The sequence below is a fragment of the Carcharodon carcharias genome, chromosome 17 (assembly GCF_017639515.1).
Source record: "Carcharodon carcharias isolate sCarCar2 chromosome 17, sCarCar2.pri, whole genome shotgun sequence".
In the NCBI taxonomy this organism is placed as follows: domain Eukaryota; kingdom Metazoa; phylum Chordata; class Chondrichthyes; order Lamniformes; family Lamnidae; genus Carcharodon; species Carcharodon carcharias.
The window spans coordinates 43,483,855-43,619,797 of NC_054483.1; positions in this window are offsets into that span (position 1 = coordinate 43,483,855).

Here is a 135,943-nt window from a genome sequence, read left to right on the forward strand (position 1 = left end):
GCGTTGAGATTTTGGGATAGAGGGAAGTGCAGTGAGAGTTTGGGAGAGAGGGAAATTAGGTGAGATTTTGGGAGAGAGGGAAAAGCGGTGAGAGTTGGGGAGGGATGGAAATGTGGCGAGAATTTGGGAGAGAGAGAAATGCAGTGAGAGTTTGGGAAAGAGGGAAATGCGGTGAGAATTTTGGAGAGAGGGAAATGTGGTGAGAGTTTTGGAGAGAGGGAAAAGTGGTGAGATTTGGGGAGGGATGGAATTGCGGTGAGAGTTTGGGAGAGAGGGAAATGCGGTGAGAGTTTTGGAGAGATGGAAATGTGGCGAGAGTTTGGGAGAGAGGGAAAAGCGGTGAGATTTGGGGAGGGATGGAAATGCGGTGAGAGTTTGGGAGAGAGGAAAATGCGGTGAGAGTTTGGGAGAGAGGGAAATGCGATGAGAGTTTGGAAGAGAGGGAAAAGCGGCAAGAATTGGGAAGGGAGGTAAATGCGGCGAGAATTCAGGAGGGAGGGAAATGCGGGGAGAGTTGAGGAGGGAAGGAAATGCGGCGAGAGTTGAGGAGGGAGGAAATGCGGCCAGAGTTGGGGAGGAGAGGCAAAAGCAGCGAGAGTTGGGGAGGGAGGGAAATGTTGCGAGAGTTGGGGAGGGCGGGAAATGTGGCGAGATTTGGGGAGAGAGGGAAACACGGTGAGAGTTGGGGAGGGAGGAAATGCGGCGAGAGTTTTGGAGAGAGAGAAATGCAGTGATAGTTTGGGAGAGAGGGAAATGCGGTGAGAGTTTGGGAGAGAGGGAAAAGCGATGAGAGTTGGGGAGCGAGTGAAATGGGGTCAGAGTTTGGGAGGGAGGGAAATGCGGTGAGAGTTGGGGAGGGAGGGAAATGCGGCGAGAGTTCAGGAGGGAATGAAATGTGGCGAGAATTGAGGAGGGAGGAAATGCGGCGAGAGTTGGGGAGGGAGGGAAATGTGGTGAGATTTGGGGAGGGAGGGAAATGCAGCGAGACTTGGGGAGGGAGGGAAATGTGGTGAGATTTGGGGAGGGAGGGAAATTTGGTGAGAGTTGGGTAGGGAGGAAATGTGGCGAGATTTGGGGAGAGAGGGAAATGCAGCGTGAGTTGGGGAGGGAGGAAATGCGGCGAGAGTTTTGGAGAGAGAGAAATGCGGTGATAGTTTGGGAGAGAGGGAAATGCGGGGAGAGTTTGGGAGAGAGTGAAAAGCGATGAGAGCTGGGGAGAGAGGGAAATGTGGTGAGAGTTTGGGAGAGAGGGAAAAGCGATGAGATTTGGGGAGGGAAGGAAATGCGGTGAGAGTTTGGGAGAGAGGGAAATGCGGTGAGAGTTTGGGAGAGAGGAAAAAGCGGTGAGAGTTGGGGAGGGATGGAAATGTGGCGAGAATTAGGGAGAGAGAGAAATGCGGTGAGAGTTTTGGAGAGAGGGAAAAGTGGTGAGACTTGGGGAGGGATGGAAATGCGGTGAGAATTTGGGAGAGAGGGAAATGTGGTGAGAGTTTGGGAGAGAGGGAAAAGCGATGAGAGTTGGGTAGGGAGGGAAATGAGGTGAGAGGATGGGAGAGAGGGAAATGCGGTGAGAGTTGGTGAGAGAACGAAATGCGGTGAGAGTTGGGGACAGTGGGAAATGCAGTGAGAGTTGGGGAGAGAGGGAAATGCGGTGAGAGTTGGTGAGAGAACGAAATGCGGTGAGAGTTGGTGAGGGAGTGAAATCCGGCGAGAGATCGGAAAGGAGGGAAATGCAGCGAGAGTTCGGGCGGGAGGGAAATCCGGCGAGAGTTGGTGAGGGAGGGAAAAGCGGTGAGAGTTTGGGAGAGAGGGAAATGTGGCGAGAATTTGGGAGAGAGAGAAATGCGGTGAGAGTTTTGAGAGAGGGAAATGTGGTCAGAATTTGGGAGAGAGGGATATGTGGCGAGAGTTTGGGAGAGAGGGAAAAGTTTTGAGAGTTGGGGAGGGATGGAAATGTGGCGAGAATTAGGGAGAGAGAGAAATGCGGTGAGAGTTTGGGTGAAAGGGAAATGCGGCGAGAGTTTGGGAGAGAGGGAAAAGAGGTGAGAGTTGAGGAAGGAAGGAAATGCAGCGAGAGTTGAGGAGGGAGGAAATGCTGGGAGAGTTGGGGAGAGACGGAAATGCGGTGAGAGTTGGAAGGGAGGGAAATGCAGCGAGAGTTGGGGATGGTGGGAGGGAAATAAGATGAGAGTTTGGGAGAGAGGGAAAAGCGGTGAGACTTGGGGAGGGCGGGAATTCCGGCGAAAGTTGGGGAGGGAGGAAATGCGGCGAGAGTTTTGGAGAGAGAAAAATGCGGTGAGAGTTTGGGAGAGAGGGAAATGCGGTGAGAGCTTGGGAGAGAGCGAAAAGCTGTGAGAGTTGGGGAGGGATGGAAATACAGTGAGAGTTTTGGAGAGAGAGAAAAGGCGTTGAGATTTTGGGAGAGAGGGAAGGGCAGTGAGAGTTTGGGAGAGAGGGAAATGTGCTGAGATTTTGGGAGAGAGGGAAAAGCGGTGAGAGTTGGGGAGGGATGGAAATGTGGCGAGAATTTGGGAGAGAGAGTAATGCGGTGAGAGTTTGGGAGAGAGGGAAATGCGGTGAGAGCTTGGGAGAGAGCGAAAAGCTGTGAGAGTTGGGGAGGGATGGAAATAAGGTGAGAGGTTTGGAGAGAGAGAAAAGGCGTTGAGATTTTGGGATAGAGGGAAGTGCAGTGAGAGTTTGGGAGAGAGGGAAATGCGGTGAGATTTTGGGAGAGAAGGAAAAGCGGTGAGAGTTGGGGAGGGATGGAAATGTGGCGAGAATTTGGGAGAGAGAGAAATGCGGTGAGAGTTTGGGAGAGAGGGAAATGCGGTGAGAATTTTGGAGAGAGGGAAATGTGGTGAGAGTTTTGGAGAGAGGGAAAAGTGGTGAGATTTGGGGAGGGATGGAAATGCGGTGAGAGTTTGGGACAGAGGGAAATGCGGTGAGAGTTTGGGAGAGAGGGAAAAGCGGTGAGAGTTTGGGAGAGAGGGAAAAGCGGTGAGAGTGGGGGACGGATGGAAATGTGGCGCGAATTTGGGAGAGAGAGAAATGCGGTGAGAGTTTGGGGAGAGGGAAATGCGATGAGCGTTTTGGAGAGAGGGAAATGTGGTGAGAGTTTGGGAGAGAGGGAAAAGCGGTGAGATTTGGGGAGGGATGGAAATGCGGTGAGAGTTTGGGAGAGAGGGAAATGCGGTGAGAGTTTGGGAGAGAGGGAAAAGCGGTGAGACTTGGGGAGGGATGGAAATGAGGCTTGAATTTGGGAGAGAGGGAAATGCAGTGCGAGTTTGGAAGAGAGGGAAAAGCGGCAAGAATTGGGAAGGGAGGTAAATGCGGCGAGAGTTCAGGAGGGAGGGAAATGCGGGGAGAGTTGAGGAGGGAAGGAAATGCAGCGAGATTTGAGGAGGGAGGAAATGCGGCCAGAGTTGGGGAGGAGATGGAAAAGCAGCGAGAGTTGGGGAGGGAGGGAAAGGTTGCGAGAGTTGGGTAGGGAGGCAATGTGGCGAGATTTGGGGAGAAAGGGAAATGCGGCGAGAGTTGGGGTGAGAGGAAATGCGGCGAGAGTTTTGGAGAGAGAGAAATGCAGTGATAGTTTGGGAGAGAGGGAAATGCGGTGAGAGTTTGGGAGAGAGGGAAAAGCGATGAGAGTTGGGGAGCGAGTGAAATGGGGTCAGAGTTTGGGAGGGAGGGAAATGCGTTGAGAGTTGGGGAGGGAGGGAAATGCGCCGAGGGTTCAGGAGGGAATGAAATGTGGCGAGAACTGAGGAGGGAGGAAATGCGGCGAGAGTTGGGGAGGGAGGGAAATGTGGTGAGATTTGGGGAGGGAGGGAAATGCAGCGAGACTTGGGGAGGGAGGGAAATGTGGTGAGATTTGGGGAGGGAGGGAAATTTGGTGAGAGTTGGGTAGGGAGGAAATGTGGCGAGATTTGGGGAGAGAGGGAAATGCAGCGTGAGTTGGGGAGGGAGGAAATGCGGCGAGAGTTTTGGAGAGAGAGAAATGCGGTGATAGTTTGGGAGAGAGGGAAATGCGGGGAGAGTTTGGGAGAGAGTGAAAAGCGATGAGAGCTGGGGAGAGAGGGAAATGTGGTGAGAGTTTGGGAGAGAGGGAAAAGCGATGAGATTTGGGGAGGGAAGGAAATGCGGTGAGAGTTTGGGAGAGAGGGAAATGCGGTGAGAGTTTGGGAGAGAGGAAAAAGCGGTGAGAGTTGGGGAGGGATGGAAATGTGGCGAGAATTAGGGAGAGAGAGAAATGCGGTGAGAGTTTTGGAGAGAGGGAAAAGTGGTGAGACTTGGGGAGGGATGGAAATGCGGCGAGAATTTGGGAGAGAGGGAAATGTGGTGAGAGTTTGGGAGAGAGGGAAAAGCGATGAGAGTTGGGTAGGGAGGGAAATGAGGTGAGAGGATGGGAGAGAGGGAAATGCGGTGAGAGTTGGTGAGAGAACGAAATGCGGTGAGAGTTGGGGACAGTGGGAAATGCAGTGAGAGTTGGGGAGAGAGGGAAATGCGGTGAGAGTTGGTGAGAGAACGAAATGCGGTGAGAGTTGGTGAGGGAGTGAAATCCGGCGAGAGATCGGAAAGGAGGGAAATGCAGCGAGAGTTCGGGCGGGAGGGAAATCCGGCGAGAGTTGGTGAGGGAGGGAAAAGCGGTGAGAGTTTGGGAGAGAGGGAAATGTGGCGAGAATTTGGGAGAGAGAGAAATGCGGTGAGAGTTTTGAGAGAGGGAAATGTGGTCAGAATTTGGGAGAGAGGGATATGTGGCGAGAGTTTGGGAGAGAGGGAAAAGTTTTGAGAGTTGGGGAGGGATGGAAATGTGGCGAGAATTAGGGAGAGAGAGAAATGCGGTGAGAGTTTGGGTGAAAGGGAAATGCGGCGAGAGTTTGGGAGAGAGGGAAAAGAGGTGAGAGTTGAGGAAGGAAGGAAATGCAGCGAGAGTTGAGGAGGGAGGAAATGCTGGGAGAGTTGGGGAGAGACGGAAATGCGGTGAGAGTTGGAAGGGAGGGAAATGCAGCGAGAGTTGGGGATGGTGGGAGGGAAATAAGATGAGAGTTTGGGAGAGAGGGAAAAGCGGTGAGACTTGGGGAGGGCGGGAATTCCGGCGAAAGTTGGGGAGGGAGGAAATGCGGCGAGAGTTTTGGAGAGAGAAAAATGCGGTGAGAGTTTGGGAGAGAGGGAAATGCGGTGAGAGCTTGGGAGAGAGCGAAAAGCTGTGAGAGTTGGGGAGGGATGGAAATACAGTGAGAGTTTTGGAGAGAGAGAAAAGGCGTTGAGATTTTGGGAGAGAGGGAAGGGCAGTGAGAGTTTGGGAGAGAGGGAAATGTGCTGAGATTTTGGGAGAGAGGGAAAAGCGGTGAGAGTTGGGGAGGGATGGAAATGTGGCGAGAATTTGGGAGAGAGAGTAATGCGGTGAGAGTTTGGGAGAGAGGGAAATGCGGTGAGAGCTTGGGAGAGAGCGAAAAGCTGTGAGAGTTGGGGAGGGATGGAAATAAGGTGAGAGGTTTGGAGAGAGAGAAAAGGCGTTGAGATTTTGGGATAGAGGGAAGTGCAGTGAGAGTTTGGGAGAGAGGGAAATGCGGTGAGATTTTGGGAGAGAAGGAAAAGCGGTGAGAGTTGGGGAGGGATGGAAATGTGGCGAGAATTTGGGAGAGAGAGAAATGCGGTGAGAGTTTGGGAGAGAGGGAAATGCGGTGAGAATTTTGGAGAGAGGGAAATGTGGTGAGAGTTTTGGAGAGAGGGAAAAGTGGTGAGATTTGGGGAGGGATGGAAATGCGGTGAGAGTTTGGGACAGAGGGAAATGCGGTGAGAGTTTGGGAGAGAGGGAAAAGCGGTGAGAGTTTGGGAGAGAGGGAAAAGCGGTGAGAGTGGGGGACGGATGGAAATGTGGCGCGAATTTGGGAGAGAGAGAAATGCGGTGAGAGTTTGGGGAGAGGGAAATGCGATGAGCGTTTTGGAGAGAGGGAAATGTGGTGAGAGTTTGGGAGAGAGGGAAAAGCGGTGAGATTTGGGGAGGGATGGAAATGCGGTGAGAGTTTGGGAGAGAGGGAAATGCGGTGAGAGTTTGGGAGAGAGGGAAAAGCGGTGAGACTTGGGGAGGGATGGAAATGAGGCTTGAATTTGGGAGAGAGGGAAATGCAGTGCGAGTTTGGAAGAGAGGGAAAAGCGGCAAGAATTGGGAAGGGAGGTAAATGCGGCGAGAGTTCAGGAGGGAGGGAAATGCGGGGAGAGTTGAGGAGGGAAGGAAATGCAGCGAGATTTGAGGAGGGAGGAAATGCGGCCAGAGTTGGGGAGGAGATGGAAAAGCAGCGAGAGTTGGGGAGGGAGGGAAAGGTTGCGAGAGTTGGGTAGGGAGGCAATGTGGCGAGATTTGGGGAGAAAGGGAAATGCGGCGAGAGTTGGGGTGAGAGGAAATGCGGCGAGAGTTTTGGAGAGAGAGAAATGCAGTGATAGTTTGGGAGAGAGGGAAATGCGGTGAGAGTTTGGGAGAGAGGGAAAAGCGATGAGAGTTGGGGAGCGAGTGAAATGGGGTCAGAGTTTGGGAGGGAGGGAAATGCGTTGAGAGTTGGGGAGGGAGGGAAATGCGCCGAGGGTTCAGGAGGGAATGAAATGTGGCGAGAACTGAGGAGGGAGGAAATGCGGCGAGAGTTGGGGAGGGAGGGAAATGTGGTGAGATTTGGGGAGGGAGGGAAATGCAGCGAGACTTGGGGAGGGAGGGAAATGTGGTGAGATTTGGGGAGGGAGGGAAATTTGGTGAGAGTTGGGTAGGGAGGAAATGTGGCGAGATTTGGGGAGAGAGGGAAATGCAGCGTGAGTTGGGGAGGGAGGAAATGCGGCGAGAGTTTTGGAGAGAGAGAAATGCGGTGATAGTTTGGGAGAGAGGGAAATGCGGGGAGAGTTTGGGAGAGAGTGAAAAGCGATGAGAGCTGGGGAGAGAGGGAAATGTGGTGAGAGTTTGGGAGAGAGGGAAAAGCGATGAGATTTGGGGAGGGAAGGAAATGCGGTGAGAGTTTGGGAGAGAGGGAAATGCGGTGAGAGTTTGGGAGAGAGGAAAAAGCGGTGAGAGTTGGGGAGGGATGGAAATGTGGCGAGAATTAGGGAGAGAGAGAAATGCGGTGAGAGTTTTGGAGAGAGGGAAAAGTGGTGAGACTTGGGGAGGGATGGAAATGCAGCGAGAATTTGGGAGAGAGGGAAATGTGGTGAGAGTTTGGGAGAGAGGGAAAAGCGATGAGAGTTGGGTAGGGAGGGAAATGAGGTGAGAGGATGGGAGAGAGGGAAATGCGGTGAGAGTTGGTGAGAGAACGAAATGCGGTGAGAGTTGGGGACAGTGGGAAATGCAGTGAGAGTTGGGGAGAGAGGGAAATGCGGTGAGAGTTGGTGAGAGAACGAAATGCGGTGAGAGTTGGTGAGGGAGTGAAATCCGGCGAGAGATCGGAAAGGAGGGAAATGCAGCGAGAGTTCGGGCGGGAGGGAAATCCGGCGAGAGTTGGTGAGGGAGGGAAAAGCGGTGAGAGTTTGGGAGAGAGGGAAATGTGGCGAGAATTTGGGAGAGAGAGAAATGCGGTGAGAGTTTTGAGAGAGGGAAATGTGGTCAGAATTTGGGAGAGAGGGATATGTGGCGAGAGTTTGGGAGAGAGGGAAAAGTTTTGAGAGTTGGGGAGGGATGGAAATGTGGCGAGAATTAGGGAGAGAGAGAAATGCGGTGAGAGTTTGGGTGAAAGGGAAATGCGGCGAGAGTTTGGGAGAGAGGGAAAAGAGGTGAGAGTTGAGGAAGGAAGGAAATGCAGCGAGAGTTGAGGAGGGAGGAAATGCTGGGAGAGTTGGGGAGAGACGGAAATGCGGTGAGAGTTGGAAGGGAGGGAAATGCAGCGAGAGTTGGGGATGGTGGGAGGGAAATAAGATGAGAGTTTGGGAGAGAGGGAAAAGCGGTGAGACTTGGGGAGGGCGGGAATTCCGGCGAAAGTTGGGGAGGGAGGAAATGCGGCGAGAGTTTTGGAGAGAGAAAAATGCGGTGAGAGTTTGGGAGAGAGGGAAATGCGGTGAGAGCTTGGGAGAGAGCGAAAAGCTGTGAGAGTTGGGGAGGGATGGAAATACAGTGAGAGTTTTGGAGAGAGAGAAAAGGCGTTGAGATTTTGGGAGAGAGGGAAGGGCAGTGAGAGTTTGGGAGAGAGGGAAATGTGCTGAGATTTTGGGAGAGAGGGAAAAGCGGTGAGAGTTGGGGAGGGATGGAAATGTGGCGAGAATTTGGGAGAGAGAGTAATGCGGTGAGAGTTTGGGAGAGAGGGAAATGCGGTGAGAGCTTGGGAGAGAGCGAAAAGCTGTGAGAGTTGGGGAGGGATGGAAATAAGGTGAGAGGTTTGGAGAGAGAGAAAAGGCGTTGAGATTTTGGGATAGAGGGAAGTGCAGTGAGAGTTTGGGAGAGAGGGAAATGCGGTGAGATTTTGGGAGAGAAGGAAAAGCGGTGAGAGTTGGGGAGGGATGGAAATGTGGCGAGAATTTGGGAGAGAGAGAAATGCGGTGAGAGTTTGGGAGAGAGGGAAATGCGGTGAGAATTTTGGAGAGAGGGAAATGTGGTGAGAGTTTTGGAGAGAGGGAAAAGTGGTGAGATTTGGGGAGGGATGGAAATGCGGTGAGAGTTTGGGACAGAGGGAAATGCGGTGAGAGTTTGGGAGAGAGGGAAAAGCGGTGAGAGTTTGGGAGAGAGGGAAAAGCGGTGAGAGTGGGGGACGGATGGAAATGTGGCGCGAATTTGGGAGAGAGAGAAATGCGGTGAGAGTTTGGGGAGAGGGAAATGCGATGAGCGTTTTGGAGAGAGGGAAATGTGGTGAGAGTTTGGGAGAGAGGGAAAAGCGGTGAGATTTGGGGAGGGATGGAAATGCGGTGAGAGTTTGGGAGAGAGGGAAATGCGGTGAGAGTTTGGGAGAGAGGGAAAAGCGGTGAGACTTGGGGAGGGATGGAAATGAGGCTTGAATTTGGGAGAGAGGGAAATGCAGTGCGAGTTTGGAAGAGAGGGAAAAGCGGCAAGAATTGGGAAGGGAGGTAAATGCGGCGAGAGTTCAGGAGGGAGGGAAATGCGGGGAGAGTTGAGGAGGGAAGGAAATGCAGCGAGATTTGAGGAGGGAGGAAATGCGGCCAGAGTTGGGGAGGAGATGGAAAAGCAGCGAGAGTTGGGGAGGGAGGGAAAGGTTGCGAGAGTTGGGTAGGGAGGCAATGTGGCGAGATTTGGGGAGAAAGGGAAATGCGGCGAGAGTTGGGGTGAGAGGAAATGCGGCGAGAGTTTTGGAGAGAGAGAAATGCAGTGATAGTTTGGGAGAGAGGGAAATGCGGTGAGAGTTTGGGAGAGAGGGAAAAGCGATGAGAGTTGGGGAGCGAGTGAAATGGGGTCAGAGTTTGGGAGGGAGGGAAATGCGTTGAGAGTTGGGGAGGGAGGGAAATGCGCCGAGGGTTCAGGAGGGAATGAAATGTGGCGAGAACTGAGGAGGGAGGAAATGCGGCGAGAGTTGGGGAGGGAGGGAAATGTGGTGAGATTTGGGGAGGGAGGGAAATGCAGCGAGACTTGGGGAGGGAGGGAAATGTGGTGAGATTTGGGGAGGGAGGGAAATACGGTGAGAGTTGGGGAGGGAGGGAAATGCAGCATGAGTTGGGGAGGGAGGAAATGCGGCGAGAGTTTTGGAGAGAGAGAAATGTGGTGATAGTTTGGGAGAGAGGGAAATGCGGGGAGAGTTTGGTAGAGAGTGAAATGCGATGAGAGTTGGGGAGTGAGGGAAATGCGGTGAGAGTTGGGGAGGGAGGGAAATGTGGTGAGAGTTGAGGAACTAGGGAAATGCAGTGAGAGTTGGGGAGGAGAGGGAAATGCATCGAAAATTGGGGAGAGAGGGAAATGCGGCGAGAGGTGGGGAGGGAGCAAAAAGCCGTGAGAGTTGGGGAGGGTGGGAAATGCGGCTAAAGTTGGGGAGGGAGGGAAATAAGGTGAGAGTAGGGGAGAGAGGGAAATGCGGTGAGAGTTGGTGGGGGAGGGAAATGCTGCGAGAGTTCAGGAGGGAGGGAAATGCAGTGGGGGTTCTGGAGGGAGGGAAATGCTGCGAGAGTTGGGCACGGAGGTAAAAGCGGTGAGACTTGGGGAGGGGGGGAAATGCGGTGAGCGTTGGGGAGGGAGGAAAATAAGTCGAGGGTAGGGGATGGAGGAATAGGCGGTTAGTGTTGGTGAGGGCAGGAAATGCGGCGAGATTTCGTTAATGAGGGAAATGCGGCGTGAGTTGGAGAGGGAGGGAAATATGGTGAGAATTGGGGAGAGAGGGAAATGCAGTGAGGAGCTAGGGAAAAGGAGCGAGAGTTGGGTAGGAGAGGGAAATGCATCGAAAATTTGGGTGAGAGGGAAATGCGGTGTGAGTTTGGGAGAGATAGAAATGCGGTGAGAGTTTGGGAGAGAGGGATAAGCTGTCAGAGTTGGGGAGGGATGGAAATAAGGTCAGAGTTTTGGAAAGAGAGAAATGCGGTGTGAGTTTGAGAGAGAGGGAAATGCGATGAGAGTTTGGGAGTGAGGGAAATGCAGTGAGAGTTTGGGAGAGAGGGAAAAGAGGTGAGAGTTGGGGAGGGATGGAAATGTGGCGAGAATTAGGGAGAGAGAGAAATGCGGTGAGAGTTTGGGAGAGAGGGAAATGCGGTCAGAGTTTGGGAAAGAGGGAAATGTGGTGAGAGTTTGGGAGAGAGGGGAAAGCGGTGAGAGATGGGGAGGGATGGAAATGCAGCGAGAACTTGCGAGAGAGAGAAATGTGGTGAGAGTTTGGGTGAAAGGTAAATGCGGTGAGAGTGTGGGAGAGAGGGAAAAGTGGTGAGAGTTTGGGAGAGAGGGAAAAGCGATGAGAGTTGGGTAGGGAGGGAAATGCGGTGAGAGTATGGGAAGGAGGGAAATGCGGTGAGAGTTGGGGAGAGTGGGAAATGCAGTGAGAGTTGGGGAGAGAGGGAAATGCGGTGAGAGTTGGGGAGAGAACGAAATGCGGTGAGAGTTGGTGGGGGAGTGAAATCCGGCGAGAGATCGGAAAGGAGGGAAATGCAGCGAGAGTTCGGGCGGGAGGGAAATCCGGTGAGAGTCGGTGAGAGAGGGAAAAGCGGTGAGAGTTTGGGAGTGAGGGAAATGAGGTGAGAGTTTGGGAGAGAGGGAAATGTGGAGAGAGTTTGGGAGAGAGGGAAATGTGGCGAGAATTTGGGAGAGAGAGAAATGCGGTGAGAGTTTGGGAGAGAGGGAAAAGTGGTGAGAGTTGGGGAGGGATGGAAATGAGGCGTGAATTTGGGAGAGAGGGAAATGCAGTGAGAGTTTTGGAGAGAGGGAAAAGCGGCAAGACTTGGGAAGGGAGGAAAATGCTGCGAGAGTTCAGGAGGGAGGGAAATGCGGGGAGAGTTGAGGAGGGAAGGAAATGCAGCGAGAGTTGAGGAGGGAGGAAATGCGGCCAGAGTTGGGGAGGAGATGGAAAAGCAGCGAGAGTTGGGGAGGGAGGGAAATGTTGCGAGAGTTGGGGAGGGATGGAAATGTGGCGAGAATTTGGGAGAGAGAGTAATGCGGTGAGAGTTTGGGAGAGAGGGAAATGCGGTGAGAGCTTGGGAGAGAGCGAAAAGCTGTGAGAGTTGGGGAGGGATGGAAATAAGGTGAGAGTTTTGGAGAGAGAGAAAAGGCGTTGAGATTTTGGGATAGAGGGAAGTGCAGTGAGAGTTTGGGAGAGAGGGAAATGCGGTGAGATTTTGGGAGAGAAGGAAAAGCGGTGAGAGTTGGGGAGGGATGGAAATGTGGCGAGAATTTGGGAGAGAGAGAAATGCGGTGAGAGTTTGGGAGAGAGGGAAATGCGGTGAGAATTTTGGAGAGAGGGAAATGTGGTGAGAGTTTTGGAGAGAGGGAAAAGTGGTGAGATTTGGGGAGGGATGGAAATGCGGTGAGAGTTTGGGACAGAGGGAAATGCGGTGAGAGTTTGGGAGAGAGGGAAAAGCGGTGAGAGTTTGGGAGAGAGGGAAAAGCGGTGAGAGTTGGGGACGGATGGAAATGTGGCGCGAATTTGGGAGAGAGAGAAATGCGGTGAGAGTTTGGGGGAGAGGGAAATGCGATGAGCGTTTTGGAGAGAGGGAAATGTGGTGAGAGTTTGGGAGAGAGGGAAAAGCGGTGAGATTTGGGGAGGAATGGAAATGCGGTGAGAGTTTGGGAGAGAGGGAAATGCGGTGAGAGTTTGGGAGAGAGGGAAAAGCGGTGAGACTTGGGGAGGGATGGAAATGAGGCTTGAATTTGGGAGAGAGGGAAATGCAGTGAGAGTTTGGTAGAGAGGGAAAAGCAGCAAGAATTGGGAAGGGAGGTAAATGCGGCGAGAGTTCAGGAGGGAGGGAAATGCGGGGAGAGTTGAGGAGGGAAGGAAATGCAGCGAGATTTGAGGAGGGAGGAAATGCGGCCAGAGTTGGGGAGGAGAGGGAAAAGCAGCGAGAGTTGGGGAGGGAGGGAAATGTTGCAAGAGTTGGGGAGGGAGGCAATGTGGCGAGATTTGGGGAGAAAGGGAAATGCGGCGAGAGTTGGGGTGAGAGGAAATGCGGCGAGAGTTTTGGAGAGAGAGAAATGCAGTGATAGTTTGGGAGGGAGGGAAATGCGGTGAGAGTTTGGGAGAGAGGGAAAAGCGATGAGAGTTGGGGAGCGAGTGAAATGGGGTCAGAGTTTGGGAGGGAGGGAAATGCGTTGAGAGTTGGGGAGGGAGGGAAATGCGCCGAGGGTTCAGGAGGTAATGAAATGTGGCAAGAATTGAGGAGGGAGGAAATGCGGCGAGAGTTGGGGAGGGAGGGAAATGTGGTGAGATTTGGGGAGGGAGGGAAATGCAGCGAGACTTGGGGAGGGAGGGAAATGTGGTGAGATTTGGGGAGGGAGGGAAATACGGTGAGAGTTGGGGAGGGAGGAAATGTGGCGAGATTTGGGGAGAGAGGGAAATGCAGCGTGAGTTGGGGAGGGAGGAAATGCGGCGAGAGTTTTGGAGAGAGAGAAATGCGGTGATAGTTTGGGAGAGAGGGAAATGCGGGGAGAGTTTGGTAGAGAGTGAAAAGCGATGAGAGTTGGGGAGTGAGGGAAATGCGGTGAGAGTTGGGGAGGGAGGGAAATGTGGTGAGAGTTGAGGAACTAGGGAAATGCAGTGAGAGTTGGGGAGGAGAGGGAAATGCATTGAAAATTGGGGAGAGAGGGAAATGCGGCGAGAGTTGGGGAGGGAGCAAAAAGCTGTGAGAGTTGGGGAGGGTGGGAAATGCGGCTAAAGTTGGGGAGGGAGGGAAATAAGGTGAGAGTAGGGGAGAGAGGGAAATGCGGTGAGAGTTGGTGGGGGAGGGAAATGCTGCGAGAGTTCAGGAGGGAGGGAAATGCAGTGGGTGTTCTGGAGGGAGGGAAATGCTGCGAGAGTTGGGCACGGAGGTAAAAGCGGTGAGGCTTGGGGAGGGGGGGAAATGCGGTGAGCGTTGGGGAGGGAGGAAAATAAGTCGAGGGTAGGGGATGGAGGAATAGGCGGTTAGTGTTGGTGAGGGCAGGAAATGTGGCGAGATTTCGTTAATGAGGGAAATGCGGCGTGAGTTGGAGAGGGAGGGAAATATGGTGAGAATTGGGGAGAGAGGGAAATGCAGTGAGGAGCTAGGGAAAAGGAGCGAGAGTTGGGTAGGAGAGGGAAATGCATCGAAAATTTGGGTGAGAGGGAAATGCGGTGTGTGTTTGGGAGAGAGAGAAATGCGGTGAGAGTTTGGGAGAGAGGGAAATGCGGTCAGAGTTTGGGAAAGAGGGAAATGTGGTGAGAGTTTGGGAGAGAGGGGAAAGCGGTGAGAGATGGGGAGGGATGGAAATGCAGCGAGAACTTGCGAGAGAGAGAAATGTGGTGAGAGTTTGGGTGAAAGGTAAATGCGGTGAGAGTGTGGGAGAGAGGGAAAAGTGGTGAGACTTTGGGAGAGAGGGAAAAGTGGTGAGACTTGGGGAGGGATGGAAATGCGACGAGAATTTGGGAGAGAGGGAGATGCGGTGAGAGTTTGGGAGAGAGGGAAAAGCGATGAGAGTTGGGTAGGGAGGGAAATGCGGTGAGAGTATGGGAAGGAGGGAAATGCGGTGAGAGTTGGGGAGAGTGGGAAATGCAGTGAGAGTTGGGGAGAGAGGGAAATGCGGTGAGAGTTGGTGAGGGAGTGAAATCCGGCGAGAGATCGGAAAGGAGGGAAATGCAGCGAGAGTTCGGGCGGGAGGGAAATCTGGTGAGAGTCGGTGAGAGAGGGAAAAGCGGTGAGAGTTTGGGAGTGAGGGAAATGAGGTGAGAGTTTGGGAGAGAGGGAAATGTGGAGAGAGTTTGGGAGAGAGGGAAATGTGACGAGAATTTGGGAGAGAGAGAAATGCGGTGAGAGTTTGGGAGAGAGGGAAATGCGGGGAGAGTTTGGTAGAGAGTGAAAAGCGATGAGAGTTGGGGAGTGAGGGAAATGCGGTGAGAGTTGGGGAGGGAGGGAAATGTGGTGAGAGTTGAGGAACTAGGGAAATGCAGTGAGAGTTGGGGAGGAGAGGGAAATGCATTGAAAATTGGGGAGAGAGGGAAATGCGGCGAGAGTTGGGGAGGGAGCAAAAAGCTGTGAGAGTTGGGGAGGGTGTGAAATGCGGCTAAAGTTGGGGAGGGAGGGAAATAAGGTGAGAGTAGGGGAGAGAGGGAAATGCGGTGAGAGTTGGTGGGGGAGGGAAATGCTGCGAGAGTTCAGGAGGGAGGGAAAGGCAGTGGGTGTTCTGGAGGGAGGGAAATGCTGCGAGAGTTGGGCACGGAGGTAAAAGCGGTGAGGCTTGGGGAGGGGGGGAAATGCGGTGAGCGTTGGGGAGGGAGGAAAATAAGTCGAGGGTAGGGGATGGAGGAATAGGCGGTTAGTGTTGGTGAGGGCAGGAAATGTGGCGAGATTTCGTTAATGAGGGAAATGCGGCGTGAGTTGGAGAGGGAGGGAAATATGGTGAGAATTGGGGAGAGAGGGAAATGCAGTGAGGAGCTAGGGAAAAGGAGCGAGAGTTGGGTAGGAGAGGGAAATGCATCGAAAATTTGGGTGAGAGGGAAATGCGGTGTGAGTTTGGGAGAGAGAGAAATGCGGTGAGAGTTTGGGAGAGAGGGAAATGCGGTCAGAGTTTGGGAAAGAGGGAAATGTGGTGAGAGTTTGGGAGAGAGGGGAAAGCGGTGAGAGATGGGGAGGGATGGAAATGCAGCGAGAACTTGCGAGAGAGAGAAATGTGGTGAGAGTTTGGGTGAAAGGTAAATGCGGTGAGAGTGTGGGAGAGAGGGAAAAGTGGTGAGACTTTGGGAGAGAGGGAAAAGTGGTGAGACTTGGGGAGGGATGGAAATGCGACGAGAATTTGGGAGAGAGGGAGATGCGGTGAGAGTTTGGGAGAGAGGGAAAAGCGATGAGAGTTGGGTAGGGAGGGAAATGCGGTGAGAGTATGGGAAGGAGGGAAATGCGGTGAGAGTTGGGGAGAGTGGGAAATGCAGTGAGAGTTGGGGAGAGAGGGAAATGCGGTGAGAGTTGGTGAGGGAGTGAAATCCGGCGAGAGATCGGAAAGGAGGGAAATGCAGCGAGAGTTCGGGCGGGAGGGAAATCCGGTGAGAGTCGGTGAGAGAGGGAAAAGCGGTGAGAGTTTGGGAGTGAGGGAAATGAGGTGAGAGTTTGGGAGAGAGGGAAATGTGGAGAGAGTTTGGGAGAGAGGGAAATGTGACGAGAATTTGGGAGAGAGAGAAATGCGGTGAGAGTTTGGGAGAGAGGGAAAAGTGGTGAGAGTTGGGGAGGGATGGAAATGAGGCGTGAATTTGGGAGAGAGGGAAATGCAGTGAGAGTTTTGGAGAGAGGGAAAAGCGGCAAGACTTGGGAAGGGAGGTAAATGCTGCGAGAGTTCAGGAGGGAGGGAAATGCGGGGAGAGTTGAGGAGGGAAGGAAATGCGGCGAGAGTTGAGGAGGGAGGAAATGCGGCCAGAGTTGGGGAGGAGAGGGAAAAGCAGCGAGAGTTGGGGAGGGAGGGAAATGTTGCGAGATTTGGGGAGGGAGGGAAATGTGGCGAGATTTGGGGAGAGAGGGAAGTGCGGCGAGAGTTTTGGAGAGATAGAAATGCAGTGATAGTTTGGGAGAGAGGGAAATGCGGTGAGAGTTTGGGAGAGAGGGAAAAGCGATGAGAGTTGGGGAGCGAGTGAAATGGGGTCAGAGTTTGGGAGGGAGGGAAATGCGGTGAGAGTTGGGGAGGGAGGGAAATGCGGCGAGAGTTCAGGAGGGAATGAAATGTGGCGAGAATTGAGGAGGGAGGAAATGTGGCGAGAGTTGGGGAGGGAGGGAAATGTGGTGAGATTTGGGGAGGGAGGGAAATGCAGCGAGACTTGGGGAGTGAGGGAAATGTGGTGAGATTTGGGAAGGGAGGGAAATACGGTGAGAGTTGGGGAGGGAGGAAATGTGGCGAGATTTGGGGAGAGAGGGAAATGCAGCGTGAGTTGGGGAGGGAGGAAATGCGGCGAGAGTTTTGGAGAGAGAGAAATGCGGTGATAGTTTGGGAGAGAGGGAAATGCGGGGAGAGTTTGGTAGAGAGTGAAAAGCGATGAGAGTTGGGGAGGGAGGGAAATGCGGTGAGAGTTGGGGAGGGAGGGAAATGTGGTGAGAGTTGAGGAACTAGGGAAATGCAGTGAGAGTTGGGGAGGAGAGGGAAATGCATTGAAAATTGGGGAGAGAGGGAAATGCGGCGAGAGTTGGGGAGGGAGCAAAAAGCCGTGAGAGTTGGGGAGGGTGGGAAATGCGGCTAAAGTTGGGGAGGGAGGGAAATAAGGTGAGAGTAGGGGAGAGAGGGAAATGCGGTGAGAGTTGGTGGGGGAGGGAAATGCTGCGAGAGTTCAGGAGGGAGGGAAATGCAGTGGGTGTTCTGGAGGGAGGGAAATGCTGCGAGAGTTGGGCACGGAGGTAAAAGCGGTGAGACTTGGGGAGGGGGGGAAATGCGGTGAGCGTTGGGGAGGGAGGAAAATAAGTCGAGGGTAGGGGATGGAGGAATAGGCGGTTAGTGTTGGTGAGGGCAGGAAATGTGGCGAGATTTCGTTAATGAGGGAAATGCGGCGTGAGTTGGAGAGGGAGGGAAATATGGTGAGAATTGGGGAGAGAGGGAAATGCAGTGAGGAGCTAGGGAAAAGGAGCGAGAGTTGGGTAGGAGAGGGAAATGCATCGAAAATTTGGGTGAGAGGGAAATGCGGTGTGAGTTTGGGAGAGATAGAAATGCGGTGAGAGTTTGGGAGAGAGGGAAAAGCTGTCAGAGTTGGGGAGGGATGGAACTAAGGTCAGAGTTTTGGAAAGAGAGAAATGCGGTGTGAGTTTGAGAGAGAGGGAAATGCGATGAGAGTTTGGGAGTGAGGGAAATGCAGTGAGAGTTTGGGAGAGAGGGAAAAGAGGTGAGAGTTGGGGAGGGATGGAAATGTGGCGAGAATTTGGGAGAGAGAGAAATGCGGTGAGAGTTTGGGAGAGAGGGAAATGCGGTCAGAGTTTGGGAAAGAGGGAATAGTGGTGAGAGTTTGGGAGAGAGGGAAAAGCGGTTAGAGTTGGGGAGGGATGGAACTGTAGCGAGAATTAGGGAGAGAGAGAAATGCGGTGAGAATTTGGGAGAGAGGGGAAAGCGGTGAGAGATGGGGAGGGATGGAAATGCAGCGAGAACTTGCGAGAGAGAGAAATGTGGTGAGAGTTTGGGTGAAAGGGAAATGCGGTGAGAGTGTGGGAGAGAGGGAAAAGTGGTGAGAGTTTGGGAGAGAGGGCAAAGTGGTGAGACTTGGGGAGGGATGGAAATGCGACGAGAATTTGGGAGAGAGGGAAATGCGGTGAGAGTTTGGGAGAGAGGGAAAAGCAATGAGACTTGGGTAGGGAGGGAAATGCGGTGAGAGTATGGGAGAGAGGGAATTGCGGTGAGAGTTGGGGAGAGTGGGAAATGCAGTGAGAGTTGGGGAGAGAGGGAAATGCGGTGAGAGTTGGGGAGAGAACGAAATGCGGTGAGAGTTGGTGAGGGAGTGAAATCCGGCGAGAGATCGGAAAGGAGGGAAATGCAGCGAGAGTTCGGGCGGGAGGGAAATCCGGCGAGAGTTGGTGAGGGAGGGAAAAGCGGTGAGTGTTTGGGAGTGAGGGAGATGAGGTGAGAGTTTGGGAGAGAGGGAAATGAGGTGAGAGTTTGGGAGAGAGGGAAATGTGGCGAGAATTTGGGAGAGAGAGAAATGCAGTGAGAGTTTGGGAGAGATAGAAATGCGGTGAGAGTTTGGGAGAGAGGGATAAGCTGTCAGAGTTGGGGAGGGATGGAACTAAGGTCAGAGTTTTGGAAAGAGAGAAATGCGGTGTGAGTTTGAGAGAGAGGGAAATGCGATGAGAGTTTGGGAGTGAGGGAAATGCAGTGAGAGTTTGGGAGAGAGGGAAAAGAGGTGAGAGTTGGGGAGGGATGGAAATGTGGCGAGAATTAGGGAGAGAGAGAAATGCGGTGAGAGTTTGGGAGAGAGGGAAATGCGGACAGAGTTTGGGAAAGAGGGAAATGTGGTGAGAGTTTGGGAGAGAGGGGAAAGCGGTGAGAGATGGGGAGGGATGGAAATGCAGCGAGAACTTGCGAGAGAGAGAAATGTGGTGAGAGTTTGGGTGAAAGGTAAATGCGGTGAGAGTGTGGGAGAGAGGGAAAAGTGGTGAGAGTTTGGGAGAGAGGGAAAAGCGATGAGAGTTGGGTAGGGAGGGAAATGCGGTGAGAGTATGGGAAGGAGGGAAATGCGGTGAGAGTTGGGGAGAGTGGGAAATGCAGTGAGAGTTGGGGAGAGAGGGAAATGCGGTGAGAGTTGGGGAGAGAACGAAATGCGGTGAGAGTTGGTGAGGGAGTGAAATCCGGCGAGAGATCGGAAAGGACGGAAATGCAGCGAGAGTTCGGGCGGGAGGGAAATCCGGTGAGAGTCGGTGAGAGAGGGAAAAGCGGTGAGAGTTTGGGAGTGAGGGAAATGAGGTGAGAGTTTAGGAGAGAGGGAAATGTGGAGAGAGTTTGGGAGAGAGGTAAATGTGGCGAGAATTTGGGAGAGAGAGAAATGCGGTGAGAGTTTGGGAGAGAGGGAAAAGTGGTGAGAGTTGGGGAGGGATGGAAATGAGGCGTGAATTTGGGAGAGAGGGAAATGCAGTGAGAGTTTTGGAGAGAGGGAAAAGCGGCAAGACTTGGGAAGGGAGGTAAATGCTGCGAGAGTTCAGGAGGGAGGGAAATGCGGGGAGAGTTGAGGAGGGAAGGAAATGCGGCGAGAGTTGAGGAGGGAGGAAATGCGGCCAGAGTTGGGGAGGAGAGGGAAAAGCAGCGAGAGTTGGGGAGGGAGGGAAATGTTGCGAGAGTTGGGGAGGGATGGAAATGTGGCGAGAATTTGGGAGAGAGAGTAATGCGGTGAGAGTTTGGGAGAGAGGGAAATGCGGTGAGAGCTTGGGAGAGAGCGAAAAGCTGTGAGAGTTGGGGAGGGATGGAAATAAGGTGAGAGTTTTGGAGAGAGAGAAAAGGCGTTGAGATTTTGGGATAGAGGGAAGTGCAGTGAGAGTTTGGGAGAGAGGGAAATGCGGTGAGATTTTGGGAGAGAAGGAAAAGCGGTGAGAGTTGAGGAGGGATGGAAATGTGGCGAGAATTTGGGAGAGAGAGAAATGCGGTGAGAGTTTGGGAGAGAGGGAAATGTGGTGAGAATTTTGGAGAGAGGGAAATGTGGTGAGAGTTTTGGAGAGAGGGAAAAGTGGTGAGATTTGGGGAGGGATGGAAATGCGGTGAGAGTTTGGGACAGAGGGAAATGCAGTGAGAGTTTGGGAGAGAGGGAAAAGCGGTGAGAGTTTGGGAGAGAGGGAAAAGCGGTGAGGGTTGGGGACGGATGGAAATGTGGCGCGAATTTGGGAGAGAGAGAAATGCGGTGAGAGTTTGGGGGAGAGGGAAATGCGATGAGCGTTTTGGAGAGAGGGAAATGTGGTGAGAGTTTGGGAGAGAGGGAAAAGCGGTGAGATTTGGGGAGGGATGGAAATGCGGTGAGAGTTTGGGAGAGAGGGAAATGCGGTGAGAGTTTGGGAGAGAGGGAAAAGCGGTGAGACTTGGGGAGGGATGGAAATGAGGCTTGAATTTGGGAGAGAGGGAAATGCAGTGAGAGTTTGGAAGAGAGGGAAAAGCGGCAAGAATTGGGAAGGGAGGTAAATGCGGCGAGAGTTCAGGAGGGAGGGAAATGCGGGGAGAGTTGAGGAGGGAAGGAAATGCAGCGAGATTTGAGGAGGGAGGAAATGCGGCCAGAGTTGGGGAGGAGAGGGAAAAGCAGCGAGAGTTGGGGAGGGAGGGAAATGTTGCAAGAGTTGGGGAGGGAGGCAATGTGGCGAGATTTGGGGAGAAAGGGAAATGCGGCGAGAGTTGGGGTGAGAGGAAATGCGGCGAGAGTTTTGGAGAGAGAGAAATGCAGTGATAGTTTGGGAGAGAGGGAAATGCGGTGAGAGTTTGGGAGAGAGGGAAAAGCGATGAGAGTTGGGGAGCGAGTGAAATGGGGTCAGAGTTTGGGAGGGAGGGAAATGCGTTGAGAGTTGGGGAGGGAGGGAAATGCGCCGAGGGTTCAGGAGGGAATGAAATGTGGCGAGAATTGAGGAGAGAGGAAATGCGGTGAGAGTTGGGGAGGGAGGGAAATGTGGTGAGATTTGGGGAGGGAGGGAAATGCAGCGAGACTTGGGGAGGGAGGGAAATGTGGTGAGATTTGGAGAGGGAGGGAAATACGGTGAGAGTTGGGGAGGGAGGGAAATGCAGCGTGAGTTGGGGAGAGAGGAAATGCGGCGAGAGTTTTGGAGAGAGAGAAATGTGGTGATAGTTTGGGAGAGAGGGAAATGCGGGGAGAGTTTGGTAGAGAGTGAAAAGCGATGAGAGTTGGGGAGTGAGGGAAATGCGGTGAGAGTTGGGGAGGGAGGGAAATGTGGTGAGAGTTGAGGAACTAGGGAAATGCAGTGAGAGTTGGGGAGGAGAGGGAAATGCATCGAAAATTGGGGAGAGAGGGAAATGCGGCGAGAGGTGGGGAGGGAGCAAAAAGCCGTGAGAGTTGGGGAGGGTGGGAAATGCGGCTAAAGTTGGGGAGGGAGGGAAATAAGGTGAGAGTAGGGGAGAGAGGGAAATGCGGTGAGAGTTGGTGGGGGAGGGAAATGCTGCGAGAGTTCAGGAGGGAGGGAAATGCAGTGGGTGTTCTGGAGGGAGGGAAATGCTGCGAGAGTTGGGCACGGAGGTAAAAGCGGTGAGACTTGGGGAGGGGGGGAAATGCGGTGAGCGTTGGGGAGGGAGGAAAATAAGTCGAGGGTAGGGGATGGAGGAATAGGCGGTTAGTGTTGGTGAGGGCAGGAAATGCGGCGAGATTTCGTTAATGAGGGAAATGCGGCGTGAGTTGGAGAGGGAGGGAAATATGGTGAGAATTGGGGAGAGAGGGAAATGCAGTGAGGAGCTAGGGAAAAGGAGCGAGAGTTGGGTAGGAGAGGGAAATGCATCGAAAATTTGGGTGAGAGGGAAATGCGGTGTGAGTTTGGGAGAGATAGAAATGCGGTGAGAGTTTGGGAGAGAGGGATAAGCTGTCAGAGTTGGGGAGGGATGGAACTAAGGTCAGAGTTTTGGAAAGAGAGAAATGCGGTGTGAGTTTGAGAGAGAGGGAAATGCGATGAGAGTTTGGGAGTGAGGGAAATGCAGTGAGAGTTTGGGAGAGAGGGAAAAGAGGTGAGAGTTGGGGAGGGATGGAAATGTGGCGAGAATTAGGGAGAGAGAGAAATGCGGTGAGAGTTTGGGAGAGAGGGAAATGCGGTCAGAGTTTGGGAAAGAGGGAAATGTGGTGAGAGTTTGGGAGATAGGGGAAAGCGGTGAGAGATGGGGAGGGATGGAAATGCAGCGAGAACTTGCGAGAGAGAGAAATGTGGTGAGAGTTTGGGTGAAAGGTAAATGCGGTGAGAGTGTGGGAGAGAGGGAAAAGTGGTGAGAGTTTGGGAGAGAGGGAAAAGCGATGAGAGTTGGGTAGGGAGGGAAATGCGGTGAGAGTATGGGAAGGAGGGAAATGCGGTGAGAGTTGGGGAGAGTGGGAAATGCAGTGAGAGTTGGGGAGAGAGGGAAATGCGGTGAGAGTTGGGGAGAGAACGAAATGCGGTGAGAGTTGGTGAGGGAGTGAAATCCGGCGAGAGATCGGAAAGGAGGGAAATGCAGCGAGAGTTCGGGCGGGAGGGAAATCCGGTGAGAGACGGTGAGAGAGGGAAAAGCGGTGAGAGTTTGGGAGTGAGGGAAATGAGGTGAGAGTTTGGGAGAGAGGGAAATGTGGAGAGAGTTTGGGAGAGAGGGAAATGTGGCGAGAATTTGGGAGAGAGAGAAATGCGGTGAGAGTTTGGGAGAGAGGGAAAAGTGGTGAGAGTTGGGGAGGGATGGAAATGAGGCGTGAATTTGGGAGAGAGGGAAATGCAGTGAGAGTTTTGGAGAGAGGGAAAAGCGGCAAGACTTGGGAAGGGAGGAAAATGCTGCGAGAGTTCAGGAGGGAGGGAAATGCGGGGAGAGTTGAGGAGGGAAGGAAATGCAGCGAGAGTTGAGGAGGGAGGAAATGCGGCCAGAGTTGGGGAGGAGATGGAAAAGCAGCGAGAGTTGGGGAGGGAGGGAAATGTTGCGAGAGTTGGGGAGGGATGGAAATGTGGCGAGAATTTGGGAGAGAGAGTAATGCGGTGAGAGTTTGGGAGAGAGGGAAATGCGGTGAGAGCTTGGGAGAGAGCGAAAAGCTGTGAGAGTTGGGGAGGGATGGAAATAAGGTTAGAGTTTTGGAGAGAGAGAAAAGGCGTTGAGATTTTGGGATAGAGGGAAGTGCAGTGAGAGTTTGGGAGAGAGGGAAATGCGGTGAGATTTTGGGAGAGAAGGAAAAGCGGTGAGAGTTGGGGAGGGATGGAAATGTGGCGAGAATTTGGGAGAGAGAGAAATGCGGTGAGAGTTTGGGAGAGAGGGAAATGCGGTGAGAATTTTGGAGAGAGGGAAATGTGGTGAGAGTTTTGGAGAGAGGGAAAAGTGGTGAGATTTGGGGAGGGATGGAAATGCGGTGAGAGTTTGGGACAGAGGGTAATGCGGTGAGAGTTTGGGAGAGAGGGAAAAGCGGTGAGAGTTTGGGAGAGAGGGAAAAGCGGTGAGAGTTGGGGACGGATGGAAATGTGGCGCGAATTTGGGAGAGAGAGAAATGCGGTGAGAGTTTGGGGGAGAGGGAAATGCGATGAGCGTTTTGGAGAGAGGGAAATGTGGTGAGAGTTTGGGAGAGAGGGAAAAGCGGTGAGATTTGGGGAGGAATGGAAATGCGGTGAGAGTTTGGGAGAGAGGGAAATGCGGTGAGAGTTTGGGAGAGAGGGAAAAGCGGTGAGACTTGGGGAGGGATGGAAATGAGGCTTGAATTTGGGAGAGAGGGAAATGCAGTGAGAGTTTGGAAGAGAGGGAAAAGCAGCAAGAATTGGGAAGGGAGGTAAATGCGGCGAGAGTTCAGGAGGGAGGGAAATGCGGGGAGAGTTGAGGAGGGAAGGAAATGCAGCGAGATTTGAGGAGGGAGGAAATGCGGCCAGAGTTGGGGAGGAGAGGGAAAAGCAGCGAGAGTTGGGGAGGGAGGGAAATGTTGCAAGAGTTGGGGAGGGAGGCAATGTGGCGAGATTTGGGGAGAAAGGGAAATGCGGCGAGAGTTGGGGTGAGAGGAAATGCGGCGAGAGTTTTGGAGAGAGAGAAATGCAGTGATAGTTTGGGAGGGAGGGAAATGCGGTGAGAGTTTGGGAGAGAGGGAAAAGCGATGAGAGTTGGGGAGCGAGTGAAATGGGGTCAGAGTTTGGGAGGGAGGGAAATGCGTTGAGAGTAGGGGAGGGAGGGAAATGCGCCGAGGGTTCAGGAGGGAATGAAATGTGGCAAGAATTGAGGAGGGAGGAAATGCGGCGAGAGTTGGGGAGGGAGGGAAATGTGGTGAGATTTGGGGAGGGAGGGAAATGCAGCGAGACTTGGGGAGGGAGGGAAATGTGGTGAGATTTGGGGAGGGAGGGAAATACGGTGAGAGTTGGGGAGGGAGGAAATGTGGCGAGATTTGGGGAGAGAGGGAAATGCAGCGTGAGTTGGGGAGGGAGGAAATGCGGCGAGAGTTTTGGAGAGAGAGAAATGCGGTGATAGTTTGGGAGAGAGGGAAATGCGGGGAGAGTTTGGTAGAGAGTGAAAAGCGATGAGAGTTGGGGAGTGAGGGAAATGCGGTGAGAGTTGGGGAGGGAGGGAAATGTGGTGAGAGTTGAGGAACTAGGGAAATGCAGTGAGAGTTGGGGAGGAGAGGGAAATGCATTGAAAATTGGGGAGAGAGGGAAATGCGGCGAGAGTTGGGGAGGGAGCAAAAAGCTGTGAGAGTTGGGGAGGGTGGGAAATGCGGCTAAAGTTGGGGAGGGAGGGAAATAAGGTGAGAGTAGGGGAGAGAGGGAAATGCGGTGAGAGTTGGTGGGGGAGGGAAATGCTGCGAGAGTTCAGGAGGGAGGGAAATGCAGTGGGTGTTCTGGAGGGAGGGAAATGCTGCGAGAGTTGGGCACGGAGGTAAAAGCGGTGAGACTTGGGGAGGGGGGGAAATGCGGTGAGCGTTGGGGAGGGAGGAAAATAAGTCGAGGGTAGGGGATGGAGGAATAGGCGGTTAGTGTTGGTGAGGGCAGGAAATGTGGCGAGATTTCGTTAATGAGGGAAATGCGGCGTGAGTTGGAGAGGGAGGGAAATATGGTGAGAATTGGGGAGAGAGGGAAATGCAGTGAGGAGCTAGGGAAAAGGAGCGAGAGTTGGGTAGGAGAGGGAAATGCATCGAAAATTTGGGTGAGAGGGAAATGCGGTGTGAGTTTGGGAGAGAGAGAAATGCGGTGAGAGTTTGGGAGAGAGGGAAATGCGGTCAGAGTTTGGGAAAGAGGGAAATGTGGTGAGAGTTTGGGAGAGAGGGGAAAGCGGTGAGAGATGGGGAGGGATGGAAATGCAGCGAGAACTTGCGAGAGAGAGAAATGTGGTGAGAGTTTGAGTGAAAGGTAAATGCGGTGAGAGTGTGGGAGAGAGGGAAAAGTGGTGAGAGTTTGGGAGAGAGGGAAAAGTGGTGAGACTTGGGGAGGGATGGAAATGCGACGAGAATTTGGGAGAGAGGGAGATGCGGTGAGAGTTTGGGAGAGAGGGAAAAGCGATGAGAGTTGGGTAGGGAGGGAAATGCGGTGAGAGTATGGGAAGGAGGGAAATGCGGTGAGAGTTGGGGAGAGTGGGAAATGCAGTGAGAGTTGGGGAGAGAGGGAAATGCGGTGAGAGTTGGTGAGGGAGTGAAATCCGGCGAGAGATCGGAAAGGAGGGAAATGCAGCGAGAGTTCGGGCGGGAGGGAAATCCGGTGAGAGTCGGTGAGAGAGGGAAAAGCGGTGAGAGTTTGGGAGTGAGGGAAATGAGGTGAGAGTTTGGGAGAGAGGGAAATGTGGAGAGAGTTTGGGAGAGAGGGAAATGTGACGAGAATTTGGGAGAGAGAGAAATGCGGTGAGAGTTTGGGAGAGAGGGAAAAGTGGTGAGAGTTGGGGAGGGATGGAAATGAGGCGTGAATTTGGGAGAGAGGGAAATGCAGTGAGAGTTTTGGAGAGAGTGAAAAGCGGCAAGACTTGGGAAGGGAGGTAAATGCTGCGAGAGTTCAGGAGGGAGGGAAATGCGGGGAGAGTTGAGGAGGGAAGGAAATGCGGCGAGAGTTGAGGAGGGAGGAAATGCGGCCAGAGTTGGGGAGGAGAGGGAAAAGCAGCGAGAGTTGGGGAGGGAGGGAAATGTTGCGAGATTTGGGGAGGGAGGGAAATGTGGCGAGATTTGGGGAGAGAGGGAAGTGCGGCGAGAGTTTTGGAGAGAGAGAAATGCAGTGATAGTTTGGGAGAGAGGGAAATGCGGTGAGAGTTTGGGAGAGAGGGAAAAGCGATGTGAGTTGGGGAGCGAGTGAAATGGGGTCAGAGTTTGGGAGGGAGGGAAATGCGGTGAGAGTTGGGAAGGGAGGGAAATGCGGCGAGAGTTCAGGAGGGAATGAAATGTGGCGAGAATTGAGGAGGGAGGAAATGTGGCGAGAGTTGGGGAGGGAGGGAAATGTGGTGAGATTTGGGGAGGGAGGGAAATGCAGCGAGACTTGGGGAGGGAGGGAAATGTGGTGAGATTTGGGAAGGGAGGGAAATACGGTGAGAGTTGGGGAGGGAGGAAATGTGGCGAGATTTGGGGAGAGAGGGAAATGCAGCGTGAGTTGGGGAGGGAGGAAATGCGGCGAGAGTTTTGGAGAGAGAGAAATGCGGTGATAGTTTGGGAGAGAGGGAAATGCGGGGAGAGTTTGGTAGAGAGTGAAAAGCGATGAGAGTTGGGGAGGGAGGGAAATGCGGTGAGAGTTGGGGAGGGAGGGAAATGTGGTGAGAGTTGAGGAACTAGGGAAATGCAGTGAGAGTTGGGGAGGAGAGGGAAATGCATTGAAAATTGGGGAGAGAGGGAAATGCGGCGAGAGTTGGGGAGGGAGCAAAAAGCCGTGAGAGTTGGGGAGGGTGGGAAATGCGGCTAAAGTTGGGGAGGGAGGGAAATAAGGTGAGAGTAGGGGAGAGAGGGAAATGCGGTGAGAGTTGGTGGGGGAGGGAAATGCTGCGAGAGTTCAGGAGGGAGGGAAATGCAGTGGGTGTTCTGGAGGGAGGGAAATGCTGCGAGAGTTGGGCACGGAGGTAAAAGCGGTGAGACTTGGGGAGGGGGGGAAATGCGGTGAGCGTTGGGGAGGGAGGAAAATAAGTCGAGGGTAGGGGATGGAGGAATAGGCGGTTAGTGTTGGTGAGGGCAGGAAATGTGGCGAGATTTCGTTAATGAGGGAAATGCGGCGTGAGTTGGAGAGGGAGGGAAATATGGTGAGAATTGGGGAGAGAGGGAAATGCAGTGAGGAGCTAGGGAAAAGGAGCGAGAGTTGGGTAGGAGAGGGAAATGCATCGAAAATTTGGGTGAGAGGGAAATGCGGTGTGAATTTGGGAGAGATAGAAATGCGGTGAGAGTTTGGGAGAGAGGGATAAGCTGTCAGAGTTGGGGAGGGATGGAACTAAGGTCAGAGTTTTGGAAAGAGAGAAATGCGGTGTGAGTTTGAGAGAGAGGGAAATGCGATGAGAGTTTGGGAGTGAGGGAAATGCAGTGAGAGTTTGGGAGAGAGGGAAAAGAGGTGAGAGTTGGGGAGGGATGGAAATGTGGCGAGAATTTGGGAGAGAGAGAAATGCGGTGAGAGTTTGGGAGAGAGGGAAATGCGGTCAGAGTTTGGGAAAGAGGGAATAGTGGTGAGAGTTTGGGAGAGAGGGAAAAGCGGTTAGAGTTGGGGAGGGATGGAACTGTGGCGAGAATTAGGGAGAGAGAGAAATGCGGTGAGAATTTGGGAGAGAGGGGAAAGCGGTGAGAGATGGGGAGGGATGGAAATGCAGCGAGAAATTGCGAGAGAGAGAAATGTGGTGAGAGTTTGGGTGAAAGGGAAATGCGGTGAGAGTGTGGGAGAGAGGGAAAAGTGGTGAGAGTTTGGGAGAGAGGGCAAAGTGGTGAGACTTGGGGAGGGATGGAAATGCGACGAGAATTTGGGAGAGAGGGAAATGCGGTGAGAGTTTGGGAGAGAGGGAAAAGCAATGAGACTTGGGTAGGGAGGGAAATGCGGTGAGAGTATGGGAGAGAGGGAATTGCGGTGAGAGTTGGGGAGAGTGGGAAATGCAGTGAGAGTTGGGGAGAGAGGGAAATGCGGTGAGAGTTGGGGAGAGAACGAAATGCGGTGAGAGTTTGTGAGGGAGTGAAATCCGGCGAGAGATCGGAAAGGAGGGAAATGCAGCGAGAGTTCGGGCGGGAGGGAAATCCGGCGAGAGTTGGTGAGGGAGGGAAAAGCGGTGAGTGTTTGGGAGTGAGGGAAATGAGGTGAGAGTTTGGGAGAGAGGGAAATGAGGTGAGAGTTTGGGAGAGAGTGAAATGTGGCGAGAATTTGGGAGAGAGAGAAATGCAGTGAGAGTTTGGGAGAGATAGAAATGCGGTGAGATTTTGGGAGAGAGGGATAAGCTGTCAGAGTTGGGGAGGGATGGAACTAAGGTCAGAGTTTTGGAAAGAGAGAAATGCGGTGTGAGTTTGAGAGAGAGGGAAATGCGATGAGAGTTTGGGAGTGAGGGAAATGCAGTGAGAGTTTGGGAGAGAGGGAAAAGAGGTGAGAGTTGGGGAGGGATGGAAATGTGGCGAGAATTAGGGAGAGAGAGAAATGCGGTGAGAGTTTGGGAGAGAGGGAAATGCGGTCAGAGTTTGGGAAAGAGGGAAATGTGGTGAGAGTTTGGGAGAGAGGGGAAAGCGGTGAGAGATGGGGAGGGATGGAAATGCAGCGAGAACTTGCGAGAGAGAGAAATGTGGTGAGAGTTTGGGTGAAAGGTAAATGCGGTGAGAGTGTGGGAGAGAGGGAAAAGTGGTGAGAGTTTGGGAGAGAGGGAAAAGCGATGAGAGTTGGGTAGGGAGGGAAATGCGGTGAGAGTATGGGAAGGAGGGAAATGCGGTGAGAGTTGGGGAGAGTGGGAAATGCAGTGAGAGTTGGGGAGAGAGGGAAATGCGGTGAGAGTTGGGGAGAGAACGAAATGCGGTGAGAGTTGGTGAGGGAGTGAAATCCGGCGAGAGATCGGAAAGGACGGAAATGCAGCGAGAGTTCGGGCGGGAGGGAAATCCGGTGAGAGTCGGTGAGAGAGGGAAAAGCGGTGAGAGTTTGGGAGTGAGAGAAATGAGGTGAGAGTTTGGGAGAGAGGGAAATGTGGAGAGAGTTTGGGAGAGAGGGAAATGTGGCGAGAATTTGGGAGAGAGAGAAATGCGGTGAGAGTTTGGGAGAGAGGGAAAAGTGGTGAGAGTTGGGGAGGGATGGAAATGAGGCGTGAATTTGGGAGAGAGGGAAATGCAGTGAGAGTTTTGGAGAGAGGGAAAAGCGGCAAGACTTGGGAAGGGAGGTAAATGCTGCGAGAGTTCAGGAGGGAGGGAAATGCGGGGAGAGTTGAGGAGGGAAGGAAATGCGGCGAGAGTTGAGGAGGGAGGAAATGCGGCCAGAGTTGGGAAGGAGAGGGAAAAGCAGCGAGAGTTGGGGAGGGAGGGAAATGTTGCGAGAGTTGGGGAGGGATGGAAATGTGGCGAGAATTTGGGAGAGAGAGTAATGCGGTGAGAGTTTGGGAGAGAGGGAAATGCGGTGAGAGCTTGGGAGAGAGCGAAAAGCTGTGAGAGTTGGGGAGGGATGGAAATAAGGTGAGAGTTTTGGAGAGAGAGAAAAGGCGTTGAGATTTTGGGATAGAGGGAAGTGCAGTGAGAGTTTGGGAGAGAGGGAAATGCGGTGAGATTTTGGGAGAGAAGGAAAAGCGGTGAGAGTTGGGGAGGGATGGAAATGTGGCGAGAATTTGGGAGAGAGAGAAATGCGGTGAGAGTTTGGGAGAGAGGGAAATGTGGTGAGAATTTTGGAGAGAGGGAAATGTGGTGAGAGTTTTGGAGAGAGGGAAAAGTGGTGAGATTTGGGGAGGGATGGAAATGCGGTGAGAGTTTGGGACAGAGGGAAATGCAGTGAGAGTTTGGGAGAGAGGGAAAAGCGGTGAGAGTTTGGGAGAGAGGGAAAAGCGGTGAGGGTTGGGGACGGATGGAAATGTGGCGCGAATTTGGGAGAGAGAGAAATGCGGTGAGAGTTTGGGGGAGAGGGAAATGCGATGAGCGTTTTGGAGAGAGGGAAATGTGGTGAGAGTTTGGGAGAGAGGGAAAAGCGGTGAGATTTGGGGAGGGATGGAAATGCGGTGAGAGTTTGGGAGAGAGGGAAATGCGGTGAGAGTTTGGGAGAGAGGGAAAAGCGGTGAGACTTGGGGAGGGATGGAAATGAGGCTTGAATTTGGGAGAGAGGGAAATGCAGTGAGAGTTTGGAAGAGAGGGAAAAGCGGCAAGAATTGGGAAGGGAGGTAAATGCGGCGAGAGTTCAGGAGGGAGGGAAATGCGGGGAGAGTTGAGGAGGGAAGGAAATGCAGCGAGATTTGAGGAGGGAGGAAATGCGGCCAGAGTTGGGGAGGAGAGGGAAAAGCAGCGAGAGTTGGGGAGGGAGTGAAATGTTGCAAGAGTTGGGGAGGGAGGCAATGTGGCGAGATTTGGGGAGAAAGGGAAATGCGGCGAGAGTTGGGGTGAGAGGAAATGCGGCGAGAGTTTTGGAGAGAGAGAAATGCAGTGATAGTTTGGGAGAGAGGGAAATGCGGTGAGAGTTTGGGAGAGAGGGAAAAGCGATGAGAGTTGGGGAGCAAGTGAAATGGGGTCAGAGTTTGGGAGGGAGGGAAATGCGTTGAGAGTTGGGGAGGGAGGGAAATGCGCCGAGGGTTCAGGAGGGAATGAAATGTGGCGAGAATTGAGGAGAGAGGAAATGCGGTGAGAGTTGGGGAGGGAGGGAAATGTGGTGAGATTTGGGGAGGGAGGGAAATGCAGCGAAACTTGGGGAGGGAGGGAAATGTGGTGAGATTTGGGGAGGGAGGGAAATACGGTGAGAGTTGGGGAGGGAGGGAAATGCAGCGTGAGTTGGGGAGGGAGGAAATGCGGCGAGAGTTTTGGAGAGAGAGAAATGTGGTGATAGTTTGGGAGAGAGGGAAATGCGGGGAGAGTTTGGTAGAGAGTGAAAAGCGATGAGAGTTGGGGAGTGAGGGAAATGCGGTGAGAGTTGGGGAGGGAGGGAAATGTGGTGAGAGTTGAGGAACTAGGGAAATGCAGTGAGAGTTGGGGAGGAGAGGGAAATGCATCGAAAATTGGGGAGAGAGGGAAATGCGGCGTGAGGTGGGGAGGGAGCAAAAAGCCGTGAGAGTTGGGGAGGGTGGGAAATGCGGCTAAAGTTGGGGAGGGAGGGAAATAAGGTGAGAGTAGGGGAGAGAGGGAAATGCGGTGAGAGTTGGTGGGGGAGGGAAATGCTGCGAGAGTTCAGGAGGGAGGGAAATGCAGTGGGTGTTCTGGAGGGAGGGAAATGCTGCGAGAGTTGGGCACGGAGGTAAAAGCGGTGAGACTTGGGGAGGGGGGGAAATGCGGTGAGCGTTGGGGAGGGAGGAAAATAAGTCGAGGGTAGGGGATGGAGGAATAGGCGGTTAGTGTTGGTGAGGGCAGGAAATGCGGCGAGATTTCGTTAATGAGGGAAATGCGGCGTGAGTTGGAGAGGGAGGGAAATATGGTGAGAATTGGGGAGAGAGGGAAATGCAGTGAGGAGCTAGGGAAAAGGAGGGAGAGTTGGGTAGGAGAGGGAAATGCATCGAAAATTTGGGTGAGAGGGAAATGCGGTGTGAGTTTGGGAGAGATAGAAATGCGGTGAGAGTTTGGGAGAGAGGGATAAGCTGTCAGAGTTGGGGAGGGATGGAACTAATGTCAGAGTTTTGGAAAGAGAGAAATGCGGTGTGAGTTTGAGAGAGAGGGAAATGCGATGAGAGTTTGGGAGTGAGGGAAATGCAGTGAGAGTTTGGGAGAGAGGGAAAAGAGGTGAGAGTTGGGGAGGGATGGAAATGTGGCGAGAATTAGGGAGAGAGAGAAATGCGGTGAGAGTTTGGGAGAGAGGGAAATGCGGTCAGAGTTTGGGAAAGAGGGAAATGTGGTGAGAGTTTGGGAGAGAGGGGAAAGCGGTGAGAGATGGGGAGGGATGGAAATGCAGCGCGAACTTGCGAGAGAGAGAAATGTGGTGAGAGTTTGGGTGAAAGGTAAATGCGGTGAGAGTGTGGGAGAGAGGGAAAAGTGGTGAGAGTTTGGGAGAGAGGGAAAAGCGATGAGAGTTGGGTAGGGAGGGAAATGCGGTGAGAGTATGGGAAGGAGGGAAATGCGGTGAGAGTTGGGGAGAGTGGGAAATGCAGTGAGAGTTGGGGAGAGAGGGAAATGCGGTGAGAGTTGGGGAGAGAACGAAATGCGGTGAGAGTTGGTGAGGGAGTGAAATCCGGCGAGAGATCGGAAAGGAGGGAAATGCAGCGAGAGTTCGGGCGGGAGGGAAATCCGGTGAGAGTCGGTGAGAGAGGGAAAAGCGGTGAGAGTTTGGGAGTGAGGGAAATGAGGTGAGAGTTTGGGAGAGAGGGAAATGTGGAGAGAGTTTGGGAGAGAGGGAAATGTGGCGAGAATTTGGGAGAGAGAGAAATGCGGTGAGAGTTTGGGAGAGAGGGAAAAGTGGTGAGAGTTGGGGAGGGATGGAAATGAGGCGTGAATTTGGGAGAGAGGGAAATGCAGTGAGAGTTTTGGAGAGAGGGAAAAGCGGCAAGACTTGGGAAGGGAGGAAAATGCTGCGAGAGTTCAGGAGGGAGGGAAATGCGGGGAGAGTTGAGGAGGGAAGGAAATGCAGCGAGAGTTGAGGAGGGAGGAAATGCGGCCAGAGTTGGGGAGGGAGGGAAATGTTGCGAGAGTTGGGGAGGGATGGAAATGTGGCGAGAATTTGGGAGAGAGAGTAATGCGGTGAGAGTTTGGGAGAGAGGGAAATGCGGTGAGAGCTTGGGAGAGAGCGAAAAGCTGTGAGAGTTGGGGAGGGATGGAAATAAGGTGAGAGTTTTGGAGAGAGAGAAAAGGCGTTGAGATTTTGGGATAGAGGGAAGTGCAGTGAGAGTTTGGGAGAGAGGGAAATGCGGTGAGATTTTGGGAGAGAAGGAAAAGCGGTGAGAGTTGGGGAGGGATGGAAATGTGGCGAGAATTTGGGAGAGAGAGTAATGCGGTGAGAGTTTGGGAGAGAGGGAAATGCGGTGAGAATTTTGGAGAGAGGGAAATGTGGTGAGAGTTTTGGAGAGAGGGAAAAGTGGTGAGATTTGGGGAGGGATGGAAATGCGGTGAGAGTTTGGGACAGAGGGAAATGCGGTGAGAGTTTGGGAGAGAGGGAAAAGCGGTGAGAGTTTGGGAGAGAGGGAAAAGCGGTGAGAGTTGGGGACGGATGGAAATGTGGCGCGAATTTGGGAGAGAGAGAAATGCGGTGAGAGTTTGGGGGAGAGGGAAATGCGATGAGCGTTTTGGAGAGAGGGAAATGTGGTGAGAGTTTGGGAGAGAGGGAAAAGTGGTGAGATTTGGGGAGGAATGGAAATGCGGTGAGAGTTTGGGAGAGAGGGAAATGCGGTGAGAGTTTGGGAGAGAGGGAAAAGCGGTGAGACTTGGGGAGGGATGGAAATGAGGCTTGAATTTGGGAGAGAGGGAAATGCAGTGAGAGTTTGGAAGAGAGGGAAAAGCGGCAAGAATTGGGAAGGGAGGTAAATGCGGCGAGAGTTCAGGAGGGAGGGAAATGCGGGGAGAGTTGAGGAGGGAAGGAAATGCAGTGAGATTTGAGGAGGCAGGAAATGCGGCCAGAGTTGGGGAGGAGAGGGAAAAGCAGCGAGAGTTGGGGAGGGAGGGAAATGTTGCAAGAGTTGGGGAGGGAGGCAATGTGGCGAGATTTGGGGAGAAAGGGAAATGCGGCGAGAGTTGGGGTGAGAGGAAATGCGGCGAGAGTTTTGGAGAGAGAGAAATGCAGTGATAGTTTGGGAGAGAGGGAAATGCGGTGAGAGTTTGGGAGAGAGGGAAAAGCGATGAGAGTTGGGGAGCGAGTGAAATGGGGTCAGAGTTTGGGAGGGAGGGAAATGCATTGAGAGTTGGGGAGGGAGGGAAATGCGCCGAGGGTTCAGGAGGGAATGAAATGTGGCAAGAATTGAGGAGGGAGGAAATGCGGCGAGAGTTGGGGAGGGAGGGAAATGTGGTGAGATTTGGGGAGGGAGGGAAATGCAGCGAGACTTGGGGAGGGAGGGAAATGTGGTGAGATTTGGGGAGGGAGGGAAATACGGTGAGAGTTGGGGAGGGAGGAAATGTGGCGAGATTTGGGGAGAGAGGGAAATGCAGCGTGAGTTGGGGAGGGAGGAAATGCGGCGAGAGTTTTGGAGAGAGAGAAATGCGGTGATAGTTTGGGAGAGAGGGAAATGCGGGGAGAGTTTGGTAGAGAGTGAAAAGCGATGAGAGTTGGGGAGTGAGGGAAATGCGGTGAGAGTTGGGGAGGGAGGGAAATGTGGTGAGAGTTGAGGAACTAGGGAAATGCAGTGAGAGTTGGGGAGGAGAGGGAAATGCATTGAAAATTGGGGAGAGAGGGAAATGCGGCGAGAGTTGGGGAGGGAGCAAAAAGCCGTGAGAGTTGGGGAGGGTGGGAAATGCGGCTAAAGTTGGGGAGGGAGGGAAATAAGGTGAGAGTAGGGGAGAGAGGGAAATGCGGTGAGAGTTGGTGGGGGAGGGAAATGCTGCGAGAGTTCAGGAGGGAGGGAAATGCAGTGGGTGTTCTGGAGGGAGGGAAATGCTGCGAGAGTTGGGCATGGAGGTAAAAGCGGTGAGACTTGGGGAGGGGGGGAAATGCGGTGAGCGTTGGGGAGGGAGGAAAATAAGTCGAGGGTAGGGGATGGAGGAATAGGCGGTTAGTGTTGGTGAGGGCAGGAAATGTGGCGAGATTTCGTTAATGAGGGAAATGCGGCGTGAGTTGGAGAGGGAGGGAAATATGGTGAGAATTGGGGAGAGAGGGAAATGCAGTGAGGAGCTAGGGAAAAGGAGCGAGAGTTGGGTAGGAGAGGGAAATGCATCGAAAATTTGGGTGAGAGGGAAATGCGGTGTGAGTTTGGGAGAGAGAGAAATGCGGTGAGAATTTGGGAGAGAGGGATAAGCTGTCAGAGTTGGGGAGGGATGGAACTAAGGTCAGAGTTTTGGAAAGAGAGAAATGCGGTGTGAGTTTGAGAGAGAGGGAAATGCGATGAGAGTTTGGGAGTGAGGGAAATGCAGTGAGAGTTTGGGAGAAAGGGAAAAGAGGTGAGAGTTGGGGAGGGATGGAAATGTGGCGAGAATTAGGGAGAGAGAGAAATGCGGTGAGAGTTTGGGAGAGAGGGAAATGCGGTCAGAGTTTGGGAAAGAGGGAAATGTGGTGAGAGTTTGGGAGAGAGGGGAAAGCGGTGAGAGATGGGGAGGGATGGAAATGCAGCGAGAACTTGCGAGAGAGAGAAATGTGGTGAGAGTTTGGGTGAAAGGTAAATGCGGTGAGAGTGTGGGAGAGAGGGAAAAGTGGTGAGAGTTTGGGAGAGAGGGAAAAGTGGTGAGACTTGGGGAGGGATGGAAATGCGACGAGAATTTGGGAGAGAGGGAGATGCGGTGAGAGTTTGGGAGAGAGGGAAAAGCGATGAGAGTTGGGTAGGGAGGGAAATGCGGTGAGAGTATGGGAAGGAGGGAAATGCGGTGAGAGTTGGGGAGAGTGGGAAATGCAGTGAGAGTTTGGGAGAGAGGGAAATGCGGTGAGAGTTGGGGAGAGAACGAAATGCGGTGAGAGTTGGTGAGGGAGTGAAATCCGGCGAGAGATCGGAAAGGAGGGAAATGCAGCGAGAGTTCGGGCGGGAGGGAAATCCGGTGAGAGTCGGTGAGAGAGGGAAAAGCGGTGAGAGTTTGGGAGTGAGGGAAATGAGGTGAGAGTTTGGGAGAGAGGGAAATGTGGAGAGAGTTTGGGAGAGAGGGAAATGTGGCGAGAATTTGGGAGAGAGAGAAATGCGGTGAGAGTTTGGGAGAGAGGGAAAAGTGGTGAGAGTTGGGGAGGGATGGAAATGAGGCGTGAATTTGGGAGAGAGGGAAATGCAGTGAGAGTTTTGGAGAGAGGGAAAAGCGGCAAGACTTGGGAAGGGAGGTAAATGCTGCGAGAGTTCAGGAGGGAGGGAAATGCGGGGAGAGTTGAGGAGGGAAGGAAATGCAGCGAGAGTTGAGGAGGGAGGAAATGCGGCCAGAGTTGGGGAGGAGATGGAAAAGCAGCGAGAGTTGGGGAGGGAGGGAAATGTTGCAAGAGTTGGGGAGGGATGGAAATGTGGCGAGAATTTGGGAGAGAGAGTAATGCGGTGAGAGTTTGGGAGAGAGGGAAATGCGGTGAGAGCTTGGGAGAGAGCGAAAAGCTGTGAGAGTTGGGGAGGGATGGAAATAAGGTGAGAGTTTTGGAGAGAGAGAAAAGGCGTTGAGATTTTGGGATAGAGGGAAGTGCAGTGAGAGTTTGGGAGAGAGGGAAATGCGGTGAGATTTTGGGAGAGAAGGAAAAGCGGTGAGAGTTGGGGAGGGATGGAAATGTGGCGAGAATTTGGGAGAGAGAGAAATGCGGTGAGAGTTTGGGAGAGAGGGAAATGCGGTGAGAATTTTGGAGAGAGGGAAATGTGGTGAGAGTTTGGGAGGGATGGAAATGCGGTGAGAGTTTGGGACAGAGGGAAATGCGGTGAGAGTTTGGGAGAGAGGGAAAAGCGGTGAGAGTTTGGGAGAGAGGGAAAAGCGGTGAGAGTTTGGGAGAGAGGGAAAAGCGGTGAGAGTTTGGGAGAGAGGGAAAAGCGGTGAGAGTTGGGGACGGATGGAAATGTGGCGCGAATTTGGGAGAGAGAGAAATGCGGTGAGAGTTTGGGGGAGAGGGAAATGCGATGAGCGTTTTGGAGAGAGGGAAATGTGGTGAGAGTTTGGGAGAGAGGGAAAAGTGGTGAGATTTGGGGAGGAATGGAAATGCGGTGAGAGTTTGGGAGAGAGGGAAATGCGGTGAGAGTTTGGGAGAGAGGGAAAAGCGGTGAGACTTGGGGAGGGATGGAAATGAGGCTTGAATTTGGGAGAGAGGGAAATGCAGTGAGAGTTTGGAAGAGAGGGAAAAGCGGCAAGAATTGGGAAGGGAGGTAAATGCGGCGAGAGTTCAGGAGGGAGGGAAATGCGGGGAGAGTTGAGGAGGGAAGGAAATGCAGTGAGATTTGAGGAGGCAGGAAATGCGGCCAGAGTTGGGGAGGAGAGGGAAAAGCAGCGAGAGTTGGGGAGGGAGGGAAATGTTGCAAGAGTTGGGGAGGGAGGCAATGTGGCGAGATTTGGGGAGAAAGGGAAATGCGGCGAGAGTTGGGGTGAGAGGAAATGCGGCGAGAGTTTTGGAGAGAGAGAAATGCAGTGATAGTTTGGGAGAGAGGGAAATGCGGTGAGAGTTTGGGAGAGAGGGAAAAGTGATGAGAGTTGGGGAGCGAGTGAAATGGGGTCAGAGTTTGGGAGGGAGGGAAATGCATTGAGAGTTGGGGAGGGAGGGAAATGCGCCGAGGGTTCAGGAGGGAATGAAATGTGGCAAGAATTGAGGAGGGAGGAAATGCGGCGAGAGTTGGGGAGGGAGGGAAATGTGGTGAGATTTGGGGAGGGAGGAAATGCGGCCAGAGTTCGGGAGGAGATGGAAAAGCAGCGAGAGTTGGGGAGGGAGGGAAATGTTGCAAGAGTTGGGGAGGGATGGAAATGTGGCGAGAATTTGGGAGAGAGAGTAATGCGGTGAGAGTTTGGGAGAGAGGGAAATGCGGTGAGAGCTTGGGAGAGAGCGAAAAGCTGTGAGAGTTGGGGAGGGATGGAAATAAGGTGAGAGTTTTGGAGAGAGAGAAAAGGCGTTGAGATTTTGGGATAGAGGGAAGTGCAGTGAGAGTTTGGGAGAGAGGGAAATGCGGTGAGATTTTGGGAGAGAAGGAAAAGCGGTGAGAGTTGGGGATGGATGGAAATGTGGCGAGAATTTGGGAGAGAGAGAAATGCGGTGAGAGTTTGGGAGAGAGGGAAATGCGGTGAGAATTTTGGAGAGAGGGAAATGTGGTGAGAGTTTTGGAGAGAGGGAAAAGTGGTTAGATTTGGGGAGGGATGGAAATGCGGTGATAGTTTGGGACAGAGGGAAATGCGGTGAGAGTTTGGGAGAGAGGGAAAAGCGGTGAGAGTTTGGGAGAGAGGGAAAAGCGGTGAGAGTTGGGGACGGATGGAAATGTGGCGCGAATTTGGGAGAGAGAGAAATGCGGTGAGAGTTTGGGGGAGAGGGAAATGCGATGAGCGTTTTGGAGAGAGGGAAATGTGGTGAGAGTTTGGGAGAGAGGGAAAAGTGGTGAGATTTGGGGAGGAATGGAAATGCGGTGAGAGTTTGGGAGAGAGGGAAATGCGGTGAGAGTTTGGGAGAGAGGGAAAAGCGGTGAGACTTGGGGAGGGATGGAAATGAGGCTTGAATTTGGGAGAGAGGGAAATGCAGTGAGAGTTTGGAAGAGAGGGAAAAGCGGCAAGAATTGGGAAGGGAGGTAAATGCGGCGAGAGTTCAGGAGGGAGGGAAATGCGGGGAGAGTTGAGGAGGGAAGGAAATGCAGTGAGATTTGAGGAGGGAGGAAATGCGGCCAGAGTTGGGGAGGAGAGGGAAAAGCAGCGAGAGTTGGGGAGGGAGGGAAATGCAGCGAGACTTGGGGAGGGAGGGAAATGTGGTGAGATTTGGGAAGGGAGGGAAATACGGTGAGAGTTGGGGAGGGAGGAAATGTGGCGAGATTTGGGGAGAGAGGGAAATGCAGCGTGAGTTGGGGAGGGAGGAAATGCGGCGAGAGTTTTGGAGAGAGAGAAATGCGGTGATAGTTTGGGAGAGAGGGAAATGCGGGGAGAGTTTGGTAGAGAGTGAAAAGCGATGAGAGTTGGGGAGGGAGGGAAATGCGGTGAGAGTTGGGGAGGGAGGGAAATGTGGTGAGAGTTGAGGAACTAGGGAAATGCAGTGAGAGTTGGGGAGGAGAGGGAAATGCATTGAAAATTGGGGAGAGAGGGAAATGCGGCGAGAGTTGGGGAGGGAGCAAAAAGCCGTGAGAGTTGGGGAGGGTGGGAAATGCGGCTAAAGTTGGGGAGGGAGGGAAATAAGGTGAGAGTAGGGGAGAGAGGGAAATGCGGTGAGAGTTGGTGGGGGAGGGAAATGCTGCGAGAGTTCAGGAGGGAGGGAAATGCAGTGGGTGTTCTGGAGGGAGGGAAATGCTGCGAGAGTTGGGCACGGAGGTAAAAGCGGTGAGACTTGGGGAGGGGGGGAAATGCGGTGAGCGTTGGGGAGGGAGGAAAATAAGTCGAGGGTAGGGGATGGAGGAATAGGCGGTTAGTGTTGGTGAGGGCAGGAAATGTGGCGAGATTTTGTTAATGAGGGAAATGCGGCGTGAGTTGGAGAGGGAGGGAAATATGGTGAGAATTGGGGAGAGAGGGAAATGCAGTGAGGAGCTAGGGAAAAGGAGCGAGAGTTGGGTAGGAGAGGGAAATGCATCGAAAATTTGGGTGAGAGGGAAATGCGGTGTGAGTTTGGGAGAGATAGAAATGCGGTGAGAGTTTGGGAGAGAGGGATAAGCTGTCAGAGTTGGGGAGGGATGGAACTAAGGTCAGAGTTTTGGAAAGAGAGAAATGCGGTGTGAGTTTGAGAGAGAGGGAAATGCGATGAGAGTTTGGGAGTGAGGGAAATGCAGTGAGAGTTTGGGAGAGAGGGAAAAGAGGTGAGAGTTGGGGAGGGATGGAAATGTGGCGAGAATTTGGGAGAGAGAGAAATGCGGTGAGAGTTTGGGAGAGAGGGAAATGCGGTCAGCGTTTGGGAAAGAGGGAAATGTGGTGAGAGTTTGGGAGAGAGGGAAAAGCGGTTAGAGTTGGGGAGGGATGGAACTGTGGCGAGAATTAGGGAGAGAGAGAAATGCGGTGAGAATTTGGGAGAGAGGGGAAAGCGGTGAGAGATGGGGAGGGATGGAAATGCAGCGAGAACTTGCGAGAGAGAGAAATGTGGTGAGAGTTTGGGTGAAAGGGAAATGCGGTGAGAGTGTGGGAGAGAGGGAAAAGTGGTGAGAGTTTGGGAGAGAGGGCAAAGTGGTGAGACTTGGGGAGGGATGGAAATGCGACGAGAATTTGGGAGAGAGGGAAATGCGGTGAGAGTTTGGGAGAGAGGGAAAAGCAATGAGACTTGGGTAGGGAGGGAAATGCGGTGAGAGTATGGGAGAGAGGGAATTGCGGTGAGAGTTGGGGAGAGTGGGAAATGCAGTGAGAGTTGGGGAGAGAAGGAAATGCGGTGAGAGTTGGGGAGAGAACGAAATGCGGTGAGAGTTGGTGAGGGAGTGAAATCCGGCGAGAGATCGGAAAGGAGGGAAATGCAGCGAGAGTTCGGGCGGGAGGGAAATCCGGCGAGAGTTGGTGAGGGAGGGAAAAGCGGTGAGTGTTTGGGAGTGAGGGAGATGAGGTGAGAGTTTGGGAGAGAGGGAAATGAGGTGAGAGTTTGGGAGAGAGGGAAATGTGGCGAGAATTTGGGAGAGAGAGAAATGCAGTGAGAGTTTGGGAGAGATAGAAATGCGGTGAGAGTTTGGGAGAGAGGGATAAGCTGTCAGAGTTGGGGAGGGATGGAACTAAGGTCAGAGTTTTGGAAAGAGAGAAATGCGGTGTGAGTTTGAGAGAGAGGGAAATGCGATGAGAGTTTGGGAGTGAGGGAAATGCAGTGAGAGTTTGGGAGAGAGGGAAAAGAGGTGAGAGTTGGGGAGGGATGGAAATGTGGCGAGAATTAGGGAGAGAGAGAAATGCGGTGAGAGTTTGGGAGAGAGGGAAATGCGGTCAGAGTTTGGGAAAGAGGGAAATGTGGTGAGAGTTTGGGAGAGAGGGGAAAGCGGTGAGAGATGGGGAGGGATGGAAATGCAGCGAGAACTTGCGAGAGAGAGAAATGTGGTGAGAGTTTGGGTGAAAGGTAAATGCGGTGAGAGTGTGGGAGAGAGGGAAAAGTGGTGAGAGTTTGGGAGAGAGGGAAAAGTGGTGAGACTTGGGGAGGGATGGAAATGCGACGAGAATTTGGGAGAGAGGGAGATGCGGTGAGAGTTTGGGAGAGAGGGAAAAGCGATGAGAGTTGGGTAGGGAGGGAAATGCGGTGAGAGTATGGGAAGGAGGGAAATGCGGTGAGAGTTGGGGAGAGTGGGAAATGCAGTGAGAGTTGGGGAGAGAGGGAAATGCGGTGAGAGTTGGGGAGAGAACGAAATGCGGTGAGAGTTGGTGAGGGAGTGAAATCCGGCGAGAGATCGGAAAGGAGGGAAATGCAGTGAGAGTTCGGGCGGGAGGGAAATCCGGTGAGAGTCGGTGAGAGAGGGAAAAGCGGTGAGAGTTTGGGAGTGAGGGAAATGAGGTGAGAGTTTGGGACAGAGGGAAATGTGGAGAGAGTTTGGGAGAGAGGGAAATGTGGCGAGAATTTGGGAGAGAGAGAAATGCGGTGAGAGTTTGGGAGAGAGGGAAAAGTGGTGAGAGTTGGGGAGGGATGGAAATGAGGCGTGAATTTGGGAGAGAGGGAAATGCAGTGAGAGTTTTGGAGAGAGGGAAAAGCGGCAAGACTTGGGAAGGGAGGTAAATGCTGCGAGAGTTCAGGAGGGAGGGAAATGCGGGGAGAGTTGAGGAGGGAAGGAAATGCGGCGAGAGTTGAGGAGGGAGGAAATGCGGCCAGAGTTGGGGAGGAGAGGGAAAAGCAGCGAGAGTTGGGGAGGGAGGGAAATGTTGCGAGAGTTGGGGAGGGATGGAAATGTGGCGAGAATTTGGGAGAGAGAGTAATGCGGTGAGAGTTTGGGAGAGAGGGAAATGCGGTGAGAGCTTGGGAGAGAGCGAAAAGCTGTGAGAGTTGGGGAGGGATGGAAATAAGGTGAGAGTTTTGGAGAGAGAGAAAAGGCGTTGAGATTTTGGGATAGAGGGAAGTGCAGTGAGAGTTTGGGAGAGAGGGAAATGCGGTGAGATGTTGGGAGAGAGGGAAAAGCGATGAGAGTTGGGTAGGGAGGGAAATGCGGTGAGAGTATGGGAAGGAGGGAAATGCGGTGAGAGTTGGGGAGAGTGGGAAATGCAGTGAGAGTTGGGGAGAGAGGGAAATGCGGTGAGAGTTGGGGAGAGAACGAAATGCGGTGAGAGTTGGTGAGGGAGTGAAATCCGGCGAGAGATCGGAAAGGAGGGAAATGCAGTGAGAGTTCGGGCGGGAGGGAAATCCGGTGAGAGTCGGTGAGAGAGGGAAAAGCGGTGAGAGTTTGGGAGTGAGGGAAATGAGGTGAGAGTTTGGGAGAGAGGGAAATGTGGAGAGAGTTTGGGAGAGAGGGAAATGTGGCGAGAATTTGGGAGAGAGAGAAATGCGGTGAGAGTTTGGGAGAGAGGGAAATGCGGTGAGAATTTTGGAGAGAGGGAAATGTGGTGAGAGTTTTGGAGAGAGGGAAAAGTGGTGAGATTTGGGGAGGGATGGAAATGCGGTGAGAGTTTGGGACAGAGGGAAATGCGGTGAGAGTTTGGGAGAGAGGGAAAAGCGGTGAGAGTTTGGGAGAGAGGGAAAAGCGTAGAGGGTTGGGGACGGATGGAAATGTGGCGCGAATTTGGGAGAGAGAGAAATGCGGTGAGAGTTTGGGGGAGAGGGAAATGCGATGAGCGTTTTGGAGAGAGGGAAATGTGGTGAGAGTTTGGGAGAGAGGGAAAAGCGGTGAGATTTGGGGAGGGATGGAAATGCGGTGAGAGTTTGGGAGAGAGGGAAATGCGGTGAGAGTTTTAGAGAGAGGGAAAAGCGGTGAGACTTGGGGAGGGATGGAAATGAGGCTTGAATTTGGGAGAGAGGGAAATGCAGTGAGAGTTTGGAAGAGAGGGAAAAGCGGCAAGAATTGGGAAGGGAGGTAAATGCGGCGAGAGTTCAGGAGGGAGGGAAATGCGGGGAGAGTTGAGGAGGGAAGGAAATGCAGCGAGATTTGAGGAGGGAGGAAATGCGGCCAGAGTTGGGGAGGAGAGGGAAAAGCAGCGAGAGTTGGGGAGGGAGGGAAATGTTGCAAGAGTTGGGGAGGGAGGCAATGTGGCGAGATTTGGGGAGAAAGGGAAATGCGGCGAGAGTTGGGGTGAGAGGAAATGCGGCGAGAGTTTTGGAGAGAGAGAAATGCAGTGATAGTTTGGGAGAGAGGGAAATGCGGTGAGAGTTTGGGAGAGAGGGAAAAGCGATGAGAGTTGGGGAGCGAGTGAAATGGGGTCAGAGTTTGGGAGGGAGGGAAATGCGTTGAGAGTTGGGGAGGGAGGGAAATGCGCCGAGGGTTCAGGAGGGAATGAAATGTGGCAAGAATTGAGGAGGGAGGAAATGCGGCGAGAGTTGGGGAGGGAGGGAAATGTGGTGAGATTTGGGGAGGGAGGGAAATGCAGCGAGACTTGGGGAGGGAGGGAAATGTGGTGAGATTTGGGGAGGGAGGGAAATACGGTGAGAGTTGTGGAGGGAGGAAATGTGGCGAGATTTGGGGAGAGAGGGAAATGCAGCGTGAGTTGGGGAGGGAGGAAATGCGGCGAGAGTTTTGGAGAGAGAGAAATGCGGTGATAGTTTGGGAGAGAGGGAAATGCGGGGAGAGTTTGGTAGAGAGTGAAAAGCGATGAGAGTTGGGGAGTGAGGGAAATGCGGTGAGAGTTGGGGAGGGAGGGAAATGTGGTGAGAGTTGAGGAACTAGGGAAATGCAGTGAGAGTTGGGGAGGAGAGGGAAATGCATTGAAAATTGGGGAGAGAGGGAAATGCGGCGAGAGTTGGGGAGGGAGCAAAAAGCCGTGAGAGTTGGGAAGGGTGGGAAATGCGGCTAAAGTTGGGGAGGGAGGGAAATAAGGTGAGAGTAGGGGAGAGAGGGAAATGCGGTGAGAGTTGGTGGGGGAGGGAAATGCTGCGAGAGTTCAGGAGGGAGGGAAATGCAGTGGGTGTTCTGGAGGGAGGGAAATGCTGCGAGAGTTGGGCACGGAGGTAAAAGCGGTGAGACTTGGGGAGGGGGGGAAATGCGGTGAGCGTTGGGGAGGGAGGAAAATAAGTCGAGGGTAGGGGATGGAGGAATAGGCGGTTAGTGTTGGTGAGGGCAGGAAATGTGGCGAGATTTCGTTAATGAGGGAAATGCGGCGTGAGTTGGAGAGGGAGGGAAATATGGTGAGAATTGGGGAGAGAGGGAAATGCAGTGAGGAGCTAGGGAAAAGGAGCGAGAGTTGGGTAGGAGAGGGAAATGCATCGAAAATTTGGGTGAGAGGGAAATGCGGTGTGAGTTTGGGAGAGATAGAAATGCGGTGAGAGTTTGGGAGAGAGGGATAAGCTGTCAGAGTTGGGGAGGGATGGAACTAAGGTCAGAGTTTTGGAAAGAGAGAAATGCGGTGTGAGTTTGAGAGAGAGGGAAATGCGATGAGAGTTTGGGAGTGAGGGAAATGCAGTGAGAGTTTGGGAGAGAGGGAAAAGAGGTGAGAGTTGGGGAGGGATGGAAATGTGGCGAGAATTAGGGAGAGAGAGAAATGCGGTGAGAGTTTGGGAGAGAGGGAAATGCAGTCAGAGTTTGGGAAAGAGGGAAATGTGGTGAGAGTTTGGGAGAGAGGGGAAAGCGGTGAGAGATGGGGAGGGATGGAAATGCAGCGAGAACTTGCGAGAGAGAGAAATGTGGTGAGAGTTTGGGTGAAAGGTAAATGCGGTGAGAGTGTGGGAGAGAGGGAAAAGTGGTGAGAGTTTGGGAGAGAGGGAAAAGTGGTGAGACTTGGGGAGGGATGGAAATGCGACGAGAATTTGGGAGAGAGGGAGATGCGGTGAGAGTTTGGGAGAGAGGGAAAAGCGATGAGAGTTGGGTAGGGAGGGAAATGTGGTGAGAGTATGGGAAGGAGGGAAATGCGGTGAGAGTTGGGGAGAGTGGGAAATGCAGTGAGAGTTGGGGAGAGAGGGAAATGCGGTGAGAGTTGGGGAGAGAACAAAATGCGGTGAGAGTTGGTGAGGGAGTGAAATCCGGCGAGAGATCGGAAAGGAGGGAAATGCAGCGAGAGTTCGGGCGGGAGGGAAATCCGGTGAGAGTCGGTGAGAGAGGGAAAAGCGGTGAGAGTTTGGAAGTGAGGGAAATGAGGTGAGAGTTTGGGAGAGAGGGAAATGTGGAGAGAGTTTGGGAGAGAGGGAAATGTGGCGAGAATTTGGGAGAGAGAGAAATGCGGTGAGAGTTTGGGAGAGAGGGAAAAGTGGTGAGAGTTGGGGAGGGATGGAAATGAGGCGTGAATTTGGGAGAGAGGGAAATGCAGTGAGAGTTTTGGAGAGAGGGAAAAGCGGCAAGACTTGGGAAGGGAGGTAAATGCTGCGAGTGTTCAGGAGGGAGGGAAATGCGGGGAGAGTTGAGGGAAGGAAATGCGGCGAGAGTTGAGGAGGGAGGAAATGCGGCCAGAGTTGGGGAGGAGAGGGAAAAGCAGCGAGAGTTGGGGAGGGAGGGAAATGTTGCGAGAGTTGGGGAGGGAGGGAAATGTGGCGAGATTTGGGGAGAGAGGGAAGTGCGGCGAGAGTTTTGGAGAGAGAGAAATGCAGTGATAGTTTGGGAGAGAGGGAAATGCGGTGAGAGTTTGGGAGAGAGGGAAAAGCGATGAGAGTTGGGGAGCGAGTGAAATGGGGTCAGAGTTTGGGAGGGAGGGAAATGCGGTGAGAGTTGGGGAGGGAGGGAAATGCGGCGAGAGTTCAGGAGGGAATGAAATGTGGCGAGAATTGAGGAGGGAGGAAATGTGGCGAGAGTTGGGGAGGGAGGGAAATGTGGTGAGATTTGGGGAGGGAGGGAAATGCAGCGAGACTTGGGGAGGGAGGGAAATGTGGTGAGATTTGGGAAGGGAGGGAAATACGGTGAGGGTTGGGGAGGGAGGAAATGTGGCGAGATTTGGGGAGAGAGGGAAATGCAGCGTGAGTTGGGGAGGGAGGAAATGCGGCGAGAGTTTTGGAGAGAGAGAAATGCGGTGATAGTTTGGGAGAGAGTGAAATGCGGGGAGAGTTTGGTAGAGAGTGAAAAGCGATGAGAGTTGGGGAGGGAGGGAAATGCGGTGAGAGTTGGGGAGGGAGGGAAATGTGGTGAGAGTTGAGGAACTAGGGAAATGCAGTGAGAGTTGGGGAGGAGAGGGAAATGCATTGAAAATTGGGGAGAGAGGGAAATGCGGCGAGAGTTGGGGAGGGAGCAAAAAGCCGTGAGAGTTGGGGAGGGTGGGAAATGCGGCTAAAGTTGGGGAGGGAGGGAAATAAGGTGAGAGTAGGGGAGAGAGGGAAATGCGGTGAGAGTCGGTGGGGGAGGGAAATGCTGCGAGAGTTCAGGAGGGAGGGAAATGCAGTGGGTGTTCTGGAGGGAGGGAAATGCTGCGAGAGTTGGGCACGGAGGTAAAAGCGGTGAGACTTGGGGAGGGGGGGAAATGCGGCGAGTGTTGGGGAGGGAGGGAAATAAGTCGAGGGTAGGGGATGGAGGAATAGGCGGTCAGTGTTGGTGAGGGCAGGAAATGCGGCGAGATTTCATTAATGAGGGAAATGCGGCGTGAGTTGGAGAGGGAGGGAAATATGGTGAGAATTGGGGAGAGAGGGAAATGCGGCGAGAGTTGATGATGGAGGGAAATGCAGCGAGAGTTATGGAGGGAGGGAAATGCGGTGAGATTTCGGTAGGGAGGGAAATGAGGTGAGAGTTGGGGAGGAGGGAAATGTGGTGAGAGTTGAGGAACTAGGGCAATGCAGTGAGGAGCTAGGGAAAAGGAGCGAGAGTTGGGTAGGAGAGGGAAATGCATCGAAAATTTGGGTGAGAGGGAAATGCGGTGTGAGTTTGGCAGAGAGAGAAATGCGGTGAGAGTTTGGGAGAGAGGGAAAAGCTGTCAGAGTTGGGAAGGGATGGAACTAAGGTCAGAGTTTTGGATAGAGAGAAATGCGGTGTGAGTTTGAGAGAGAGGGAAATGCGATGAGAGTTTGGGAGTGAGGGAAATGCAGTGAGAGTATGGGAGAGAGGGAAAAGAGGTGAGAGTTGGGGAGGGCTGGAAATGTGGCGAGAATTTGGGAGAGAGAGAAATGCGGTGAGAGTTTGGGAGAGAGGGAAATGCGGTCAGAGTTTGGGAAAGAGGGAAATGTGGTGAGAGTTTGGGAGAGAGGGAAAAGCGGTTAGAGTTGGGGAGGGATGGAACTGTGGCGAGAATTAGGGAGAGAGAGAAATGCGGTGAGAATTTGGGAGAGAGGGGAAAGCGGTGAGAGATGGGGAGGGATGGAAATGCAGCGAGAACTTGCGAGAGAGAGAAATGTGGTGAGAGTTTGGGTGAAAGGGAAATGCGGTGAGAGTGTGGGAGAGAGGGAAAAGTGGTGAGAGTTTGGGAGAGAGGGCAAAGTGGTGAGACTTGGGGAGGGATGGAAATGCGACGAGAATTTGGGAGAGAGGGAAATGCGGTGAGAGTTTGGGAGAGAGGGAAAAGCAATGAGAGTTGGGTAGGGAGGGAAATGCGGTGAGAGTATGGGAGAGAGGGAATTGCGGTGAGAGTTGGGGAGAGTGGGAAATGCAGTGAGAGTTGGGGAGAGAGGGAAATGCGGTGAGAGTTGGGGAGAGAACGAAATGCGGTGAGAGTTGGTGAGGGAGTGAAATCCGGCGAGAGATCGGAAAGGAGGGAAATGCAGCGAGAGTTCGGGCGGGAGGGAAATCCGGCGAGAGTCGGTGTGGGAGGGAAAAGCGGTGAGTGTTTGGGAGTGAGGGAGATGAGGTGAGAGTTTGGGAGAGAGGGAAATGAGGTGAGAGTTTGGGAGAGAGGGAAATGAGGCGAGAATTTGGGAGAGAGAGAAATGCAGTGAGAGTTTGGGAGAGAGGGAAATGCGGTGAGAGTTTGGGAGAGAGGGAAATGTGGTGAGCGTTTGGGAGAGAGGGAAAAGTGGTGAGACTTGGGGAGGGATGGAAATGCGGCGTGAATTTAGGAGAGAGGGAAATGCGGTGAGAGTTTGGGAGAGAGGGAAATGTGGTGAGCGTTTGGGAGAGAGGGAAAAGTGGTGAGACTTGGGGAGGGATGGAAATGCGGCGTGAATTTAGGAGAGAGGGAAATGCGGTGAGAGTTTGGGAGAGAGGGAAAAGCGATGGGAGTTGGGTAGGGAGGGAAATGCGGTGAGAGTTTGGGAGAGAGGGAAAAGCGATGAGAGTTGGGGAGCGAGTGAAATGGGGTCAGAGTTTGGGAGGGAGGGAAATGCGGTGAGAGTTGGGGAGGGAGGGAAATGCGGCGAGAGTTCAGGAGGGAATGAAATGTGGCGAGAATTGAGGAGGGATGAAATGCGGCGAGAGTTGGGGAGGGAGGGAAATGTGGTGAGATTTGGGGAGGGAGGGAAATGCAGCGAGACTTGGGGAGGGAGGGAAATGTGGTGAGATTTGGGGAGGGAGGGAAATACGGTGAGATTTGGGGAGGGAGGAAATGTGGCGAGATTTGGGGAGAGAGGGAAATGCAGCGTGAGTTGGGGAGGGAGGAAATGCGGCGAGAGTTTTGGAGAGAGAGAAATGCGGTGATAGTTTGGGAGAGAGGGAAATGCGGGGAGAGTTTGGTAGAGAGTGAAAAGCGATGAGAGTTGGGGAGGGAGGGAAATGCGGTGAGAGTTGGGGAGGGAGGGAAATGTGGTGAGAGTTGAGGAACTAGGGAAATGCAGTGAGAGTTGGGGAGGAGAGGGAAATGCATTGAAAATTGGGGAGAGAGGGAAATGCGGCGAGAGTTGGGGAGGGAGCAAAAAGCCGTGAGAGTTGGGGAGGGTGGGAAATGCGGCTAAAGTTGGGGAGGGAGGGAAATAAGGTGAGAGTAGGGGAGAGAGGGAAATGCGGTGAGAGTTGGTGGGGGAGGGAAATGCTGCGAGAGTTCAGGAGGGAGGGAAATGCAGTGGGTGTTCTGGAGGGAGGGAAATGCTGCGAGAGTTGGGCACGGAGGTAAAAGCGGTGAGACTTGGGGAGGGAGGGAAATAAGTCGAGGGTAGGGGATGGAGGAATAGGCGGTCAGTGTTGGTGAGGGCAGGAAATGCGGCGAGATTTCGTTAATGAGGGAAATGCGGCGTGAGTTGGAGAGGGAGGGAAATATGGTGAGAATTGGGGAGAGAGGGAAATGCGTCGAGAGTTGATGATGGAGGGAAATGCAGCGAGAGTTACAGAGGGAGGTAAATGCGGCGAGATTTTAGTAGGGAGGGAAATGAGGTGAGAGTTGGGGAGGAGGGAAATGTGGTGATTGTTGAGGAACTAGGGCAATGCAGTGAGGAGCTAGGGAAAAGGAGCGAGAGTTGGGTAGGAGAGGGAAATGCATCGAAAATTTGGGTGAGAGGGAAATGCGGTGTGAGTTTGGGAGAGATAGAAATGCGGTGAGAGTTTGGGAGAGAGGGAAAAGCTGTCAGAGTTGGGGAGGGATGGAACTAAGGTCAGAGTTTGGAAAGAGAGAAATGCGGTGTGAGTTTGAGAGAGAGGGAAATGCGATGAGAGTTTGGGAGTGAGGGAAATGCAGTGAGAGTTTGGGAGAGAGGGAAAAGAGGTGAGAGTTGGGGAGGGATGGAAATGTGGCGAGAATTAGGGAGAGAGAGAAATGCGGTGAGAGTTTGGGAGAGAGGGAAATGCGGTCAGAGTTTGGGAAAGAAGGAAATGTGGTGAGAGTTTGGGAGAGAGGGGAAAGCGGTGAGAGATGGGGAGGGATGGAAATGCAGCGAGAACTTGTGAGAGAGAGAAATGTGGTGAGAGTTTGGGTGAAAGGTAAATGCGGTGAGAGTGTGGGAGAGAGGGAAAAGTGGTGAGAGTTTGGGAGAGAGGGAAAAGTGGTGAGACTTGGGGAGGGATGGAAATGCGACGAGAATTTGGGAGAGAGGGAGATGCGGTGAGAGTTTGGGAGAGAGGGAAAAGCAATGAGAGTTGGGTAGGGAGGGAAATGCGGTGAGAGTATGGGAGAGTGGGAAATGCAGTGAGAGTTGGGGAGAGAGGGAAATGCGGTGAGAGTTGGGGAAAGAACGAAATGCAGTGAAAGTTGGTGAGGGAGTGAAATCCGGCGAGAGATCGGAAAGGAGGGAAATGCAGCGAGAGTTCGGGCGGGAGGGAATTCCGGTGAGAGTCGGTGAGAGAGGGAAAAGCGGTGAGAGTTTGGGAGTGAGGGAAATGAGGTGAGAGTTTGGGAGAGAGGGAAATGTGGAGAGAGTTTGGGAGAGAGGGAAATGTGGCGAGAATTTGGGAGAGAGAGAAATGCGGTGAGTTTGGGAGAGAGGGAAAAGTGGTGAGAGTTGGGGAGGGATGGAAATGAGGCGTGAATTTGGGAGAGAGGGAAATGCAGTGAGAGTTTTGGAGAGAGGGAAAAGCGGCAAGACTTGGGAAGGGAGGTAAATGCTGCGAGAGTTCAGGAGGGAGGGACATGCGGGGAGAGTTGAGGAGGGAAGGAAATGCGGCGAGAGTTGAGGAGGGAGGAAATGCGGCCAGAGTTGGGGAGGAGAGGGAAAAGCAGCGAGAGTTGGGGAGGGAGGGAAATGTTGCGAGAGTTGGGGAGGGAGGGAAATGTGGCGAGATTTGGGGAGAGAGGGAAATGCGGCGAGAGTTGGGGAGGGAGGAAATGCGGCGAGAGTTTTGGAGAGAGAGAAATGCAGTGATAGTTTGGGAGAGAGGGAAATGCGGTGAGAGTTTGGGAGAGAGGGAAAAGCGATGAGAGTTGGGGAGCGAGTGAAATGGGGTCAGAGTTTGGGAGGGAGGGAAATGCGGTGAGAGTTGGGGAGGGAGGGAAATGCGACGAGAGTTCAGGAGGGAATGAAATGTGGCGAGAATTGAGGAGGGAGGAAATGTGGCGAGAGTTGGGGAGGGAGGGAAATGTGGTGAGATTTGGGGAGGGAGGGAAATGCAGCGAGACTTGGGGAGGGAGGGAAATGTGGTGAGATTTGGGGAGGGAGGGAAATACGGTGAGAGTTGGGGAGGGAGGAAATGTGGCGAGATTTGGGGAGAGAGGGAAATGCAGCGTGAGTTGGGGAGGGAGGAAATGCGGCGAGAGTTTTGGAGAGAGAGAAATGCGGTGATAGTTTGGGAGAGAGGGAAATGCGGGGAGAGTTTGGTAGAGAGTGAAAAGCGATGAGAGTTGGGGAGGGAGGGAAATGCGGTGAGAGTTTGGGAGGGAGGGAAATGTGGTGAGAGTTGAGGAACTAGGGAAATGCAGTGAGAGTTGGGGAGGAGAGGGAAATGCATTGAAAATTGGGGAGAGAGGGAAATGCGGCGAGAGTTGGGGAGGGAGCAAAAAGCCGTGAGAGTTGGGGAGGGTGGGAAATGCGGCTAAAGTTGGGGAGGGAGGGAAATAAGGTGAGAGTAGGGGAGAGAGGGAAATGCGGTGAGAGTTGGTGGGGGAGGGAAATGCTGCGAGAGTTCAGGAGGGAGGGAAATGCAGTGGGTGTTCTGGAGGGAGGGAAATGCTGCGAGAGTTGGGCACGGAGGTAAAAGCGGTGAGACTTGGGGAGGGGGGGAAATGCGGCGAGTGTTGGGGAGGGAGGGAAATAAGTCGAGGGTAGGGGATGGAGGAATAGGCGGTCAGTGTTGGTGAGGGCTTGAAATGCGGCGAGATTTCGTTAATGAGGGAAATGCGGCGTGAGTTGGAGAGGGAGGGAAATATGGTGAGAATTGGGGAGAGAGGGAAATGCGGCGAGAGTTGATGATGGAGGGAAATGCAGCGAGAGTTACAGAGGGAGGGAAATGTGGCGAGATTTTAGTAGGGAGGGAAATGAGGTGAGAGTTGGGGAGGAGGGAAATGTGGTGAGAGTTGAGGAACTAGGGCAATGCAGTGAGGAGCTAGGGAAAAGGAGCGAGAGTTGGGTAGCAGAGGGAAATGCATCGAAAATTTGGGTGAGAGGGAAATGCGGTGTGAGTTTGGGAGAGATAGAAATGCGGTGAGAGTTTGGGAGAGAGGGAAAAGCTGTCAGAGTTGGGGAGGGATGGAACTAAGGTCAGAGTTTTGGAAAGAGAGAAATGCGGTGTGAGTTTGAGAGAGAGGGAAATGCGATGAGAGTTTGGGAGTGAGGGAAATGCAGTGAGAGTTTGGGAGAGAGGGAAAAGAGGTGAGAGTTGGGGAGGGATGGAAATGTGGCGAGAATTAGGGAGAGAGAGAAATGCGGTGAGAGTTTGGGAGAGAGGGAAATGCGGTCAGAGTTTGGGAAAGAGGGAAATGTGGTGAGCGTTTGGGAGAGAGGGGAAAGCGGTGAGAGATGGGGAGGGATGGAAATGCAGCGAGAAGTTGCGAGAGAGAGAAATGTGGTGAGAGTTTGGGTGAAAGGTAAATGCGGTGAGAGTGTGGGAGAGAGGGAAAAGTGGTGAGAGTTTGGGAGAGAGGGAAAAGTGGTGAGACTTGGGGAGGGATGGAAATGCGACGAGAATTTGGGAGAGAGGGAGATGCGGTGAGAGTTTGGGAAGAGAGGGAAAAGCGATGAGAGTTGGGTAGGGTGGGAAATGCGGTGAGAGTATGGGAAGGAGGGAAATGCGGTGAGAGTTGGGGAGAGTGGGAAATGCAGTGAGAGTTGGGGAGAGAGGGAAATGCGGTGAGAGTTGGGGAGAGAACGAAATGCGGTGAGAGTTGGTGAGGGAGTGAAATCCGGCGAGAGATCGGAAAGGAGGGAAATGCAGCGAGAGTTCGGGCGGGAGGGAAATCCGGTGAGAGTCGGTGAGAGAGGGAAAAGCGGTGAGAGTTTGGGAGTGAGGGAAATGAGGTGAGAGTTTGGGAGAGAGGGAAATGTGGAGAGAGTTTGGGAGAGAGGGAAATGTGGCGAGAATTTGGGAAAGAGAGAAATGCGGTGAGAGTTTGGGAGAGAGGGAAAAGTGGTGAGAGTTGGGGAGGGATGGAAATGAGGCGTGAATTTGGGAGAGAGGGAAATGCAGTGAGAGTTTTGGAGAGAGGGAAAAGTGGCAAGACTTGGGAAGGGAGGTAAATGCTGCGAGAGTTCAGGAGGGAGGGAAATGCGGGGAGAGTTGAGGAGGGAAGGAAATGCGGGGAGAGTTGAGGAGGGAGGAAATGCGGCCAGAGTTGGGGAGGAGAGGGAAAAGCAGCGAGAGTTGGGGAGGGAGGGAAATGTTGCGAGAGTTGGGGAGGGAGGGAAATGTGGCGAGATTTGGGGAGAGAGGGAAATGCGGCGAGAGTTGGGGAGGGAGGAAATGCGGCGAGAGTTTTGGAGAGAGAGAAATGCAGTGATAGTTTGGGAGAGAGGGAAATGCGGTGAGAGTTTGGGAGAGAGGGAAAAGCGATGAGAGTTGGGGAGCGAGTGAAATGGGGTCAGAGTTTGGGAGGGAGGGAAATGCGGTGAGAGTTGGGGAGGGAGGGAAATGCGGCGAGAGTTCAGGAGGGAATGAAATGTGGCGAGAATTGAGGAGGGAGGAAATGTGGCGAGAGTTGGGGAGGGAGGGAAATGTGGTGAGATTTGGGGAGGGAGGGAAATGCAGCGAGACTTGGGGAGGGAGGGAAATGTGGTGAGATTTGGGGAGGGAGGGAAATACGGTGAGAGTTGGGGAGGGAGGAAATGTGGCGAGATTTGGGGAGAGAGGGAAATGCAGCGTGAGTTGGGGAGGGAGGAAATGCGGCGAGAGTTTTGGAGAGAGAGAAATGCGGTGATAGTTTGGGAGAGAGGGAAATGCGGGGAGAGTTTGGTAGAGAGTGAAAAGCGATGAGAGTTGGGGAGGGAGGGAAATGCGGTGAGAGTTGGGGAGGGAGGGAAATGTGGTGAGAGTTGAGGAACTAGGGAAATGCAGTGAGAGTTGGGGAGGAGAGGGAAATGCATTGAAAATTGGGGAGAGAGGGAAATGCGGCGAGAGTTGGGGAGGGAGCAAAAAGCCATGAGAGTTGGGGAGGGTGGGAAATGCGGCTAAAGTTGGGGAGGGAGGGAAATAAGGTGAGAGTAGGGGAGAGAGGGAAATGCGGTGAGAGTTGGTGGGGGAGGGAAATGCTGCGAGAGTTGGGCACGGAGGTAAAAGCTGTGAGACTTGGGGAGGGGGGGAAATGCGGTGAGTGTTGGGGAGGGAGGGAAATAAGTCGAGGGTAGGGGATTGAGGAATAGGCGGTCAGTGTTGGTGAGGGCAGGAAATGCGGCGAGATTTCGTTAATGAGGGAAATGCGGCGTGAGTTGGAGAGGGAGGGAAATATGGTGAGAATTGGGGAGAGAGGGAAATGCGGCGAGAGTTGATGATGGAGGGAAATGCAGCGAGAGTTATGGAGGGAGGGAAATGCGGTGAGATTTCGGTAGGGAAGGAAATGAGGTGAGAGTTGGGGAGGAGGGAAATGTGGTGAGAGTTGAGGAACTAGGGCAATGCAGTGAGGAGCTAGGGAAAAGGAGCGAGAGTTGGGTAGGAGAGGGAAATGCATCGAAAATTTGGGTGAGAGGGAAATGCGGTGTGAGTTTGGGAGAGAGAGAAATGCGGTGAGAGTTTGGGAGAAAGGGAAAAGCTGTCAGAGTTGGGGAGGGATGGAACTAAGGTCAGAGTTTTGGATAGAGAGAAATGCGGTGTGAGTTTGAGAGAGAGGGAAATGCGATGAGAGTTTGGGAGTGAGGGAAATGCATTGAGAGTATGGGAGAGAGGGCAAAGAGGTGAGAGTTGGGGAGGGCTGGAAATGTGGCGAGAATTTGGGAGAGAGAGAAATGCGGTGAGAGTTTGGGAGAGAGGGAAATGCGGTCAGAGTTTGGGAAAGAGGGAAATGTGGTGAGAGTTTGGGAGAGAGGGAAAAGCGGTTAGAGTTGGGGAGGGATGGAACTGTGGCGAGAATTAGGGAGAGAGAGAAATGCGGTGAGAATTTGGGAGAGAGGGGAAGCGGTGAGAGATGGGGAGGGATGGAAATGCAGCGAGAACTTGCGAGAGAGAGAAATGTGGTGAGAGTTTGGGTGAAAGGGAAATGCGGTGAGAGTGTGGGAGAGAGGGAAAAGTGGTGAGAGTTTGGGAGAGAGGGCAAAGTGGTGAGACTTGGGGAGGGATGGAAATGCGACGAGAATTTGGGAGAGAGGGAAATGCGGTGAGAGTTTGGGAGAGAGGGAAAAGCAATGAGAGTTGGGTAGGGAGGGAAATGCGGTGAGAGTATGGGAGAGAGGGAATTGCGGTGAGAGTTGGGGAGAGTGGGAAATGCAGTGAGAGTTGGGGAGAGAGGGAAATGCGGTGAGAGTTGGGGAGAGAACGAAATGCGGTGAGAGTTGGTGAGGGAGTGAAATCCGGCGAGAGATCGGAAAGGAGGGAAATGCAGCGAGAGTTCGGGCGGGAGGGAAATCCCGCGAGAGTTGGTGAGGGAGTGAAAAGCGGTGAGTGTTTGGGAGTGAGGGAGATGAGGTGAGAGTTTGGGAGAGAGGGAAATGAGGTGAGAGTTTGGGAGAGAGGGAAATGTGGCGAGAATTTGGGAGAGAGAGAAATGCAGTGAGAGTTTGGGAGAGAGGGAAATGCGGTGAGAGTTTGGGAGAGAGGGAAATGTGGTGAGCGTTTGGGAGAGAGGGAAAAGTGGTGAGACTTGGGGAGGGATGGAAATGCGGCGTGAATTTAGGAGAGAGGGAAATGCGGTGAGAGTTTGGGAGAGAGGGAAAAGCGATGGGAGTTGGGTATGGAGGGAAATGCAGTGAGAGTTTGGGAGAGAGGGAAAAGCGATGAGAGTTGGGGAGCGAGTGAAATGGGGTCAGAGTTTGGGAGGGAGGGAAATGCGGTGAGAGTTGGGGAGGGAGGGAAATGCGGCGAGAGTTCAGGAGGGAATGAAATGTGGCGAGAATTGAGGAGGGAGGAAATGCGGCGAGAGTTGGGGAGGGAGGGAAATGTGGTGAGATTTGGGGAGGGAGGGAAATGCAGCGAGACTTGGGGAGGGAGGGAAATGTGGTGAGATTTGGGGAGGGAGGGAAATACGGTGAGAGTTGGGGAGGGAGGAAATGTGGCGAGATTTGGGGAGAGAGGGAAATGCAGCGTGAGTTGGGGAGGGAGGAAATGCGGCGAGAGTTTTGGAGAGAGAGAAATGCGGTGATAGTTTGGGAGAGAGGGAAATGCGGGGAGAGTTTGGTAGAGAGTGAAAAGCGATGAGAGTTGGGGAGGGAGGGAAATGCGGTGAGAGTTGGGGAGGGAGGGAAATGTGGTGAGAGTTGAGGAACTAGGGAAATGCAGTGAGAGTTGGGGAGGAGAGGGAAATGCATTGAAAATTGGGGAGAGAGGGAAATGCGGCGAGAGTTGATGATGGAGGGAAATGCAGCGAGAGTTACAGAGGGAGGGAAATGCGGCGAGATTTTAGTAGGGAGGGAAATGAGGTGAGAGTTGGGGAGGAGCGAAATGTGGTGAGAGTTGAGGAACTCGGGCAATGCAGTGAGGAGCTAGGGTAAAGGAGCGAGAGTTGGGTAGGAGAGGGAAATGCATCGAAAATTTGGGTGAGAGGGAAATGCGGTGTGAGTTTGGGAGAGATAGAAATGCAGTGAGAGTTTGGGAGAGAGGGAAAAGCTGTCAGAGTTGAGGAGGGATGGAACTAAGGTCAGAGTTTTGGAAAGAGAGAAATGCGGTGTGAGTTTGAGAGAGAGGGAAATGCGATGAGAGTTTGGGAGTGAGGGAAATGCAGTGAGAGTTTGGGAGAGAGGGAAAAGAGGTGAGAGTTGGGGAGGGATGGAAATGTGGCGAGAATTAGGGAGAGAGAGAAATGCGGTGAGAGTTTGGGAGAGAGGGAAATGCGGTCAGAGTTTGGGAAAGAGGGAAATGTGGTGAGAGTTTGGGAGAGAGGGGAAAGCGGTGAGAGATGGGGAGGGATGGAAATGCAGCGAGAACTTGCGAGAGAGAGAAATGTGGTGAGAGTTTGGGTGAAAGGTAAATGCGGTGAGAGAGTGGGAGAGAGGGAAAAGTGGTGAGAGTTTGGGAGAGAGGGAAAAGTGGTGAGACTTGGGGTGGGATGGAAATGCGGCGAGAATTAGGGAGAGAGAGAAATGCGGTGAGAGTTTGGGAGAGAGGGAAATGCGGTCAGAGTTTGGGAAAGAGGGAAATGTGGTGAGAGTTTGGGAGATGGAAAAGCGGTGAGAGTTGGGGAGGGATGGAACTGTGGCGAGAATTAGGGAGAGAGAGAAATGCAGTGAGAATTTGGGAGAGAGGGGAAAGCGGTGAGAGATGGGGAGGGATGGAAATGCAGCGAGAACTTGCGAGAGAGAGAAATGTGGTGAGAGTTTGGGTGAAAGGGAAATGCGGTGAAAGTGTGGGAGAGAGGGAAAAGTGGTGAGAGTTTGGGAGAGAGGGAAAAGTGGTGAGACTTGGGGAGGGATGGAAATGCGACGAGAATTTGGGAGAGAGGGAAATGCGGTGAGAGTTTGGGAGAGAAGGAAAAGCAATGAGAGTTGGGTAGGGAGGGAAATGCGGTGAGAGTATGGGAGAGAGGGAACTGCGGTGAGAGTTGGGGAGAGTGGGAAATGCAATGAGAGTTGGGGAGAGAGGGAAATGCGGTGAGAGTTGGGGAGAGAACAAAATGCGTTGAGAGTTGGTGACGGAGTGAAATCCGGCGAGAGATCGGAAAGGAGGGAAATGCAGCGAGAGTTCGGGCGGGAGGGATATCCGGCGAGAGTTGGTGAGGGAGGGAAAAGCGGTGAGAGTTGGGAGTGAGGGAGATGAGGTGAGAGTTTGGGAGAGAGGGAAATGAGGTGAGAGTTTGGGAGAGAGGGAAATGTGGTGAGACTTGGGGAGGGATGGAAATGCGGCGAGAATTTAGGAGAGAGGGAAATGCGGTGAGAGTTTGGGAGAGAGGGAAAAGCGATTGGAGTTGGGTAGGGAGGGAAATGCGGTGAGAGTTTGGGAGAGAGGGAAATGCGGTGAGAGTTGGGGAGAGAGGGAAATGCAGTGAGAGTTGGGGAGAGAGGGAAATGCAGTGAGAGTTGGGGAGAGAACGAAATGCGGTGAGAGTTGTTGAGGGAGAGAAATCCGGCGAGAGATCGGAAAGGAGGGAAATGCATCGACAGTTGGGGAGGAGAGGGAAAAGTGGTCAGAGTTGAGGAGGGAGCGAAATGCAGTGAGCGTTCGAGAGGGAGGGAAATGCGGCGAGATTTCAGGAGGGAAGGAAATGCGGTGAGAGTTTGGGAAGAGAGGGAAATGTGGTGAGAGTTTTGGAGAGAGGGAAATGCGGCGAGAGTTGATGATGGAGTGAAATGCAGCGAGAGTTGGGGAGGGAGGGAAATGCGGTGAGAGTTGGGGAGGGAGCGAAATGCAGCGAGAGTTGGGGAGGAGAATGAAACGCGTCAAGAGTTGGGCAGGAGAGTGAAAAGCGGTGAGAATTAGGAAGGGAGGGAAATGCGGCGAAAGTTCAGGAGGGAGGGAAATTAAGCGATAGTTAAGGAGGGAGCGAAATGCGGTGAGAGTTGGGGAGGGAGCGAAATGCAATGAGAGTTCGAGGGGGAGGGAAAAGCGGTGAGAGTTGCGGAGGGATGGAAATGCAGTGAGATTTCAGGAGGGAGGGAAATGCGGCGAGAGTCGGGGATGGAGGGAGGGAAATAAGATGAGAGTTTGGGAGAGAGGGAAAAGTGGTGAGACTTGGGGAGGGAGGGAATTCCAGCGAAAGTTGGTGCGTTAAGGAAAAGTGGCGAGAGTTGGGGAGGGAGGGAAATGCGGCGAGAGTTGGGGAGGGTGGAAATGCGGCGAGAGATTTGGAGAGAGAGAAATGCGGGGAGAGTTTGGGAGAGAGGGAAATGCGGTGAGAGTTTGGGAGAGAGGGAAAAGCTGTGAGAGTTTGGGAGGGATGGAAATAAGGCAAGAGTTTTGGAGAGAGAGAAATGCGGTGAGAGTTTGGGAGAGAGGGAAATGCGGTGAGAGTTTGGGAGGGGTGGAAATGTGGTGAGAATTTGGGAGAGAGAGAAATGCGGTGAGAGTTTGGGATAGAGGGAAATGGTGAGAGTTTGGGAGAGAGGGAAAAGCGGTAGTGATGGGGAGGGTAGGGAAATGTGGCAAGAGTTCAGGAGGGAGGGAAATGCAGGGAGAGTTCAGGAATGAAGGAAATGCGGCGAGAGTAAGGGAGGGAGGAAATGAGGCCGAGTTGGGGAGGCAGGAAATGCGGCGAGAGTTTGGGAGGAGAGGGAAAAGCGGTGAGAGTTGGGGAGGGCTGGAAATGCGGCGAGAATTTGGGAGAGAGAGAAATGTGGTGAAAGTTTGGGAGAAAGGGAAATGCGGTGAGAGTGTGGGAGAGAGGGAAATGCGGTGAGAGTGTGGGAGAGAGTGAAATGCGGTGAGAGTTTGGAAGAGAGGCAAAAGTGGTGAGACTTGGGGAGGGATGGAAATGCGGCGAGAATTTGGGAAAGAGGGAAATGCGGTGAGTGTTTGGGAGAGAGGGAAAAGCGATGAGAGTTGGGGAGGGAGGGAAATGTGGTGACAGTTTGGGAGAGAGGGAAATGCGGTGAGAGTTGGGGAGAGAGGGAAATGCGGTGAGAGTTGGGTAGAGAACGAAATGTGGTGAGAGTTGGTGAGGGAGTGAAATCCGGCGAGAGATCGGAAAGGAGGGAAATGCGGCGAGAGTTCAGGAGGGAAGGAAATGCGCTGAGAGTTTGGGAAGAGAGGGAAATGCGGTGAGAGTTTGGGAGAGAGCGAAATGCGGTGAGAGTTGATAATGGAGGGAAATGCAGCGAGAGTTGGGGAGGAGAGGGAAATGCATCGAAAATTGGGGAGACAGGGAAATGCGGTGAGAGTTGATGATGGAGGGAAATGCAGCGAGAGTTGGGGAGGAGAGGGAAATCCATCGAAAATTGGGGAGAGAGGGAAATGCGGTGTGAGTTCTGGAGGGAGGGAAATGCGGCGAGATTTCTGGAGGGAGGGAATTGTGGTGAGAGTTGGGGAGGGAGTAAACAGCCGTGAGAGTTGGAGAGGGTGGGTAATGCGGCCAGAATTGGGGAGGGAGGGAAATAAGGTAAGAGTAGGGGAGAGAGGGAAAGGCGGTGAGATTTGGCAAGGGCGGGAAATGCGTCGAGAGTTGGGGAGGAGAGGGAAAAGCGGTGAGAGTTGGGGAGGGAGTGAAATGCACTGAGAGTTCAAGAGGGAGGGAAATGCGGCGAGAGTTCAGGAGGGATGGAAATGCCGTGAGAGTTTGGGAAGAGTGGGAAATGCGGTGAGAGTTTGGGAGAGAGGGAAATGCGGCGAGAGTTGATGATGGAAGGAAATGCAGCGAGAGTTGGGGAGGGAGGGAAATGCGGTGAGAGTTGGGGATGGAGCGAAATGCAGCGAGAGTTGGGGAGGAGAATGAAACGCGTCAAGAGTTGGGCAGGAGAGTGAAAAGCGGAGAGAATTGGGAAGGGAGGTAAATGCGGTGAAAGTTCAGGAGGGAGGGAAATGCGGCGAGAGTTCAGGAGGGAGGGAAATGTGGTGAGAGTTGGGGAGGGAGTGAAATGCAGTGAGAGTTCGAGAGGGAGGGAAATGTGGCGAGAGTTGAGGAGGGAAGGAAATGCGGCGAGAGTTGAGGAGGGAGGAAATGCGGCCAGAGTTGGAGAAGAGTGGGAAAAGCGGCGATGCTTGGGGAGGGAGGAAATGCGGCGAGAGTCGGGGAGGGAGGGAAATGCTGGGAGAGTTGGGGAGAGAGGGAAAAGCGGTGAGAGTTGGGGAGGAGAGGGAAAAGCGATGACAGTTGCGGAAGGAGGGAAATGCAATGAGAGATCAGGAGGGAGGGAAATGCGGTGAGATTTGGGGATGGAAGGTGGGAAATAAGATGAGAGTTTGGGAGAGAGGGAAAAGTGGTGAGACATGGGGAGGGAGGGAATTCCGGCAAAAGTTGGTGAGGGAAGGAAAAGCGGCGAGAGTTGGGGAGAGAGAGAAATGTGTTGAGAGTTTGGGAGAGAGGGAAAAGCTGTCAGAGTTGGGGAGGGATGGAACTAAGGTGTCAGTTTTGGATAGAGAGAAATGCGCTGTGAGTTTGAGAGAGAGGGAAATGCGATGAGAGTTTGGGAGTGAGGGAAATGCAGTGAGAGTTTGGGAGAGAGGGAAAAGAGGTGAGAGTTGGGGAGGGATGGAAATGTGGCGAGAATTAGGGAGAGAGAGAAATGCGGTGAGAGTTTGGGAGACAGGGAAATGCGGTCAGAGTTTGGGAGAGAGGGAAATGTGGTGAGAGTTTTGGAGAGAGGGAAAAGCGGTGAGAGTTGGGGAGGGATGGAAATGTGGCGAGAATTAGGGAAAGAGAGAAATGCGGTGAGAGTTTGGGAGAGAGGGGAAAGCGGTGAGAGTTGGGGAGGGATGGAAATGCAGCGAGAACTTGCGAGAGAGAAAATGCGGTGAGAGTTTGGGTGAAAGGGAAATGCGGTGAGAGTGTGGGAGAGAGGGAAATGTGGTGAGAGTTTGGGAGAGAGGGAAACGTGGTGAGACTTGGGGAGGGATGGAAATGCAGCGAGAATTTGGGAGATTGGGAAATGCGGTGAGAGTTTGGGAGAGAGGGAAAAGCGATGAGAGTTGGGTAGGGAGGGAAATGAGGTGAGAGTATGGGAGAGAGGGAAATGTGGTGAGAGTTGGGGACAGTGGGAAATGCAGTGAGAGTTGGGGAGAGAGGGAAATGCGGTGAGAGTTGGTGAGAGAACGAAATGCGGTGAGAGTTGGTGAGGGAGTGAAATCCGGCGAGAGATCGGAAAGGAGGGAAATGCAGCGAGAGTTCGGGCGGGAGGGAAATCCGGCGAGAGTTGGGGAGGGAGGGAAATGCTGTGAGAGTTTGGTAGTGAAGGAAACGCAGTGAGAGTTTGGGAGAGAGGGAAATGCTGTGAGTGTTTGGGAGTGAAGGAAACGCAGTGAGAGTTTGGGAGAGAGGGAAAAGCGGTGAGACTTGGGGAGGGATGGAAATGCGGTGAAAATTTGGGAGAGAGGGAAATGCAGTGAGAGTTTGGGAGAGAGGGAAAAGCGGTGAGAGTTGGGGAGGGATGGAAATGTGGTGAGAATTTGGGAGAGAGGGAAATGCGGTGAGAGTTTGGGAGAGAGGGAAATGCGGTGTGAGTTTGGGAGAGAGGGAAAAGCGGTGAGAGTTTGGGAGTGAGGGAGATGCGGTGAGAGTTTGGGAGAGAGGGAAAAGCGGTGAGAGTTGGGGAGGGAGGGAAATAAGGCAAGAGTAGTGGTGAGATTTGGTGAGGGCGTGAAATGCATCGAGAGTTGGGGAGGAGAGGGAACAGTGGTGAGAGTTGGGGAGGGAGCGAAATGCAGTGAGAGTTCGAGAGGGAGGGAAATGCAGCGAGATTTCAGGAGGGAAGGAAATGCGGTGAGTTTGGGAAGAGAGGCAAATGTGGTGAGAGTTTGGGAGAGAGGGAAATGCGGCGAGAGTTGGTGATGGAGTGAAATGCAGCGAGAGTTGGGGAGGGAGGGAAATGCGGTGAGAGTTTGGGAGTGATCGAAATGCAACGAGAGTTGGGGAGGAGAATGAAACGCGTTAAGAGTTGGGCAGGAGAGTGAAAAGCGGTGAGAATTGGGAAGGGAGGGAATTGCGGCGAAAGTTCAGGAGGGAGGGAAATTAAGTGATAGTTAAGGAGGGAGCGAAATGCGGTGAGAGTTGGGGAGGGAGCGAAATGCAATGAGAGTTCGAGAGGGAGGGAAATGCGACGAGAGTTGAGGAGGGAGGAAATGCGGCCAGAGTCGGAGAAGAGTGGGAAAAGCGGCGATGCTTGGGGAGATGGGAAATGCGGTGAGAGTTGGGGAGGAGAGGGAAAAGCGGTGAGAGTTGCGGAGGGATGGAAATGCAGTGAGATTTCAGGAGGGAGGGAAATGCGGCGAGAGTCGGGGATGGAGGGAGGGAAATAAGATGAGAGTTTGGGAGAGAGGGAAAAGTGGTGAGACTTGGGGAGGGAGGGAATTCCAGCGAAAGTTGGTGCGTTAAGGAAAAGCGGCGAGAGTTGGGGAGGGAGGGAAATGCGGCGAGAGTTGGGGAGGGTGGAAATGCGGCGAGAGATTTGGAGAGAGAGAAATGCGGGGAGAGTTTGGGAGAGAGGGAAATGCGGTGAGAGTTTGGGAGAGAGGGAAAAGCTGTGAGAGTTTGGGAGGGATGGAAATAAGGCAAGAGTTTTGGAGAGAGAGAAATGCGGTGAGAGTTTGGGAGAGAGGGAAATGCGGTGAGAGTTTGGGAGGGGTGGAAATGTGGTGAGAATTTGGGAGAGAGAGAAATGCGGTGAGAGTTTGGGATAGAGGGAAATGGGTGAGAGTTTGGGAGAGAGGGAAAAGCGGTAGTGATGGGGAGGGTAGGGAAATGTGGCAAGAGTTCAGGAGGGAGGGAAATGCAGGGAGAGTTCAGGAATGAAGGAAATGCGGCGAGAGTAAGGGAGGGAGGAAATGAGGCCGAGTTGGGGATTGAGGAAATGCGGCGAGAGTTTGGGAGAGAGGGAAAAGCGATGAGATTTGGGGAGGGAGGGAAATGTGGTGAAAGTTTGGGAGAGAGGGAAATGCGGTGAGAGTTGGGGAGAGAGGGAAATGCGATGAGAGTTGGGTAGAGAACGAAATGCGGTGAGATTGGTGAGGGAGTGAAATCCGGTGAGAGATAGGATAGGAGGGAAATGCGGTGAGAGTTCAGGAGGGAAGGAAATGCGCTGAGAGTTTGGGAAGAGAGGGAAATGCGGTGAGAGTTTGGGAGAGAGGGAAATGCGGCGAGAGTTGGGGATGGAGGGAGGGAAATAAGATGAGAGTTTGGGAGAGAGGGAAAAGTGGTGAGACTTGGGGAGGGAGGGAATTCCAGCAAAAGTTGGTGCGTTAAGGAAAAGCGGCGAGAGTTGGGGAGGGAGGGAAATGCGGCGAGAGTTGGGGAGGGTGGAAATGCGGCGCGAGATTTGGAGAGAGAGGAATGCGGTGAGAGTTTGGGAGAGAGGGAAATGGGTGAGAGTTTGGGAGAGAGGAAAAAGCGGTGAGAGATGGGGAGGGTAGGGAAATGTGGCGAGAGTTCAGGAGGGAGGGAAATGCAGGGAGAGTTCAGGAATGAATGAAATGCGGCGAGAGTAAGGGAGGGAGGAAATGAGGCTGAGTTGGGGATTGAGGAAATGCGGCGAGAGTTTGGGAGAGAGGGAAAAGCGATGAGATTTGGGGAGGGAGGGAAATGTGGTGAAAGTTTGGGAGAGAGGGAAATGCGGTGAGAGTTGGGGAGAGAGGGAAATGCGATGAGAGTTGGGTCGAGAACGAAATGCGGTGAGATTGGTGAGGGAGTGAAATCCGGCGAGAGATAGGAAAGGAGGGAAATGCGGCGAGAGTTCAGGAGGGAAGGAAATGCGCTGAGAGTTTGGGAAGAGAGGGAAATGCGGTGAGAGTTTGGGAGAGAGGGAAATGCGGCGAGAGTTGATAATGGAGGGAAATGCAGCGAGAGTTGGGGAGGAGAGGGAAATGCATCGAAAATTGGGGAGAGAGGGAAATGCGGTGTGAGTTCTGGAGGGAGGGAAATGCGGCAAGATTTCTGGAGGGAGGGAATTGAGGTGAGAGTTGGGGAGGGAGGGAACAGCCGTGAGAGTTGGAGAGGGTGGGAAATGCGGCCAGAGTTGGGGAGGGAGGGAAATAAGGCAAGGGTAGGGGAGAGAGGGAAAGGCGGTGAGATTTGGCGAGGGCGGGAAATGCGTCGAGAGTTGGGGAGGAGAGGGAAAAGCGGTGAGAGTTGGGGAGAGAGGGAAATGCGGTGAGAGTTGGGGAGAGAACGAAATGCGGTGAGAGTTGGTGAGGGAGTGAAATCCGGCGAGAGATCGGAAAGGAGGGAAATGCCGAGAGAGTTCGGGCGGGGGGGAAATCAGGAGAGAGTTGGTGAGGGAGGGAAAAGCGGTGAGAGTTTGGGAGTGAGGGAAATGCGGTGAGAGTTTGGGCGAGAGGGAAATTCGGTGAGAATTTGGGAGAGAGGGAAATGCGGTGAGTGTTTGGGAGAGAGGGAAAAGCGGTGAGAGTTGGGGAGGGATGGAAATATGGTGAGAATTTGGGAGAGAGGGAAATGCGGTGAGAGTTTGGGAGAGAGGGAAATGCAGTGAGAGTTTGGGAGAGAGGCAAATGCAGTGAGAGTTTGGGAGAGAGGGAAAAGCGGTGAGAGTTGGGGAGGGATGGAAATGTGGTGAGAATTTGGGAGAGAGGGAAATGCGGTGAGAGTTTGGGAGAGAGAGAAATGCAGTGAGAGTTTGGGAGAGAGGGAAAAGCGGTGAGAGTTGGGGAGGGATGGAAATGTGGTGAGAATTTGGGAGAGAGGGAAATGCGGTGAGAGTTTGGGAGAGAGGGAAATGCGGTGTGAGTTTGGGAGAGAGGGAAAAGCGGTGAGAGTTTGGGAGTGAGGGAAATGCGGTGAGAGTTTGGGAGAGAGGGAAAAGCGTTGAGACTTGGGGAGGGATGGAAATGCGGTGAGAGTTTGGGAGAGATGGAAAAGCGGTGAGAGTTGGTGAGGGAAGGAAATGAGGTGAGAGTTGGGGAGGGAGGGAAATAAGGCAAGAGTAGTGGAGAGAGGGAAAGGCGGTGACATTTGGTGAGGCCGTGAAATGCATTGAGAGTTGGGGAGGAGAGGGAACAGTGGTGAGAGTTGGGGAGGGAGCGAAATGCAGTGAGAGTTCGAGAGGGAGGGAAATGCGGCGAGATTTCAGGAGGGAAGGAAATGCGGTGAGAGTTTGGGAGAGAGGGAAATGTGGCAAGAGTTGATGATGGAGGGAAATGCAGCGAGAGTTGGGGAGTGAGCGAAATGCAGCGAGAGTTGGGGAGGAGAATGAAACGCGTCAAGAGTTGGGCAGGAGAGTGAAAAGCGGTGAGAATTGGGAAGGGCTGGAAATGCGGCGAAAGTTCAGGATGGAGGGAAATTAAGCGATAGTTAAGGAGGGAGCGAAATGCGGTGAGAGTTGGGGAGGGAGGGAAATGCCGCGAGAGTTCGAGAGTGAGGGAACTGCGGCAAGAGTTGAGGAGGGAAGGAAATGCGGCGAGAGTTTGGGAAGAGTGGGAAATGTGGTGAGAGTTTGGGAGAGAGGGAAATGTGGCAAGAGTTGATGATGGAGGGAAATGCAGCGAGAGTTGGGGAGTGAGCGAAATGCAGCGAGAGTTGGGGAGGAGAATGAAACGCGTCAAGAGTTGGGCAGGAGAGTGAAAAGCGGTGAGAATTGGGAAGGGCTGGAAATGCGGCGAAAGTTCAGGATGGAGGGAAATTAAGCGATAGTTAAGGAGGGAGCGAAATGCGGTGAGAGTTGGGGAGGGAGGGAAATGCCGCGAGAGTTCGAGAGTGAGGGAAATGCGGCGAGAGTTGAGGAGGGAAGGAAATGCGGCGAGAGTTGAGGAGGGAGGAAATGCGGCCTGAGTTGGAGAAGAGTGGGAAAAGCGGCGATGCTTGGTGAGAGAGGGAAATGCGGTGAGAGTTGGGGAGGAGAGGGAAAAGCGGTGAGAATTGCCGAGGGATGGAAATGCAGTGAGATTTCAGGATGGAGGGAAATGCGGCGAGAGTTGGGGATGGAGGGAGGGAAATAAGATGAGAGTTTGGGAGAGAGGGAAAAGTGGTGAGACTTGGGGAGGGAGGGAATTCCAGCGAAAGTTGGTGCGTTAAGGAAAAGCGGCGAGAGTTGGGGAGGGAGGGAAATGCGGCGAGAGTTGGGGAGGGTGGAAATGCGGCGAGAGATTTGGAGAGAGAGAAATGCGGGGAGAGTTTGGGAGAGAGGGAAATGGGTGAGCGTTTGGGAGAGAGGGAAAAGCGGTGAGAGATGGGGAGGGTAGGGAAATGTGGCGAGAGTTCAGGAGGGAGGGAAATGCAGGGAGAGTTCAGGAATGAAGGAAATGCGGCGAGAGTAAGGGAGGGAGGAAATGAGGTCGAGTTGGGGAGGGAGGAAATGCGGCGAGAGTTTTGGAGAGAGGGAAAAGCAGTGAGAGTTGGGGAGGGGTGGAAATGCGGCGAGAATTTGGGAGAGAGAGAAATGTGGTGAGAGTTTGGGAGAAAGGGAAATGCGGTGAGAGTTTGGGGGAGAGGCAGAAGTGGTGAGACTTGGGGAGGGATGGAAATGCGGCGAGAATTTGGGAAAGAGGGAAATGCGGTGAGTGTTTGGGAGAGAGGGAAAAGCGATGAGAGTTGGGGAGGGAGGGAAATGTGGTGAAAGTTTGGGAGAGAGGGAAATGCGGTGAGAGTTGGGGAGAGAGGGAAATGCGATGAGAGTTGGGTAGAGAACGAAATGCGGTGAGAGTTGGTGAGGGAGTGAAATCCGGCGAGAGATCGGAAAGGAGGGAAATGCGGCGAGAGTTCAGGAGGGAAGGAAATGCGCTGAGAGTTTGGGAAGAGAGGGAAATGCGGTGAGAGTTTGGGAGAGAGGGAAATGCGGCAAGAGTTGATGATGGAGGGAAATGCAGCGAGAGTTGGGGAGTGAGCGAAATGCAGCGAGAGTTGGGGAGGAGAATGAAACGCGTCAAGAGTTGGGCAGGAGAGTGAAAAGCGGTGAGAATTGGGAAGGGCTGGAAATGCGGCGAAAGTTCAGGATGGAGGGAAATTAAGCGATAGTTAAGGAGGGAGCGAAATGCGGTGAGAGTTGGGGAGGGAGGGAAATGCCGCGAGAGTTCGAGAGTGAGGGAAATGCGGCGAGAGTTGAGGAGGGAAGGAAATGCGGCGAGAGTTGAGGAGGGAGGAAATGCGGCCTGAGTTGGAGAAGAGTGGGAAAAGCGGCGATGCTTGGTGAGAGAGGGAAATGCGGTGAGAGTTGGGGAGGAGAGGGAAAAGCGGTGAGAATTGCCGAGGGATGGAAATGCAGTGAGATTTCAGGATGGAGGGAAATGCGGCGAGAGTTGGGGATGGAGGGAGGGAAATAAGATGAGAGTTTGGGAGAGAGGGAAAAGTGGTGAGACTTGGGGAGGGAGGGAATTCCAGCGAAAGTTGGTGCGTTAAGGAAAAGCGGCGAGAGTTGGGGAGGGAAGGAAATGCGGCGAGAGTTGGGGAGGGTGGAAATGCGGCGAGAGATTTGGAGAGAGAGAAATGCGGGGAGAGTTTGGGAGAGAGGGAAATGGGTGAGCGTTTGGGAGAGAGGGAAAAGCGGTGAGCGATGGGGAGGGTAGGGAAATGTGGCGAGAGTTCAGGAGGGAGGGAAATGCAGGGAGAGTTCAGGAATGAAGGAAATGCGGCGAGAGTAAGGGAGGGAGGAAATGAGGTCGAGTTGGGGAGGGAGGAAATGCGGCGAGAGTTTTGGAGAGAGGGAAAAGCAGTGAGAGTTGGGGAGGGGTGGAAATGCGGCGAGAATTTGGGAGAGAGAGAAATGTGGTGAGAGTTTGGGAGAAAGGGAAATGCGGTGAGAGTTTGGGGGAGAGGCAGAAGTGGTGAGACTTGGGGAGGGATGGAAATGCGGCGAGAATTTGGGAAAGAGGGAAATGCGGTGAGTGTTTGGGAGAGAGGGAAAAGCGATGAGAGTTGGGGAGGGAGGGAAATGTGGTGAAAGTTTGGGAGAGAGGGAAATGCGGTGAGAGTTGGGGAGAGAGGGAAATGCGATGAGAGTTGGGTAGAGAACGAAATGCGGTGAGAGTTGGTGAGGGAGTGAAATCCAGCGAGAGATCGGAAAGGAGGGAAATGCGGCGAGAGTTCAGGAGGGAAGGAAATGCGCTGAGAGTTTGGGAAGAGAGGGAAATGCGGTGAGAGTTTGGGAGAGAGGGAAATGCGGCGAGAGTTGATAATGGAGGGAAATGCAGCGAGAGTTGGGGAGGAGAGGGAAATGCATCGACAATTGGGGAGGGAGGGAAATGCGGTGTGAGTTCTGGAGGGAGGGAAATGCGGCAAGATTTCTGGAGGGAGGGAATTGCGGTGAGAGTTGGGGAGGGAGGGAACAGCCGTGAGAGTTGGAGAGGGTGGGAAATGCGGCCAGAGTTGGGGAGGGAGGGAAATAAGGCAAGGGTAGGGGAGAGAGGGAAAGGCGGTGAGATTTGGCGAGGGCGGGAAATGCGTCGAGAGTTGGGGAGGAGAGGGAAAAGCGGTGAGAGTTGGGGAGGGAGTGAAATGCACTGAGAGTTCAAGAGGGAGGGAAATGCGGCGAGAGTTCAGGAGGGAAGGAAATGTGGTGAGAGTTGATGATGGACGGAAATGCAGCGAGAGTTGATGATGGAGGGAAATGCAGCGAGAGTTGGGGAGTGAGCGAAATGCAGCGAGAGTTGGGGAGGGAGGGAAATGCTGGGAGAGTTGATGATGGAGGGAAATGCAGTGAGAGTTGCGGAGGGAGGGAAATGCTGGGAGAGTTGGGGATAGAGTGAAAAGCGGTGAGAGTTGGGGAGGAGAGGGAAAAGCGATGAGAGTTGCGGAAGGAGGGAAATGCAATGAGAGTTCATGAGCGAGGGAAATGCGGTGAGATTTGGGGATGGAAGGAGGGAAATAAGATGAGAGTTTGGGAGAGAGGGAAAAGTGGTGAGACTTGGGGAGGGAGGGAATTCCGGCAAAAGTTGGTGAGGGAAGGAAAAGCGCCGAGTGTTGGGGAGGGGGGGAAATGCGGCGAGAGTTGGGGAGGGTGGAAATGCGGCGAGAGTTTTGGAGAGAGAGAAATGCAGCGAGAGTTTTGGAGAGAGAGAAACGCGGTGTGAGTTTGAGAGATAGGGAAATGCGATGAGAGGTTGGGAGTGAGGGAAATGCAGTGAGAGTTTGGGAGAGAGGGAAAAGAGGTGAGAGTTGGGGAGGAATGGAAATGTGGCCAGAATTAGGGAGAGAGAGAAATGCGGTGAGAGTTTGGGAGAGAGGGGAAAGCGGTGAGAGTTGGGGAGGGATGGAAATGCAGCGAGAATTTGGGAGAGAGGGAAATGTGGTGAGAGTTTGGGTGAAAGGGAAATGCGGTGAGAGTGTGGGAGAGAGGGAAATGTGGTGAGAGTTTGGGAGAGAGGGAAAAGTGGTGAGACTTGGGGAGGGATGGAAATGCGGCGAGAATTTGGGAGAGAGGGAAATGTGGTGAGAGTTTGGGAGAGAGGGAAATGAGGTGAGAGTTGGGGAGGGATGGAAATGTGGCGAGAATTTGGGAGAGAGAGAAATGCAGTGAGAGTTTGGGAGAGAGGGAAATGCAGTCAGAGTTTGGGAGAGAGGGAAATGTGGTGAGAGTTTGGGAGAGAGGGAAAAGTGGTGAGAGTTGGGGAGGGATGGAAATGTGGTGAGAATTAGGGAGAGAGAGAAATGCGGTGAGAGTTTGGGTGAAAGGGAAATGCGGTGAGAGTTTGGGAGAGAGGGAAATGCGGTGAGAGTTTGGGGGAGAGGGAAAAGTGATGAGAGTTGGTAGGGAGGGAAATGCGGTGAGAGTTTGGGAGAGAGGGAAATGCGGTGAGAGTGTGGGAGAGAGGGAAATGTGGTGAGAGTTTGGGTGAAAGGGAAATGCGGTGAGAGTGTGGGAGAGAGGGAAATGTGGTGAGAGTTTGGGAGAGAGGGAAAAGTGGTGAGACTTGGGGAGGGATGGAAATGCGGCGAGAATTTGGGAGAGAGGGAAATGTGGTGAGAGTTTGGGAGAGAGGGAAATGAGGTGAGAGTTGGGGAGGGATGGAAATGTGGCGAGAATTTGGGAGAGAGAGAAATGCGGTGAGAGTTTGGGAGAGAGGGAAATGCAGTCAGAGTTTGGGAGAGAGGGAAATGTGGTGAGAGTTTGGGAGAGAGGGAAAAGTGGTGAGAGTTGGGGAGGGATGGAAATGTGGTGAGAATTAGGGAGAGAGAGAAATGCGGTGAGAGTTTGGGTGAAAGGGAAATGCGGTGAGAGTTTGGGAGAGAGGGAAATGCGGTGAGAGTTTGGGGGAGAGGGAAAAGTGATGAGAGTTGGTAGGGAGGGAAATGCGGTGAGAGTTTGGGAGAGAGGGAAATGCAGTGAGAGTTGGGGAGATAGGGAAATGCGGTGTGAGTTTGGGAGAGAGGGAAATGCAGTGAGAGTTTGGGAGAGAGGGAAAAGTGATGAGAGTTGGGGAGGGAGGGAAATGCGGTGAGAGTTGGGGAGAGAACGAAATGTGGTGAGAGTTGGTGAGGGAGTGAAATCCGCCGAGAGATCGGAAAGGAGGGAAATGCAGCGAGAGTTCGGGCGGGAGGGAAATCCGGCGAGAGTTTGGGAGAGAGGGAAAAGCGGTGAGAGTTTGGGAGAGAGGGAAAAGCGGTGAGAGTTTGGGAGAGAGGGAAAAGCGGTGAGTGTTTGGGAGAGAAGGAAAAGCGGTGAGAGTTTGGGAGAGAGGGAAAAGTGATGAGAGTTGGGTAGGGAGGGAAATGCGGTGAGAGTTTGGGAGAGAGGGAAATGCAGTGAGAATTTGGGAGAGAGGGAAATGCGGTGAGAGTTTGGGAGAGAGGGAAGAGCGGTGAGAGTTGGGGAGGGATGGAAATGTGGTGAGAATTTGGGAGAGAGGGAAATGCGGTCAGAGTTTGGGAGAGAGGGAAATGCAGTGAGAGTTTGGGAGAGAGGGAAGAGCGGTGAGAGTTGGGGAGGGATGGAAATGTGGTGAGAATTTGGGAGAGAGGGAAATGTGGTGAGAATTTGGGAGAGAGGGAAATGCGGTCTGAGTTTGGGAGAGAGGGAAAAGCGGTGAGAGTTGGGGAGGAATGGAAATGCGCTGAGAGTTGGGGAGGGATGGAAATGCGGTGAGAGTTTCGGAGAGAGGGAAAAGCGGTGAGAGTTGGTGAGAGAAGGAAATGAGGTGACAGTTGGGGAGGGAGGGAAATGCATCAAGAGTTGGAGAGGAGAGGGAAAAGCGATGAGAGTTGGGGAGGGAGCGAAATGCAGTGAGAGTTCGAGAGGGAGGGAAATGCGGCGAGATTTCAGGAGGAAAGGAAATGCGGTGAGAGTTTGGGAGAGAGGGAAATGTGGCGAGAGTTGATGATGGAGGGAAATGCAGCGAGAGTTGGGGAGGGAGGGAAATGCGGTGAGAGTTGGGGAGGGAGCGAAATGCAGCGAGAGTTGGGGAGGAGAATGAAACGCGTCAAGAGTTGGGCAGGAGAGTGAAAAGCGGTGAGAATTGGGAAGGGAGGGAAATGCGGCGAAAGTTCAGGAAGGAGGGAAATTAAGCGAGAGTTAAGGAGGGAGCGAAATGCGGTGAGAGTTGGGGAGGGAGCGAAATGCGGCCAGAGTTGGAGAAGAGTGGGAAAAGCGGCGATGCTTGGGGAGAGAGGGAAATGCGGTGAGAGTTGGGGAGGAGAGGGAAAAGCGGTGAGAATTGCCGAGGGATGGAAATGCAGTGAGAGTTCAGGAGGGAGGGAAATGCGGCAAGAGTTGGGGATGGAGGGAGGGAAATAAGATGAGAGTTTGGGAGAGAGGGAAAAGTGGTGAGACTTGAGGAGGGAGGGAATTCCAGCGAAAGTTGGTGCGTTAAGGAAAAGCAGCGAGAGTTGGGGAGGGAGGGAAATGCGGCGAGAGTTGGGGAGGGTGGAAATGCGGCGAGAGAATTGGAGAGAGAAATGCGGGGAGAGTTTGGGAGAGAGGGAAATGCGGTGAGAGTTTGGGAGAGAGGGAAAAGCTGTGAGAGTTTGGGAGGGATGGAAATAAGGCGAGAGCTTTGGAGAGAGAGAAATGCGGTGAGAGTTTGGGAGAGAGGGAAATGCGGTGAGAGTTTGGGAGGGATTGAAATGTGGTGAGAATTTGGGATAGTGAGAAATGCGGTGAGAGTTTGGGAGAGAGGGAAAAGCGGTGAGAGATGGGGAGGGTAGGGAAAGGTGGCGAGAGTTCAGGAGGGAGGGAAATGCAGGGAGATTTCAGGAATGAAGGAAATGCGGCGAGAGCAAGGGAGGGAGGAAATGAGGCCAGAGTTGGGGAGGGAGGAAATGCGGCGAAAGTTTGGGAGAGAGGGAAAAGCGGTGAGAGTTGGGGAGGGCTGGAAATGCGGCGAGAATTTGGGAAAGAGAGAAATGTGGTGAGAGTTTGCGAGAAAGGGGAATGCGGTGAGAGTGTGGGAGAGAGGCAAAAGTGGTGAGACTTGTGTAGGGATGGAAATGCGGCGAGAATTTGGGAAAGAGGGAAATGCGATGAGTGTTTGGGAGAGAGGGAAAAGCGATGAGAGTAGGGGAGGGAGGGAAATGCGGTGAAAGTTTGGGAAGATGGAAATGCGGTGAGAGTTGGAGAGAGAGGGAAATGCGGTGAGAGTGTGGGAGAGAGTGAAATGTGGTGAGAGTTTGGGAGACAGGCAAAAGTGGTGAGACTTGGGGAGGGATGGAAATGCGGCGAGAATTTGGGAAAGAGGGAAATGCGGTGAGTGTTTGGGAGAGAGGGAAAAGCGATGAGAGTTGGGGAGGGAGGGAAATGCGGTGAAAGTTTGGGAGAGAGGGAAATGCGGTGAGAGTTGGGTATAGAACGAAATGCGGTGAGAGGTGGTGAGGGAGTGAAATCCGGCAAGAGATCGGAAAGGAGGGAAATGCGGCGAGAGTTCAGGAGGGAAGGAAATGCGCTGAGAGTTTGGGAAGAGAGGGAAATGCGGTGAGAGTTTGGGAGAGAGGGAAATGCGGCGAGAGTTGATGATGGAGGGAAATACAGCGAGAGTTGGGGAGGAGAGGGAAATGCATCGAAAATTGGGGAGAGAGGGAAATGCGGTGTGAGTTCTGGAGGGAGGGAAATGCGGCGAGATTTCTGGAGGGAGGGAATTGTGGTGAGAGTTGGGGAGGGAGGGAACAGCCGTGAGAGTTGGAGAGGGTGGGAAATGTGTCCAGAGTTGGGGTGGGAGGGAAATAAGGCAGGAGTATGGGAAAGAGGGAAAGGCGGTGAGATTTGGCGAGGGCGGGAAATGCGTCGAGAGTTGGGGAGGAGAGGGAAAAGCGGTGAGAGTTGGGGAGGGAGCGAAATGCACTGAGAGTTTGAGAGGGAGGGAAATGCGGTGAGAGTTTGGGAGAGAGGGAAAAGCTGTGAGAGTTTGGGAGGGATGGAAATAAGGCGAGAGTTTTGGAGAGAGAGAAATGCGGTGAGAGTTTGGGAGAGAGGGAAATGCGGTGAGAGTTTGGGAGAGAGGGAAAAGCGGTTAGAGTTGGGAAGGGAGGGAAATGTGGCGAGAATTTGGGAGAGAGGGAAATGCGATGAGAGTTTGAGAGAGAGGGAAATGAGGTGAGAGTTTGGGAGAGAGGGAAAAGCGGTGAGAGTTGGGGAGGGAGGGAAATGTGGCGAGAGTTCAGGAGGGAGGGAAATGCAGGGAGAGTTCAGGAATGAAGGAAATGTGGCGAGAGTAAGGGAGGGAGGAAATGAGGCCAGAGTTGGGGAGGGAGAAAATGCGGTGAGAGTTTTGGAGAGAGAGAAATGCGGTGAGTGTTTGGGAGAGAGGGAAATGCAGTGAGAGTTTGAGATAGAATGAAATGCAGTGAGAGTTTGGGAGAGAGGGAAAAGCGGCGAGAGTTGGGGAGGGATGGAAATAAGACGAGAGTTGGGGAGAGAACGAAATGCGGTGATAATTGGTGAGGGAGTGATATCCAGCAAGAGATTGGAAAGGAGGGAAATGCAACGAGAGTTCGGGCGGGAGGGGAAAACGGCGAGAATTGGGGAGGGAGGGAAATGCGGTGTGAATCCCGGAGGGAGGGAAATGTGGTAAGAGTTGGGGAGGGAGGGAAATGTGGAGAGAGTTGAGGAGCTAGGGAAATGCAGCGAGAGTTGGGGAGGAGAGGGAAATGCATCGAAAATTTGGGAGAGAGGCAAATGCAGTGTGAGTTGGGGAGTGTTGGAAATGTCGTGAGAATTTGGGAGAGAGAGAAATGCGGTGAGCGTTTGGGAGAGAGGGAATAGCGGTGAGAGTTGGGGAGGGAGCGAAATGCAGTGAGAGTTCCAGAGGGAGGGAAATGCGGCGAGTGTTCAGGAGGGAAGGAAATGCGGTCAGAGTTTGGGAAGAGAGGGAAATGCGGTGAGTGTTTGGGAGAGAGGGAAATGCGGTGAGCGTTTGGGAGAGAGGGAATAGCGGTGAGAGTTGGGGAGGGAGCGAAATGCAGTGAGAGTTCCAGAGGGAGGGAAATGCGGCGAGATTTCAGGAGGGAAGGAAATGCGGTGAGAGTTTGGGAAGAGAGGGAAATGCGGTGAGAGTTTGGGAGAGAGGGAAATGCAGTGAGAGTTTGAGATAGAATGAAATGCAGTGAGAGTTTGGGAGAGAGGGAAAAGCGGCGAGAGTTGGGGAGGGATGGAAATAAGACGAGAGTTGGGGAGAGAACGAAATGCGGTGATAATTGGTGAGGGAGTGATATCCAGCAAGAGATTGGAAAGGAGGGAAATGCAACGAGAGTTCGGGCGGGAGGGGAAAGCGGCGAGAATTGGGGAGGGAGGGAAATGCGGTGTGAATCCCGGAGGGAGGGAAATGTGGTAAGAGTTGGGGAGGGAGGGAAATGTGGAGAGAGTTGAGGAGCTAGGGAAATGCAGCGAGAGTTGGGGAGGAGAGGGAAATGCATCGAAAATTTGGGAGAGAGGCAAATGCAGTGTGAGTTGGGGAGTGTTGGAAATGTCGTGAGAATTTGGGAGAGAGAGAAATGCGGTGAGCGTTTGGGAGAGAGGGAATAGCGGTGAGAGTTGGGGAGGGAGCGAAATGCAGTGAGAGTTCCAGAGGGAGGGAAATGCGGCGAGTGTTCAGGAGGGAAGGAAATGCGGTCAGAGTTTGGGAAGAGAGGGAAATGCGGTGAGTGTTTGGGAGAGAGGGAAATGCGATGAGCGTTTGGGAGAGAGGGAATAGCGGAGAGAGTTGGGGAGGGAGCGAAATGCAGTGAGAGTTCCAGAGGGAGGGAAATGCGGTGAGATTTCAGGAGGGATGGAAATGCGATGAGAGTTTGGGAAGAGAGGGAAATGCGGTGAGAGTTTGGGAGAGAGGGAAATGCGGCGAGAGTTGATGATGGAGGGAAATGCAGCGAGAGATGGGGAGGGAGGGAAGTGCGGTGAGAGTTGGGGAAGGAGCGAAATGCAGCGAGAGTTGGGGAGGAGAATGAAACGCGTCAAGGGTTGGGCAGGAGAGTGAAAAGCGGCGAGAATTGGGAAGGGAGGGAAATGCGGCGAACGTTCAGGAGGGAGGGAAATGTGGCGAGAGTTCAGGAGGGAGGGAAATGTGGTGAGAGTTGGGGAGGGAGCGAAATGCAGCGAGAGTTCGAGAGGGAGGGAAATGCGGCGAGAGTTGAGGAGGGAAGGAATTGTGGTGAGAGTTGAGGAGGGAGGGAAATGCGGCGAGAGTTGAGGAGGGAAGGAAATGCGGCGAGAGTTGAGGAGGGAGGGAAATGCGGCGAGAGTTGGAGAAGAGTGGGAAAAGCGGCGATGCTTTGGGAGGGAGGAAATGCAGCGAGAGTTGGGGAGGGAGGGAAATGCTGGGAGAGTTGGGGAGAGAGGGAAATGTGGCGAGAGTTTGGGATAGAGGGAAATGTGGTGAGAGTTTGGGAGAGAGGGAAATGCCGTGAGCGTTTAGGAGAGAGGGAAATGAGGTGATAGTTTGGGAGAGAGGGAAAAGCTGTGAGAGTTGGGGAGAGAGGGAAATGCGGTGAGAGTTTTGGAGAGAGGGAAATGCGGTGAGAGTTTGGGAGAGAGGAAAAAGTGGTGAGAGTTGGGTAGGGATGGAAATGTGGCGAAAATTTGGGAGAGAGAGAAATGCGGTGAGAGTTTGGGAGAGAGGGAAAAGCGGTGAGAGTTTGGGAGAGAGGGAAATGCGGTGAGAGTTTGGGAGAGAGGGAAATGCGGCGAAATTTTGGGAGAGAGGGAAATGCGGTGAGATTTTGGGAGAGAGGGAAAAGCTGTGAGAGTTGGGGAGGGATGGAAATGCGGTGAGAGTTTGGGAGAGAGGGAAATTGATGAGATTTGGGGAGGGAGGGAAATGCAGTGAGAGCTTGGGAGAGAGGGAAATGCGGTGAGATTTTGGGATGAGAGAGAAAAGCTGTGACAGTTGGGGAGGGATGGAAATAAGGCGAGAGTTGGGGAGAGAACGAAATGCGGTGATAGTTGGTGAGGGAGTGAAATCCGGCTAGAGATCGGAAAGGAGGGAAATGCAGTGAGAGTTCGGGCAGGAGGGGAAAGCGGCGAGAGTTGGGGAGGGAGGGTAATGCGGTGAGAGTCCGGGAGGGAGGGAAATGTGGTAAGAGTTGGGGAGGGAGGGAAATGTGGTGAGAGTTGAGGAGCTAGGGAAATGCAGCGAGAGTTGGGGAGGAGAGGGAAATGCATGGAAAATTTGGAAGAGAGGCAAATGCAGTGTGAGTTGCGGAGGGTTGGAAATGTGGTGAGAATTTGGGAGAGAGAGAAATGCGTTGAGAGTTTGGGAGAGAGGGAAATGCGGTGAGATTTTGGGAGAGAGGGAAATGCGGTGTGAGTTGGGGAGAGAACGAAATGCGGTGAGAGTTGGTGAGGGAGTGAAATCCGGCGAGAGTTTGGGAGAGAGGGAAAGTGATGAGATTTGGGGAGGGAGTGAAATGCGGTGAGAGTTTGGGAGAGAGGGAAATCCGGTGAGGTTTTGGGATGAGAGAGAAAAGCTGTGACAGTTGGGGAGGGATGGAAATAAGGCGAGAGTTGGGGAGAGAACGAAATGCGGTGATAGTTGGTGAGGGAGTGAAATCCGGCGAGAGATCGGAAAGGAGGGAAATGCAGTGAGAGTTCGGGCGGGAGGGGAAAGCGGCGAGAGTTGGGGAGGGAGGGAAATGCTGCGAGAGTCCGGGAGGGAGGGAAATGTGGTAAGAGCTGGGGAGGGAGGGAAATGTCGTGAGAGTTGAGGAGCTAGGGAAATGCAGCGAGAGTTGGGGAGGAGAGGGAAATGCATGGAAAATTTGGGAGAGAGGCAAATGCAGTGTGAGTTGCGGAGGGTTGGAAATGTGGTGAGAATTTGGGAGAGAGAGAAATGCGTTGCGAATTTGGGAGAGAGGGAAAAGCGGTGAGAGTTTGTGAGAGAGGGAAAAGCTGTGAGAGTTGGGGAGGGATGGAAATGTGCTGAGAATTTGGGAGAGAGAGAAATGCAGTGAGAGTTTGGGAGAGAGGGAAATGCGTTGAGAGTTTGGGAGAGAGGGAAATGCGGTGAGAGTTTGGGAGAGAGGGAAATGCGGTGAGAGTTGGGGAGAGAGGGAAATGCGGTGAGAGTTGGGGAGAGAACGAAATGTGGTGAGAGTTGGTGAGGTATTGAAATCCGGCGAGAGATCAGAAAGGAGGGAAATGCAGCGAGAGTTCGGGCAGGAGGGAAATCTGGCGAGAGTTGGTGAGGGAGAGAAGTACGGCGAGAGTTTGGGAGAGAGGGAAAAGTGGTGAGAGTTTGGGAGAGAGGGAAATGCGGTGATAGTTTGGGAGAGAGGGAAATGCAGTGAGAGTTTGGGAGAGAGGGAAAAGCGGTGAGAGTTGGGGAGGGATGGAAATGTGGTGAGAATTTGGGAGAGAGGGATATGCGGTGAGCGTTTGGAAGAGAGGGAAAAGCGGTGAGAGTTGGGGAGGGATGGAAATGCGGTGAGAGTTTGGGAGAGAGGGAAAAGCGGTGAGAGTTGGTGAGAAAAGGAAATGAGGCAAGAGTTGGGGAGGGAGGGAAATGCGGCGAGAGTTCAGGAGGGAAGGAAATGTGGTGAGAGTTTGGGAAGAGAGGGAAATGAGGTGAGACTTTGGGAGAGAGGGAAATGCGGCGAGAGTTGATGATGGAGGGACATGCAGCAAGAGTTGGGGAGGGCGGAAATGCGGTGAGAGTTGGGGAGGGAGCGAAATGCAGCGAGAGTTGGGGAGGAGAATGAAACGCGTCAAGAGTTGGGCAGGAGAGTGAAAAGCAGCGAGAATTGGGAAGGGAGGTAAATGCGGCGAAAGTTCAGGAGGGAGGGAAATGCGGCGAGAGTTCAGGAGGGAGAGAAATGCGGTGAGAGTTGGGGAGGGAGCGAAATGCAGCGAGAGTTCGAGAGGGAGGGAAATGCGGCGACAGTTGAGAAGGGATGGAAATGCGGCGAGAGTTGAGGAGGGAGGAAATACGGCCAGAGTTGGAGAAGAGTTGGAAAAGCGGCGATGCTTGGGGAGGGAGGAAATGCGGCGAGAGTTGGGGAGGGAGGGAAATGCTGGGAGAGTTGGGGAGAGAGGGAAATGCGGTGAGAGTTGGGGAGGAGAGGGAAAAGCGGTGAGATTTGCGGAAGGAGGGAAATGCAGTGAGAGTTCAGGAGGGAGGGAAATGCGGCGAGAGTTGGGGATGGAGGGAGGGAAATAAGATGAGAGTTTGGGAGAGAGGGAAAAGTGGTGAAACTTGGGGAGGGAGGGAATTCCGGTGAAAGTTGGTGAGGGAAGGAAAAGCGGCGAGAGTTGGGGAGGGAGGGAAATGCGGCCAGAGTTGGGGAGGGTGGAAATGCGGCGAGAGCTTTGGAGAGAGAGATTTGCGGGTAGGGTTTGGGAGAGAGGGAAATGCGGTGAGAGTTTGGGAGAGAGGGAAATGCTTTGAGAGTTTGGGAGAGTGGGAAAAGCGGTGAGAGTTGTGGAGGGATGGAATTGTGGTGAGAATTTGGGAGAGAGAGAAATGCGGTGACAGTTTGGGAGAGAGGGAAATGCGGTGAGAGTTTGGGAGAGAGGGTAATGCGGTGAGAGTTTGGGAGAGAGGGAAAAGCTGTGAGAGTTGGGGAGGGAGTGAAATGTGGCAAGATTTCAGGAGGGAGGGAAATGCATGGAGAGTTCAGGGATGAAGGAAATGCGCCGAGAGTAAGGGAGGGAGGAAATGAGGCCGGAGTTGGGGAGCGAGGAAATGCGGCGAGAGTTTTGGAGAGAGAGAAATGCGGTGAGAGTTTAGGAGAGAGGGAAATGCGGTGAGATTTTGGGAGAGAGGGAAAAGCTGTGAGACTTGGGGTGGGATGGAAATGCGGTGAGAGTTTGGTAGAGAGGGAAAGTGATGAGATTTGGGGAGGGATGTATTTGCGGTGAGAGTTTGGGATGAGAGAGAAAAGCTGTGAGAGTTGGGCAAGGATGGAAATAAGGCGAGAGTTGGGGAGAGAACGACATGCGGTGATATTTGGTGCGGGAGTGAAATCCGGCGAGAGATCGGAAAGGAGGGAAATGCAGCGAGAGTTCGGGAGGGAGGGGAAAGCGGCGAGAGTTGGGGAGGGAGGGAAATGCGTTGAGATTCCAGGAGGGAGGGAAATGTGGTGAGAGTTGAGGAGCTAGGGAAATGCAGCGAGAGTTGGGGAGGAGAGGGAAATGCATCGAAAATTTGGGAGAGATGGAAATGCGGTGTGAGTTGGGGAGGGATGGAAATGTGGTGAGAATTTGGGAGAGAGAGAAATGCGGTGAGAGTTTGGGAGAGAGGGAAATGCAGTGAGAGTTTGGGAGAGATTGAAATGCAGTGAGAGTTTCGGAGGGATGGAAATAAGGCGAGAGTTTTGGAGAGAGAGAAATGCGGTGAGATCTTGGAAGAGAGGGAAATGCGGTGAGAGTTTTGGAGAGAGGGAAATGCGGTGAGAGTTTGGGAGGGATGGAAATGCGGCGAGGATTTGGGAGAGAGGGAAATGCGGTGAGAGTTTGGGAGAGAGGGAAATGCGGTGAGAGTTTGGTAGAGAGGGTAATGCGGTGAGAATTGGGAAGGGAGGTAAAGGCGGCGAGAGTTCAGGAGGGAGGGAAATGCGGTGAGAGTTTGGGAGAGAGGGTAATGCGGTGAGAGTTTGGGAGAGAGGGAAAAGCTGTGAGAGTTGGGGAGGGAGTGAAATGTGGCAAGATTTCAGGAGGGAGGGAAATGCATGGAGAGTTCAGGGATGAAGGAAATGCGCCGAGAGTAAGGGAGGGAGGAAATGAGGCCGGAGTTGGGGAGCGAGGAAATGCGGCGAGAGTTTTGGAGAGAGAGAAATGCGGTGAGAGTTTAGGAGAGAGGGAAATGCGGTGAGATTTTGGGAGAGAGGGAAAAGCTGTGAGACTTGGGGTGGGATGGAAATGCGGTGAGAGTTTGGTAGAGAGGGAAAGTGATGAGATTTGGGGAGGGATGTATTTGCGGTGAGAGTTTGGGATGAGAGAGAAAAGCTGTGAGAGTTGGGCAAGGATGGAAATAAGGCGAGAGTTGGGGAGAGAACGACATGCGGTGATATTTGGTGCGGGAGTGAAATCCGGCGAGAGATCGGAAAGGAGGGAAATGCAGCGAGAGTTCGGGAGGGAGGGGAAAGCGGCGAGAGTTGGGGAGGGAGGGAAATGCGTTGAGATTCCAGGAGGGAGGGAAATGTGGTGAGAGTTGAGGAGCTAGGGAAATGCAGCGAGAGTTGGGGAGGAGAGGGAAATGCATCGAAAATTTGGGAGAGATGGAAATGCGGTGTGAGTTGGGGAGGGATGGAAATGTGGTGAGAATTTGGGAGAGAGAGAAATGCGGTGAGAGTTTGGGAGAGAGGGAAATGCAGTGAGAGTTTGGGAGAGATTGAAATGCAGTGAGAGTTTCGGAGGGATGGAAATAAGGCGAGAGTTTTGGAGAGAGAGAAATGCGGTGAGATCTTGGAAGAGAGGGAAATGCGGTGAGAGTTTTGGAGAGAGGGAAATGCGGTGAGAGTTTGGGAGGGATGGAAATGCGGCGAGGATTTGGGAGAGAGGGAAATGCGGTGAGAGTTTGGGAGAGAGGGAAATGCGGTGAGAGTTTGGTAGAGAGGGTAATGCGGTGAGAATTGGGAAGGGAGGTAAAGGCGGCGAGAGTTCAGGAGGGAGGGAAATGCGGTGAGAGTTGGGGATGGAGGGAAAAGCGGGGAGAATTTGAGAGGGTGGGTAATTTGGCGAGAGTTGAGGAGGGAGGAAATGTGGCCAGAGTTGGGGAGGAGAGGGAAAAGCGGCGATGGTTGGGAGGGGTGAAATCCGGCGAGAGTTTGGGAGAGAGGGAATTGTGGTGAGAGTTTGGGAGAGAGGGAAATGCGGTGAGAGGTTGGGAGGGAGAGAAATGCTGGGAGAGTTGGGGAGAGAGGATAATCCGGTGAGAGTTGGAATGGAGAGGGAAAAGCGGCGAGAGTTCGAGAGGGAGGGATATGCAGGGAGAGTTCAGGAATGAAGGTAATGCGGCGAGAGTAGGGGAGGGAGGAAATGAGGCCAGAGTTGGCGAGGGAGGAAATGCGGCGAGCGTTTTGGAGAGAGAGAAATGTAGTGAGAGTTTGGGAGAGAGGGAAAAGCTGTGAGAGTTGGGGAGGGATGGAAATGCGGTGAGAGTTTGGGAGAGAGGGAAATGCGGTGAGAGTTTGGGAGAGAGGGAAAGTGATGAGATTTGGGGAGGGAGGGAAATGCGGTAAGAGTTTGGGAGAGAGGGAAATGCGGTGAGAGTTTGGGAGAGAGGGAAATGCGGCAAGAGTTTGGGAGGGATGGAAATAAGGCGAGAGTTGGGGAGAGAACGAAATGCGGTGAGAGTTGTGGAGGGATGGAAATAAGGCGAGAGTTGGGGAGAGAACAAAATGCGGTGAGATTTGGTGAGGGAGTGAAATCCGGCGAGAGATCGGAAAGGAGGGAAATGCAGCGAGAGTTGGGGAGGGAGGGAAATGCGGCGAGAGTTGGGGACGGAGGGAAATGCGGCGAGAGTTGGGGAGGGAGGGAAATATGGTGAGAGTCCGGGAGGAAGGGAAATGCGTTGAGAGTCCGGGAGCGAGGGAAATGCGGTGAGAGTTGGGGAGGGAGGGAAATTTGGTGAGAGTTGAGGAGCTAGTGAACTGCATCGAAAATTTGGGAGAGAGGGAAATGAGGTGTGAGTTCTGGATGGAGGGAAATACGGCGAGCGTTCTGGAGGGAGGGAAATGCGGTGAGAGTTGGGGAGGGATGTATATAAGGCGAGAGTTTTGGAGAGAGAGAAATGCGGCGAGAGTTTTGGAGAGAGAGAAATGCGGTGAGAGTTTGGGAGAGAGGGAAATGCGGTGAGAGTTTTGGAGAGAGGGAAATGCCATTAGAGTTTGGGAGAGTGGGAAAAGCGGTGAGAGTTGGGGAGGGATGGAAATGTGGCGAGAATTTGGGAGAGAGAGAAATGCGGTGAGAGTTTGGGAGAGAGGGTAATGCGGTGAGAGTTTGGGAGAGAGGGAAAAGCTGTGAGAGTTGGGGAGGGAGTGAAATGTGGCGAGAATTTGGGAGAGAGAGAAATGCGGTGAGAGTTTGGGAGAGAGGGTAATGCGGTGAGAGTTTGGGAGAGAGGGAAAAGCTGTGAGAGTTGGGGAGGGAGTGAAATGTGGCGAGAGTTCAGGAGGGAGGGAAATGCATTTAGAGTTCAGGAATGAAGGAAATGCGGCGAGAGTAAGGGAGGGAGGAAATGAGGCCGGAGTTGGGGAGCGAGGAAATGCGGCGAGAGTTTGGGAGAGAGGGAAATGCAGTGAGAGTTTGGGAGAGAGGGAAAAGCTGTGAGAGTTGGGGTGGGATGGAAATGCGGTGAGAGTTTGGTAGAGATGGAAAGTGATGAGATTTGGGGAGGGTAGTATTTGCGGTGAGAGTTTGGGATGAGAGAGAAAAGCTGTGAGAGTTGGGGAGGGATGGAAATAAGGCGAGAGTTGGGGAGAGAACGACATACAGTGATAGTTGGTGAGGGAGTGAAATCCGGCGAGAGTTCGGAAAGGAGGGAAATGCAGCGAGAGTTCGGGAGGGAGGGAAAAGCGGCGAGAGTTCGAGAGGGAGGGAAATGCAGTGAGAGTTCAGGAGTGTAGGAAATGCGGTGAGATTAGGGGAGGGAGGAACTGAGGCTAGAGTGGGGGAGGCAGGGAAATGCGGTGAGAGTTGGGGAGGGAGGGAAATGCGGCGAGAGTTGGGGAGGGAGGGAAATGTGGTGAGATTTGGGGAGGGAGGGAAATACAGCGAGAGTTGGGGAGGGAGGAAATGCGGCGAGGGTTTGGAGAGAGAGAAATGCGGTGAGAGTTTTGGAGAAAGGGAAATGCGGTGAGAGTTTGGGAGAGAGGGAAAAGCGATGAGAGTTGGGGAGGGAGGGAAATGCGGTGAGCGTTTGGGAGAGAGGGAAATGCGGTGAGAGTTTGGGAGAGAGGGAAATGCGGTGAGAGTTTGGGAGGGAGGGAAAAGCTGTGAGAGTTGGGGAGGGATGGAAATAAGGCGAGAGTTGGGGAGAGAAAGAAATGCAGTGAGTGTTGGTGAGGGAGTGAAATCCGGCGAGAGATTGGAAAGGAAGTAAATGCAGCGAGAGTCCAGGAGGGAGGGAAATGCAGCGAGAGTTGGGGAGGAGACGGAAATGCATCGAAAATTGGGGAGAGAGGGAAATGCGGTGTGAGTTCTGGAGGGAGGGAAATGCGGCGAAATTTCTGGAGGGAGGGAAATGCGGCGAGAGTTCAGGAGGGAGGAAAATGCGGTGAGAGTTCAGGAGGGAGCGAAATGCGGCGAGAGTTGGGGAGGGAAGGAAATGCGGTGAGAGTCCGGGATGGTGGGAAATGCGGTGAGAGCTGGTGAGGGAGGGAAATGTGGTGAGAGTTGAGGAGCTATGGAAATGCAGCAAAAATTGGGGAGGAGAGGGAAATGCATCTAAAATTGGGGAGAGAGTGAAATGCGGTCTGAGTTCTGGAGGGAGGGAAATGTGGTGAGAGTTAGGGAGGGAGGGAAATGCGGCGAGAATTGGGGAGAGAGGGAAATACAGTAAGAGTTCGGGAGGATGGAAAAGCGGCAAGTGTTCTGCAGCGAGGGAAATGCGGTGAGGGTTGGGGATGGAGGTAAAAGCGGTTAGACTTGGGGAGAGAGGGAAATGCGCGAGAGTTGGGGAGGGAGGGAAATGTGGCCAGATTTCGCGAGGGTGGGTAATGCACCGAGAGTTCGGGAGGGAGGGAAAAGCGGCAAGAATTGCGGAGGGAGGGAAATGCGGCTGGAGTTCGGGAGGGAGGGAACTGCGGCGAGAGTTGTGGAGGGAGGGTAATGTGGTGAGAGATCGGGAGTGAGTGAAATGCTGCGAGAGTTGAGGAAGGAGGAAAATGCGGCGAGAGTTGGGGAGGGAAGGAAATGCAGAGAGAGTTGGGGAAGGAGGGAAATACGGCGACGGTTCGGGAGAAAGGGAAAGGCGGCGACAGTTGGGGAGGGAGGGAAATGCGGCGAGAGTTGGGGAGGGAGGAAATGCGGTGAGAGTTGGGGAGGGAGGAAATGCGGTGAGAGTTTGGGAGGGACAGAAATGTGTTGAGATTGGGGAGGGAGGGAAATGTGGTTAGAGTTGGGGAGGGAGGGAAATGTGGTGAAAGTTCGGGAGGGAGGGAAATGCGGTGAGAGTTGGGGAAAGAGGGAAATGCGGCGAGAGTTCGGGAGGGAGGGAAATGCAGTGAGAGTTGGGGAGGGAGAGAAATGTGGTGAGAGTTCTGGAGGGAGGGAAATGCGGCGAAAGTTAGGGAAGGAGGGAAATGAGACGAGAATTGGTCAGAGAGGGAAATGCAGTGAGAGTTGGGGAGGGAGGGAAATGTGGTGAGAGTTGGGGAGGGAGTGAAATGCTGCGAGAGTTCGGGAGGAGAGGGAAATGATGCCAGATTTCTGGAGGGAGGGAAATGCGGCGAGACATCGGGAGGGATGGACATGCAGCGAGTTGGGGAGGGAGGGAAATGCCTCAAGGTTTGTGGAGGGAGGGAAATGCGGTGAGACTTCGGGAGGGAGGGACTTACGGCAAGAGTTGGGGAGCGAGGAATAATGCCTTGAGAGTTAGGGTGGGAGGGAAATGCAGCCAGATTTTGGGAGGGAGGGTAATGCCTCGAGATTTGGGGAGGGAGGGAAATGCAGCAAGAGTTGGGGAGGGAGGGAAATGCAACGTGAGTTGGGGAGGGAGGGAAATGCGGCGAGAATTGGGGAGAGAGGGAAATACGGTAAGAGTTCGGGAGGGATGGAAAAGCGGCGATAGTTCTGCAGCGAGGGAAATGCGGTGAGAGTTGGGGATGGAGGTAAAGGCGGTTAGAATTGGGGAGGTAGGGAAATGCGGTGAGAGTTGGGGAGGGAGGGAAATGCAGCGAGAGTTGGGGAGGAGAATGAAATGCGTCAAAAGTTGGGGAGGAGAGTGAAAAGCGGCGAGAATTGGGAAGGGAGGGAAATGTGGCGAGCATTTGGGAGGGAGGGAAGTGCGGCAAGATTTGGGGAGAGAGGGAAATGCGGCGAGAGTTGGTGAGAGAGGAAATGCGGTGAGAGTTGAGGTGGGGGGGCCAAGCAGCAAGACTTCGGGTGGGAGGGAATTGCGTTGAGAGTTGAGGAGGGATGGAAATGCAGCGAGAGTTGGGGAGGGAGGGAAATGTGGTGAGAGATCGGGAGTGAGCGAAATACTGCGAGAGTTGAGGAGGGTTGGAAATGCAGAGAGAGTTGGGGAAGGAGGGAAATACGGCGAGAGTCCAGGAGGGAGGGAAATGCGGCGAGGGTTCTGGAGGGAGGGAAATGCGATGACAGTTGGGGAGGGAGGGAAATGCGGCGCGAGTTCAGGAGGGAGGGAAATGCGGCGAGAGTTGGGGAGGGAAGGAAATGCGGTGAGAGTTGGGGAGAGAGCTGAAATGTGGTGAGATTGAGGAGGGCGGGATATGCGGCGAGAGTTGCGGAGGAAGAGAAATGTGGCCAGAGTTGGGGAGGGAGGGAAATGAGCCAGATTTGTGGAGGGATGGAAATGCGGCGAGATTTGGGGAGGGAGGGACATGCAGCGAGAGTTGGGGAGGGAGGAAAATGCCTCGAGAGTTGGGGAGGGAGGGAAATGCACTGAGAGTTGGGGAGGGAGGGAAATGCCTTGAGAGTTGGGGAGGGAGGGAAATGCAGCGAGAGTTGGGGAGGGAGGGAAATGCGGTGAGTTTTGGGGAGGGAGGGAAATGTGGTGAGACTTGGGGAGGGAGGGAAATGCGGCAAGAGTTGGGGAGTGAGGGAAATCTGGCGAGAGTTGTGGAGGGAGGGAAATGCGGTGAGACTTTGGGAGGGAGGGACATGCAGCGAGAGTTGGGGAGGGAGGGAAATGCAGCGAAATTTGGGGAGGGAGGGAAATGCAGCGAGACATTAGGGAGGGAGGGAAATGAGGCGAGTGTTGGGAAGGGAGGAAAATGCAGTGAGAGTTGGGGAAGGAGGGAAATGCGGCGACAGTTGCGGAGGAAGTGAAAGGCGGTGAGAGTTCTGGAGGAGAAGGAAATGCGGTGAGAGTTGTGAAGGCAGGGAAATGCGGCGAGAGATGGGGAGGGAGGGAAATGCCTCGAGAGTTGTGGAGGGAGGTAAATGCGGTGAGAATTCGGGAGGGAGGGACATGCGGCGAGAGTTGGGGAGCGAGGAATAATGCCTCGAGAGTTGGGGTGGGAGGGAAATGCAGCGAGAATTGGGGAGGGAGGGAAATGCCTGGAGATTTGGGGAGGGAGGGAAATGCCTCGAGAGTTGGGGAGGGAGGGAAATGCAGCGAGAGTTGGGGAGGGCGCAAAATGCCTCGAGAGTTTGGGAGGGAGGAAAACTTGGCAAGAGTTGGGGATTGTGGGAAATTCGTAGAGACTTGGGAAGGGAAGGAAATGCGGCCAGAGTTGGGGAGGGAGGGAAATCCAGCGTGAGTTGGAGAGGGAGTAAATTGGGGCGAGAGTTGGTGCAGAGAGGGAAATGCGGCAAGAGTTCGGTAGGGAGGGAAATGCGGCGAAAGTTGGGGAGGGACGGAAATGCGGTGAGAGTTGCAGAGGAAGAGAAATGCGGCCAGCGTTGGGGAGGGATGGAAATGAGGCGACAGTTGCAGAGGAAGTGAAATGCGGCGAGAGTTCTGGAGGAGATGGAAATGCGGTGAATGTTGTGGAGGCAAGGAAATGCGAAGAGAGATGGGGAGGGAGGGAAATGCGGCAAGAGTTGTGGAGGGAGGGAAATGTGGTGAGACATCTGGAGGCATGGACAGGCGGCAAGAGTTGGGGAGGGAGGGAAATGCCTCGAGGTTTGTGGAGGAAGGGAAATGCGGCAAGACTTCGGGAGGGAGGGAAATGCCGCGAGAGTTGGGGAGCGATGAATAATGCCTCGAGAGTTGGGGAGGGAGGGAAATGCAATGCCAGTTGGGGAGGGAGGGAAATGCGGCAAATGTTGGGGAGGGAGGGAAATGCGGTGAGTCTTGGGGAGTGAGGGAAATGTGGAGACAGTTGTGGAGGAAGAGAAATGTGGCCAGAGTTGGCGAGGGAAGAAATTGCAGCGAGAGTTGGGGAGGGAGGGTAATGCGGCGAGAGTTGGGGAGGGAGCGAAATGCGGCGAGAGTTCGGGAGGAGAGGGAAATGAGGCCAGATTTCTGGAGGGAGGGAAATGCAGCGAGAGTTGTGGAGAGAGGGAAATACGGTGAGACATCTGGAGGGATGGACATGCGGCGAGAGTTGGGTAGGGAGGGAAATGCCTCGAGGTTTGTGGAGGGAGGGAAATGCGGCGAGACTTTGGGAGGGAGGGACATGCGGCGAGAGTTGGGGAGTGAGGAATAATGCCTCGAGAGTTGGGGGGGAGGGAAATGCAGCGATAGTTGGCGAGGGAGGGAAATGCAACGAGAGTTGGGGAGGGAGGGAAATACGGCGAGTGTTGGGGAGTGAGGGAAATGCGATGAGTCTTGGTGAGTGAGAGAAATGTGGAGACAGTTGCAGAGGAAGAGAAATGCGGCCAGAGTTGTGGAGAGAGGAAATTGCAGCGAGAGTTGGGGAGCGAGGGAAATGCGGCGAGAGCTGGGGAGGGAGCGAAATGCGGCGAGAGTTGGGGAGCAAGGGAAATACGGCGAGACATTGGGAGGGATGGACATGCAGCGAGAGTTGGGGAGGGAAGGAAATGAGGCGAGGTTTGTGGAGGGAGGGAAATGCGGTGAGACTTCGGGAGGGAGGGATATGCGGCGAGAGTTGGGGAGCGAGGAATAATGCCTCGAGAGTTGGGTTGGGAGGGAAATGCAGCGAGAGTTGGGGAGGGAGGGTAATGCCTCGAGATTTGGAGAGGGAGGGAAATGCAGCGAGAGATGGGGAGTGAGGGAAATGCAGCAAGAGTTGGGGAGGGACAGAAATGCAACGCGAGTTGGGGAGGGAGGGAAATGCGGCGCATGTTTTGGAGGGAGGGAAATGCGGTGAGTCTTGGGGAGTGAGGGAAATGCGGAGACAGTTGCGGAGGAAGAGAAATGCGGCCAGATTTGGGGAGGGAGGAAATTGCAGCGAGAGTTGGGGAGGGAGTGAAATGCTGCGAGAGTTCGGGAGGAGAGGGAAATGCTGCCAGATTTCTGAAGGGAGGGAAATGCGGCAATAGTTGTGGAGGGAGGGAAATGCGGCGAGACATCGGGAGGGATGGACATGCAGCGAGAGTTGGGGAGGGAGGGAAATGCCTCAAGGTTTGTGGAGGGAGGGAAATGCGGTGAGACTTCGGGAGGGAGGGACTTGCGGTGAGAGTTGGGGAGCGAGGAATAATGCCTTGAGAGTTGTGGTGGGAGGGAAATGCAGCCAGATTTTGGGAGGGAGCGTAATGCCTCGAGATTTGGGGAGGGAGGGAAATGCAGCGAGGGTTGGGGAGGGAGGGAAATGCAACGTGAGTTGGGGAGGGAGGGAAATGCAGCGAGGGTTGGGGAGGGAGGGAAATGCGGTGAGTATTGGGGAGTGAGGGAAATGCGGAGGCAGTTGCGGAGGAAGACAAATGCGGCCAGAGTTGGGGAGGGAGGGAAATCCAGCGTGAGTTGGAGAGGGAGTAAATTGGGGCGAGAGTTGGTGAGGAGAGGGAAATGCGGCGAGATTTCGGTAGGGAGGGAAATGCGGCGAGAGTTGGGGAGGGAGGGAAATGCGGTGAGAGTTGCAGAGGAAGAGAATTGCGGCCAGCGTTGGGGAGGGATGGAAATGAGGCGACAGTTGCGGAGGAAGTGAAATGCGGCGAGAGTTCTGGAGGAGATGGAAATGCGGCGAATGTTGTGGAGGCAAGGAAATGCGAAGAGAGATTGGGAGGGAGGGAAATGCGGCAAGAGTTGTGGAGGGAGGGAAATGCGGTGAGACATCTGGAGGGATGGACATGCGGCAAGAGTTGGGGAGGGAGGGAAATGCCTCGAGGTTTGTGGAGGGAGGGAAATGCGGCAAGAATTCGGGAGGGCGGGACATGCGGCGAGAGTTGGGGAGCGATGAGTAATGCCTCGAGAGTTGGGGAGGGAGGGAAATGCAATGCCAGTTGGGGAGGGAGGGAAATGCGGCGAGAGTTGGGGAGGGAGCGAAATGCGGCGAGAGTTCGGGAGGAGAGGGAAATGAGGCCAGATTTCTGGAGGGAGGGAAATACAGCGAGAGTTGTGGAGAGAGGGAAATGCGGCGAGACATCTGGAGGGATGGACATGCGGCAAGAGTTGGGTAGGGAGGGAAATGCATCGAGGTTTGTGGAGGGAGGGAAATGCGGCGAGACTTCGGGAGGGAGGGACATGCGGCGAGAGTTGGGGAGCGAGGAATAATGCCTCGAGAGTTGGGGGGGAGGGAAATGCAGCGAGAGTTGGCGAGGGAGGGAAAAGCAATGAGAGTTGGGGAGGGAGGGAAATGTGGCGAGTGTTTGGGAGTGAGGGAAATGCGGTGAGTCTTGGGGAGTGAGAGAAATGCGGAGACAGTTGCAGAGGAAGAGAAATGCGGCCCGAGTTGGGGAGAGAGGAAATTGCAGCGAGAGTTGGGGAGCGAGGGAAATACGGCAAGACATTGGGAGGGATGGACATGCGGCGAGAGTTGGGGAGGGAGGGAAATGAGGCGAGGTTTGTGGAGGGAGGGAAATGCGGTGAGACTTCGGGAGGGAGGGATATGCGGCGAGAGTTGGGGAGCGAGGAATAATGCCTCGAGAGTTAGGTTGGGAGGGAAATGCAGCGAGAGTTGGGGAGGGAGGGTAATGCCTCGAGATTTGGGGAGGGAGGGAAATGCAGCGAGAGTTGGGGAGGGAGGGAATTGCGGTTAGCCTTGGGGAGTGAGGGAAATGTGGAGACAGTTGCGGAGAAAGAGAAATGCGGCCAGAGTTAGGGAGGGAGGAAATTGCAGCGAGTGTTGGGGAGGGAGGGAAATGCGGCAAGAGTTGGAGAGGGAGCGAAATCGGCGAGAGTTCGGGAGGAGAGGGAAATGCGGCCTGATTTCTGGAGGGAGGGAAATGCGGCGAGAGTTGCGGAGGGAGGGAAAGCCGGCGATAGTTGTGTAGGGAGGGAAATGCATCGAGAGTTGGGGAGGGAGGGAAATGCCTCGAGAGTTGGGGAGGGAGGGAAATGCAGCAAGAGTTGGGGAGGGAGAGAAGTGCCTCAAGAGTTGGAGAGGGAGGGAAATGCAGCGAGAGTTGGGGAGGGAGGGAAATGCGGCGAGTGTTGGGGAGGGAGGGAAATGCGGCGAGACTTGGGGAGGGAGGCATAAGCAGCGACAGTTGCAGAGGAAGAGAAATGCGGCCAGAGTTGGGACGGGAGAGAAATGCAGCGAGAGTTGGGGAGGGAGGGAGGTGTGGCGAGTGTTCGGTAGGAGAGGGAAATGCGGCGAGAATTATGGAGGGAGGGAAATGCGGCGAGAGTTCGGGAGGAGAGGGAAATGCCGCCAGATTTCTGGAGGGAGGGAAATGCAGCGAGAGTTGGGGCGGGAGGGCAATGCGGCGAGAGTTGTGGAGTGAGCGAAATGCGGCGAGAGATGTGGAGGGAGGGAATTGCGGTGAGAGTTGTGGAGGGAGGGAATTGCGGTGAGAGTCGCTGAGGTAGGGAAATGTGGCAAGCGTTGGGGAGGGAGAGAAATGCGGCAAGAGTTGGGGAGGGAAGGAAATGCGGCAAGAGTTGGGGAGGGAGTGAAATGCAGTGAGAATTCGGAAAGGAGGGAAATGCGGCGCAAGTTGGGGAGGGAGAGAAATGCGGCGAGAGTTCGGTAGGGAGTGAAATGCGGAGAGAGTTGGGAAGGGATGGAAATGCGGCCAGTGTTCGGGAGGGAAGGAAATGTGGCGGCAGTTGTGGAGGGATGGAAATGCGGCGAGAGTTTGGGCTGGAGGGCAATGTGGCAAGAGTTGGTGATGGAGGGTAATGTGGTGAGAGTTGGGAAGGAATCGAAATGCGGCCAGAGCTTTGGAGGGAGGGAAATGCGGCGAGAGTTCGGGAGGGAGCAAAATTCCGCAAAAGTTGGGGAGTGATGGAAATCCGGCGAGAGTTGGAGAGGGACTGAATTGGGGCGAGAGTTGGTGAGGAGAGGAGATGCAGCGAGAGTTCGGTAGGGAGGGAAATGCGGCGAGAATTGGGGAGGGATTGAAATGTGGCAAGAATTGGGGAGGAACAGAAAGGCGGCAAGAGTTGGAGAGGGAGTGAATTGCGACGAGAGTTGGTGAGAAGAGGGAAATGCGGCGAGAGTTCGGTTGGGAGGCAAATGCGGTGAGATTTGGACAGGGAGGGAAATGCTGCTAGAGTTGGGGAGGAAGGGAAAATCGTCGAGAGTTGGGGAGGGAGAGAAATGCTCAAGAGTCGGGGAGGGAGGGAAATGCGGCGAGAGTTCGGGAGGGAGGGACATGCGGCAAGATTTGGGGAGCGAGGAATAATGCCTCAAGAGTTGGGGTGGGAGGGAAATGCAGCAAGAGTTGGGGAGGGAGGGTAATGCCTCGAGATTTGGGGAGTGAGGGAAATGCAGTGAGAGTTGGGGAGGGAGGGAAATGCAATGAGAGTTTGTGAGGGAGAAAAATGCGGAGAGTGTTGGGGAGGGACGGAAATGCGGTGAGTCTTGGGGAGTGCGGGAAATGCGGAGACAGTTGTGGAGGAAGAGAAATGTGGCCAGAGTTGGCGAGGGAAGAAATTGCATCGAGAGTTGGGGAGGGAGGGTAATGCGGCGAGAGTTGGGGAGGGAGCGAAATGCGGCGAGAGTTCGGGAGGAGAGGGAAATGAGGCCAGATTTCTGGAGGGAGGGAAATGCAGCGAGATTTGTGGAGAGAGGGAAATACGGCAAGACATCTGGAGGGAATGGACATGCGGCGAGAGTTGGGTAGGGAGGGAAATGCCTCGAGGTTTGTGGAGGGAGGGAAATGCGGCGAGACTTTGGGAGGGAGGGACATGCGGCGAGAGTTGGGGAGTGAGGAATAATGCCTCGAGAGTTGGGGGGGAGGGAAATGCAGCGATAGTTGGCGAGGGAGGGAAATGCAACGAGAGTTGGGGAGGGAGGGAAATACGGCGAGTGTTGGGGAGTGAGGGAAATGCGATGAGTCTTGGTGAGTGAGAGAAATGCGGAGACAGTTGCAGAGGAAGAGAAATGCGGCCAGAGTTGTGGAGAGAGGAAATTGCAGCGAGAGTTGGGGAGCGAGGGAAATGCGGCGAGAGCTGGGGAGGGAGCGAAATGCGGCGAGAGTTGGGGAGCAAGGGAAATACGGCGAGACATTGGGAGGGATGGACATGCAGCGAGAGTTGGGGAGGGAAGGAAATGAGGCGAGGTTTGTGGAGGGAGGGAAATGCGGTGAGACTTCGGGAGGGAGGGATATGCGGCGAGAGTTGGGGAGCGAGGAATAATGCCTCGAGAGTTGGGTTGGGAGGGAAATGCAGCGAGAGTTGGGGAGGGAGGGTAATGCCTCGAGATTTGGAGAGGGAGGGAAATGCAGCGAGAGATGGGGAGTGAGGGAAATGCAGCAAGAGTTGGGGAGGGACAGAAATGCAACGCGAGTTGGGGAGGGAGGGAAATGCGGCGCATGTTGGGGAGTGAGGGAAATGCGGAGACAGTTGCGGAGGAAGAGAAATGCGGCCAGATTTGGGGAGGGAGGAAATTGCAGCGAGAGTTGGGGAGGGAGTGAAATGCTGCGAGAGTTCGGGAGGAGAGGGAAATGCTGCCAGATTTCTGAAGGGAGGGAAATGCGGCAATAGTTGTGGAGGGAGGGAAATGCGGCGAGACATCGGGAGGGATGGACATGCAGCGAGAGTTGGGGAGGGAGGGAAATGCCTCAAGGTTTGTGGAGGGAGGGAAATGCGGTGAGACTTCGGGAGGGAGGGACTTGCGGTGAGAGTTGGGGAGCGTGGAATAATGCTGTGAAAGTTGTGGTGGGAGGGAAATGCAGCCAGATTTTGGGAGGGAGCGTAATGCCTCGAGATTTGGGGAGGGAGGGAAATGCAGCGAGGGTTGGGGAGGGAGGGAAATGCAACGTGAGTTGGGGAGGGAGGGAAATGCAGCGAGGGTTGGGGAGGGAGGGAAATGCGGTGAGTATTGGGGAGTGAGGGAAATGCGGAGGCAGTTGCGGAGGAAGACAAATGCGGCCAGAGTTGGGGAGGGAGGGAAATCCAGCGTGAGTTGGAGAGGGAGTAAATTGGGGCGAGAGTTGGTGAGGAGAGGGAAATGCGGCGAGATTTCGGTAGGGAGGGAAATGCGGCGAGAGTTGGGGAGGGAGGGAAATGCGGTGAGAGTTGCAGAGGAAGAGAATTGCGGCCAGCGTTGGGGAGGGATGGAAATGAGGCGACAGTTGCGGAGGAAGTGAAATGCGGCGAGAGTTCTGGAGGAGATGGAAATGCGGCGAATGTTGTGGAGGCAAGGAAATGCGAAGAGAGATTGGGAGGGAGGGAAATGCGGCAAGAGTTGTGGAGGGAGGGAAATGCGGTGAGACATCTGGAGGGATGGACATGCGGCAAAAGTTGGGGAGGGAGGGAAATGCCTCGAGGTTTGTGGAGGGAGGGAAATGCGGCAAGACTTCGGGAGGGCGGGACATGCGGCGAGAGTTGGGGAGCGATGAATAATGCCTCGAGAGTTGGGGAGGGAGGGAAATGCAATGCCAGTTGGGGAGGGAGGGAAATGCGGCGAATGTTGGGGAGTGAGGGAAATGCGGTGAGTCTTGGGGAGTGAGTGAAATGCGGAGACAGTTGCGGAGGAAGAGAAATGTGGCCAGAGTTGGCGAGGGAAGAAATTGCAGCGAGAGTTGGGGAGGGAGGGTAATGCAGCGAGAGTTGGGGAGGGAGCGAAATGTGGCGAGAGTTCGGGAGGAGAGGGAAATGAGGCCAGATTTCTGGAGGGAGGGAAATGCAGCGAGAGTTGTGGAGGGAGGGAAATGCAGCGAGACATCTGGAGGGATGGACATGCGGCAAGAGTTGGGTAGGGAGGGAAATGCCTCGAGGTTTGTGGAGGGAGGGAAATGTGGCGAGACTTCGGGAGGGAGGGACATGCGGCGAGAGTTGGGGAGCGAGGAATAATGCCTCGAGAGTTGGGGGGGAGGGAAATACAGCGAGAGTTGGAGAGGGAGGGAAATACCTCGAGATTTGGGGAGGGAGGGAATGCAGCGAGAGTTGGGGAGTGAGGGAAATGCAGCGAGGGTTGGGGAGGGAGGGAAATGCAACGTGAGTTGGGGAGGGAGGAAAATGCGGCGAGTGTTGGGGAGGGAGGGAAATGCGGTGAGTCTTGGGGTGTGAGGGAAATGCGGAGGCAGTTGCGGAGGAAGAGAAATGCGGCCAGAGTTGGGGAGGGAGGGAAATCCAGCGTGAGTTGGAGAGTGAGTAAATTGGGGCGAGAGTTGGTGAGGAGAGGGAAATGCGGCGAGATTTCAGTAGGGAGGGAAATGCGGCGAGAGTTGGGGAGGGAGGGAAATGCGGTGAGAGTTGCAGAGGAAGAGAAATGCGGCCAGCGTTGGGGAGGGATGGAAATGAGGCGACAGTTGCGGAGGAAGTGAAATGCGGCGAGAGTTCTGGAGGAGATGGAAATGCGGTGAATGTTGTGGAGGCAAGGAAATGCGAAGAGAGATTGGGAGGGAGGGAAATGCGGCAAGAGTTGTGGAGGGAGGGAAATGCGGTGAGACATCTGGAGGGATGGACATGCGGCAAGAGTTGGGGAGGGAGGGAAATGCCTCGAGGTTTGTGGAGGGAGGGAAATGCGGCAAGACTTCGGGAGGGCGGGACATGCGGCGAGAGTTGGGGAGCGATGAATAATGCCTCGAGAGTTGGGGAGGGAGGGAAATGCAACGCCAGTTGAGGAGGGAGGGAAATGCGGCGAATGTTGGGGAGGGAGGGAAATGCGGTGAGTCTTGGGGAGTGAGTGAAATGCGGAGACAGTTGCGGAGGAAGAGAAATGTGGCCAGAGTTGGCGAGGGAAGAAATTGCAGCGAAAGTTGGGGAGGGAGGGTAATGCGGTGAGAGTTGGGGAGGGAGCGAAATGCGGCGAGAGTTCGGGAGGAGAGGGAAATGAGGCCAGATTTCTGGAGGGAGGGAAATACAGCGAGAGTTGTGGAGAGAGGGAAATGCGGCGAGACATCTGGAGGGATGGACATGCGGCAAGAGTTGGGTAGGGAGGGAAATGCCTCGAGGTTTGTGGAGGGAGGGAAATGCGGCGAGACTTCGGGAGGGAGGGACATGCGGCGAGAGTTGGGGAGCGAGGAATAATGCCTCGAGAGTTGGGGGGGAGGGAAATGCAGCGAGAGTTGGCGAGGGAGGGAAAAGCAACGAGAGTTGGGGAGGGAGGGAAATGTGGCGAGTGTTTGGGAGTGAGGGAAATGCGGTGAGTCTTGGGGAGTGAGAGAAATGCGGAGACAGTTGCAGAGGAAGAGAAATGCGGCCCGAGTTGGGGAGAGAGGAAATTGCAGCGAGAGTTGGGGAGCGAGGGAAATACGGCAAGACATCGGGAGGGAGGGATATGCGGCGAGAGTTGGGGAGCGAGGAATAATGCCTCGAGAGTTAGGTTGGGAGGGAAATGCAGCGAGAGTTGGGGAGGGAGGGTAATGCCTCGAGATTTGGGGAGGGAGGGAAATGCAGCGAGAGTTGGGGAGGGAGGGAATTGCGGTTAGCCTTGGGGAGTGAGGGAAATGTGGAGACAGTTGCGGAGAAAGAGAAATGCGGCCAGAGTTAGGGAGGGAGGAAATTGCAGCGAGTGTTGGGGAGGGAGGGAAATGCGGCAAGAGTTGGAGAGGGAGCGAAATCGGCGAGAGTTCGGGAGGAGAGGGAAATGCGGCCTGATTTCTGGAGGGAGGGAAATGCGGCGAGAGTTGCGGAGGGAGGGAAAGCCGGCGATAGTTGTGTAGGGAGGGAAATGCATCGAGAGTTGGGGAGGGAGGGAAATGCCTCGAGAGTTGGGGAGGGAGGGAAATGCAGCAAGAGTTGGGGAGGGAGAGAAGTGCCTCAAGAGTTGGAGAGGGAGGGAAATGCAGCGAGAGTTGGGGAGGGAGGGAAATGCGGCGAGTGTTGGGGAGGGAGGGAAATGCGGCGAGACTTGGGGAGGGAGGCATAAGCAGCGACAGTTGCAGAGGAAGAGAAATGCGGCCAGAGTTGGGACGGGAGAGAAATGCAGCGAGAGTTGGGGAGGGAGGGAGGTGTGGCGAGTGTTCGGTAGGAGAGGGAAATGCGGCGAGAATTATGGAGGGAGGGAAATGCGGCGAGAGTTCGGGAGGAGAGGGAAATGCCGCCAGATTTCTGGAGGGAGGGAAATGCAGCGAGAGTTGGGGCGCGAGGGCAATGCGGCGAGAGTTGTGGAGTGAGCGAAATGCGGCGAGAGATGTGGAGGGAGGGAATTGCGGTGAGAGTTGTGGAGGGAGGGAATTGCGGTGAGAGTCGCTGAGGTAGGGAAATGTGGCAAGCGTTGGGGAGGGAGAGAAATGCGGCAAGAGTTGGGGAGGGAAGGAAATGCGGCAAGAGTTGGGGAGGGAGTGAAATGCAGTGAGAATTCGGAAAGGAGGGAAATGCGGCGCAAGTTGGGGAGGGAGAGAAATGCGGCGAGAGTTCGGTAGGGAGTGAAATGCGGAGAGAGTTGGGAAGGGATGGAAATGCGGCCAGTGTTCGGGAGGGAAGGAAATGTGGCGGCAGTTGTGGAGGGATGGAAATGCGGCGAGAGTTTGGGCTGGAGGGCAATGTGGCAAGAGTTGGTGATGGAGGGTAATGTGGTGAGAGTTGGGAAGGAATCGAAATGCGGCCAGAGCTTTGGAGGGAGGGAAATGCGGCGAGAGTTCGGGAGGGAGCAAAATTCCGCAAGAGTTGGGGAGTGATGGAAATCCGGCGAGAGTTGGAGAGGGACTGAATTGGGGCGAGAGTTGGTGAGGAGAGGAGATGCAGCGAGAGTTCGGTAGGGAGGGAAATGCGGCGAGAATTGGGGAGGGATTGAAATGTGGCAAGAATTGGGGAGGAACAGAAAGGCGGCAAGAGTTGGAGAGGGAGTGAATTGCGATGAGAGTTGGTGAGAAGAGGGAAATGCGGCGAGAGTTCGGTTGGGAGGCAAATGCGGTGAGATTTGGACAGGGAGGGAAATGCTGCTAGAGTTGGGGAGGAAGGGAAAATCGTCGAGAGTTGGGGAGGGAGAGAAATGCTCAAGAGTCGGGGAGGGAGGGAAATGCGGCGAGAGTTCGGGAGGGAGGGACATGCGGCAAGATTTGGGGAGCGAGGAATAATGCCTCAAGAGTTGGGGTGGGAGGGAAATGCAGCAAGAGTTGGGGAGGGAGGGTAATGCCTCGAGATTTGGGGAGTGAGGGAAATGCAGTGAGAGTTGGGGAGGGAGGGAAATGCAATGAGAGTTTGTGAGGGAGAAAAATGCGGAGAGTGTTGGGGAGGGACGGAAATGCGGTGAGTCTTGGGGAGTGCGGGAAATGCGGAGACAGTTGCGGAGGAAGAGAAATGCGGCCAGAGATGGGGATGGAGGAAATTGCAGTGAGAGTTGGGGAGGGAGGGAAATGCAGCGAGAGTTGGGGAGGAGAGGGAAATGCGGCCAGATTTCTGGAGGGAGGGAAATGCGGTGAGAGTTGTGGAGGGAGGGAAATGCGGCGATAGTTGTGGAGGGAGGGAAATGCGGTGAGACATTGGGAGGGATGGACATGCGGTGAGAGTTGGGGAGGGAGGGAAATGCCTCGAGGTTTGTGGAGGGAGGGAAATGCAGCGAGACTTCGGGAGGGAGGGACATTCGGCGAGAGTTGGGGAGCAACGAGTAATGCCTCGAGAGTTGGGGTGGGAGGGAAATGCAGCGAGAGTTGGGGAGGGAGGGTAATGCCTCGAGATTTGGGGAGGGAGGGAAATGCAGTGAGAGTTGGGGAATGAGGGAAATGCAGCGAGGTTTGGGGAGGGAGGGAAATGCAACAGGAGTTGGGGAGGGAGGGAAATGCGGTGAGTGTTGGGGAGGGAGCGAAATGCGATGAGTCTTGGGGAGTGAGGGAAATGCAGAGACAGTTGCGGAGGAAGAGAAATGCGGCCAGAGTTGGGGAGGGAGGGAAATCCAGTGTGAGTTGGAGAGGCAGTGAATTGGGGCGAGAGTTGGTGAGGAGAGGGAAATGCGGCGAGAGGTCGGTAGGGAGGGAAATGTGGCGAGAGTTGGGGAGGGAGGGAAATGCAGCGAGAGTTGCAGAGGAAGAGAAATGCAGCCAGTGTTGGGGAGGGATGGAAATGAGGCGACAGTTGCGGAGGAAGTGAAATGCGGTGAGAGTTCTGGAGGAGATGGAAATGCGGTGAATGTTGTGGAGGCAAGGAAATGCGGAGAGAGATGGGGAGGGAGGGAAATGCGGCGAGACTTCGGGAGGGATGGACATGCGGCGAGAGTTGGGGAGGGAGGGAAATGCCTCGAGGATTGTGGAGGGAGGGAAATGTGACGAGACTTCGGGGGGAGGGACATGCGGCGAGAGTTGGGGTGCGAGGAATAATGCCTCGAGAGTTGGGGTGGGAGGGAAATGCAGCGAGAGATGGGGAGTGAGTGTAATGCCTTGAGATTTGGGGAGGGAGGGAAATGCAGCGAGAGTTGGGGAGGAAGGGAAATGCAATGCGAGTTGGGGAGGGAGAAAAATGGGGCAAGTGTTGGGGAGGGTGGGAAATGCGGTGAGTCTTGGGGAGTGTGGGAAATGCGGAGACAGTTGCGGAGGAAGTGAAATGCGGCCAGAGTTGGGGAGGGAGGATATTGCAGCGAGAGTTGGGGAGGGAGGGAAATGCAATGCGAGCTGGAGAGGGAGGGAAATACAGCGAGTGTTTGGGAGGGAAGGAAATGCAGTGAGTCTTGGGGAGTGAGGGAAATGCGGAGACAGTTGCGGAGGAAGAGAAATGCGGCCAGAGTTGGCGAGGGAAGAAATTGCAGCAAGAGTTGGGGAGGGAGGGATATGCGACGAGAGTTGGGGAGGGAGCGAAATGCGGCGAGAGTTCTGGAGGAGAGGGAAATGCGGCCAGATTTCTGGAGGGAGGGAAATGCGGCGAGAGATGCGGAGGGAGGGAAATGCGGCGAGACATCGGGAGGGATGGACATGCGGCGAGAGTTGGGTAGGGAGAGAAATGCCTCGAGGTTTGTGGAGGGAGGGAAATGCGGTGAGACTTCGGGAGGGAGGGACATGCGGTGAGAGTTGGGGAGCGAGGAATAATGCCTCAAGAGTTGGGGTGGGAGGGAAATGCAGCCAGAGTTGGGGAGGGAGGGTAATGCCTCGAGATTTGGGGAGGGAATGAAATGCAACAAGAGTTGGGGAGGGAGGGAAGTACGATGAGTGTTGGGGAGGGTGGGAAATGCGGTGATTCTTGGGGAGTGAGGGAAATGCGGAGACAGTTGCAGAGGAAGAGAAATGCGGCCAGAGTTGGGGAGGGAGTGAATTGCAGCGAGAATTGGGGAGGGAGGGAAAAGCGGCGAGAGTTGGGGAGGGAGTGAAATGCGGCGAGAGTTCGGGAGGAGTGGGAAATGCGGCCAGATTTCTGGAGGGAGGGAAATGCGGCGAGAGTTGGCGAGGGAGGAAATTGCAGTGAGAGTTGGGGAGGGAGGGAAAAGCGGCGAGAGTTGTGGAGGGAGTGAAATGCGGCGAGAGTTCGGGAGGAGAGGGAAATGCGGCCAGATTTCTGGAGGTAGGGAAATGCGGCGAGAGTTGGGGAGGGAGGAAATTGCAGTGAGAGTTGGGGAGGGAGGGAAAAGCGGTGAGAGCTGTGGAGGGAGTGAAATGCGGCGAGAGTTCGGGAGGAGAGGGAAATGCGGCCAGATTTCTGGAGGGAGGGAAATGCGGCGAGAGTTGGGGAGGGAGGGAAATGCAGCGAGAGTTGGGGAGGGAGGGAAATGCTGCGAGAGTTGGGGAGGGAGGGAAATGCCTCGAGAGTTGGGAAGGGAGAGAAATGCTCAAGAGTCGGGGAGGGAGGGAAATGCGGCGAGAGTTCGGTAGGAGAGGGAAATGTGTCGAGTTTTGTGGAGGGTGGGAAATGCGGCGAGACTTCGGGAGGGAGGGACATGTGGCGAGATTTGAGGAGCGAGGAATAATGTCTCGAGAGTTGGGGTGGGAGGGAAATGCAGCCAGAGTTGGGGAGGGACGGTAATGCCTCGAGATTTGGGGAGTGAGGGAAATGCAGTGAGAGTTGGGGAGGGAGGGAAATGCAATGAGAGTTTGTGAGGGAGGAAAATGCGACGAGTGTTGGGGAGGGACGGAAATGCTTTGAGTCTTGGGGAGTGAGGGAAATGTGGAGACAGTTGCGGAGGAAGAGAAATGCGGCCAGATTTGGGGAGGGAGGAAATTGCAGCTGGAGTTGGGGAGGCAGGGAAATGCAGCGAGAGTTGGGGAGGGAGCGAAATGCTGCGAGTGTTGGGGAGGAGAGGGAAATGCGGCCAGATTTCTGGAGAGAGGGAAATGCGGCGAGAGTTGTGGAGGGAGGGGAATGCGGCGAGACATCGGGAGGGATGGACATGCGGTGAGAGTTGGGGAGGGAGGGAAATGCCTCGAGGTTTGTGGAGGGAGGGAAATGCAGTGAGACTTCGGGAGGGAGGGACATTCGGCGAGAGTTGGGGAGCGAGGAGTAATGCCTCGAGAGTTGGGGAGGGAGGGAAATGCAGTGAGAGTTGGGGAGTGAGGGAAATGCAACGAGGTTTGGGGAGGGAGGGAAATGCAACAGGAGTTGGGGAGGGAGGGAAATGCGGTGAGTGTTGGGGTGGGAGCGAAATGCGGTGAGTCTTGTGGAGTGAGGGAAATGCAGAGACAGTTGCGGAGGAAGAGAAATGCAGCCAGAGTTGGGGAGGGAGGGAAATCCAGTGTGAGTTGGAGAGGCAGTGAATTGGGGCGAGAGTTGGTGAGGAGAGGGAAATGCGGCTAGAGGTCGGTAGGGAGGGAAATGCGGCGAGATTTGGGGAGGGATGGAAATGCGGTGAGAGCTACAGAGGAAGAGAACTGCAGCCAGCGTTGGGGAGGGATGGAAATGAGGCGACAGTTGCGGAGGAAGTGAAATGCGGCGAGAGTTCTGGAGGAGATGGAAATGCGGCGAATGTTGTGGAGGCAAGGAAATGCGGAGAGAGATGGGGAGGGAGCGAAATGCGGCGAGACTTCGGGAGGGATGGACATGCGGCGAGAGTTGGGGAGGGAGGGAAATGCCTCGAGGTTTGTGGAGGGAGGGAAATGCGGCGAGACTTCGGGAGGGAGGGAGATGCGGCGAGAGTTGGGGAGCAAGGAATAATACCTCGAGAGTTGGGGTGGGAGGGAAATGCAGCGCGAGTTGGGGAGGGAGGGTAATGCCTTGAGATTTGGGGAGGGAGGGAAATGCAGCGAGAGTTGGGGAGTGAGGGAAATGCAGCGAGAGTTGGGGAGGGAGGGAAATGCAATGCGAGTTGGGGAGTGAGGGAAATGGGGCGAGTGTTGGGAGGGTGGGAAATGCGGTGAGTCTTGGGGAGTGAGGGAAATGCGGAGACAGTTGCGGAGGAAGAGAAATGCAGCCAGAGTTGTGGAGGGAAGAAATTGCAGCGAGAGTTGGGGAGGGAGGGAAATGCGATGAGAGTTGGGGAGGGAGCGAAATGCGGCGAGAGTTCGGGAGGAGAGGGAAATGCGGCCAGATTTCTGGAGGGAGGGAAAGGCGGCGAGAGACGTGGAGGGAGGGAAATGCCTCGAGGTTTGTGGAGGGAGGGAAATGCGGTGAGACTTCGGGAGGGAGGGACATGCGGTGAGAGTTGGGGAGCGAGGAATAATGCCTCAAGAGTTGGGGTGGGAGGGAAATGCAGCCAGAGTTGGGGAGGGAGGGTAATGCCTCCAGATTTGGGGAGGGAGGGAAATGCAGCGAGAGTTGAGGAGTGAGGGAAATGCAGCGAGAGTTGGGGAGGGAGGGAAATGCAACGATAGTTGGGGAGGGAGGGAAATTCGGCGAGTGTTGCGGAGGGAGGGAAATGCGGTGAGTCTTGGGGAGTGAGGGAAATGCGGAGACAGTTGCAGAGGAAGAGAAATGCAGCCAGAGTTGGGGAGGGATGAAATTGCAGCGAGAGTTGGGAAGGGAGGGAAAAGCGGCGAGAGTTGGGGAGTGAGTGAAATGCGGCGAGAGTTCAGGAGGAGAGGGAAATGCAGCCAGATTTCTGGATGGAGGGAAATGCAGCGAGAGTTGGGGAGGGAGGGGAAAAGCGGCGAGACATCGGGAGGGATGGACATGCGGCAAGAGTTGGGGAGGGAGGGAAATGCCTCGAGGTTTGTGGATGGAGGGAAATGAGGTGAGACTTCGGGAGGGAGAGACATGCGGTGAGAGTTGGGGAGCGAGGAATAATGCCTCGAGAGTTGGGGTGGGAGGGAAATGCAGCGAGAGTTGGGGTGGGAGGGTAATGTCTCGAGATTTGGGGAGTGATGGAAATGCAGCGAGAGTTGGGGAGTGAGGGAAATGCAGCGAGAGTTGGGGAGGGAGGTAAATGCAACAAGTGTTGGGGAGGGTGGGAATTGCAGTGAGCCTTATGGTGTGAGGGAAATGCGGAGACAGTTGCGGAGGAAGAGAAATGCAGCCAGAGTTGGGGAGGGAGGAAATTGCAGCCAGTGTTGGGGAGGGAGGGAAATGCGACGGGAGTAGGGGAGGGAGCGAAATGCGACGAGAGTTCGGGAGGAGAGGGAAATGCGGCCAGATTTCTGGAGGGAGGGAAATGCGGCGAGAGTTGGGGAGGGAGGGAAATGCGGTGATCGTTGTTTAGGGAGGGAAATGCAGCGAGAGTTGGGGAGCGACGGAAATGCCTCGAGAGTTGGGGAGGGAGGGAAATGCAGCGAGAGTTGGGGAGGGAAGGAAATGCGGCGCGAGTTGGGGAGGGAGAGAAATGCGGCAAGAGTTCGGTAGGGAGGGAAATGCGGTGAGAGTTCGGGAGGGAGGGAAATTCGGAGAGAGTTGGAAAGGGTTGGAAATGCGGCCAGTGTTCGGGAGGGAGGGAAATGTGGCGAGAGTTCGGGAGGGAGCGCAATGTGGCGAGAGTTGGTGATGGAGGGTAATGCGGCGAGAGTTGGGAAGGAATCGAAATGCGGCCAGAGCTTTGGAGGGAGGGAAATGCGGCGAGAGTTCGGGAGGGATGGACATGCGGCGAGAGTTGGGGAGGGAGGGAAATGCCTCGAGGTTTGTGGAGGGAGGGAAATGCGGCGAGACTTCGGGAGGGAGGGAGATGCGGCGAGAGTTGGGGAGCGAGGAATAATACCTCTAGAGTTGGGGTGGGAGGGAAATGCAGCGCGAGTTGGGGAGGGTGGGTAATGCCTTGAGATTTGGGGAGGGAGGGAAATGCAGCGAGAGTTGGGGAGTGAGGGAAATGCAGCGAGAGTTGGGGAGGGAGGGAAATGCAATGCGAGTTGGGGAGGGAGGGAAATGGGGCGAGTGTTGGGAGGGTGGGAAATGCGGTGAGTCTTGGGGAGTGAGGGAAATGCGGAGACAGTTGCGGAGGAAGAGAAATGCAGCCAGAGTTGGGGAGGGAAGAAATTGCAGCGAGAGTTGGGGAGGGAGGGAAATGCGATGAGATTTGGGGAGGGAGCGAAATGCGGCGAGAGTTCGGGAGGAGAGGGAAATGTGGCCAGATTTCTGGAGGGAGGGAAAGGCGGCGAGAGACGTGGAGGGAGGGAAATGCCTCGAGGTTTGTGGAGGGAGGGAAATGCGGTGAGACTTCGGGAGGGAGGGACATGCGGTGAGAGTTGGGGAGCGAGGAATAATGCCTCAAGAGTTGGGGTGGGAGGGAAATGCAGCCAGAGTTGGGGAGGGAGGGTAATGCCTCCAGATTTGGGGAGGGAGGGAAATGGAGCGAGAGTTGAGGAGTGAGGGAAATGCAGCGAGAGTTGGGGAGGGAGGGAAATGCAATGATAGTTGGGGAGGGAGGGAAATGCGGTGAGTGTTGTGGAGGGAGGGAAATGCGGTGAGTCTTGGGGAGTGAGGGAAATGCGGAGACAGTTGCAGAGGAAGAGAAATGCAGCCAGAGTTGGGGAGGGAGGAAATTGCAGCGAGAGTTGGGGAGGGAGGGAAAAGCGGCGAGAGTTGGGGAGTGAGTGAAATGCGGCGAGAGTTCAGGAGGAGAGGGAAATGCGGCCAGATTTCTGGATGGAGGGAAATGCGGCGAGAGTTGGGGAGGGAGGGAAAAGCAGCGAGACATCGGGAGGGATGGACATGCAGCAAGAGTTGGGGAGGGAGGGAAATGCCTCGAGGTTTGTGGATGGAGGGAAATGAGGTGAGACTTCGGGAGGGAGAGACATGCGGTGAGAGTTGGGGAGCGAGGAATAATGCCTCGAGAGTTGGGGTGGGAGGGAAATGCAGCGAGCGTTGGGGTGGGAGGGTAATGCCTCGAGATTTGGGGAGGGATGGAAATGCAGCGAGAGTTGGGGAGTGAGGGAAATGCAGCGAGAGTTGGGGAGGGAGGTAAATGCAACAAGTGTTGGGGAGGGAGGGAATTGCGGTGAGCCTTATGGTGTGAGGGAAATGCGGAGACAGTTGCGGAGGAAGAGAAATGCAGCCAGAGTTGGGGAGGGAGGAAATTGCAGCCCGTGTTGGGGAGGGAGGGAAATGCGACGGGAGTAGGGGAGGGAGCGAAATGCGACGAGAGTTCGGGAGGAGAGGGAAATGCGGCCAGATTTCTGGAGGGAGGGAAATGCGGCGAGAGTTGGGGAGGGAGGGAAATGCGGTGATCGTTGTTTAGGGAGGGAAATGCAGCGAGAGTTGGGGAGCAACGAAAAGGCCTCGAGAGTTGGGGAGGGAGGGAAATGCAGCGAGAGTTGGGGAGGGAAGGAAATGCGGCGCGAGTTGGGGTGGGAGTGAAATGCAGTGAGATTTTGGAAAGGAGGGAAATGCGGCGCAAGTTGGGGAGGGAGAGAAATGCGGCAAGAGTTCGGTAGGGAGGGAAATGCGGTGAGAGTTCGGGAGGGAGGGAAATTCAGAGAGAGTTGGAAAGGGTTGGAAATGCGGCCAGTGTTCGGGAGGGAGGGAAATGTGGCGAGAGTACGGGAGGGAGCGCAATGTGGTGAGAGTTGGTGATGGAGGGTAATGCGGCGAGAGTTGGGAAGGAATCGAAATGCGGCCAGAGCTTTGGAGGGAGGGAAATGCGGCGAGAGTTCGGGAGGGAGCAAAATTCCGCAAGAGTTGGGGAGTGATGGAAATCAGGCGAGAGTTGCAGAGGGACTGAATTGGGGCGAGAGTTGGTGAGGAGAGGAGATGCGGCGAGAGTTCGGTAGGGAGGGAAATGCAGCGAGAATTGGGGAGGGAGGGAAATGTGGCAAGAATTGGGGAGGAAAAGAAAGGCGGCAAGAGTTGGGGAGGGAGTGAATTGTGACGAGAGTCGGTGAGAAGAGGGAAATGCGGCGAGAGTTCGGTCGGGAGGCAAATGCGGTGAGATTTGGGCAGGGAGGGAAATGCAGCGAGAGTTGGGGAGGGAGGGAAATGCGTCGAGTGTTGGGAAGGGAGAGAAATGCTCAAGAGTCGGGGAGGGAGGGAAATGCGGCGAGAGTTCGGTAGGAGAGGGAAATGTGGTGAGTTTTGTGGAGGGAGGGAAATGCGGCGAGACTTTGGGAGGGAGGGACATGCAGCGAGATTTGGGGAGCGAGGAATAATGCTTCGAGTGTTGGGGTGGGAGGGAAATGCAGCGAGAGTTGGGGAGGGAGGGTAATGCCTCGAGATTTGGGGAGCGAGGGAAATGCAGCGAGACTTGGGGAGGGAGGGAAATGCAGCGAGAGTTGGGGAGGGAGGGAAATGCGGCGAGTGTTGGGGAGGGAGGGAAATGCGGCGAGACTTATGGAGTGAGGGAAATGCAGCGACAGTTGCGGAGGAAGAGAAATGTGCCCGAGTTGGGGAGAGAGGGAAATGCGGAAAGAGTTGGGGAGGGAGGAAAATGCGGTGAGAGTTGGGGAGGGTGGGAAATGTGGCAAGAATTGAGGAGGAACGGAAATGTGGCAAGAGTTGGAGAGGGAGTGAATTGCGGCGAGTGTTGGTGAGTAGTGGGAAATGCGGCAAGAGTTTGATAGGGTGGGAAATGCGGCGAGAGTTGGGGAGGGAGGGAAATGCGCTGAGAGTTGTGGAGGTAGGGAACTGCGGCGAGTGTTGGTGATGGAGGGAAAAGCGGTGAGGGTTCAGGATGGAGGGAAATGCGGTGATATTTGTGTAGGGAGGGAAATGCGGTGAGACTTAGGGAGTGAAATGCAGCGAGAGTTGGGGAGGGAGGGAAATGCAGCGAGAGTTGGGGTGGGCGTGAAATGCGGTGAGTGCCGGGGAGGTAGGGAAATGCTGTGAGACTTGAGGAGGGAGGGATATGCGGCGACAGTTGTGGAGGTAGAGAAATGTGGCCAGAGTTGGGGAGGGAGGGAAATGCAATGCGAGCTGGGGAGGGAGGGAAATACAGCGAGTGTTTGGGAGGGAAGGAAATGCAGTGAGTCTTGGGGAGTGAGGGAAATGCGGAGACAGTTGAGGAGGAAGAGAAATGCGGCCAGAGTTGGCGAGGGAAGAAATTGCAGCAAGAGTTGGGGAGGGACGGAAATGCGTCCAGAGTTGGGGAGGGAGCGAAATGCGGCGAGAGTTCGGGAGGAGAGGGAAATGCCTCGAGAGTTGGGAAGGGAGAGAAATGCTCAAGAGTCGGGGAGGGAGGGAAATGCGGCAAGAGTTCGGTAGGAGAGGGAAATGTGGTGAGTTTTGTGGAGGGAGTGAAATGTGGCGAGACTTTGGGAGGGAGGGACATGCAGCGAGATTTGGGGAGCGAGGAATAATGCTTCGAGTGTTGGGGTGGGCGGGAAATGCAGCGAGAGTTGGGGAGGGAGGGTAATGCCTCGAGATTTGGGGAGGGAGGGAAATGCAGCGAGACTTGGGGAGGGAGGGAAATGCAGCGAGAGTTGGGGAGGGAGGGAAATGCGGCGAGTGTTGGGGAGGGAGGGAAATGCGGCGAGACTTGTGGAGTGAGGGAAATGCAGAGACAGTTGCGGAGGAAGAGAAATGCAGCCCGAGTTGGGGAGAGAGGGAAATGCGGAAAGAGTTGGGGAGGGAGGAAAATGCGGTGAGAGTTGGGGAGGGTGGGAAATGTGGCAAGAATTGAGGAGGAACGGAAATGTGGCAAGAGTTGGAGTGGGAGTGAATTGCGGCGAGTGTTGGTGAGGAGTGGGAAATGCGGCAAGAGTTTGATAGGGTGGGAAATGCGGCGAGAGTTGGGGAGGGAGGGAAATGCGGTGAGAGTTGTGGAGGTAGGGAACTGCGGCGAGTGTTGGTGATGGAGGGAAAAGCGGTGAGGGTTCAGGATGGAGGGAAATGCGGTGATATTTGTGTAGGGAGGGAAATGCGGTGAGACTTAGGGAGTGAAATGCAGCGAGAGTTGGGGAGGGAGGGAAATGCAGCGAGAGTTGGGGTGGGCGTGAAATGCGGTGAGTGCCGGGGAGGTAGGGAAATGCTGTGAGACTTGGGGAGGGAGGGATATGCGGCGACAGTTGTGGAGGTAGAGAAATGTGGCCAAAGTTGGGGAGGGAGGGAAATGCAATGCGAGCTGGGGAGGGAGGGAAATACAGCGAGTGTTTGGGAGGGAAGGAAATGCAGTGAGTCTTGGGGAGTGAGGGAAATGCGGAGACAGTTGAGGAGGAAGAGAAATGCGGCCAGAGTTGGCGAGGGAAGAAATTGCAGCAAGAGTTGGGGAGGGAGGGAAATGCGTCCAGAGTTGGGGAGGGAGCGAAATGCGGCGAGAGTTCGGGAGGAGAGGGAAATACGGCCAGATATCTGGAGGGAGGGAAATGCAGCGAGATATGTGGAGGGAGGGAAATGCGGCGAGACATCGGGAGGGATGGACATGCGGCGAGAGTTGGGTAGGGAGGGAAATGCCTCGAGGTTTGTGGAGGGAGGGAAATGCGGTGAGACTTCGGGAGGGAGGGACATGCGGTGAGAGTTGGGGAGCGAGGAATAATGCCTCAAGAGTTGGGGTGCGATGGAAATGCAGCCAGAGTTGGGGAGGGAGGGTAATGCCTCGAGATTTGGGGAGGGAGTGAAATGCAACGAGAGTTGGGGAGGAAGGGAAATACGGCGAGTGTTGGGGAGGGAGGGAAATGTGGTGAGTTTGGGGAGTGAGGGAAATGCGGAGACAGTTGCAGAGGAAGAGAAATGCGGCCAGAGTTGGGGAGGGAGGGAATTGCAGCGAGAATTGGGGAGGGAGGGAAAAGCGGCGAGAGTTGGCGAGGGAGGAAATTGCAGTGAGAGTTGGGGAGGGAGGGAAAAGCGCCGAGAGTTGTGGAAGAAGTGAAATGCGGCGAGAGTTCGGGAGGAGAGGGAAATGCGGCCAGATTTCTGGAGGGAGGGAAATGCGACGAGAGTTGTGTAGGGAGGGAAGTGCAGCGAGAGTTGGGGAGGGAGTGAAATGCTGCGAGAGTTGGGGAGGGAGGGAAATGCCTTGAGAGTTGGGAAGGGAGAGAAATGCTCAAGAGTCGGGGAGGGAGGGAAATGCGGCGAGAGTTCGGTAGGAGAGGGAAATGTGTCGAGTTTTGTGGAGGGTGGGAAATGCAGCGAGACTTCGGGAGGGAGGGGCATGTGGCGAGATTTGGGGTGCGAGGAATAATGTCTCGAGAGTTGGGGTGGGAGGGAAATGCAGCCAGAGTTGGGGAGGGACGGTAATGCCTCGAGATTTGGGGAGTGAGGGAAATGCAGCAATGAGAGTTTGTGAGGGAGGAAAATGCGACGAGTGTTGGGGAGGGATGGAAATGCGGTGAGTCTTGGGGAGTGAGGGAAATGCGGAGACAGTTGCGGAGGAAGAGAAATGCGGCCAGAGTTGGGGAGGGAGGAAATTGCAGCCGGAGTTGGGGAGGGAGGGAAATGCAGCGAGAGTTGGGGAGGGAGCGAAATGCTGCGAGGGTTGGGGAGGAGAGGGAAATGCGGCCAGATTTCTGGAGGGAGGGAAATGCGGCGAGCGTTGTGGAGGGAGGGAAATGCAACGAGAGTTGGGGAGGGAGGGAAATGCGGTGAGTCTTGGGGAGTGAGGGAAATGTGGAGACAGTTGCAGAGGAAGAGAAATGCAGCCAGAGTTGGGGAGGGATGAAATTGCAGCGAGAGTTGGGGAGGGAGGGAAAAGCGGTGAGAGTTGGGGAGGGAGTGAAATGCGGCGAGAGTTCGGGAGGAGAGGGAAATGCGGCCAGATTTCTGGAAGGAGGGAAATGCGGCGAGAGTTGGGTAGGGAGGGAAATGCGGCGAGACATCGGGAGGGAGGGGCATGTGGCGAGATTTGGGGTGCGAGGAATAATGTCTCGAGAGTTGGGGTGGGAGGGAAATGCAGCCAGAGTTGGGGAGGGACGGTAATGCCTCGAGATTTGGGGAGTGAGGGAAATGCAATGAGAGTTGGGGAGGGAGGGAAATGCGACGAGTGTTGGGGAGGGATGGAAATGCGGTGAGTCTTGGGGAGTGAGGGAAATGCGGAGACAGTTGCGGAGGAAGAGAAATGCGGCCAGAGTTGGGGAGGGAGGGAAATGCAGCGAGAGTTGGGGAGGGAGCGAAATGCTGCGAGGGTTGGGGAGGAGAGGGAAATGCGGCCAGATTTCTGGAGGGAGGGAAATGCGGCGAGAGTTGTGGAGGGAGGGAAATGCGGCGATAGTTGTGGAGGGAGGGAAATGCGGCGAGACATCGGGAGGGATGGACATGTGGTGAGAGTTGGGGAGGGAGGGAAATGCAGTGAGACTTCGGGAAGGAGGGACATTCGGCGAGAGTTGGGGAGCGAGGAGTAATGCCTCGAGAGTTGGGGTGGGAGGGAAATGCAGCGAGAGTTGGGGAGGGAGGGAAATGCAATGCGAGCTGGGAGGGAGGGAAATAGAGCGAGTGTTTGGGAGGGAAGGAAGTGCAGTGAGTCTTGGGGAGTGAGGGAAATGCGGAGACAGTTGCGGAGGAAGAGAAATGCGGCCAGAGTTGGTGAGGGAAGAAATTGCAGCGAGAGTTGGGGAGGGAGGGAAATGCGATGAGAGTTGGGGAGGGAGCGAAATGCGGCGAGAGTTCGGGAGGAGAGGGAAATATGGCCAGATTTCTGGAGGGAGGGAAATGCGGTGAGAGATGTGGAGGGAGGGAAATGTGGCGAGACATCGGGAGGGATGGACATGCGGCGAGAGTTGGGTAGGGAGGGAAATGCCTCGAGGTTTGTGGAGGGAGGGAAATGCGGTGAGACTTCGGTAGGGAGGGACATGCGGTGAGAGTTGGGGAGCGAGGAATAATGCCTCAAGAGTTGGGGTGGGAGGGAAATGCAGCCAGAGTTGGGGAGTGAGGGTAATGCCTCGAGGTTTGGGGTGGGAGTGAAATGCAGCGAGAGTTGAGGAGTGAGGGAAATGCAGCGAGAGTTGGGGAGGGAGGGAAATGCAACGAGAGTTGGGGAGGGAGGGAAATGCGGCGAGTGTTGGGGAGGGAGGGAAATGCGGTGAGTCTTGGGGAGTGAGGGAAATGCGGAGACAGTTGCAGAGGAAGAGAAATGCAGCCAGAGTTGGGGAGGGATGAAATTGCAGCGAGAGTTGGGGAGGGAGGGAAAAGCGGTGAGAGTTGGGGAGGGAGTGAAATGCGGCGAGAGTTCGGGAGGAGAGGGAAATGCGGCGAGAGTTGGGTAGGGAGGGAAATGCGGCGAGACATCGGGAGGGATGGACATGCGGCAAGAGTTGGGGAGGGCGGGAAATGCCTCGAGGTTTGTGGAGGGAGGGAAATGAGGTGAGACTTCGGGAGGGAGAGACATGCGGTGAGAGTTGGGGAGCGAGGAATAATGCCTCGAGAGTTGGGGTGGGAGGGAAATGCAGTGAGTGTGGGGAGGGAGGGTAATGCCTTGAGATTTGGGGAGGGATGGAAATGCAGCAAGAGTTGGGGAGTGCGGGAAATGCAGCGAGAGTTGGGGAGGGAGGGAAATGCAACGAGTGTTGGGGAGGGCGGGAATTGCGGTGAGCCTTAGGGAGTGAGAGAAATGCGGAGACAGTTGCGGAGGAAGAGAAATGCAGCCAGAGTTGGGGAGGGTGGAAATTGCAGCCAGTGTTGGGGAGTCAGGGAAAGAGGCCGGAGTAGGGGAGGGAGCGAAATGCGGTGAGAGTTCGGGAGGAGAGGGAAATGCGGCCAGATTTCTGGAGGGAGGGAAATGCGGCGAGAGTTGGGGAGGGAGGGAAATGCCTCGAGAGTTGGGGAAGGAGGGAAATGCAGCGAGAGTTGGGGAGGGAGAGAAGTGCCTCGAGAGTTGGGGAGGGAGGGAAATGCAGCGAGAGTTGGGGAGGGAGGGAAATGCGGCGAGTGTTGGGGAGGGAGGGAAATGCATCGAGACTTGGGGAGGGCGGGATATGCGGCGACAGTTGCAGAGGAAGGGAAATGCGGCCAGAGTTGGGATGGGAGAGAAATGCAGCGAGAGTTGGGGAGGGAGGGAAATGCGGTGAGAGTTCGGTAGGAGAGGGAAATCCGTCGAGTTTTGTGGTGTGAGGGAAATGCGGCGAGAGTTCGGGAGGAGAGGGTAATGCGGCCAGATTTCTGGAGGGAGGGAAATGCGGCTAGAGATGTGGAGGGAGGGATTTGCCGTGAGTGTTGGGGAGGGAGAGAAGTGCCTCGAGAGTTGGGGAGGGAGGGAAATGCAGCGAGAGTTGGGGAGGGAAGGAAATGCGGTGAGAGTTGGGGAGGGAGTGAAATGCAGTGAGATTTCGGAAAGGAGGGAAATGCGACGCAAGTTGGGGAGGGAGAGAAAAGCGGCAAGAGTTCGGTACGGAGGGAAATGCGGCGAGAGTTCGGGAGGGATGGAAATTCGGAGAGAGTTGGAAAGGGTTGGAAATGCGGCTAGTGTTCGGGAGGGAGGGTAATGTGGTGAGAGTTCGGGATTGAGCGCAATGTGGCGAGAGTTGGTGATGGAGGGTAATGCAGCGAGAGTTGGGAAGGAATCGAAATGCGGCCAGAGCTTTGGAGGGAGGGAAATGCGGCGAGAGTTCGGGAGGGAGCAAAATTCCGCGAGAGTTGGGGAGTGATGGAAATCAGGCGAGAGTTGCAGAGGGACTGAATTGGGGCGAGAGTTGGTGAGGAGAGGAGATGCGGCGAGAGTTCGGTAGGGAGGGAAATGCGGCGAGAATTGGGGAGGGAGGGAAATGTGTCAAGAATTGGGGAGGAACAGAAAGGCGGCAAGAGTTGGGGAGGGAGTGAATTGTGACGAGAGTCAGTGAGAAGAGGGAAATGCGGCGAGAGTTCGGTCGGGAGGCAAATGCGGTGAGATTTGGGCAGGGAGGGAAATGCAGCGAGAGTTGGGGAGGACGGGAAATGCGTCGATAGTTGGGGAGGTAGGGATAGGCAGCGAGAGTTGGGGAGGGAGGGAAATGCCTCGAGAGTTGGGAAGGGAGAGAAATGCTCAAGAGTCGGGGAGGGAGTGAAATGCGGCGAGAGTTCGGTAGGAGAGGGAAATGTGGTGAATTTTGTGGAGGGAGGGAAATGCGGCGAGACTTTGGGAGGGAGGGACATGCAGTGAGATTTGGGGAGCGTGGAATAATGCCTCGAGTGTTGGGGTGGGAGGGAAAGCAGCGAGAGTTGGGGAGGGAGGGTAATGCCTCGAGATTTGGGGAGGGAGGGAAATGCAGCGAGAGTTGGGGAGGGAGGGAAATGTGGCAAGTGTTGGGGAGGGAGGGAAATGCGGCGAGACTTGTGGAGTGAGGGAAATGCGGAGACAGTTGCGGAGGAAGAGAAATGCAGCCCGAGTTGGGGAGAGAGGGAAATGCGGAGAGAGTTGGGGAGGGAGGAAAATGCGGTGAGAGTTGGGGCGGGAGGGAAATGCGGCAAGAGTTGGGGAGGGTGGGAAATGTGGCAAGAATTGAGGAGGAACGGAAATGTGGCAAGAGTTGGAGACGGAGTGAATTGCGGCGACTGTTGGTGAGGAGTGGGAAATGCGGCGAGAGTTTGATAGGGTGGGAAATGCGGCGAGAGTTGGGGAGGGTGGGAAATGCGGTGAGAGTTGTGGAGGTAGGGAACTGCGGCGAGTGTTGGTGATGGAGGGAAAAGCGGTGAGGGTTCAGGATGGAGGGAAATGTGGTGATACTTGTGTAGGGAGGGAAATGCGGTGAGACTTAGGGAGTGAAATGCAGCGAGAGTTGGGGAGGGAGGGAAATGCAGCGAGAGTTGGGGTGGGCGTGAAATGCGGTGAGTGCCGGGGAGGAAGCGAAATGCTGTGAGACTTGGGGAGGGAGGGATATGCGGTGACAGTTGTGGAGGTAGAGAAATGTGGCCAGAGTTGGGGAGGGAGGGAAAGGCGGTGAGAGTTGGGGAGGGACGGAAATGCGGCCAGATTTGTGGAGGGAGGGAAATGTGGCGAGATTGGGGGAGTGAGGGAAATGCAGTGAGAGTTGGTGAGGGAGGGAAATGCCTTGAGAGTTGGGGAGGGAGGGAAATGCCTCAAGAGTTGGGGAGGGAGGGAAATGTGGCGAGAGTTGTTGGGGTGGGAATTGCGGCAAGAGTTGCTGAGGTAGGGAAATGTGGCAAGAGTTGGGGAGGGAGAGAAATGCGGTGAGAGTTGGGGAGGGAAGGAGATGTGGCAAGAGTTGGGGAGGGAGGGAAATGCGGTGAGAGTTCGGGGAGGTGGGAAATGCAGCGAGAGTTTGGGAGGGAGGGAAATGCATCGAGATTTCAGGAGGGAGGGAAATGCGTCGAGATTTCAGGAGGGAGGGAAATGCAGCGAGAGTTGGGGAGTGATGAAAATTCGGCGAGAGATCGTCAGGGAGGGAAAAGCAGCGAGAGTTGAGGAGGAAGGGAAATGCGGAGACAATTAGGGAGGGAGGCAAATGCGGTGCGAGTTGGGGAGGGAGAGAACTGCCATGAGAGATGGGGAGGGAGGGAAATGCGGTGAGAGTTGGGGAGGGTGTTAAATGTAGCGAGAGTTGGGGATGGAGGGAAATGCAGTGAGATTTGGGGAGGGAGTTAAATGTAGCGAGAGTTGGGGAGGGAGGGAAATGCGGTGTGAGATCGGGAGGGAGGGAAACTCAGTGAGTGTTCGGGAGGGAGGGAAATGTGGCGAGAGTTGGGGAGGGAGGAAAATGCCTTGAGAGTTGGGGAGGGAGGGATATGCACTGAGAGTTAGGGAGGGAGGGAAATGCCTCGAGAGTTGTGGAGGGAGCGAAATGCGGCGAGAGTTGGGGAGTGAGGGAAATGCAGCGAGAGTTGGGGAGGGAGGGAAATGCAGCGAGAGTTGGGGAGGGAGGGAAATGCGGCGAGACTTGGGGAGGGAGGCAAATGCGGCAAGATTTCAGGAGGAGAGAGAAATGCGGCGAGAGTTCGGTAGGGAGGGAAATGCGGTGAGAGTTGGGGAGGGAGGGAAATGCGGCAAGAGTTGGGGAGGGTGGCAAATGTGGCAAGAATTGAGGAGGAACGGAAATGCGGCAAGAGTTGGAGAGGGAGTGAATTGCGGCGAGTGTTGGTGAGGAGAGGGAAATGCGGCGAGAGTTTGATAGGGAGGGAAATGCAGTGAGAGTTGGGGAGGGAGGGAAATGCGGCGAGAGTTGTGGAGGTAGGGAACTGCGGCGAGAGTTAGTGATGGAGGGAAAAGCGGTGAGGGTTCAGGATGGAGGGAAATGCGGCGATAGTTGTGTAGGGAGGGAAATGCAGCGAGAAATAAGGAGTGAAATGCAGCGAGAGTTGGGGTGGGCGTGAAATGCGGTGAGTGCCGGGGAGGAAGGGAAATGCTGCGAGACTTGGGGAGGGAGGGATATGCTGCGACAGTTGTGGAGGTAGAGAAATGTGGCCAGAGTTGGGGTGGGAGGGAAATGTGGCGAGAGTTGTTGGGGTGGGAATTGCGGCGAGAGTTGCTGAGGTAGGGAAATGTGGCAAGAGTTGGGGAGGGAGGGAAATGCGGTGAGAGTTCGGGGAGGTGGGAAATGCGGCGGGAGTTTGGGAGGGAGGGAAATGCGTCAAGATTTCAGGAGGGAGGGAAATGTGGAGTGATTTCAGGGGGTAGGGAAATGCGTCGAGATTTCAGGAGGGAGGGAAATGCAGCGAGAGTTGGGGAGTGATGAAAATTCGGCGAGAGATCGTCAGGGAGGGAAAAGCAGCGAGAGTTGAGGAGGAAGGGAAATGCGGAGACAGTTAGGGAGGGAGGCAAATGCGGTGAGAGTTGGGGAGGGAGTTAAATGTAGCGAGAGTTGGGGATGGAGGGAAATGCAGCGAGAGTTGGGGAGGGAGTTAAATGTAGCGAGAGTTGGGGAGGGAGGGAAATGCGGTGTGAGATCGGGAGGGAGGGAAACTCAGTGAGTGTTCGGGAGGGAGGGAAATGTGGCGAGAGTTGGGGAGGGAGGAAAATGCCTTGAGAGTTGGGGAGGGAGGGATATGCACCAAGAGTTGGGGAGGGAGGGAAATGCCTCGAGAGTTGTGGAGGGAGGGAAATGCGGCGAGAGTTGGGCAGTGAGGGAAATGCAGCGAGAGTTGGGGAGGCAGGGAAATGCAGTGAGAGTTGGGGAGGGAGGGAAATGCGGCGAGAGTTCAGGAGGAGAGGGAAATGTGTCCAGAGGTGTGGAGGGAGGGAAATGCGGCAAGAACTGGGGAGGGAGGGAAATGCAGCGATAGTTCTGTAGATAGGGAAATGCGGCGAGACTTCAGGAGGGAGGGACATGCAGCGAGAGTTGGGGAGGGAGGGAAATGCAGCGAGAGTTGGGGAGGGAGGTAAATGCCTTGAGAGTTTGGGAGGGTGGGAAATGCAGCGAGAGTTGGGGAGGGAGTGAAATGCAGCGAGAGTTGGGGAGTGAGGGAAATTCCTCAAGTGTTGGGGAGGGACGGAAATGCGGCGAGAGTTGTGGAATGAGGGAAATACGGTGAGTGTTCGGAGGGAGGGAAACGCAGAGAGAGTTTTGGATGGAGGGAAAAGCGGTGAGGGTTCAGGAGGGAGAGAACTGCGGCGAAAAATGGGGAGGGAGGGAAATACGGCAAAAGTTGGGGAGGGAGGGAAATGCGGCGAGTGTTCAGGTGGGAGGGAAATGCCTCGAGAGTTGTGGAGCGAAAGAAATGCAGCAAGAGTTGGGGAGGGAGGGAAATTCCTCGTGAGTTGGGGAGGGAGGGAAATGGGGCAAGAGTTGGGGAGGGAGGGAAATGCAGCAAGAGTTGGGGAGGGAAGGAAATGTGGCGAGAGTTGGGGAGGGACCGAAATGCGGCGAGAGTTGGGGAGGGAGGGACATGCCTCGAGAGTTGGTGAGGGACGGAAATGAGGTGAGAGTTGTGGAGAGAGGGAAATACGTTGAGAGTTCGGGAAAGAGGGAAATGCGGCGCAAGTTGGGGATGGAGGGAAATGCGGCGAGATTTCGGGAGGGTGGGAAATGCGGAGAGAGTTGGGGAGGGAGGGAAATTCAAAGAGAGTTGGGAAGGGATGGAAATGCGGCCAGAGTTCGGGAGGAAGGGAAATGCAGCGAGAGTTAGTGAGGGAGTGAAATGCCGCAAGAGTTGGGGAGGGAGGGAAATCCGCCGAGAGTTGGAAAGGGTGTGAATTGCGACGAGAGTTGGTGAGGAGAGGGAAATGCGATGAGAGTTCGTTAGGGAGGGAAATGCGGCGAGAGTTGGGGAGGGAGGGAAATGCGATGAGAGTTGGGGAGGGAGGGAAATGGGGTGAGAGTTGGGGAGGGAGGGAACTGCCTTGAGAGTTGGTGAGGGAGGAAATTGCAGCATGAATTGGGGAGGGAGGGAAAAGCGGCGAGAGTTGGGGAGGGAGCGAAATGCGGCGAGAGTTCGGGAGGAGAGGGAAATGTGGCCAGATTTCTGGAGGGAGGGAAATGCGGCGAGAGCTGGGGAGGGTGGGAAATCTGGCGACAGTTGTGTAGGGAGGGAAATGCAGTGAGAGTTGGGGAGGGAAGGAATTGCCTCGAGAGTTGGGGAGGGAGGGAAATGAAGCGAGAGTTGGGGTGGGAGAGAAAAGCAGTGAGGGTTCGGGAGGGAGGGAATTGCGGTGAGACAAGGGGAGGAAGGGAAATGCGACGAGAGTTGGGGAAGGAGGGAAATGCGGCGAGAGTTGGGGAGGGAGGGAAATGCAATGAGAGTTGGGGAGGGAGGGAAAGGCGTCGAGAGTTGGGGAGGGAGGGAACTGCCTCGAGAGTTGGGGAGGGAGGGAAATGAAGCGAGAGTTGGGGAGGGAGGGAAATGCAGTGAGATTGGGGAGGTAGGTAAATGCCTTGAGAGTTTGGGAGGGAGGGAATTGCCTCAAGAGTTGGGGAAGGTGGGAAATGCAGCGAGAGTTGGGGAGGGAGGGAAATGAAGTGAGAGTTGGGGTGGGAGAGAAATGCGGCGAGAGTTGTGGAGGGAGGGAACTGTAGCAAGAGTTGGGGATGGAGGGAAAAGCAGTGAGGGTTCGGGAGGGAGGGAATTGCGGTGAGACATGGGGAGGAAGGGAAATGCGACGAGAGTTGGGGAGGGAGGGAAATGCAGCGAGAGTTGGGGAGGGAGGGAAATGCTGCGAGAGTTGGGGAGGGAGGGAAATGCGGCGAGAGTTGGGGAGGGAGGGAACTGCCTTGAGAGTTGGCGAGGGAGGAAATTGCAGCGTGAGTTGGGGAGGGAGGGAAAAGCTGCGAGAGTTGGGGAGGGAGCGAAATGCGGCGAGAGTTCAGGAGGAGAGGGAAATGTGGCCAGATTTCTGGAGGGAGGGAAATGCGGCGAGAGTTGGGGAGGGAGGGAAATCCGGCGATAGTTGTGTAGGGAGGGAAATGCAGCGAGAGTTGGGGAGGGCGGGAAATGCGGCGAGAGTTGGTGATGGAGGGAAAAGCAGTGAGGATTCGGGAGGGAGGGAATTGCGGTGAGACATGGGGAGGAAGGGAAATGCGATGAGAGTTGGGGAGGGAGGGAAATGGGGCGAGAGTTGGGGAGGGAGGGAACTGCCTCGAGAGTTGGCGAGGGAGGAAATTGCAGTTTGAGTTGGGGAGGGAGGGAAAAGCGGCGAGAGTTGGGGAGGGAGCGAAATGCGGCGAGAGTTCGGGAGGAGAGGGAAATGTGGCCAGATTTCTGGAGGGAGGGAAATGCGGCGAGAGTTGGGGAGGGTGGGAAATCTGGCGATAGCTGTGTAGGGAGGGAAATGCAGTGAGAGTTGGGGAGGGAAGGAATTGCCTCGAGAGTTGGGGAGGGAGGGAAATGAAGTGAGAGTTGGGGTGGGAGAGAAATGCGGCGAGAGTTGTGGAGGGAGGGAACTGCAGCGAGAGTTGGGGATGGAGTGAAAAGCAGTGAGGGTTCGGGAGGGAGGGAATTGCGGTGAGACAAGGGGAGGAAGGGAAATGCGACGAGAGTTGGGGAGGGAGGGAAACGCAGCGAGAGTTGGGGAGGGAGGGAAATGCAATGAGAGTTGGGGAGGGAGGGAAATGAGGCGAGAGTTGGGGAGGGAGGGAACTGCCTCGAGAGTTGGGGAGGGAGGGAAATGAAGCGAGAGTTGGTGTGGGAGAGAAATGCAGCGAGAGTTGTGGAGGGAGGGAACTGCAGCAAGAGTTGGGGATGGAGGGAAAAGCAGTGAGGGTTCGGGATGGAGGGAATTGCGGTGAGACATGGGGAGGAAGGGAAATGCGACGAGAGTTGGGGAGGGAGGGAAATGCAGCGAGAGTTGGGGAGGGAGGGAAATGCAATGAGAGTTGGGAAGGGAGGTAAATGCGGCGAGAGTTGGGGAGGGAGGGAAAAGCGGCGAGAGTTGGGGTGGGAGCGAAATGCGGCGAGAGTTCAGGAGGAGAGGGAAATGTGGCCAGATTTCTGGAGGGAGGGAAATGCGGCGAGAGTTGGGGAGGGAGGGAAATCCGGCGATAGTTGTGTAGGGAGGGAAATGCAGTGAGAGTTGGGGAGGGAGAGAAATGCTTCGAGAGTTGGGGAGGGAGGGAAATTCGGCGCGAGTTGGGAAGGGAGTGAAATGCGGCGAGATTTCGGGAGGGAGGGAAATGCGGAGAGAGTTGGGGAGGGTGGGAAATTCAAAGAGAGTTGGGAAGGAATGGAAATGCGGCCAGAGCTCGGGAGGAAGGGAAATGCAGCGAGAGTTAGTGAGGGAGTGAAATGCCGCAAGAGTTGGGGAGGGAGGGAAATCCGCCGAGAGTTGGAAATGGTTTGAATTGCGACGAGAGTTGGTGAGGAGAGGGAAATGCGACGAGAGTTCATTAGGGAGGGAAATGAGGCGAGAGAAGGGGAGGGAGGGAAATGCGGCGAGAGTTGGGGAGGGTGGGAAATGCGGCGAGAGTTGTGGAAGGCGGGAACTGCAGCAAGAGTTGTTGATGGAGGGAAAAGCAGTGAGAGTTCGGGAGGGAGGGAATTGCGGTGAGACATGGGGAGGAAGGGAAATGCGACGAGAGTTGGGGAGGGAGGGAAGTGCAGCGAGAGTTGGGGAGGGAGGGAAATGCAATGAGAGTTGGGAAGGGAGGTAAATGCGGCGAGAGTTGGGGAGGGAGGGAACTGCCTCGAGAGTTGGTGAGGGAGGAAATTGCAGCGTGAGTTGGGGAGGGAGGGAAAAGCGGCGAGAGTTCGGGAGGAGAGGGAAAAGTGCCCAGATTTCTGGAGGGAGGGAAATGCGGCGAGAGTTGGGGAGGGAGGGAAATCCGGCAATAGTTGTGTAGGGAGGGAAATGCAGAGAGAGTTGGGAAGAGAGGGAAATGCCTTGAGAGTTGGGGAGGGTTGGGAAATGCGGCAAGAGTTCAGGATGAGAGGGAAATGTGGCCAGATTTCTGGAGGGAGGGAAATCCGGCGATAGTTGTGTAGGGAGGGAAATGCAGTGAGAGTTGGGGAGGGAGGGAACTGCCTCGAGAGTTGGGGAGGGAGGGAAATACGGCGCGAGTTGGGAAGGGAGTGAAATGCGGCGAGTGTTTGGGTGGGAGGGAAATGCCTCGAGAGTTGGGGAGTGAGGGAAATGCCTCGAGAGTTGGGGAGGGAGCGAAATGCGGTGAGAGTTCGGGAGGAGAGGGAAATGTGGCCAGATTTCTGGAGGGAGGGAAATCTGGTGATAGTTGTGTAAGGAGGGAAATGCAGCGAGAGTTGGGGAGGGAGAGAAATGCTTCGAGAGTTGGGGAGGGAGGGAAATACGGCGCGAGTTGGGTGGGGAGTGAAATGCGGCGAGATTTCGGGAGGGAGGGAAATGCGGAGAGAGTTGGGGAGGGAGGGAAATTCAAAGAGAGTTGGCAAGGGATGGAAATGCGGCCAGAGTTCGTGAGGAAGGGAAATGCAGCGAGAGTTAGTGAGGGAATGAAATGCCGCAAGAGTTGGGGAGGGAGGGAAATCCGCCGAGAGTTGGAAATGGTGTGAATTGCGACGAGAGTTGGTGAGGAGAGGGAAATGCGACGAGAGTTCGTTAGGGAGGGTAATGCGGCGAGAGTTGGGGAGGGAGGGAAATGCAGCGAGAGTTGGGGAGGGAGGGAAATGCGGCGAGAGTTGTGGAAGGAGGGAACTGCAGCAAGAGTTGTTGATGGAGGGAAAAGCAGTGAGAGTTCGGGAGGGAGGGAATTGCGGTGAGACATGGGGAGGAAGGGAAATGCGACGAGAGTTGGGGAGGGAGGGAAATGCAATGAGAGTTGGGGAGGGAGGGAAATGCAATGAGAGTTGGGAAGGGAGGTAAATGCGGCGAGAGTTGGGGAGGGAGGAAATTGCAGCATGAGTTGGGGAGGGAGTGAAAAGCGGCGAGAGTTCGGGAGGAGATGGAAGTGTGGCCAGATTTCTGGAGGGAGGGAAATGCAGCGAGAGTTGGGAAGAGAGGGAAATGCCTTGAGAGTTGGGGAGGGAGGGATATGCGGCGAGAGTTTGGGATGAGAGGGAAATGTGGCCAGATTTCTGGAGGGAGGGAAATGCAGTCAGCGTTGGGGAGGGTGTGAAATGTCTCGACAGTTGGGGGGGGTAGAGAAATGCAGCGAGAGTTGGGAGGGAGAGAAATGCGGCGTGTGTTGAGGAGTGCGGGAAATGCAGCGAGACTTGGGGAGGGAGGGATATGCGGCGACAGTTGGGGAGGGAGGGAAATGCAACTAGAGTTGGGGAGGGAGAGAAGTGCCTCGAGAGTTGTGGAGGGAGGGAAATGCGGCGAGAGTTCGGGAGGAGAGGGAAATGTGGCCAGATTTGTGGAGGGAGGGAAATGCGGTGAGAGTTGGGGAGGGAGGGAAGTGCGGCGATAGTTGTGTAGGGAGGGAAATGCGGCGATAGTTGTGTAGGGAGGGAAATGCGATGAGACTTAGGGAGGGAAGGACATGCAGTGAGAGTTGGGGAGGGAGGAAAATGCCTTGAGATTTGGGGAGGGAGGGAAATGCAGCAAGAGTTGGGGAGGGAGGGAAATGCAGCAAGAGTTGGAGAGGGCGTGAAATGCGGCAAGTGCTGCAGAGGGAGGGAAATGCGGCAAGACTTGGGGAGGGAGGGATATGCGGCGCCAGTTGCGGACGAAGAGAAACGTGGCCAGAGTTGGGGAGGGAGGGAAATGCAGAGAGAGTTGGTGAGGGAGGAAAATGTGGCCAGAGTTGTGGAAGGATGTAAATGCGGCGACAATTCAGGAGGGAGCAAAATGCCGAAAGAGTTGGGGAGGGAGGGTAATCCAGTGAGAGTTGGAGAGGGAGTGAATTGGGGCGAAAGTTGGTGAGGAGAGTAAAATGCGGTGAGAGTTGGTGAGGGAGAGAAATGTGGAGAGAGTTGGGGAGGTAGGGAAATGTGGCAAGAATTGAGGAGGAACGGAATTACGGCAAGAGTTGGGGATGGAGGGGAAAGCGGTGAGGGTTCGGGATGGAGGGAAATGCGGCGAGAGTTGGGGAGGGAGGGAAATGCAGTGAGATTGGGGAGGGAGGTAAATGCCTTGAGAGTTTGGGAGGGAGGGAATTGCCTCAAGAGTTGGGGAGGGTGGGAAATGCAGTGAGAGTTGGGGAGTGAGGGAAATGAAGTGAGAGTTGGGATGGGAGAGAAATGCGGCGAGAGTTGTGGAGGGAGGGAACTGCAGCAAGAGTTGGGGATGGAGGGAGAGCAGTGAGGCTTCGGGAGGGAGGGAATTGCAGTGAGACATGGGGAGGAAGGGAAATGCGACGAGAGTTGGGGAGGGAGGGAAATGCAGCGAGAGTTGGGGAGGGAGGGAAATGCAATGAGAGTTGGGGAGGGAGGGAAATGCTGCGAGAGTTGGGGAGGGAGGGAACTGCCTCGAGAGTTGGTGAGGGAGGAAATTGCAGCGTGAGTTGGGGAGGGAGGGAAAAGCGGCGAGAGTTGGGGATGGAGGGAAATTCAGAGAGAGTTGGTGAGGGAGGAAAATCTGGCCAGAGTTGTGGAAGGATGGAAATGCGGCGAGAGTTCATGAGGGAGCAAAATGCCGCAAGAGTTGGGGAGGGAGGGTAATCCAGCGAGAGTTGGAGAGGGAGTGAATTGGGGCGAGAGTTGGTGAGGAGAGTAAAATGCGGTGAGAGTTGGGGAGGGAGGGATATGCAGTGAGAGTTGGGGAGTGAGGGCAATTCCTCAAGTGTTAGGGAGAGAGGGAAATGCAGCGAGAGTTGGGGAGGGAGGGAAATGCAGCGGGAGTTGTGGAGGGAGGGAAATGCGCTGAGTGTTGGGGAGGGAGGGAAATTCGGAGAGAGTTGGGAAGGGATGGAAATGCAGCGAGATTTGGGGAGGGAGGGAAATGCGTCTTGAGTTCGGGAGGGAGTGAAATGCATCGAGAGTTAGGGAGGGAGGGAAATTCGGAGAGAGTTGGGAAGGGTTGTAAATGCGTCCAGAGTTGGGGAGGGAGGGAAATGCGGCGAGAGTTTTGGATGGAGGGAAAAGCGGTGAGGGTTAAGGAGGGAGAGAACTGTGGCGAGACATGGGGAGGGAGGGAAATACGGTGAGACTTCGGGTGGGAGGGAAATGCAGCGAGATTTTGGGAGTGAGGGAAATGCCTCGAGAGTTGTGGAGCGAAAGAAATGCATCGAGAGTTGGAAAGGGAGGGAAATGCCTCGAGAGTTGGGGAGGGAGGGAAATGGAGCGAGCGTTGGGGAGGGAGGGAAATGCGGCAAGAGTTGGGGAGGGAGGGAAATGCCTCAAGAGTTGGCGAGGGAGGAAATTGCAGCGAGAGTTGGGGAGGGAGGGAAATGTGGCGAGAGTTGGGGAGGGAGTGAAATGCGGCGAGAGTTTGGGAGGAGGGGGAAATGTGGCCAGATTTCTGGAGGGAGGGAAATGCGGCGAGAGTTGGGGTTTGAGGGAAATCCGGTGAGAGTTGGGGAGGGAGGGAAATGCAGCGAGAGTTGGGGAGGGAGGGAAGTGCCTCAAGAGTTGGGGAGGGAGGGAAATGCAGCGAGAGTTGTGGAGGGAGGGAAATACGGGGAGAGTTCGTGAAAGAGGGAAATGCGGCGCAAGTTGGGAAGGGAGGGAAATGCGGCGAGAATTCGGGAGGGTGGGAAATGCAAAGAGAGTTGGGGAGGGAGGGAAATTCAAAGAGAGTTGGGAAGGGATGGAAATGCGGCCAGAGTTAGTGAGCGAGGGAAATGCCGCAAGAGTTGGGCAGGGAGGGAAATTCAAAGAGTGTTGGGAAGTGCTGGAAATGCAGCCAGAGTTAGTGAGGGAGGGAAATGCCGCAAGAGTTGGGGAGGGTGGGAAAACGGCGAGAGTTGGAAAGGGAGTGAATTGCGGCGAGAGTTGGTGAGGAGAGGGAAATGCGACGAGAGTTTGGAAGGGAGGGAAATGTGGTGATAGTTGGGGAGGGAGTGAAATGCGGCGAGAGTTGTGGAGGGAGGGAACTGCAGCAAGAGTTGGGGATGGAGATAAAGCAGTGAGGGTTCGGGAGGGAGGGAATTGCAGAGAGACATGGGGAGGAAGGGAAATGCGACGAGAGTTGGGGAGGGAGGGAAATGCAGCGAGAGTTGGGGAGGGTGGAAAATGCAATGAGAGTTGGGGAGGGAGGGAAATGCGGCGAGAATTGGGGAGGGAGGGAACTGCCTTGAGAGTTGGTGAGGGAGGAACTTGCAGCGTGAGTTGGGGAGGGAGGGAAAAGCGGCGAGATTTGGGGAGGGTGCGAAATGCGGCGAGAGTTCGGGAGGAGAGGGAAATGTGGCCAGATTTCTGGAGGGAGGGAAATGTGCTGAGTGTTGGGGAGGGAGGGAAATGCGGCGAGACTTGGGGAGGGAGGGATATACGGCGACAGTTGCAGAGGAAGAGAAATGCGGCCAGAGTTGGAAAGGGAGAGAAATGCGGCGAGAGTTGGGGAGGGAGGGAAATGCGGCAAGAGTTCTTTAGGAGAGGGAAATGCGGCGAATTTTGTTGAGGGATGGAAATGTGGCGAGAGTTTGGGAGGTCAGGGAAATGCAGCCAGACTTCTGGAGGGAGGGAAATGCAGCGAGAGTTGGGGAGGGAGGGAAATGCCTCGACAGTTGGGGAGGGAGGGAAATGCCTCGACAGTTGGGGAGGGACAGAAATGCAGCGAGAGTTGTGGAGAGAGGGAAATACGGTGAGAGTTCGGGAAAGAGGGAAATGCGGCGCAAGTTCGGGAGGAGAGGGAAATGCGGCCAGATTTCTGGAGGGAGGGAAATGTAGTGAGCGTTGGGAAAGGAGGGAAATGCCTCCTCATTTGGGGGGGGTAAGGAAATGCAGCGAGAGTCGGGAGGGAGGGAAATGCGGCGAGTGTTGAGGAGGGAGGGAAATGCAGCGAGACTTGGGGAGGGAGCGATGTGCGGCGACAGTTGGGGAGGGAGCTTAATGCAGCTAGAGTTGGGGAGGGAGAGAAGTGCCTCGAGAGTTGGGGAGGGAGGGAAATGTGGCGAGAGTTCGGGAGGAGAGGGAAATGCGGCCAGATTTGTGGAGGGAGGGAAATGCGGCGAGAGTTGGGGAGGGAGGGAAATGCGGCGATAGTTGTGTAGGGAAAGAAATGCGATGAGACTTAGGGAGGGAAGGACATGCAGTGAGAGTTGGGGAGGGAGGAAAATGCCTTGAGATTTGGGGAGGGAGGGAAATGCAGCCAGAGTTGGGGAGGGAGGGAAATGCAGCAAGAGTTGGAGAGGGCGTGAAATGCGGCGAGTGCTGGGGAGGGAGGGAAATGCGGTGAGACTTGGGGAGGGAGGGATATGCGGCAACAGTTGCGGAGGAAGAGAAACGTGTCCAGAGTTGGGGAGGGAGGGAAATGCAGAGAGAGTTCGGGAGGGAGTGAAATGCATCGAGAGTTAGGGAGGGAGGGAAATTCGGAGAGAGTTGGGAAGGGTTTTAAATGCGTCCAGAATTGGGGAGGGAGGGAAATGCGGCGAGAGTTGTGGAGTGTGGGAAATGCGGCGAGTGTTCAGGAGGGAGGGAAATGCGGTGAGAGTTTTGGATGGAGGGAAAAGCGGTGAGGGTTAAGGAGGGAGAGAACTGTGGTGAGACATGGGGAGGGAGGGAAATACGGCGAGACTTCGGGTTGGAAGGAAAGGCAGCGAGATTTGGGGAGGGAGGGAAATGCCTCGAGAGTTGTGGAGCGAAAGAAATGCATCAAGAGTTGGAAAGGGAGGGAAATGCCTCGAGAGTTGGGGAGGGAGGGAAATGCGGCGAGAGTTGGGGAGGGAGCGAAATGCGGCGAGAGTTTGGGAGGAGGGGGAAATGTGACCAGATTTCTGGAGGGAGGGAAATGCTGCGAGAGTTGGGGTTTGAGGGAAATCCGGTGAGAGTTGGGGAGGGCGGGTAATGCAGCTACAGTTGGGGAGTGAGGGAAATGCCTCGAGAGTTGGGGAGGGACGGAAATGCAGCGAGAGTTGTGGAGGGAGGGAAATACGGTGAGAGTTCGGGAATGAGGGAAATGCGGCGCAAGTTGGGAAGGGAGGGAAATGCGGCGAGTGTTCGGGAGGGTGGGAAATGCGGAGAGAGTTGGGGAGGGAGGGAAATTCAAAGAGAGTTGGGAAGAGATGGAAATGCGGCCAGAGTTAGTGAGGGAGGGAAATGCCGCAAGAGTTGGGGAGGGAGGGAAATTCAAAGAGTGTTGGGAAGGGCTGGAAATGCGGCCAGAGTTAGTGAGGGAAGGAAATGCCGCAAGAGTTGGGGAGGGTGGGCAAACGGCGAGAGTTGGAAAGGGAGTGAATTGCGGCGAGAGTTGGTGAGGAGAGGGAAATGCGACGAGAGTTCGGTAGGGAGGGAAATGTGGTGATAGTTGGGGAGGGAGTGAAATGTGGCGAGAGTTGTGGAGGGAGGGAACTGCAGCAAGAGTTGGGGATGGAGCCAAAAGCAGTGAGGGTTCGGGAGGGAGGGATTTGCAGTGAGACATGGGGAGGAAGGGAAATGCGACGAGAGTTGGGGAGGGAGGGAAATGCAGCGAGAGTTGGGGAGGGTGGGAAATGCAATGAGAGTTGGGGAGGGAGGGAAATGCGGCGAGAATTGGGGAGGGAGGGAACTGCCTTGAGAGTTGGTGAGGGAGGAACTTGCAGCGTGAGTTGGGGAGGGAGGGAAAAGCGGCGAGATTTGGGGAGGGAGCGAAATGCGGCGAGAGTTCGGGAGGAGAGGGAAATGTGTTGAGTGTTGGGGAGGGAGGGAAATGCGGCGAGACTTGGGGAGGGAGGGATATGCGGCGACAGTTGCAGAGAAAGAGGAATGCGGCCAAATTTGGAAAGGGAGATAAATGCGGCGAGAGTTGGGGAGGGAGGGAAATGCGGCAAGAGTTCTTCAGGAGAGGGAAATGCGGCGAGTTTTGTTGAGGGATGGAAATGTGGCGAGAGTTTGGGAGGGGAGGGAAATGCAGCCAGACTTCTGGAGGGAGGGAAATGCAGCGAGAGTTGGGGAGGGAGGGAAATGCCTCGACAGTTGGGGAGGGAGGGAAATGCCTCGACAGTTGGGGAGGGACGGAAATGCAGCGAGAGTTGTGGAGAGAGGGAAATACGGTGAGAGTTCGGGAAAGAGGGAAATGCGGCGCAAGTTCGGGAGGAGAGGGAAATGCGGCCAGATTTCTGGAGGGAGGGAAATGCAGTGAGCGTTGGGGAGGGAGTGAAATGCCTCCTCATTTGGGGGGGGTAGGGAAATGCAGCGAGAGTTGGGAGGGAGGGAAATGCGGCGAGTGTTGAGGAGGGAGGGAAATGCAGCGAGACTTGGGGAGGGAGCGATATGCGGCGACAGTTGGGGAGGGAGGGAAATGCAGCTAGAGTTGGGAAGGGAGAGAAGTGCCTCAAGAGTTGGGGAGGGAGGGAAATGCGGCGAGAGTTCGGGAGGAGAGGGAAATGCGGCCAGATTTGTGGAGGGAGGGAAATGCGGCGAGAGTTGGGGAGGGAGGGAAATGTGGCGATAGTTGTGCAGGGAAAGAAATGCGATGAGACTTAGGGAGGGAAGGACATGCAGTGAGAGTTGGGGAGGGAGGAAAATGCCTTGAGATTTGGGGAGGGAGGGAAATGCAGCGAGAGTTGGGGAGGGAGGGAAATGCAGAGAGAGTTGGTGAGGGAGGAAAATGTGACCAGAGTTGTGGAAGGATGGAAATGAGGCGAGAGTTCAGGAGGGAGCAAAATGTGTTCAGAGTTGGGGAGGGAGGGTAATCCAGCGAGAGTTGGAGAGGGAGTGAATTGGGGCGAGAGTTGGTGAGGAGAGTAAAATGCGGCGAGAGTTGGGGAGGGAGGGAAATGTGGAGAGAGTTGGGGAGGGTGCGAAATGTGGGAACAATTGAGGAGGAACAGAAATACGGCAAGAGTTGGGGATGGAGGGAAAAGCGGCGAGATTTGGGGAGGGAAGGAAATGCGGCGAGAGTATGGGAGGAGAGGGAAATGTGGCCAGATTTCTGGAGGGAGGGAAATGCGTAGAGTGTTGGGGAGGGAGGGAAATTCAAAGAGAGTTGGGGAGGGAGGGATATGCGGCGACAGTTGCAGAGGAAGAGAAATGCGGCCAGAGTTGTAAAGGGAGAGAAATGCAGCGAGAGTTGGGGAGGGAGGGAAATGCGGCAAGAGTTCGGTAGGAGAGGGAAATGCGGCGAGTTTTGTTGAGGGAGGAAAATGCAGCGAGAGTTTGGGAGGAGAGGGAAATGAGGCCAGACATCCGGAGGGAGGGAAATGCAGCGAGAGTTGGGGAAGGAGGGAAATGCCTCGACAGTTGGGGAGGGATGGAAATGCAGCGAGAGTTGTGGAGAGAGGGAAATACGGTGAGAGTTCGGGAAAGAGGGAAATGCGGCGCAAGTTGGGGAGGGAGTGAAATGTTGCGAGAGTTCGGGAGGGAGGGAAATGAGGAGAGAGTTGGGGAGGGAGGGAAATTCAAAGAGAGTTGGGAAGGGATGGAAATGCGGCCAGAGTTCTGGAGGGAGGGAAATGCAGCGAGACTTGGGGTGGGAGGGATATGCGGCGAGAGTTGCAGAGGAAGAGAAATGCGGCCAGAGTTGGAAAGGGAGAGAAATGCGGCGAGAGTTGGGGAGGGATGGAAATGCGGCGAGAGTTCGGTAGGAGAGGGAAATGCGGCGAGTTTTGTTGAGGGAGGGAAATGCGGTGAGAGTTTGGGAGGAGAGGGAAATGCAGCCAGACTACTGGAGGGAGGGAAATGCAGCGAGAGTTGGGGAGGGAGGGAAATGCCTCGACAGATGGGGAGGGAGGGGAATGCCTCGACAGTTGGGGACGGACGGAAATGCAGTGAGAGTTGTGGAGAGAGGGAAATACGGTGAGAGTTCGGGAAAGAGGGAAATGTGGCGCAATTTGGGGAGGGAGGGAAATGCGGCGAGAGTTCGGGAAGGAGGGAAATGCGGAGAGAGTTGGGGAGGGAGGGAACTGCCTTGAGAGTTGGTGAGGGAGGAACTTGCAGCGTGAGTTGGGAAGGGAGGGAAAAGCGGCGAGATTTGGGGAGGGAGCGAAATGCGGCGAGAGTTCGGGAGGAGAGGGAAATGTGGCCAGATTTCTGGAGGGAGGGAAATGTGTTGAGTGTTGGGGAGGGAGGGAAATGTGGCGAGACTTGGGGAGGGAGGGATATGCGGCGACAGTTGCAGAGGAAGAGAAATGTGGCCAAAGTTGGAAAGGGAGAGAAATGCGGCGAGAGTTGGGGAGGGAGGGAAATGCGGCGATAGTTGTGCAGGGAAAGAAATGCGATGAGACTTAGGGAGGGAAGGACATGCAGTGAGAGTTGGGGAGGGAGGAAAATGCCTTGAGATTTGGGGAGGGAGGGAAATGCAGAGAGAGTTGGTGAGGGAGGAAAATGTGACCAGAGTTGTGGAAGGATGGAAATGAGGCGAGAGTTCAGGAGGGAGCAAAATGTGTCCAGAGTTGGGGAGGGAGGGTAATCCAGCGAGAGTTGGAGAGGGAGTGAATTGGGGCGAGAGTTGGTGAGGAGAGTAAAATGCGGCGAGAGTTGGGGAGGGAGGGAAATGTGGAGAGAGTTGGGGAGGGTGGGAAATGTGGGAAGAATTGAGGAGGAACAGAAATACGGCAAGAGTTGGGGATGGAGGGAAAAGCGGCGAGATTTGTGGAGGGAAGGAAATGCGGCGAGAGTATGGGAGGAGAGGGAAATGTGGCCAGATTTCTGGAGGGAGGGAAATGCGTAGAGTGTTGGGGAGGGAGGGATATTCAAAGAGAGTTGGGGAGGGAGGGATATGCGGCGACAGTTGCAGAGGAAGAGAAATGCGGCCAGAGTTGTAAAGGGAGAGAAATGCGGCGAGAGTTGGGGAGGGAGGGAAATGCGGCAAGAGTTCGGTAGGAGAGGGAAATGCGGCGAGTTTTGTTGAGGGAGGGAAATGCGGACGAGAGTTTGGGAGGAGAGGGAAATGCGGCCAGACATCCGGAGGGAGGGAAATGCAGCGAGAGTTGGGGAAGCAAGGGAAATGCAGCGAGTGTTGGGGAGGGAGGGAAATGCGGCAAGAGTTGGGGAGGGAGGGATATGCGGCGACAGTTGCAGAGGAAGAGAAATGCGGCCAGAGTTGTAAAGGGAGAGAAATGCGGCGAGAGTTGGGGAGGGAGGGAAATGCGGCAAGAGTTCGGTAGGAGAGGGAAATGCGGCGAGTTTTGTTGAGGGAGGGAAATGCGGACGAGAGTTTGGGAGGAGAGGGAAATGCGGCCAGACATCCGGAGGGAGGGAAATGCAGCGAGAGTTGGGGAAGGAGGGAAATGCCTCGACAGTTCGGGAAGGAGGGAAATGCCTCGACAGTTGGGGAGGGACGGAAATGCAGCGAGAGTTGTGGAGAGAAGGAAATACGGTGAGAGTTCGGGAAAGAGGGAAATGCGGCGCAAGTTGGGGAGGGAGGGAAATGTAGCGAGAGTTCGGAAGGGAGGGAAATGAGGTGAGAGTTGGGGAGGGAGGGAAATTCAAAGAGAGTTGGGAAGGGATGGAAATGCGGCCAGAGTTCTGGAGGGTGGGAAATGCAGCGAGACTTGGGGTGGGAGGGATATGCAGCGACAGTTGCAGAGGAAGAGAAATGCGGCCAGAGTTGGAAAGGGAGAGAAATGCGGCGAGAGTTGGGGAGGAGGGAAATGCGGCGAGAGTTCGGTAGGAGAGGGAAATGCGGCGAGTTTTGTTGAGGGAGGGAAATGCGGCGAGAGTTTGGGAGGAGAGGGAAATGCAGCCAGACTACTGGAGGGAGGGAAATGCAGCAAGAGTTGGGGAGGGAGGGAAATGCCTCTACAGATGGGGAGGGAGGGGAATGCCTCGACAGTTGGGGAGGGACGGTAATGCAGCGAGAGTTGTGGAGAGAGGGAAATACGGTGAGAGTTCGGGAAAGAGGGAAATGTGGCGCAGGTTGGGGAGGGAGGGAAATGCGGCGAGAGTTCGGGAAGGAGGGAAATGCGGAGAGAGTTGGGGAGGGAGGGAAATTCAAAGAGAGTTGGGAAGAAATGGAAATGCGGCCAGTGTTGGGGAGGGAGGGAAATGCAGCAAGATTTGGGGAGGGAGGGAAATCCGCCGAGAGTTGGAAAGGGAGTGAATTGCGGCGAGAGTTGGTGAGGAGAGGGAAATGCGACGCAAATTCGTTAGGGAGGGAAATGCGGCGAGAGTTGGGGAGGGAGGGAAATGCAGCGAGAGTTGGGGAAGCAAGGGAAATGCGGCGAGTGTTGGGGAGGGAGGGAAATGCATCGTGAATTCGGGTGGGAGTGAAATGCAGCGAGAGTTAGGGAGGGAGGGAAATTCGGAGAGAGTTGGGAAGGGATGGAAATGCGTCCACAGATGCGTTGGGAGGGAAATCCGGCGAGAGTTGTGGAGCGAGGGAAATGCGGCGAGTGTTCGGGAGGGAGGGAAATGCGGCGAGAGTTTTGAATGGAGGGAAAAGCGGTGAGGGTTAAGGAGGGAGAGAACTGCGGCGAGACATGGGGAGGGAGGGAAATACGGCGAGACTTCGGGTGGGAGGGAAATGCAGCGAGAGTTGGGGAGGGAGGGAAATGCAGCGAGAGTTGGGGAGGGAGGGAAATGCCTCGAGAGTTGTGGAGCAAAAGAAATGCATCGAGAGTTCAGGAGGGAGGGAAATGCCTCGAGAGTTGGGGAGGGCGGGAAATGGAGCGAGAGTTGGGGAGTGAGGGAAATGCGGCAAGAGTTGGGGAGGGAGGGAAATGCCTCAAGAGTTGGCGAGGGACGAAGTTGCAGCGAGAGTTGGGGAGGGAGGGAAATGTGGCGAGAGTTGGGGAGGGAGCGAAATGCGGTGAGAGTTTGGGAGGAGGGGGAAATGTGGCCAGATTTATGGAGGGAGGGAAATGCAGCGAGAGTTGGGGAGGGAGGGAAATCCGGCGAGATTTGGGGAGGGTGGGAAATGCAGCAAGAGTTGGGGAGTGAGGGAAATGTCTCGAGATTTGGGGAGGGACGGAAATGCAGCGAGAGTTGTGGAGGGAGGGAAATACGGTGAGAGTTCGGGAAAGAGTGAAATGCGGCGCAATTTGGGGAGGGAGGGAAATTGGGCGAGAGTTCGGGAGGGTGGGAAATGTGGAGAGCGTTGGGGAGGGAGGGAAATTCAAAGAGAGTTGGGAAGGGATGGAAATGCGGCCAGAGTTAGTGAGGGAGGGAAATGCAGCAAGAGTTGGGGAGGGAGCGAAATCCGCCGAGTGTTGGAAAGGGAGTGAATTGCGGCGAGAGTTGGTGAGGTGAGGGAAATGGGATGAGAGTTCGGTAAGGAGGGAAATGCGGCGATAGTTGGGGAGGGATGGAAATGCGGCGAGAGTTGGGGAGGGAGTGAAATGCGGCGAGAGTTGTGGAGGGAGGGAACTGCAGCAAGAGTTGGGGATGGAGGGAAAAGCAGTGAGGGTTCGGGAGGGAGTGAATTGCGGTGAGGCATGGGGAGGAAGGGAGATGCAACGAGAGTTGGAGAGGGAGTGAAATGCAATGAGAGTTGGGGAGGGAGGGAAATGCGGCGAGAGTTGGGGAGGGAACGAACTGCCTCGAGAGTTGGCGAGGGAGGAAATTGCAGCGTGAGTTGGGGAGGGAGGGAAAAGCGGCGAGATTTGGGGAGGGAGCGAAATGCAGCGAGAGTTCGGGAGGAGAGGGAAATGTGGCCAGATTTCAGGAGGGAGGGAAATGCTGCGCAAGCTGGGGAGGGCATAAAACCGGCGAGAGTTCGGGAGGGAGGGAAATGCGGAGAGAGTTGGGGAGGGAGGGAAGTTCGCCGAGAGTTGGAAAGGGAGTGAATTGCGGTGAGAGTTGGTGAGGAGAGGGAAAAGCGACGAGAGTTCGTTAGGGAGGGAAATGCGGCGAGAGTTGGGGAGGGAGGGAAATGCGGCGAGAGCTGTGGAGCGAGGGAAATGTGGCGCGTGTTTGGGAGGGACGGAAATGCGGCGAAAGTTTTGGATGGAGGGAAAAGCGGTGAGGGTTAAGGAGGGAGAGAACTGCGGCGAGACATGGCGAGGGAGGGAAATACGGCGAGACTTCGGGTGGGAGTGAAATGCAGCGAGAGTTGGGGAGAGAGGGAAATGCAGCGAGAGTTGGGGAGGGAGGGAAATGCCTCGAGAGTTGGGGAGGGAGACAAATGGAGCGAGAGTTGGGGAGGGAGGGAAATGCAGCAAGAGTTGTGGAGGGAGGGAAATGCCTCAAGAGTTGGCGAGAGAGGAATTTGCAGTGAGAGTTGAGGAGGGAGGGAAATGTGGCGAGAGTTGGGGAGGGATCGAAATGCGGCGAGAGTTTGGGAGGAGGGGGAAATGTGGCCAGATTTCTGGAGGGAGAGAAATGCGGCGAGAGTTGGGGAGGGAGGGAAATCCGGCGAGAGTTGGGGAGGGTGGGAAATGCAGCAAGAGTTGGGGAGTGAGGGAAATGCCTGTAGAGTTGGGGAGCGACAGAAATGCAGTGAGACTCGTGGAGGGAGGGAAATACGGTGAGAGTTCGGGAAAGAGGGAAATGCGGCTCAAGTTGGGGATGGAGGGAAATGGGGCGAGACTTGGGGAGGGAGGGATATGCGGCGACAGTTGCAGAGGAAGAGAAATGCGGCCAGAGTTGGAAAGGGAGAGAAATGCGACGAGAGTTGGGTAGGGAGGGAAATGCGGCGAGAGTTTGGTAGGAGAGGGAAATGCGGCGAGTTTTGTTGAGGGAGGGAAATGCGGCGAGAGTTTGGGAGGAGAGAGAAATGCGGCCAGACTTCTGGAGGGTGGGAAATGCAGCGAGAGTTGGGGAGGGAGGGAAATGCCTCAACAGTTGGGGAGGGAGGGAAATGCCTCGACAGTTGGGGAGGGACGGAAATGCAGCGAGAGTTGTGGAGAGAGGGAAATACGGTGAGAGTTCGGGAAAGCGGGAAATGCGGCGCAAGATGGGGAGGGAGGGAAAACTGGCGAGAGTTCGGGAGGGAGGGAAATGCGGAGAGAGTTGGGGAGGGAGGGAAATTCAAAGAGAGTTGGGAAGGGATGGAAATGCGGCCAGAGTTTGGGAGGGAGGGAAATGCAGCAAGAGTTGGGGAGGGAGGGAAATGCGCCGAGAGTTGGAAAGGAAGTGAATTGCGGCAAGAGTTGGTGAGGAGAGGGAAATGCGACGAGAGTTCATTTGGGAGGGAAATGCGGCGAGAGTTGGGAAGGGAGGGAATTGCAGTGAGAGTTGGGGAAGCAAGGGAAATGCGGCGAGTGTTGGGGAGGGAGGGAAATGCGTCGTGAGTTCGGGAGGGAATGAAATGCAGCGAGAGTTAGGGAGGGAGGGAAATTCGGAGAGAGTTGGGAAGGGATGGAAATGCGTCCAGAGTTGGGGAGGGAGGGAAATGCGGCGAGAGTTGTGGAGCGAGTGAAATGCGGCGAGTGTTCGGGAGGGAGGGAAATGCGGCGAGAGTTTTGGATGGAGGGAAAAGCGGTGAGGGTTAAGGAGGGACAGAACTGCGGCGAGACATGGGGAGGGAGGGAAATACGGCGAGACTTCGGGTGGGAGGGAAATGCAGCGAGAGTTGGGGAGGGAGGGAAATGCAGCGAGAGTTGGGGAGGGAGGGAAATGCGGAGAGAGTTGGGGAGGGAGGGAAATGGATCGAGAGTTGGGGAGGGAGGGAAATGCAGCAAGAGTTGGGGAGGGAGGGAAATGCCTCAAGAGTTGGCGAGGGAGGAAATTGCAGTGAGAGTTGGGGATGGAGGGAAATGTGGTGAGAGTTGGTGAGGGAGCGAAATGCGGCAAGAGTTGGGGAGCGAGGGAAATGCCTCGAGAGTTGGGGAGGGACGGAAATGCAGAGAGAGTTGTGAAGGGAGGGAAATACGGTGAGAGTTCGGGAAAGAGGGAAATGCGGCGCAAGTTGGGGATGGAGGGAAATGTGGCCAGATTTCTGGAGGGAGGGAAATGCGGTGAGTGTTGGGGAGTGAGGGAAATGTGGCGAGACTTGGGGATGGAGCGATATGCGGCGACAGTTGCAGAGGAAGAGAAATGCAGCCAGAGTTGGAAAGGGAGAGAAATGCGGCGAGAGTTGGGTAGAGAGGGAAATGTCGCGAGAGTTCGGTAGGAGAGGGAAATGCGGCGAGTTTTGTTGAGGGAGGGAAAGGCGGCGAGAGTTTGTGAGGAGAGGGAAATGCGGCCAGACTTCTGGAGGGAGGGAAATGCTGCGAGAATTGGGGAGGGAGGGAAATGCCTCGACAGTTGGGTAGGGAGGGAAATGCCTCGACAGTTGGGGAGGGATGGAAATGCAGCGAGAGTTGTGGAGAGAGGGAAATACGGTGAGAGTTCGGGAAAGAGGGAAATGCGGCGCAAGTTGGGTTCAGAGGGAAATGCGGCGAGAGTTCGGGAAGGAGGGAAATGCGGAGAGAGTTGGGGAGGGAGGGAAATTCAAAGAGAGTTGGGAAGGGATGGAAATGCGGCCAGAGTTCGGGAGGGAGGGAAATGCAGCAAGAGTTGGGGAGGGAGGGAAATCCGCCAAGTGTTGGAAAGGGAGTGAATTGCGGCGAGATTTGGTGAGGAGAGGGAAATGCGACGAGAGTTCGTTAGGGAGGGAAATGCGGGGAGAGTTGGGGAGGGAGGGAAATGCAGTGAGAGTTGGGGTAGCAAGGGAAATGCGGCGAGTGTTGGGGAGGGAGGGAAATGCGTCGTGAGTTCGGGATGGAATGACATGCAGCAAGAGTTAGGGTGGGAGGGAAATTCGCAGAGAGTTGTGAAGGGATGGAAATGCGTCCAGATTTGGGGAGTGAAGGAAATGTGGTGAGAGTTGTGGAGCGAGGGAAATGCGGAGAGTGTTCAGGAGGGAGGGAAATGCGTCTAGAGTTTTGGATGGAGGGAAAAGTGGTGAGGGTTAAGGAGGGAGGGAAATGCGGCGAGACATGGGGAGGGAGGGAAATACGGCGAGACTTCGGGTGGGAGGGAAATGCAGCGAGAGTTGGGGAGGGAGGGAAATGCAGCGAGAGTTGGGGAGGGAGGGAAATGCGGAGAGAGTTGGGGAGGGAGGGAAATGGAGCGAGAGTTGGGGAGGGAGGCAAATGCCTCAAGAGTTGCCGAGGGAGGAAATTGCAGCGAGAGTTGGGGAGGGTGGGAAATGTGGCGAGAGTTGGGGAGGGAGCGAAATGCGGCGAGAGTTTGGGAGGAGGGGGAAATGTGGCCAGATTTCTGGAGGGAGGGAAATGCGGCAAGAGTTGGGGAGGGTGGGAAATGCAGCAAGAGTTGGGGAGTGAGGGAAATGCCTCGAGAGTTGGGGAG